General features: G+C 39.7%; 1 protein-coding gene and 2 long non-coding RNA genes across 7 annotated transcripts; 1 reads left to right on the top strand and 2 right to left on the bottom strand.

The window, feature by feature from the left end:
- Positions 1 to 16,208: 16,208 nt before the first annotated feature.
- On the bottom strand, positions 16,209 to 49,667 carry LOC140708470 (uncharacterized). Its single transcript, XR_012088687.2, has 2 exons — positions 49,596 to 49,667; positions 16,209 to 44,238 (listed from the first exon to the last, which is right to left on the bottom strand). It is a non-coding gene; the product is annotated as an uncharacterized LOC140708470 (long non-coding RNA).
- Positions 49,668 to 50,778: 1,111 nt separating this feature from the next.
- LOC140708401 (uncharacterized) lies at positions 50,779 to 85,943 on the bottom strand. Of its 5 annotated transcripts, XR_013537492.1 has the most exons (4): positions 83,690 to 85,943; positions 83,042 to 83,152; positions 69,680 to 69,840; positions 50,779 to 63,661 (listed from the first exon to the last, which is right to left on the bottom strand). XR_013537492.1 is itself a non-coding variant. In XM_078377723.1 (2 exons), the coding sequence occupies exons 1-2, from the start codon at positions 70,561 to 70,563 to the stop codon at positions 63,607 to 63,609; spliced, it is 939 nt and encodes a 312-aa protein (XP_078233849.1). In that variant the 5' UTR covers positions 70,564 to 70,663; the 3' UTR covers positions 50,779 to 63,606. The 5 variants fall into 5 exon arrangements, 1 of the variants encoding a protein (XP_078233849.1); XR_013537493.1 differs by lacking the exon at positions 83,042 to 83,152; XR_013537491.1 differs by lacking the exon at positions 83,690 to 85,943 and having other exon boundaries at positions 82,972 to 83,594.
- LOC144583602 (uncharacterized) lies at positions 83,582 to 113,468 on the top strand. The gene is made up of 3 exons (XR_013537497.1): positions 83,582 to 83,735; positions 111,446 to 111,503; positions 113,402 to 113,468. It is a non-coding gene; the product is annotated as an uncharacterized LOC144583602 (long non-coding RNA).
- Positions 113,469 to 124,541: the final 11,073 nt, after the last annotated feature.

Below are 124,541 nucleotides of genomic sequence, written 5' to 3'. Positions count from 1 at the left end.
CACTACAGCAAAAACCATAGCTTTGACTATGCGGACTTTCGTTGGCAAGGTGATGTCTCTGCTTTTTAGGATGCTGTCAAGGTTTGTCATCACTTTCCTCCCAAGAAGCAAGCGTCTTTTAATTTAAGATTAGGTAGTCAGCATTTAATCAGGTACCTGATCACAGGTATGAAAAATCTATTCTAAATCTGGGAGCAGATGTGTGTACATTTTGCATTCCTCATCCCGGTGTATGGCTGATAGTATGCAGTCATGTTATCATGTTCAGACACTCCTGGATGACACAGCTTATTTAGATCCATTGCAAATAGATTCCAGAGCTGGTTTCAGGATATAAACAACCTTGTTCCCCCTGATGCAGGGACGGGAAACTTCAGCACCCCTGGGCTACCACCTTTATTATCATTTGTCCCTTCTGGGAGTTGCACAGGAAACAAAAAAAAATCCAACTATCCCCTCACAGGAACCCAGAAGTGACTAGAAGTCTTGAATCAGTACTGTATCTGAATGTAGTTTGGGGTATTTGTAAACAAATGAACTGAGAGTTAATTCAGACAAGAATGTTGTGTTGCGGATAGGGAAACAGATGAACTGGACGGAAATTTACAACTGGCCATAGACCAGTTTGCACTTCTTGCAAAGCATGTAGTTTGGGGATGCTCAGGCAGAGGCAATGACTACAAGTGCCTTTTGACCTTGTGTTCAAAGGGTCTCTCCAACACTCTGACTGGAGAAATAGGGGTGGGGCGGCATTTCACCAAACTTCCTCCAGTCTTAGCAGTGAGAGAGGCACAGCTTTTTGATTTTTCCCCTCTTAAGGTTTTGCCAACCAAGCCACCAGTTTGCATTTGCTTCAGTGCCTAGACATTATGGAACATTCTGAATTTGGTAGTGGTTGGTGACCACTAGAAACAAAATGCTTTAAAATGTTTGGAGAAAATTCTGCAATCTGGGAATGGGGAAGGAAAAGGAACAGCTCTGATTTCTATTGAGATTTCTTGGCTTAAACTGCTCTGCTAGTGACAGACTGATCTGCAAAGCTCAGACTTCGCCTTGTTTATAGGTATACCTATAAGTGGGAGCAGGATACAAATGGAATAAATAAATAATACATACATACAGTACTAAGTGATTCTCAGGCTGGACTACTGCAATGCAGTTGTGGTGGGACTGCTATATAAAGTGATTCAGAAACTTCAGCTGGTACAGACTGTGAACATCTCACTGGTGCTGTTGGCCAAGCAGTCAGGTGATACAACACATCTACTGTGTCGATCATCATGGCAGCCCATTTTAATGTAGTGCTTGTAATCTTAAAACAAACATAATGTTACAACAGAAGAACCTAGAAGACAAAAATGGAAGGAGAGTGACATCTCAGTTGCCAATAAAAAGCCCAAACTGTCCTGGAAACCCCTATCTTTGGGCCCCTGGGAGGGAATTTCCTATTCCTGTAATCCATGGCCATTTTGTGAGGGACACATTTTAGAGAGAATAGAGATCATTATGTGCATCACTGTAACTTTTTAGGAGGTAGGATGAGTGTATATTGGAGAATTTCTCCTTCTTTGCTTTTAGGCAGCTGCAGAGCTCAACCCAATCAACTGTTTGTATATGTGAATTTTGTGAATCATGTGGAATTTGAGTGTGGTAGATCAGTGTGGCATTAAAAATAGACTTAAGATATCTCTTTCCCTTCACCTCTGTTTTGTATTTTACTTTTTTTATGCCTGCTGCTGACTTTTCCATTTGCAATACTTTGCCTCCCAACCCCATTTATGTTTGTGTTCCAGTCAGGGGTGGGTGTCAAGTATAACACACAAGGCAGCAGTGAGGGTACTTTATATGCTGGGTGAGCAAAACTATTAATAAGGAGAATTCCCCCCCCCCTAATTTGTTGAGTAATTTGGAGTAAATTGTGTGACTTCTGCTGAGAAAGGGGGAAAGAAGGAAGGAAACTTATGGAAACTTTGTCTGCACACTGGAAGTCAAGCAATTCTTGATGGCCCTTTCACTCCTCATTCCAGGTCATAGCCTTTTGTTTCCTCTGTTTTATATATATTTTTAATTCCAGCCAATACAAATATATACAAATAATGTCAAATCTTCAGAGCCAAATTTAATTGGAGAGGCTACAAACTGGCTGAACATAAGTTGGTTATGATACGTGAGACAAATAATTTAGAATTGAAGGAGATGGGATTCACAGATCCCTAATTTTTAGCAGCAATTTACTACCGGACTATGTTTATCTTGGATGAATGCTTTAGTTCTTATTATCATCACAGGTTTTAATTACTGTTTGAAATTTACATTTATTTGTATTGTATTCTGGAAGTCATCACAAGAAGGCTTTTTAAAAGAATCTTTAAAGATAGTCTATACATCTTTTAAAGGAAGAAAACCACCAGAACATACATTCTTAGTAACGGAATGGTAGATAAAACTAAGATTAGAGTAGGTGGGAAGGGCTTGATTAGACAGGCCAAAGAGAGGTAGATCTATGTGCACCATCAAAAGGGGATAGGAAGGGCTAGTCACTACTTCAAAGAAACTGTACAATAATCAGTTGGTTCACAAAACCTCTTGTCTGTGATCACAGATGTACAGATTTCTTGTTGGAAAATTTAGGTGTTCAGTTCCAGTAAGGCATCCCATAGGGAACAGGAACTCAAAGTCACCATACCTGGGCTGAGCCAAAGTGTCTAAAATACTACCAGAGATATTTCCCAGTGTTTCCTTTAACCTGTCTAATCCAAAATAGATATCATTTTGATACTCCAGATCTAAATTATTTCTAAGAATGTCCTTTGGAAGAAAAACGAAAGAGAAAAGATATTGTAAAGGAAAAATCATTTGCATCTTTTGAGCTGTAGGAACTTGTTGAATGACATTTAAAAGAGGATTAAAGCTGATTTCTTACAAGCAGCAGAATAATCAGATCTCTAAGCTAAAGTGGAATTAAGGTCCTTCAATTCATCTGCAAAACCTGACTGAAGATAAATCATCGTTCGGTAATTTACATGTCATTTACAGGGGCACTCATTGTGCCTTTAGTACTGTAAATATGATCTGAACAGCTTTTGATCTTTTGCAGCATTTGCAGGAACACATTATTGTTTCAGAAGAGGGAAAAAAGGGGCAGATTTTTTACCAAGGAAGGGGGGAAATATGGGAAGCTCTTTTATATTGTCAAAACAAATGTGTCATCCAAATGGTAATATCACTGCTGGCTTCATTTATTTGAGGTTGGCAGATGTGAAGATGGTTTAATGATTGTTTGTCAGGAAAATACATTTTTAAGAGAAGCAAACAGATTGCAGAGCAACTAACATGTTTTATGGAATATGCAACATTGTAAACATCTTTTTGTGTTCCAATAGCATTGTAAGACTAAGTGCATTAATAGGGAAACAAGGTGTTGGGAACAAAGCTTCTATTTTTAAAGTCCTGTTTGTGACTCAGATATCTAAAGGAGTGCCTTCTTTCACAAAAGCTTTCCCATCACATTATATTCTTTTCTGAGAGCTCTCACCTTCTGAAGTTAGGTTGCAGGCAACAAGAGATAAGAACTAGGGATGGGTGTATTCGTATACAAATAAGAATACCCCCACACAGGTGGACATAATGAGGGTCCAGTCCCATGGGGCCAGACCATCCACTTACCTTCTGCTGTTGCTGTGGGTGCTGCACTCCCTTCCTATCGCTCTGGCGCTTGCGGTCTGCAAGCCATTCCTGGCAGAAGGTGGGAGGATGAGCCTCACTGCAAGGTCGAAGAATGGCTTGCAGACCGCGAGTTCTAGAGCGATAGGAAGGGAGTGCAGAGCCCACAGCAACAGTGGAAGGTGAGTGGACCCCTGTTATGTCCACCTGTGTAAGGGTATTCGTATTTGTATACAAATCCCCCCATCTCTAATAAGAACTTCATTTTATAAGCTGGAGCCATCTTATATTACAGATGCCAGAATATGCCCATCTTGTTGCCCAAGGTTTTAATTGCAACTAGTTTCCCCCCTCCCCTCTTGAACTGCTGTTACTTTTGTTTAGGTTATATTTGTTATGAACATTATATATGTTTTCCTGAAAACTCTGCACTTCATGTCTCCTCATTGTCTTGGAGACCTCTAGTATTAGCACAGAAATATCTGTAAACGGTGCCCCTCTCCAGATTTTCCACTTTGGCCCTTTGGCCTCTTTGACTGGTTGTTCTGTTTTACTGTATCCCAATAGCCTATTTCCATGAACCCACTTGGGATATTAGAAATGTTTTCACCTTTGTATCTTTTTATAAAAAACAGTGTTAATATTGGCAACTGTCCAGGCTAGTGCTATAGACACCAGCTGTAGGAATATATTGTAATTTATGTTGTACCTATTGTTAGAAGACCAGGAAGGAAGACATTGCTCTGAGGAACACGGAAATGATATCTTAGAAGGAATCCCTTGGTTGGCAGATGGGCATGATTGCAAGGCCAATTGTAGTGAAAGGAGATTCAATAATTAGAGATGTAGACAGCTGAGTTTGTTATGGGTATGTAAACTACACAGTGAATTGCTGCCTTGGTGCAAATGTGTCATATATCATCTGATGGCATCTTTATAGCCTGATAAACGGTGCTAAGGTGGAGTCAGTGGCTCTAGTGCAGGTTGGTATATATGGGAAAATGTAGTTGCGGGCTCCTGGAAATCAGATTTAGGATGCAAGGTAAAAAGCAGAACATCAGACTTTTAAGATAATACTTTTGTCTTCTGTGCACAGAGTCAGCTAGACTGAAAAAGGCCACCAACCTGCATAGCTTGCTCCACTGCATGCCATGCAGCCCTTTCCATGTGAAGTGTGCTAGGGCTCCAAGACCCAGATCACTCTCCCATGGGATACAGCAGCAGAACGCTCTGCATAACACAGTGTACATAACTGTGGCCAACCATCATGATTTGTCTTCATCTCACCAACCCTAAAGGACTTGTAAAGACATAACAAGACCAGGCCCTTGCCTATATGTTAGGTAGTGCTTTTATATATCTATGATAATTGGAAGACAACCACCAGCCTAGACGCTTGATCTTCTCTGAGCTATAACCCAGGGCTACTGCAGTGGAGGCTGCTCCAATTCTAAATGAATTGGTGCCAAATCTCGTACCAACACCTTCTCTGTCTAATGCTAGGTCGGTTAATTTCCAAAACTCATCAGAGGTGACTTATCAGCATGTTGAAAGAAATATCCTGGGTCCTGTCCTCTAACCTTCAAATATGCCTGTGTGGCTTTAACGGGGCACATGCTGCTTATGCTGCACTGCCCAAAAGTGATTTGAATACCCTTGCCTATTTTATCGGGATTGGATCACCGGATAAGAATTTGTACTTTCCCTTCTTGGTGGTGGGTTTAGGCCAGTTACTAATAGTTTCCACTTTGGCTGCTAGGGATTTGATTCTACCTCCCCCTACTACATGTCTGAGTAAGTCAAGGGGTCCTCTCACTTTTCTCCCAAACAGCAACTCAAAAGGACTAAATCCTGTACTTTCTTGGGGTACAGACCTATACGCATATAACAGAAGTTGTAATTTCTGATCCCAATTGTAAGGATTCTCAGCAGAATAGGCCCTAATCATGCGCATAAGAGTACCATTACATTTCTCTGTAAGGCCATTAGTTTGAGGATGATAAGGGGTAGTAGTTAAATGTTTGATCCCACATATTTGCCACAGTCTCTGCATAAGCTTTGAGGTAAAGGATGATCCTAAGTCAGTTACTATTTCAGACACGAAGCCCATACGGCTCATATAACTCAGCAAGGCATCAGCCACAGTATGAGTCTCTATATTCCTCAGAGGAATGGCCTCTGGGCATTGTGTGGCATGATCAATAATGGTCAGAATAAATCTGTTTCCCCTTTGGGTGACTCTAGGCAATGGTCCTATAATATCCATACCAATGCGTTGGAATGGGATAGAAATAATTGGTAAAGGGCATAGCTTGACTTTAGTTTTATCATTGCTATTCCCCTGCCTTTGACAAACATCACATCTTTGACAGAAATCTTTAATCTGCTTTCCCATCTCAGGCCGGTAGAAATTCTGTGATATTCTTTGTTTGGTTTTGGAAATGCTTAGATGAGCAGAAAATACATCTGAGTGTCCCCTTTCTATTATTTTCTGGCGATATTTCAAAGGAACCACTAACTGTTTTTGCCGATTTTCCCCTCCTTTCCTGGGGTTCACCAAAGACTCCCTGTACAATAAGTCCTTCTCAATAAGAAACCTTTCAGGTCTTTCAGGGGTTAACTGTTCTTCAGAAATGTTCTCAAAGCAGCATTTCAGCGTGAAATCTGCTTTTTGTTCCTGAGTGAATGTATTGCTTTGGGGACTATTAAGTTGAATTATCTTGGCTGAGTCATTACTGTCAGTCATTCCCTTCATATGACTTTCATTTCCTTCCTCAGCTGTCCCTGCATTCTCTTGTTGGGAACGAGTCAGAACTAAAACCCTCTTTACATGCTCAGAGAGGTCAGTTTCAATCAAAACCGCTGCTGGCAATTGTGAAGAAATCCCAATTCTCCAATGTCCTTCCCATCCCTGATATTGGATAGGTATCTCAGCCACTGGAAGAATGGGAGCTTCTTCTCCAATTCCCTTAACAGACATGTTTTCCTCTTTCAAAATGTATTTCTGAGGGACTATATCAGGGTGACATAGGGTTGCTTGTGAGCATGAGTCCTTCAGAGCCATGTATTTATTGTTAAAGACATAAATATAGTCTCCAGAAAATTTAAATACAGTGGTGCCTTGCACAGCGAGGTTAATCCGTTCCGGATTAACCCTTGCTGTGTGAAAGCATCGTTGAACGGAACATAAAAACATGGTTTAATGCGTTCCAATTGGGCCGAATACTCATCATTCAGCGATGCTTCAGGATGGCCGGCAGCCATTTTCGCGCCCTCCCCTCACTTTATGAGGGCGCGAAAACGCTGTGCGTGGCCATTTTGGGGCTTCTGGTGGCCATTTTGTAGCCTCCAAACAGCTGATCGGTGTGGTCGCAAAGTGAAGGTCGGTAAGCGAACCGCTTACCGACCTTCGCTCTGCGATTTTCGCCCTATGCAGGCACCATTTTGCGATCGCATTTGCGATCGCAAAACCAGCCTCGTAGAGCGAATTCATCGCTCTACGAGGTGCCCATTGTGCGAGGCACCACTGTAATTCCTGGTCCATTTTAATTAAATAACAATGTCTAATTTCTGCCAAAGGAAAATCAGGTTCTCTATTTTCAGCTTGTGTAGGGAGCTCAGCTGGTGTTGCCATGGCGCCTAACTCCTCCCTCTGAGTATTAACCTGTTCCTGCTGCACACAGTATACAGCTTTAGGCCTAGGTGAATTTCCTTTTTGTGGCCCAACTTCTCTATTTTTACCACACTGGGTTGAAATATGGCCCTTTTCACCACACCGAAAACAAGTCCTAAAATTCAATTGATCACTACCAGAGTTCTTAACTCCTTTTCCCTCCAAATTGTGGTTTCTGGTCTGGTTCTGATCTGAGGGCTTACCCACAAAATGGCCCCCAACCTTCTGCTGGTTCTTAAATTGTCCCCTGGGATATTTATTTGTGTCCTCACACACTTTCCTCACAACTTTTCCCTCATGACCACTTGGTTTTCTAATCTGGGAAATAAGTGGGTTTCTTGTCCCTGACTAGATACCTCAGTTCACTAGGTAGGTGTCAATAAAACTGTTCAAGACCAATGATGTTTTTAAGATCTTGTACTGTTTCAACTCCCTCCTGTTGGTTCCATTTATCCAGGTATCTGGTCAAATTGGCACCAAACGGCGAATAAGACTCCTCAGGTTTTTTGTTCAGAGACCTGAATTTTTGTCTCAGATGCTCTGCATTGATGCCATAACTGGCAAAACTAACTTTTTGAACTCATCATAATTTTTAATTAATTCTAAAGGCATCTCAGCATAGATCTCGGCCAGGCCTCCACTAATCTGAGATCTCAGCACTATCATTTTTTCAGATTCCCTTACTTCAAAATCTTCACATGCTCTCTCAAACATCATCATAAATGATTCTGGGCAATCCCCTTTTCTAAAGACTGGGAATCTTTTCAGGTCTGCCTTTGATAAATGTCTCTCCTCAGAGCTGGCTCTGCCATCGTTGTTATTGTTATTATTGGCCTGAGCTGCCAGCTCTAGCCTTCTGATTTCAAATGCCATTCTCTCTTTTTCCAATTCTGCATCCCTTTCTCTCTGTCTCATTTCTAAGGCCATTTTTTCTTTCTCCATTTCTAAGGCCATTTTTTCTTTCTCCATTTCTAAGGCCATTTTTTCTTTCTCCATTTCTAAATTCCTAAATTCTCTTTGTCTCATTTCTAAGGCCATTTTTCTTTCCTCAGCTTTGGCCTTCATTTCTAGCTCCAATTTCCACTTTCTGAATTCTACTGGGTCCTCCCCTCTCAAGGTCTCCCCCTCTTGATCTGAGGTAATTTCTTCCCCAGAATCCCCATTTTCATTATCTGACCCAACAGCCATTTCACAAGGCACTCGCTCAGCTTTCTTTCCCCTGGTTAAAGGCATGTTCCTTTACTCAGGCTTCTGATTCAACTTCCAAGCCTCAATTTAAAAGTACACTTTTTCCTGTCAGTGAGAGTCTGTGTTACAACTTAGCTTTCCAGCACTCATACACTGGTAAGTTAGCTACAGTGTCTAGGCCTCTGTCAACCAGCTAGGCCTGTCACCAAAGACAGTTTTTCTCCCTGCCTCAGGCACCAAATAACTCAAAATAACAGCTTTACCCTTTCCCAGGTTTGGCTGACTTGAGCCCCCTCAGCTTATCTGCCCTTGGCCTCCGCTTTGTGCCCTAAGAGCTCTCCCTTGAACTCAGGACAAGCTAGCCAACCTGCCACAGATTCTGCTTTGGGTAACTCTCTCCAGAAATGGTTCCCACAGAGCCTCCCTATCTTAGCCCCCCAATCTGAGTTTCAGAGCCCTCCTACTAGACTTTCTCCCCTTGAGAAAAGTTCTAGGAAGTTACCCACTCGTCCACTCAGATTCCCTGACTAAAGATCTTCTCTGCTCTGGGCACCTCTCCAGTCCAAGGTTTTACTGGACCAAGCACGTATTCCACATGCTGGACACCAATTAATGTAGCAGGCACGCTGAAGCCTCTACCAACTCAGGCCTCCAGGAGTGCTCACTCTTCTTCTCAGGTAGCTGTCACCAATGTTATTCAATTTTTAAAAAGACAAGTGTTGTTTCAAAACAAAAATTTATTTATTGGTTTAACAAAATAAAGTAAGTAAATCACAGGATGTTAATCAAGGTCTCTCACTCACTGACACACACAGACTTTTCCCTCACTGACTGTTTGGCTCACAGGCCCATAGACACACTCATCACTAACTCTCTCAAAATCTCTCTCTCTAATCTCTTCTCACCCTCATCATACACCCCTTTATATTTCAGCTCCTCCCCCTTCTGCACCACCTTCTGTCCCCTCATTGGCTGATGTTCCACTGCCCAGCTGTGACGGACAGGTGAGGGCAGGGCTGAAAGCTACAGCACCCACTATTGGAAAAATTCTAGAAAAGTCAAATCTCTGGTAATGCCATTGCGATGCCACTCGTTGGGCCATGTGCCCACACACCACCTTCCTCTGAAATAGATTCTGAATCCTAAAGATCCAGCAGCATCTGAGTGTACTTGGAAATCTGCTTTCAGATCAATTTCACCTCTCCAAAAGGAGCACCCATTAAATTTCGCTAAAAACTGCCTTTATTATAAGGCAGCTGCGATATTTGCTGCATAATGTCTAGCTCTATCCCTAAAAAGGTGAGGGTTGTGGCTGGTCCCTCAGTCTTTTCTTTTGCAAGGGGTAGTCCCATCTCTTTTGATAGTGCCTGGAAGTTGTTCAGGATGAATTTGCACTTCCCTGAATTCCTTTCCCCACAGAAAAGGAAGATATTGAGATAGTGGGTCGTTGATTTACAACCCATCTTGCGCCTGATCTTCCATGCGATAAATGAGCTAAATCTTTCAAATGCAGAACATGATACTGAGCTGCCCATGGGAAAAGCCCTATCTATGTAGAATGATCCCTGGAATTGGAATCCTAACAAATCAGAGTTGAGGGGGTGAACTGGTAAAATTCAAAACAATGATTTTATATTGCATTTTGCCAGTTCAGCCCTTGCTCTGCACCTTCTAATCATATGCACTGCCTCATCAAAGGAAGTGTATCTCACAGTACACAATTCCGGGGGAATGGCATCGTTGACTGACATTCCCTCTGGAAACGACAAGTGATGGATTAAACAAAACTCACCCTGGGACTTTTTTAGGCACAATGCCTAATGGAGAAACCCTCAAGTTCTCAAGAGGTGGCATTGGGAAGGGGCCGAGAAACCTGCCCTCCTTCACTTCCTTGTCTATCATACTTTGGACAATATTTTCCATCCCACGCAATGATTGAAGGTTCTGCAGAAAAAAATGCCGGGATCATAAAACCACATTTAAAGTGATCTAACAAGTAAATGGCATCCTTCCTACATGGGTACGAGCTCAGCCAAGCTTCCAACATCTCAACTTTAATTGGGCTGGGTCCCTTTTCCAGGAGTACCCCTGCTGCTGTTAGGCTTTTTCCCACCACCCGCACCTTGTTCTGGTGTTGGGTGCCGGCTTTAAAACACAATGAGTTAGGGTGCTGGCCTCCAGAGGTGGTGCACTCATGCTGAAATCGACATGGCCTCTTTTTGCAAATGCCCTTGGAGTTGTACTCCCAACAAAGTGGCTAGGATTGAACTGCCTGCCCAGCTCCAGGGCGGGGATTTTGATTAAGGGCAACTTTCCTATCAAATCTATCACCAATATTTGGCCTAATGGGGGGGTCATATATTTAAGCCACAGACTGGGCAGGGGCTCGTCCCAAAGCATATCTGGGTCAATCACGCCCTGCATACTGAACAATTCATCATAATGAAGCCACGCCTGCCACGCAAAATCAACGTAAGTTCTGTAGATTATGTCTAAGTATTGGAAGAGGGATTGGGCCCTCCACGGCTGAGCCTTGACTATCACTCCCGCATAGATAAAAAACCTGGGAAGCCAATTGGCCCATGTTCTATTAGGTTTCTTCCTTCTACACCATTCCTTCTCCTTTTCATCTTTATCCAATTCCTTCTTTTCTACATCTCTATTGAATAATTCAAATACGTCTCTAAGTATTTACCTTTTCAGATCTTTTCTTGTGTTGCTGGGGTGAGGTGGTCACCCAAAGGCATGGAGTAGTATCCAGACCGCAAGGCACATAATGGGACTGTATTGTAACCCATGTTAGATACAGACAGATATGGCCAAACCCCTGCATTAGCCACATTATTAGGTAGGGCTGGCAAGGAAAAAGAAACATAAGGCATGCCCCAGCCACTGAATTGTGGACTAGAGCATGGCCATGCATTGTTGAATATCCCTGCACTCTGCATGTTGTAAGGCGTGTATAGTGTGTGGTTGTAATGACCTCCGCCAACCCACGGCCATGCGGGGACCGGTGTGTAGGTACCCGGTGCATTGGCCAACTCACCTGATGAGGTTGTGGCTGTGCTTGGTTCGTCCACAGGGTAAGGCTTGTCAGAGCAGACTTCCTCTTCTTCATCCAGTACTTCTTGGCACACAGTCACAGTTTTGGTGGTTACCAGAGTTGATGACCTTCTGCCTTTTTCCATGCTCCTTGACCTTGGAGTTGATGAGGCCCCATCTGCATCGCACCCAGTAGTTGCCTCAGGGAGCTGCTCTGACTCAAGGGCAGCAAACGTAGCCATTAGATCTTGTACCATTGCCTTAAGCTTAGCCCTATGGTGGCTCTTGGCGTCACTGGCTGTCTAGCCTGCTGCTTGGCTTCTAATGCTGAGATTTTATCCTGGAGTTCCTGCCATACAAGCCAAGATTCCTTGTCCAAAAAGGATTTGGGAGGAGACACCTGAGGGGCCGGCCTTTTCTTGGCTGGCTGTTTCCCCTTGTTGTTGCCTTGCCCCTTCCTCTATGCCAGTACAACAAGCCACTTAAACCAAAATAAGAAGGTTCTTTTTATCTACCACTCACAATGCCTTGTTTTATCACCTTCTAATCAATTGCTCTCAGTCTCCTGATTACGCTATTGACTTGTTGTCTTTACCACAATCAATTAACTAGATTAATAGAATCAAACACTTATTTACTGAGTTACTTATTTAAATCCCTGTGGGGAAAATATATGCTTTTGTCAGATATGTGTCTGTGGTGTCAGCAGCCATTGCGAGGAACCGTACAAGTCACGTATGGCAAAGGTGGATGATTAACCTGTTTGCTGGTGTATTCAAAAATTATCAGTCTCTGAGTTGATTAGCTTGCATGTGTATTTAGGAATTTCCTGTTTCTGGGTAAATTGTATTAACTTACTCGTTTACTTAAGGTTTTAACTGTATATGTTTACCCTGCTCTGTGTTCAGGAATGTTTACCAGCCTGTCTGTCGATTCTGGCTGTGTATTCAGGAAATTAAATGCCTCTGGAAATCCCAGTCTTCATTACTAATTAATTAATCCTAAATTAATTTATGGTCATTAAATAATTAAAATTAATCAATTTATTTGATATAAAACATATTATAGATCACCGTATCTTGTTCTTATTTAATTATTTAATAGTTATTTATCTTTATTTTATTTATTTATTTATATTTATTCTTTTTTGTATTATTTTATTTATAATTCAATTATTTTATCTTTTTTTGTTTACTACAATTTCTTAATACTGTTCTTTATTTATTCATTTCCTTTTCATTTCCCCTCTTTACTCTCTCTCTCTGTGTGTGTGTGTGTGTGTGTGTGTGTGTGTGTGTGTTTGAATTATTAGTTCTTGCATGATTGGGCTAGTCATCCCTTCAGTCCACTAGTCTCCTGCAACGCCAAAACAATTAAAAGAATGAAAAGGGGGGAAACGATTAAATTGTGGTAAAGGAGGCTTGGGAATTGGGTGACTGTTCCCACTCAAATTGGTTCAAATGATGGGGGGGCGTAATAATTGCACCAATAAAAACCAACACCGGAACCCCACTTCCGCACTTAAATCTGATGTCCTTTGAATTAATAATTAAACCAAATATCCCGCTTACATTTATTTTCTTCTAATTATCTTTCTTTCTTTTTATTTATTATTATATTATTATTATTTCTTCTTTTTAAAAAAACTCCTTTCATGCCTAGGAGCATCTGGCACGAACCACACCACTGCTGTCCCTCCTTCGCGACTACTTACTACCAAAATTTCAATAATAAACTAGTAAAACTTATTAAATGAAATAAATAAAGTATCAACAGAACCCTGGGAGTCAGCCGATGCTACCCTACCCTTCTTCAGGAACGCTCAGACTCTGATGACACAGTCAAAAATCACCGCAAACATCACAGCTCTCTCACTCTAGGTGGTTCGAGGGGGGGAATGTCCCTTAAATAACCTGGTGTTCCCCCCTCGCCCTTTGGGGCTCTCGTGAGATTTTCCAGTCTTGTGTTATCCGGGGGTGGAATGCAAAGAACCAGTCGTGCTGCCCAAAGCCATGACTTGTCAGCGGCTGCAGCATTTGAGGTTAAAATAATGGCTTGATGACTGGAACACAACCCTACGTCTCTATGCTCTATGTTACTCAATTCCTTCTTCACCCAACTCTCTTTTTCTGAGAATGGCTGGCCAGACACCTCTGGGAAGCTTACAGGCAGGACATGAAAGGGAAACGTATTTAATATGTACCCCAGTTTTCACCATTTAGAAGCAAGGCAGTTAATGTTACTCACAAGAGCAAAATGATTAACAAGAGACATATTAAAGTACATTAAATATGCATAATCAAATCCAGAAGACTACCCTGTAAAGGCACATCCAGTGAAATCCTCACATGGTTATCAAGCACAACTGTGTTCCTCAACTGTTCATGGATGGATTGGCCATGGGTATCTCAAACAAAAAGTGAGCAGCAGTTTAACAAAAACAAGGAATAGCCACTGTGAATATTAGCTCAGCAGTTACCTAACTCAAGCTCTGCAGAAGTCACCACATTTTGGCCTATAAAACAGGGCTTGGTGTCTTCACATCTGAACATCTTCTTCATCAGGAGCTGCAGAAAGCGGCTCCTGGTCGAGGCATGATCAGCAGAGGAGGGAAAGATCACAGTAATCCATCCAACTGTAACACCTAGTTCCTTGCTCCAAACAGTACTCTGCTCATTTTGCACCTCTTGATTGAATTTAATTTAATTCTGCTACCTTAAACAAGAAAAAGTACTCTCTCCATAGATTGCTCTCACTTCAGGGTTTTATTTGAATACCTGTATTACTATTCTGTAGAACAACCCCCTTGAAACCCATTCATTTTTAATAGCGAAAATTACATGCCATCAAATCAATTGTAACTTAGGGCATCCCCTTCCAGAGTTTTCCAGGTACAGAGTACTTAGAAGTTCACTTGCCACTTTTTGTGAGAGTGCTTTGAGACTGTGCAAGTTGCTGAAAGCTACTCAGGCTAGTTCTTCTTTTAGGATGCAAAGTGGGGACTCAAACTCCTAACGTCTACTAACTCAGTGACTTCTTACATTTTATATTGCATAAGAGTTTATCATTAATTGCTATGTTCCAGACTTCTCTATACCAATCATTTAATAGTATATTACAAGCTAATTTTGAGTTCCTAGCACTTAATTAATCTTAATTACTGTTAACAAATTAGGCACTAATTCTCTCATCCTCCACTTATCTATCACGTCATATTTTGTAACTTCTTTACATTTACTGTTTCTTTTAATCCACTTCTTTGACCACTGTTTTAATTGAGTAATATTATACCAAGATATTTCATCATTACCTAACACTTTTTTGTTTTATTTATTTTTTGTTACTTATCCCCATTTTTCGAGCCAAACTTTTAACTTAATAACTTGTCTCTTTATCAAAAGATCTCCAACTGGTCTTTTTTAATTCCCAGGGAATTTTTCCAGCTCTGCCACTGAAGATAATGGAGGTGCAAATGGAATAAACAAATTTCTATATTTATTCCATAATATTAACATATCACTAAGAAAAGGGTTTTCTATCTTCAACTATATTTTTATTATTTTGTAAGAAGAGGATATTTGCCAGTCAAATGTAGCTCTTGCCTTTCCATATATCTTTTAAATAAATAAATATTTAACAGATTAATTTATTGGGCTGAAATACAATATCTGATATATGTCTTAGTTGATTGGCAATGCAATATAATCATAGTTTAGGCAGTCCTAAACCTTTGAGGTATACAATCTCTTCTGATTTAAATTTAGTTTCTTCCCTCCATTTATCATAACCAAACAATGTAAATCATATTTTGCCATTCCTTTAATTTTCCTTCCTTAATCTTTATTGGTAGCATCATAAACAGAAAAGTGATCTTAGGTAATATCTTCATTTTACATACTGCAATACTGCCAAACCAGGATAACAAATTTTCTTAAATCAGCAAACATCTTCATAATTACCTGTTTCAAAAAATTAAAGTTTGTTACCTCTCCAAATTCTTTTAAATGTAATTTAATCCTCCCATCAATGTCTTCCCTGTTTTAAAAATATTAATCACTTCCTCTTTCTCTTCTTCCCTTATTAAATACTGCATTGCATTTCTATCTATTTCTTAAAGTTTACTCCCCATGTTATTTTGCACATATCCTCTAAATCTTTCCAGGGATAATCTCTCTGCACTTTATAGTTTATAAAAAAATTGTAAGATATTTAACTTATCCCTCATCAAATACATATTGAACTTCTCTCATTTTTAATCTCTCCAATAAGATACTTAGATTTTTTAAACTTCTGTATGGCTGGCCAACAAGCTTGAGTTTTTATTACTAAACTCAAAATATTCTCTTCTCAGATACATTAAATTTCTTTGAGTTTTTCCATTTCCATATTCTCTAATTCTTTTCTTTTTGCCACAATTAATGATTTAATTTTATTATCTTCATCAAACATATATTTAGTTTCCAACAACTATTTTTCACCCTCAACCTCTTTTATAGGTTTTTCTTGTTCTCTTTTGCAGTCATATGATTCCATGATTCTAATCCCTCTGATATATACTTTCATAATAACCCATATATTATCCTGACTGCAGCTTTCTCCATCATTTATATCCCATATTTCCATTATTTCCTTTTCTATTTCCTTTACTATTTTGTTTTGCTGAAGAATATTACTATAATCTCCATCTTCTAGCTTCTTTATAATCACATCTAATTTTAATATACATACATAGCAAAGCATGGTCTGCTACATGTATTAAACCAACTTCCATTTTATCTACACTTGCAATCAAATTATTAGATACAAATGTATAATCTATTCTTGACTAACTCTTATTTATGGAGGAAAAGAACATAAATGCCCTGTCATCTCCTTTCATCACTCTCCAAATATCCTTCAAATTAGTTTTCTTAATTATTCTGCTCAAAGGTGTATCAATATTATTTTTCTTCACTTTGGTAGGGCTTATTTTTTCTTTGTTCTTACCCATGGACACATTGAAATCCCCAGCCATTGCTAAAAAAATTTTTTTATTGCTTTTACCTCCTCAAACACTTCTTTTTAAAAAGTAGCTTAACTGGCATTTGGCAAATAAACCTCAATCAAAGTATAGCCCTCTTCTACCAATCTTCCTTGAACTATTTTATATACTGGTCTTTGCTATCTTTTTTCATATGGTTCATTTTAAAATCACATTTTTTAAAGAAACAATAATTGCAACACTTCTTTATTTTTAACTTTTCATAAATATCAGTCCAATTTAATTTAACTTCATTAGTATCTTTACTTGATGTGTCTCCTTTTTAAAAAATCATTAAATCTTTTTGAATAGTCTTATACTGTATCTTCATAGTAATAATCAATTCACTTCTTCACAAAGTTGCAGACCATTTTCTTCTTTCCTTCACATGGAGTTACAAACTACTTGAGCACCTTTACAGTCCTGTTGTTTCTCTCTCTGCAGTCGAAGGCCCAGACAATGCTCCTTCTTATGCATCTCTTTTGTGCTCCTTGCATTTCTTCATCTAACATGGTGTTGTAGGTTGATCAAATGTTTGATTCTCCAGTCAGGCTCACTCTTGTTTCCGTAGTTCACCACTGTTACAACAAACATAAAAAGACTTTCCAGGTATTTGCAGGCAGCAGCTGTGGTTTAGTGGCTATTGTGGATGTGCACCAGCTTCAGAGAAAAATGTTTCAACCAGGAGGGGCAGGGATTTTTTTTTTTTGAAAAAAAAATACTTAGTTTCATTTGCTACAGCAGAAGAAGGAAGTGCTAAAGTAAAATGAGAGTGACAACTGAAGCCTCAATAATAGCCAAAACCACTCCTGGATGTTCTAATCTCTGAGCCTCACCAAAGTATACATCCCCATTCACCTGATTCAGCAGTCATTTCAATTCCTAGCAATCCAAAAGGAGGCTGGCACCAACGTACTAGATTGTTTATGGTCTGGGATTTTCTTCTTTTTCTCTTTTGGGTAATCTTTATTACAGTTAGGGTTTAGTATGTGTGTGAATGTGGGATGGATGACTCAGTTTTGTGTAGGCTTTGGTTGGGTAGCTCCAAGAAGTATTAGGGACTAACTTTATCCTCTTCTTACTCTTTCCTACTTTCTCTCTTTTTTAAAATGTTGCTGCTGTTTTGCTAAACATCGAAGGTCCATCACATACTCAAAATTAAAACCCTTTGTTTCCCCATTCACAGTCTCCCTCAATGTGGAAACATACAATATTTGAGAATAGAGAACAAGCTACCTTCAAAACAGCCGTGGTGGGTCTATTTCAATCTGTACAGTAAATATTTGGATACAAATTGGATAAGGATGGTACTCACACATCCCTAGTGACAACATCTCTGTGTAATGAAGTTCATTCCCTAAGAGAAAACACTGTTGGTTTAAAGCAAAAAGGAAGGAAATTCATGCCACAGAGAAGACTCATTCACTCAACACATAGACACACTGATGCACTCTTTTTCCGCGTTGGTTTCCACTTCACTACCACTGTTGTGGCAGCAGGTAATGCATCTTTTCCATCTTGAATAGTGGGAGCACTTAGGCTGGCACTGGTTTTTCACATGACTGAAGGTTTTTTCCCTGGGAAAGACGTTCCAGGACTGCAAGTGTTCCACTAAACCCCGTACTCTCTGATTTGAGACATGTGTGCGCTTTTTGTTCTGCATCATGAAGTCACTTCTGACTAATGGTGATTCTATGAATTAATGATTTCAAAATGTCCTGTCATGAACAGCCCTGCTCAGAGTTTGCAGGTTGAAGTTGTCTCTTCCTTTATCAAGTCAAGCCATCTCATGCTTGGTTTTCCTTTTTTTTCTTACTGCCTTTCTCAACATTACTGTATTATCCAGTGAGTTTTGTCTCATCGTGATATGTCCACAGAATGATCACTTCAGTTTCCTCATTTTAGCTTCTTGTGAGAATTTAGGCTTGATTTGAACTCGAACCCACTTAGTTTTTGGCTAACATCATATTCCTAATGAGCTGATTTTCTTTTCCTGTCAGCTTTCTTCATTGTCCAGGTTTCACATAGAGGGGAGTAGAAAACCTCAATTTTTACCTTATAATCACCACTCTGCATTATTGTCTTGAGTAAAAAGCCAGATCTCATGCTTTCATAAAGTGGCAGAGTGGAAAAATATCACTGCATCAATTAATGATTTTTTTTTAAAAAAAAAGGTTACCAAAAAAGACAGCACAGCTTCCACCATTCATTTCAATGGGAGGATAATATGCAAACTAGCCATCAACCATGCAATGAAAAAAGCTATCATACAATTGTAGTCAAACTAATGTAGCTCATTTCCATTCAATGTTTCTTATAACTAAGGTTGGAGAAGGAGCAGCCCACGTCTATTATAACCATTTCCAAGACTTTAATATTTTAAAGTTTACCAAAATAGTATAAATATGCATTTTTCCATCAGTTCTTACTGGAAGCTTCAGCTCTTGCAGGCAAGTTAATGATTTACACATTATTAGGCTGTATGACTCATAATTTGTTTGATTATTTGTATAGATGTCTGATGTACGGAATTTCTTTCCTCTGGAAGGAAGTGTTAGGTATAATTGCTGGAAATTTTTGTGGACTGTAATTGATTAACTGTTGCCCATTTTGAATGTATCCTTGTTTGATATGCAATTGAGTAATTGTCTGAATTATTTTAATTGTAGGCTGTTAATTAAATGCATGTTCCACTCCCTCCCAATGATAAAAAGGGACAAAAAAGAGAGAAAAAACTAGAATTGTGTTACTTATTATTTATTTATCTTAGAACATTATTGTCCTCTTTTTATTAAAAAAGTATGATATTTAAAATAAATGAAATGCAACAAAACCATCAGTTTAAATAATGCAATAATGAAATGCATTTAAAACAATCCTTTAGAAACCAATATTAACAACTCAGAAAATTAGTCCCCATGTTGCTATTAAAAACTCCATGGGAGGTCTTAGACCAGTCATTCCCTTTAAGCCTAACCTACATATAGAGTTGCTGTGGGGAAAAAGTGAAAGGGAGGAAAGTCATGCCCTTGAGCTGGTTAAACAAAAGGTGAGTATGAAGAATGCAACACATAATACATTTACTTTATGACATTGTTGAGTGATGGACCAAGCCCTGAGACCACTTGAGGGTAGGGAAGGATTTTAGGTCCAGCAAATCCAGGTCAACCTCTGATCATTGTGCTTGCTGGTGCTCTACATTGTCAATGCATGTGCATGCGCACGCGCACGCGCACACACACATGCACTACTGCAACAAAGCAATCCTGTTATAAAATTTAAAAATAAAGTAAAATGTAAAACAAAATTGTGTCATGTATAGTGTACTGCATATTATAATGGTTTTACTGAACTGCAAATATGAATTGATAAAACACCACCTGAAAAGATCTGAATGCAGTCACAGATATGATGAGGGATGATTTTTTTTTTTGGTAGCCTGTTATCATTTCACAGATGTACATACTATTGCTGTATGGAGCACATCCACAAGATGAGGGAATTTGAAAGGTCACATTTAATGTCTTGCATATGAGATAGAAAAGTGGGATGAGGAACAAAGCTTCCAAGTACCAGGGTGACTGGCAGAGCTTTGAAAGGCAAAGGATAAGTGTGCAGTAGCTTCTGATGTGTACAGGCAAGGATGTAGGGGGAATCAGAAATCGGTGGCCCTCCAGGTATGGATGGACTCCCAATTCCCGTTAGCACCAATGGTAAATGATTAGGAAAGTGATGGGGATCATGTGCCATCAAGTAGATTCTGGTTTATTGCAAACCTTCCTGAAATTTTCTAAGCATGGACCACTTGAACATGCTTTATCATTCCCTTCTTCTGGGAATGCTCTGGGGCTGTGCCACTTGCCCAAGGCTAGACAGGCTGGCTCTGGCCCTAGAAGGCACAGTGTGGGAATTGAACTCCTGACCCCTAGTTCCACAGCCAGATACTGAACTTACTGAGCTGCCTAGATAGTGATTTGGGGGGTAGTAGTTCATTAAGGTCAGGAGGGCTGAAGGTTCCTGAACTTTTAGCAGTGCTTCAGTTCCTATCCTGTGCCCTGCTGCCATTGGATCCTCTCTTCTCCTCTCTTCTCCTTTCCTTTTAGTATGTGCATTGCATCAGAGGGTCCAGCTTTTCTTATTCAGGGTCACTCACTTCAGGACCAAAGGAGAAGGAGCCAAGTGCTTGTAAGGGAGAGCCTCGGAAAGTCGAGAAAGGCAAATGCAGAAAAAAAGGAAATTCTGTAGGCAAATAATTAGTTGAGTAGAAAACTGGTTTCCCAAGCTAGAATGTGAGCATCAGTCAAGGACATATGCTAAACCATTCCTGGCACTGAGACAAGGCACCACATTAAACTGCATCAATGGAAATAAAGATCAAAATATGTATAAACAACCCATCCTACACAAACCCACAGGTGTTCGTTTTGTAGAGAATTATTGCCTGTCAACCTCAACCAAAGTGACCTACCATTAGGTGAGTTGCATTTGGAAAAGCCTGCCTTTGCAAAGGTGTCATGATGTGTAATTAATTAGCATTGTTAAGAGCCCTAAAACCTTCAGATGGAGAGAGTTTTAAAAAATGCTGTGGGAGCATTTCCTTTTTTTTTTAATTTAAAAAGAAAAAAACCCCAGCCTAATAATATATCCCAACATGAATATCTCCGACTGAAGATGCCATTATTTCAGTGGTGATTAAAGGCTACATGCAGTAAGAAACTGGAGCAATAAACTTCCGCAGCAACTGAGCCCTCCTGATTCCTGACACCCTGTGAGGCTGCTGAGTTCATTAGCAACAGAAGCCCTCTAAGAAGTGGGGGAAAGAGGTAAAGACAAATGAGGATGACTTTCTATTCACACACTGTTTAAATAATTAAAGCAGTATTTACAAATGCTCCTAGGATCTTTTGTTACCCCCTCATTTGCAATGAGTTGCTTCCCTTCTCTTCTTTATATATAGAACTAATAAGTAAATTGCAAACACATATTATTCTTCACCACTCTCCACTCGCCTTCCCCCCACTGGCAATCCAATCCACCAGAATTTCCTTCCATTCCCATTAATTGGTCCTTAGAGAATCTCGCTCTCATACCTTTGCAGTGACAGTCAGTGAACATTTCTTAGTAATACTGAGTCAGAGACCCTGTGATAGCTCACAAGTCACATATTGAACTGGCACTGTACTGCTCCCTTCCATGATGTTTAATGCATGAGGCTTTCAAAATGGCACCATTACAGCAATAGTTCTTTCTTGCTTTCGAAAGAATAACGGATTGTGTGTGTGTTATTGTGTGCCTGTATTTATTACAAAATAGGAAAAATATTTTATAGGTCTTACATACGTATAAGCACAGCATAAAAGATCACGACAGGCTGTTATCTCTCAGATGGTTTCTTATATGTGAAGCAGCAAAGGGGCCACATTCCTCTTCACACAGAGATAAACACCAACACTAGGAAATGGCATATTTCCTAAAGCAGTTTTTGTTAGAAACGTACTGTACAGTTTGGGGCATTGGAATGTTCCTTAATGTTACATTTAGTTTATTCACAGGAATAAATTATAATAATCCGAATGTATTAATACATTAACAAAAAAAATCAATCCATAATTTAGTAGTTACAGTTAGGCTTATTTTGCCTTCTTTGTAAAATCAATTTCTTTCAAAAATTAATCAAATATTTTATTTATTTATTTATCTATTTATTTTATACCCCGCCTATCTGGTCGGTTAAGACCACTCTAGGTGGCTTACAGCAAAAAACACACAGAAATATATATATATAAACAGTTTCTACATAGTATTGATACATAGCATTACATACAAGTCTCTGTATACATCTTTAGACATACTGCAAAAAAGGTGGGTAGCAATAAATGAGCACATTATCTTACATGTTATTAATTATTCTCAAAGGAGAAACTGTCCCATGTCTCCCACCATCCTGAATTTTTGTGCCCCCTGTCCCATGTCTTTAAACTGAACTCATCTCATTTTTTTCCTCCCCTACAATGTCGTACTATACATTTTGCACCACTGACTATGGGCACATGGCATTTCCTTCTCTGTGCAAACTTCTAACATAGCAGAGTAATATACAATGCAGCAATGTTATACCATGCATTGTCAACTAGTCATCACAGGGGAGAAGAAAAAACATGTGGGCCTCCTGTGTATCTCATATGTACCATGCAAATTGCAGATTAAAGATTTCATGTATTTAGCTAAGACACTGAAATAACTGGTTTTAGGAATGAGAATCCATTCTGACTTAATGTCCAGGAATGACAATTTTTACAGTAAAATCACATGGTATAGATACTGTCATTTTAAACAGAGATTACAGAGAATTTACTGCCTGACACACTCATAAGAGCTGGAATGGGTGTTGAATATGAAGAAATATGGCAATCAGAAGTTAAGAAAATGCAGTGCACTAATTTAGTGTGGTCTCCTTGAAAGGTTGGCTATGATAAAAAAAATGATACCCCGATCTACTTCTGCCACGCCTGTGCTTCATAGATTCATCTGGATTTTGGAACTACAGTGGTGCCCCGCATAGTGAGATTAATCCGTTCCGATTTTCACCCATTGGAACCGTCGGTATGCCTTCGCATTAGCGATGCAAGAAAACAGATCGGTATGCAAATTCGTCATTATACGGTGTGCTCATTAAGCGAGGCACCACTGTAGTTGCATCAGACTTCAGTTAACAGAAGACCACATCTCTGTTCAAGTCCAAAGACAGAGATATGAATAACCAGACCTATTACTCAAAATATTTCAAGGATCTTAAATAAACAGCAGACATACATTGAAATGTAACTGACAAGTAATAATGACAGGAAAGCAAATTGATTATTATGTAATAACCAAATTAGAGAGTGGAGAATAAACAAAGGGTATTCCTTGCACAGAGGTCCAGCCAAGAAAGGAGATGAAAAATAAAGGCAGGACATTCTTTCTCTCACACTTTCCTGTCAGTTTATGAGTTGTGGGAGTTGGGTGTGTGAAATTCAAAGACTCCCAGCCAGTATTGTTAAAGGGTGTTTGCAAACAGATACCGGCTGAAAACCTGTTGCATCATTATGCAAAAGGCATAACTTGTAGAGACCAATTGCCATAAGTTAAGAGATCTCTGTAGTCATGATCTGTTGCATGCTGAGTTGTGCAATTCAGTTTGCAAAAGATAATGCCTTTGGATTCTTAACTTGTTTATTTCTAAAGGTTGCACCTTTTGCATAACTGCACTGCAGGATCACAACCACTGCAAATAATGCTAAATCGCTGTTAATCGCATTTGCTGATATTGAAGATCTATATAGGTGTTTTATTATTAGAATCTCATTTCACAAATCTCCAGCCATGTCCAGTTACTTTTTTCACAAATAAATCTTACAAATGAAGAGGTGAGGAAGAACATGGGTGCAAGAGACATTCATCCCCTCCCACTCTTATTGCCCTCTAATAGGTGTGGGGGAGATAACTCCCCACAAAAAAAGAGCCTTCTTTATTTGGGGAGGCTCTCCGTGAGATTTAAAGGTCTTTTAAAAAGATCAGGATTTTAAAAATCTTGGGGAAGCTAAAGGAGGTTCATCTGCAGACCACCAACCTCTGGACATGGAGAGCAATATGGAATGATGAACTCGATTCAGAACTTTTTTTCACCCTGTTTCCTCATGTGTAGAGCTTATACGCGAAGAGAATGCTTGCACGGCAGTTTCAAGCCCATCTCTGGCATCCAAAAGCGGGAAACATTTGTCAGCTGTGGACTTCTAGTAGTTGTAGTTGTTTCCTTGTTTTTGCTTGTTTTCTAATCCCAGTGTTTCCCATCTAACTTTGCAACTGCTGCACTCCCCTTGATCTTCCATGTTAGACATGGCTGAGATGCTTAGTTACAAGAAGGCACTTATTCCAGAGTGCAAAGGGGTGAAATACTGTCAACTGCCAATATGGGTGGACAGCTATATGTGGTTACTGTCTTTCTTCTTCCAGTTCTTCTGCTGACTTGAGGAAAGCAGAGAAGCACCACTGCTAACCATCTCTCCAGTCACCTTGCCTTGCATGCACTCATGCTGCTTTCTATTCCTCCTACACTCTCTGCTCTGCTGTGTGGTCACAGGCAGATGTACCAGCCATTTGGAGCACCAGGTGCTTTGTGGAGTAAGTAGACACAGTGGTGTAAAGGAGACATGAAAAAGCAAAGGCATACCTTCCAGTCAAAATGCTGACAGAGATTTTTAAAGCTTGGTGGCTTGGGACCTAGATACATGTCTGCCTGGTTATTAAAAATTTCTGGGAGGGGATGAGAGCTCCTCCATGTCCCACCAATGAGAACTGTCCATTAGGTAGATAAATGGGAGAAGGATTTTTAAAGCTGTAGCAGCCAAGTCGTGGAATCCTTTCCCCTTGGGGGCCCAACTGGCATGAACATTGTGCTTGTTTTGGTGCCAGGTTATCCCCCCCCCCCCAGTGAACATTTGAGAGGTAATGGTTTGGTCTTCAGTCTTTCAGTTTGCAATACATTTCTTTTATTTTAATTGTTGTTAATTGTAAAACTATTCTAAAGCATTTTTAATTCTTCCAAAGTATATCAATTATATTGTTTTCTTCTTATGTGATGCTTGCACCTCAGATCCATTGAGGCAGGATCTCAGATAGATAGATAGATAGATAGATAGATAGATAGATAGATAGATAGATAGATAGATAGATAGATAGATAGATAGATAGATAGATAGATAGATAGATAGATAGATAGATAGATAGATAGATAGATAGATAGATAGATAGACAGACAGATAGACAGACAGACAGACAGGCAGGCAGGCAGGCAGGCAGGCAGGCAGGCAGGCAGGCAGGCAGGCAGGCAGGCAGAAAGAAAGAAAGAAAGAAAGAAAGAAAGAAAGAAAGAAAGAAAGAAAGAAAGAAAGAAAGAAAGAAAGAAAGAAAGAAAGAAAGAAAGAAAGAAAGAAAGAAAGAAAGAAAGAAAGAAAGAAAGAAAGAAAGAAAGAAAGAAAGAAAGAAAGAAAGAAAGAAATGTTCAGGAAGCATAGGCTTCAGTTTGCTTCTCTCTGAAACTTGCCAGCTTAAGTCAAAGGCTCCCTTTGTTTTCTGATAGGGCTCACACTCTCCCTTTTCACCTCCAATTGTAATGCAAATATAGACTACTTTGCTATTCTGCTTACTTAACTTAGGGCTTGTTTTATGATTTAAAATAGGAAGACCTTTGAGGTGACTTAAAATATAAAAACAAAACTTTTAAAAAAGAGAAAATGAAATTAAATCCCAAAGCCACTGTGTAGACATACTTTAACTGAAAACCTTTGTTGGTAGAAACATCTTCCTGATGTACCTGAAGGCCTGCAAGAACAAATTTTCCTGTTCACCCGATGTTCTACAAAGCTGCCACAAGGGGGAAGAGGTCCTGGGAATTTGGCATCAGGGTTCTGATGAGAAACAATAACTCAATAATTAATATGGTTTTGCGCAAAACAATGAATTATTTTCCAGTTATGGAAGTCTGCAAGCAACATAGCATGCTGTGGTCCACAGACCCCCCCCCCCAGGGGGCCACATTGTCCTCATAGGGGGTCTACAAAGTCTTGAAGAAATGTTATGATATTTTTCAGTTAAAATTAAGGAAGGAAGGAAGGAAGGAAGGAAGGAAGGAAGGAAGGAAGGAAGGAAGGAAGGAAGGAAGGAAGGAAGGAAGGAAGGAAGGAAGGAAGGAAGGAAGGAAGGAAGGAAGGAAGGACAAAATCTTAATTTCCCTTGTTTACTTGCTAAAAACTTGGCTTTTTTGACCTACCGCCTCCATTAAAAACAAACAAAAGTAAAAATTGGTTAATAAAATAACTGTTTGATAGCAAATAACTGTGTGCAGAAGCACACAGTGAGAACATGCAAGTGAATAACTTTGAGTGACTGAGAGACAACAGGTGACCTTTCTCCCTTCCCAAAGCCCTGATGACTACAAGGACCACTGAAGTGTGTTTCATCCACAAGTGAGATGTTTCAATCTCTATATTTTCTTAGTTTTTCCAATTCATTATGTTCAGCTCATGTCAATGATCCAGACTTTTTTTTTGTTCTATTACTACTTTGTCTCATATGTTATGTTCAAGATGTCTATTGCTTTGGTTCCGACAATCGCACAAGATCTTGACGTTGTCACATTCTAACAACTTCTCTACCTGATATTTCCATGGGTTTTTGGAAGCTGGCAATTGTATTTTTTGCAGAATGACCAGTGCACCAATTTTGCTACTCTGTCATGTTTAATTTTGTAATTTGTGTAATATTTGGATTTTAGCAGATGAGGTGTGACACAGCTTCATTTTTTTCTTGGCAGAGTCAACATTTACTGTTAGCACTAATTCCTTGGATCTTAGCTTTCATCACATTGGTTTGGAGGGTTTGTTCTTGTGCAGCAAAAATCATGTTTTTAGTTTCTTTCTTAAGGGTTCCCAGTTTTGACAGTACCCAATGCTGAATTATTATCATGCTTTCCATCAAGATTTCTCAGGTGTTGTCCATGTAGTGGTTTGTTTTTCCAACTGTTTAATTTATTTTCAAATTGTTGTTTCCTATATTGAGCCTTTGTTTCTATTGTTTTCAAAATCTCCATTTTTACCACCTTAAGTAATTAAGTAATAAAATCATTTAGACTTCTTTTTCCTCCTCTACTACCTGCTGTATCTGCAGCAATCCATGCCTCCATTTTTGTGGTAAATATAACCTGTTCACATCACCTTTTGGATGTAGTGTGTGATGTATATTCATTAGTTTCTGTGTTTTCCAATTCAATTCTCATCCTCCTCCTTCTTTTTATTAGTTCAAAGATACTTGACATATTTAAGGAGTGCTTTTAACAGTGCCACCCTCCCAGCGGCCACCTAGTAGGAATTAAAATGCAGGTCTCAAGAGTCTTAGTCCATCACTCTGTCCACTGCACTACACTGTATTCAAAGTATGCATATACCCCATCCTTAACATAAACTCAGAAACAGAAATATTATGTGTGCTGTTTGCACCAAAGTCCGGTTGCAGGGACTGGGAAATTGAAGGGGAAGATATGGAGGCAGTGAAAGATTTTATTTTCTTGGGCTCCATGATCACTGCAGATGGAGACAGCAGCCATGAAATTAAAAGATGCCTGCTTCTTGGGAGGAAAGCGATGACAAACCTTGATAGCATCTTAAAAAGCAGAGACATCACCTTGCCAACAAAAGTCTGAATAGTTAAAGCTATGGTTTTTCCTGTCGTGATGTATGGAAGTGAGAGCTGGACCATAAAGAAAGCAGACCGCCGAAGAATTGATGCCTTTGAATTGTGGTGCTGGAGGAGGCTCTTGAAAGTTCCCTGGACTGCAAGGAAAACAAATCTATCAATTCTAAAGGAAATCAACCCTGAATGCTCACTGGAAGGACAGATCCTGAAGCTGAGGCTCCAGTACTTTGGCCATCTCATGAGAAGAGAAGACTCCTTGGAAAAGACCTTGATGTTAGGAAAGTGTGACAGTAAGAGGAGAAGGGGACGACAGAGGATGAGATGGCTGGACAGTGTCTGTGAAGCAACCAACATGAAATTGACACAACTACGGGAGGCAGTGGAAGATAGGAGGGCCCTGGTGTGCTCTGGTCCATGGGATCACAAAGAGTTGGACACGACTAAACGACTAAATTACCAGTTGCAGGGACAAGGACTTCCAAACTTTTTGTAAAACAGTAGTTACCTGTTCTACTGTTGTAGAAGAAAATGTGATCACAAGGGCAGTATCATTAGTTTCATGTAGCCTTCCCACTTAAGTTAGATTTCATATAAGCCAAGTTTCCAGCCAAGGTATCAGAAAAGGAACTTTGCACAAACATGAAGATGGAAGATTCACAACAGTCAAATTCTTTATCAGATGCAAGGAACCACAATTTGTGAAATAATACATAGTTGCATCCAGCCAAGTCCCCCAATGTGTCATAAGAGGTTGGAGAGGGAGACCCAAAGTAGAAGTAACTTCTTTGAAATTTTGTACTTGAAGTGGAGCTCTAATGAACATTTTCCCCCATTTGAAATTATCTTCATCAGGATACAGTAGTTGCTTTTAATCTCTTTGATGACATGTAAACCATGTGCAAGGCATTGATATGGATCATTTTTTGGATAAAGAGGTTTAAGTCTCTTGGCTGCCTTAGTCATGTATGGAGTGGCATCTGTTACAAAGACGAGGATGTTTCCTCTTTATACACCATCTGGCCAAAGTAGTTTTGTAGGATTGTCGAAGAGCACAACAATAGTGGACCTGTTTGTTTTTTTGTATAGTGTCACATGTTAGGAAAAAAAATATTTCACCAGGTTTATCACATTTCAGAATGCCAATATTAATATTAGCTACATATCTTGCATTTACACTACTTGTTTCGTCTATTGAAACCCATATCTTATTATTGTCAATACACAGCTTCATCGGAGGCAGGGATGTAATTTCTCCTTAGAGCTGATTCATTTGGAATTGGATGACTGATGTCATTCTCCAAGAAATGAGGCTACCACTACCTATTTAGTTTAAGGGAATATTTAAAGTAACCATCACTGTACAGAGATCCTTACAAATGCTAACTGAGTGATAAAGTTGCAGTTGAAGAAGCCCTCTTGAAAGGGAGACATTGCCTGTTCTCAGCAAAGGTGAGTCTTGGTAAAAACTCATATGTTTTGCAGTATCACAATGTTGTTAAATATTATAATGCTTTTGGGTTGACAACTTAACTTCACACAATTTACAAAACAAAATATCACTATCAGTACTGAAAATCTACTCCCCAAACTCTTGAACAAAACACCATAATGTTACACTTGTCGAACATCTGTTTTTAGGCATGTTGAAATTGTCAGGAGAGTTGCCAACAACCAAAATATAATACTGCTTACTACAATATAAAGCAGAAATATGATGTAGCACTTTAAAAGGCCAAAATATGACTTTTCAAGTGAAATAAAAACTCATGGTTCCCACCAGATTAGTCATAAACATATTTTAACTTACTTATAAATTCAAATAAAGGTTGCAGAAAAAATACGACATGTCATAGAAATCCTTGCCATAATCACTGTGCAGTGATGAATGGGCAGCTGAGCAAATCAACATTCTATAAGGCAATTCTAAAAAATACACCAAGCAAGGGAAAATCCAGTAGTTGATTACTTAATTTATTCTTTCATCCCATCTTGAGTTATTGTTGTCATTGTATAGTGTTGATAAATTGTTATTATATATGAACTGTTTTTATTTTGTCTGTTGTGAGCTGCCCAGAGTAGATAATGTCTAGTTGGGAGGCATATAAATAAATAAATAAATAAATGAATGAATGAATGAATGAATGAATGAATGAATGAATAATAGCACGGGTTTGCCTGGTCTGCCTCCTTGTCTGAGTGGGCAATCAGTCAAGGAGGTGGAGTTGAGTAGCCTATGCTCTTGCCAGAGACTAGTTTAACAGCAGAAGAAGAACAGGAGAGGAGTACAGACTAGCTGATGAATGGGGGGATCCACCCATGAAGGTGGGAAGAGGGAATGTGCAACACCTGTGGTGCCATGCATACAAATGGCATGAACCTCTTAACTGAGGTTTGTGACTGTCTCTAGCAGTGGCCATTCAAGGGTATCATGTAGATCATCTTGACTGCTGCCATTGGTATCCTTAACATTCAGACTTCCCTTTCCTATGTATAGCTTGGCGTTCTTTTTCCTGCTGGCAATGCTGGCACAGTATTGTGCAGCAATATTGGACCATTTCATGGCATTTTGAATTGTGAGTGCAGAAGCACAATACCGTATCTCATATTATATTGAATATAATACATCATCACCATCACCAGAAACCGCCTGTGGGACAAGCTCACAGAAACCAACATCAATAAGAGACTCCTAACCCTAATACAAGAACTATACTCCAGCACAACGTTGAGGGTAAGGATTAGCACAGATGGAAGGCTGACAGAGGAAATTCATACTAACAAAGGGGTAAAACAAGGGTGCTTACTCGCACCCCTACTTTTTAACTTTTATATTAACAACATTGTAACAGCCTTAAACCATCCAGATCACTTCCCCCCCCTCAATTGGGAATTATAAGATTGCAAGCCTTATATATGCTGATGACATTGTATTATTATCTATGAACAAAAAGGGACTGAAGAGAAGCTTAAATAAGCTCCAAGAGTTCAGCCACCTAGAGCAACTAAAAATAAATTATACAAAATCTAAAGTGATGATTTTTGGAAAGCACCCCCCCAAATTTAGCTGGACTATAGGTGAAAACAAAATAGAACAAGTCCAGACCTTTAAGTACCTAGGAGTGCATTTTGATGAGAAAAACTGCTGGAAATCCCAGATACAGAGCACGAAAATATCGGCTCAGAAATCTAGCCATGCTCTGGTCAAACTTTTCTATCTCAAAGGTGGTAAACTTGTAACACCAGCTTTAAAAGTTTTTTTCAGGGAGGGTCATCTCTCAAATGCTCTATGGAATTGAGATCTGGGGTGTAAATCAGAACAACCTACACCATCTTGAAGTAGGACAGAACAAATTTCTGAGACACATCCTCGCGGTACCCCAGGGGACCCCAGCAGCTTTTCTCAGAACAGAGACAGGTATGGTGTCCATTAAAGCTAGGGCAACGCTAGCTATACTCTGTTATTATAAGAGGGTGATGGATATGCCCGACCACCATCTACCTAAATGTTGCATGGTAGAGCAATGGAAGAGTGGTGGCTGGGCAACCTCAGTTCAAGCCCTACTAAAATCTATATCCCTCTCTACAGATATTTTTGTTTTTTCTGGTGTTAAAAGAATGTTGAGGGACTGGCTCTACAAATTGGATAATGACCAGGACTTATCCTCAATCCACTCTTCAAATTTCTCTCAGTGGTACCATCTGTTGAAAACAAACCACTCAAGGGTGCAATATTTGCAAACACTTACTTTTCCCTCCTTGAGAACCACATGTTTTAACTGATGTAAGCCACCCCGAGTAGACATTGTCTAGAGGGGCGGGGTAAAAATCGAATAAATAAATAAATAAATAAATAAATAAATAAATAAATAAATAAATAAATAAATAAATAAATAAATAAATTCACAGAACTCCGTTATCAAACCATGCCAACTGCTGTCTTAGATGGCAGGTAGATGAATGTACCTAAGCATCTGAGGCTGTGTATTTGCGGAGCAGGTGAGACAGAGGATGTTGTCCACTATTTAATTAATTGTCAGCTCTATCAAAACCCCAGAAAAAAAATCCTGGGTAACATTTTGGCTGCTGTACAGGACGAAAGCCCCCAGACAAAGGTGGTCAGGTTGCTTTTGGATTGTGACCCATATATCACTTACAGAACAGCACTGTTAGCAAAAGCGGCCAGAAACACTCGTGCTAATTCCCTGAGAGCCATTGCAATCAATTGTGCTGGAGACTCCCAAATATGAACAGTCTCTTATTATTTTATATCTCTGTGTTTTTATTCTGATTTTATTCGATTATATTTGTATTTTAAACAATTGTGACGTCTTTTAGCTAATACAATAAACTTAAACTTAAACTTGGCTAACTGGAGTGTACCTACACAGCACAGACTCCAATCACTTCCAAAGACAGGGCGGCTGCATTTTGTAGTGACTGACCAGTCCTCAGGATGAGTGAGGCAGGGCTAATTCCCTTCGCACTGTGGCATCAGCTGTAAAAACTTTGGCCCTCTGTCTGTGTAGAGGTCTTGCAGCTCTCTCCTCTGTGTGGCATCAGAAAAGACGAAGGAAAGAAGGGGAAGCTTTGTCAGCAGGGTGGTTTATGGAGGAAACTCTGTACTTCATAGGGTCTGAGCAATCTAGATGGGTGAAACTGTATTATCTTTATGGCATGAATAAGCTGGAAACCAACACATTCACTGTGTGTAAAAACTGAGGGGAGGTGCTAACTACCACAGATACGGTTGCATGGAGCATATAACAGGTGAATGGTCTCTGGGCTGACTGGGCCGAAGCTCATATGGCCAGCTGTGAGGGTGTCTGGGTATAGGTCAGCTCTGAGTAAGAGAGTGCCTGGCATCATTGCCTTGAAACAGACAAAAAAGAGGGTGAGAGACCACTCCAAACCCCATTTTGGGACATTTTTGCTTGTTCTCTGTTAATATATGCGGTTCCATCCAGCCTGGAGTCATTGTTTCTTTCAGTCAGTGGTTCTTTCCTCTTGTTTAAACACAATATGCTCTTTTATGTGACTGGTGTGTCTTCCTCAAGTATGTGGTTTCCCACCTTCCTCTGAAGCTATGAGCTCACTTGTGTGTACCCAACTGTCTTCTCTGTGGGAGAATGGGTTGGAGCCCCCCTCTCAGCACAGTCTTGACCTCATGCCTCCTTTTGGGCCCTTCCATATTTGGAGTGTAGACAGAGGTGCTTCTCTGCACTTGTAGAACATCCTGAAGAGAAACTTCCTAAATTCCCTATCAGTGGCCATTTCTGACCACAGGTTTGCAGTGTTGATAACAAATTATGGCTGTCCTCCTAATTACGGAACGAAAAGGGGAGGAGGAATATTGTGTGATGCCTTGACAACCATCAGCCAATGATGAAGTGGTCAGAGGACATTACACCAATGTTATGTGCATTGCAGCAGCTATAATACATCAGGAGATGGTTCACTGGTGTTCATACTGAAGTCTCACCACCATCACCATTACCCAGTTTCAAGTGCTAAAGGAAACTGTCAGACTGTTGATGACATCTGTCATGGTGTAGAGTTCTCTTTACAGATGGTGTTCAACAGGGGCTCGGTAATTTCCATGTTGCTGTTCCCATTTGGCTCTTCAAGGAGGTGTGAATATTTTGAATGTGATGATGTGCAGTTATTTTCAGCTTTCTTTCTGGGTATTTCTATGCTGGGAGGAGTGCCCTTGAAAATATCTAAGCCCAAAAACGAACAGTGGCTTTTCTTTTCAGCATATCAAGATGACGTTCACTTATGCTTCCAAATTAAATAAATGAACACATTATTTATCCAAAGTTGTTATTCTTATTGCTTGTTTATTCACAAGTAAATCTCATTTATTTCCTTTGGATAGGTTGGCTGATGCACACATGGTCAGCACTTAATTGCTACAAGCTTGCTAATTGTCCGCTCAAGGTGTGAACTGAACTAAAAATGTTCCTGTCCAAATAGAGGAAGAGGTGGGCAGGCCGCTCTGCCCCCACCTCATGAGGACCAGCCGGTAGGAATACAGATTAGCAGTACTCTACTATTAAAGCTGCTGAGTTCTTCCCATGGTGCTTTTTCCAGTTTAGTGTATTGGTGATTAAAGGGATGGAAGAAGCCATTACAGGCTGACAGGAAACATTTCAAAGGGAATGGATTCTTCCAAAGTAAAGCAGGGTGGGATTGAGCAACACCTTGACTATTTCTTCCAAGGAATTCCAGAATCTGTGGCTTTATGAGGATGCTGGGAAGTCTCTCTTAGGGTACAACTAGTGAAGTTATTCCAGCCTGAATCAGGTTAAAGAGTACAGCTTGAAAGTGTTGTCTGAGATTCAGAATAATCCTTGCATTGGATTGTACACAAGAAAGAAAAGGGGAAAAAATAGGTAAAAGAAAAACAAGAGATCCCTCTAGACCTTCCCTTCTGCTTCCCCCTCCATGGGAAATAGGGAAAGGCTGGATTTAAAAAATGGTTAGTGACATATTGGTTGACTGGTTTGCCATCCAAGTGACATAGTACTGAATTGTTGGGGGAAACGTCAACAAGTGCTCTTTTGGTTTGATACTTGTCATCATGCATACTGGAAATTGAACTAAAATAGAACAATCCTGTCCAAACTAAAACAAAAACAGTAGCTTTTGCCAGGGACCCCAAGAAGATGCAGGTAGACATGGACAAGAGTCAGGTTGATTTGTGACTGCTCGTATGTCATGTGCTCACCAGAAAATGGAGCAAACCCATCCGTTCCCCAAATGGTCCAAAATGCAAAATAAAGCTTCATCTGATCTCACCCTCTGTCTTTATGCTGCAATAAACAACCTCTTCCTTCAGGAAAAACAATGATGTGCTTGAAAGGATAGGTGAGAGACTGTGTATTTGATATTAGGATCTGGCTGTTTCCATGTGCCTTTTTTCACATTCAGACCTCAGTAAGCCTCCACAAGGGAGTTTCTATGCAAGTGTGTGAGAATATCTGTGCAGTCTCATTCTGCATGTGTAGGAGTCTATGTGTATGGCGATGGACAAAGTATAGAGCGATCACACTCATCTATTACACTTATTCACTTAAAACTGCAGAACATGAAGTTCTGCAGAGAGCATGCAGAGTACATGTAGAGTGCATAATTTATTTCTTGGAAACCTCAAAGCCAAAGGTACTACTACTGTTATTGTCACTTAAATTTACATCCCACTTTATGTCTAGAGATCCCGTAGTGGAATACAGACAATGAAAGCAATGATAAAACCTTTATAAATCAATGTAAAACAATTCTGGATAATTAAAACAGAATTAAATGAAGCAGAAAAAATGGCAACCAAACCATGATCATCATCAGCTCCTGGAGCACATTAGCCTGGATGAAAAGCCTCATCTAGGCTTTCACACATGTTGCAGGCTTTTCATTCACAGTTGCCTAGGACTGTATTTTATTTTTCAATTTCTCTGCTTCCCAATTTCAAGACAGTGCCTGGCATTATAAATTCTTTAAGGAGTCACTGCTCATACTTCATTCATTCTTAATACACAAAGTGTGCTTCGCTTCCCCATCAACATTCCACTTTTAAAACTTTACAAGCTGTTAAATTTCCCATCCCTTCTGCTCCATTTCCTCACTAAAATTCTAGTGCAGACTAAATACATTGTTAAGTCAAACACCAGCTGCACAAATAATCCAAATAAAATTGGATTTTTTAAAAAATGTGAAGCCAAAAGAATAATCTAGGCAACTGGGGAACTGAGGAAGGAAACCTAAGGTATCATAACTACCATTGACAGAATGGTGGATAAGCTTTCTTACATACATGACAAAGCAGCCCGTTCCTAAACACAAGCATTTGACTTCAGTGCTTCATGAAAACCCAAAGATAACAATATTAGGATAATGATAAGTTGCTCGGCATATATTACAGGCAGCCAAAGGCATCTTTCATGTCCTTTCACCTATAAGGCCTTAGTAGGCAAGTGGGGAAATGCTAAGGTGCTAGAAGAAAGAGAACTTTATACCTAAGAAACCCTTGGAGGTCACTGTAAATTAGAATTGACTTGGTGGGACATCATCCCCATCAGTAGTCCTAGCAGCTATACTGGCATCTATTTATAAATTAAAATAGTCAACATTGGCCATGTGACCTGGGATATTTTGAGAGACAGATTATTATTTTTAATCCACCTTTGAAAATATTTATATTCTTTCTGTATCTAGAGATCTTAAGGCAGTCCAGAGATAATAAAACAAAGCAAAATCATTATAAAAGAATTCAAAATTATTTGACAAGATAAAGCAATGTTCTGAAGTCCACAGGCCAGCTGATTATAATCAATAAACCGCCAGACCTCAACTGATCATCCACATTTTCATTTGATGCCCAAATAAGATTGAAATATATATTTCAATCTTATTTTGGCATCATATGAAAATGTGGATGTCTTTAGTTAAACTTTGAGAGGCTTCACAGCCCCACTCAGATTCGAGACTATGCAGAAACTATTCTCAGAAGAGGGTTTCATTTTCTTCAGCCTCCTTTGCTCCTATGAAGTTAAGCAGGCATGCAGAAGAACATAATCTTAAATCCAAAAGGGATGAATAAACGATTGTGTACTAGCTCAAGTAAGAAACTGCATTTTTTAACAATTTATTTTATTTTTAAAATTTTTCCCACCCATCATGTGGCCAAGTGTGAAGTTTGGGACTCTCCCTTGATGGAAACCCCCCTGGCTCCCCTGGACTTTCATTAAATGAAGTCAATTTCTGTTACTTGAAACTATTAACATTGATTGCTGGAACATCTATAGAACTATTAATGTTAATGTGAACTTGCAACTTCTCTTCCTCTCATAATGGTGTGAGGAAGGGGTTATATTCTTGGGTTTCAAAAAAAAAATGTCTATAACAAAGTTCAACTGTCCAAGCCCCTCTTCAGGGTCCATCAGTGTCTGGTGGTATTGACAACAAGGGCACTGTTCCTGTTCCTGTCTCCTCATCTCCAACGGCACCATCTCTTGGCTCTGGGATCACCCATGATGCCAATTCCCACCACTCTTGATCTTGGCTGGTCCCTGTTTTTGGACAGTCCCCCAAGGAACTTGTTTTGGTGAGCACTTCCTGTTAAGATCAGTCAAAGGGGTAGCAAATCCTGGGATGAACTGTCGGTAGTATCCAGCAAGTCTAAGAAATTGCTGGATGTCCTTCTTTTTTTTTTTTTTTTTTTGTCTCAGGCACCTTCTAATTAGACAATTCTGTCACTTTTTTCTCCTGTGGTTGTATCTAACCCTCTCCCACTTGGAAGCCCAGACAGCTCAATTTTGGTTAAACTATATGACATTTGGCTAGATTTACAGTCAGGTGGGCCTCCCACAGTACCCTGAGGACCTTCTGAGATGTTTGTTCATCTCAAGATTTGCTGAACACAATAATATCATCGATGTAGGTGACTGTGTCTGAACCTGATTTGAGTAACTGACCCCCCCGGGAGTCCTACAAAAATTTGTAGACCTTCTGGACAGATTCATAGAACAGATTCTATGATTCATCAGAGCTGACATTATCCCAATAGAGAGTTTAGATGAAACTAAATCATCAGTCACAAGCTGTTTATACAGTAAAACTCCTCTGGGTATCTCATTGTCTGTCTCACACCAAGCCACTACTCTGACCAGCTTACAATATCATAACATAAACATGGAATAAAGCTACAATAATGATCCAATAAAAGATGAAACAAATAAAAATCAAATCTCTGAATATAGAATAACTAATACAGAAGATATAAAAATACAAAATTGCACAAGGCTGTGGCAAAACAGAGATAATTATTCCAAAATAACAAAATATCAGTGATCAAAAACAAGATTAATTTGGGGTAAGGCTGTGGAAGGCCTGTGTAAACAACCATATTTGCACTTGTTTTCTAAAGCCAAGGAGGGAAGGGGCCTGTCAGGAGAGAATTCCATAATGATGTGGCCACCACAGAGAAGGCATGGTTCCAAGTTGTTGAGTTCCAGGTCTCCCATAGGGTGGCCATCCATCACATCCCAGAATATGAGATGCAGGTCAGTTGGGTGGTCATTCTGAGGGAGAGGTGCTCAGACAAGTAGCAAGGTTTTAAACTGTTTAGGGCTTTGAATGTCAGCATTAGCATTTTGAACTTGACTTGGAAGCATACAAGCAGGCAGTGCAAATGCGCCAGGACAGGTGAAACATGTTAATATTTTGAGGTTCATGACACCAGCCTGGCTGCTGTGCTTTGCACTTGCTGCAGATTACAAATTGCCCTTAATGGCAAGCCTACGTAGAGAGCTATCCTTGAAAATACCAGCACACGAACCAATCTTCATATAGTCCTTTTTAAGAAATTAATTTAAATACAGCATATAATTCTTCATGAGTTAAATAAAATATCTGAGATATCAGGTGTTGGAAAAGAAATTTTCAGCACACTGACTTCCATGCATTTGATGGAATAGTTTATAGAGTAAAGCTATCTCATCTCCTAGTTACTGAGTTATGAGGAAATATTACTGCTTAGGCTGAGGTTTTGATAACAGTTCACAACTGGGATTGTTTTTATAACTGTACTAAAACTAAAACTACAGAATTAAAAGGAGGTTATCTTTTGAAACCTGAGAAGTATTATTTTTCTATCCATTACAGTTGTTGTAGTTTAGTCATTAAGTCGTGTCCGACTCTTCGTGACCCCATGGACCAGAGCACGCCAGTCTTCCACTGCCTCCAAGGAGTTGGGTCAAATTCATGTTGGTAGCTTCAATGACATTGTCCAACCATCTCATCCTCTGATGTCCCTTCTCCTCTTGACTTCACACTATCCCAACATCGGGGGCTTTTCCAGGGACTCTTCTCTTCTCATGAGATGGCCAAAGTATTGGAGCCTCAGCTTCAGGATCTGTCCTTCCAGTGAGCACTCAGAGTTGATTTCCTCCAGAATTGATAGGTTTGATCTCCTTGCAGTCCATGGGACTCTCAAGAGTCTCCTCCAGCACCACAATTCAAAAGCATCAATTCTTTGGCAGTCAGTCTTCTCGATGGTCCAGCTCTTACTTCCATACATTACTACTGGAAAAACCATAGCATTGATGATGTGGACCTTTTTTGTCGGCAAGGTGATGTCTCTGCTTCTTAAGATGCTGTTGAAGTTTCTCATCACTTTCTTCCCAAAAAGAAGGCATCTTTTAATTTCATGGCTGCTATCATCTGCAGTAATCATGGAGCCCTAGAAAGTAAAATCTGTCACTGCCTCCATATCTTCCCCTTCTATTTGCCAGGAGGTGATGGGACCAGTGGCCATGATCTTAGTTTTTGTTTGTTTGTTTTTTATGTTGAGCTTCAGACCATTTTTGTGCTCTCCTCTTTCACCCTCATTACAAGGTTCTTTAATTCCTCCTCACTTTCTGCCATCAGACTGATATCATCTGCATATCAGAGGTTGTTGAATTTCTTCCAGCAATCTTAATTCTGGCTTGGGATTCCTCCAGTCCTGCCTTTTGCATGATGTATTCTGCATGTAAGTTAAATAAGTAGGGGAGACAATACACAGCTTTGTCGTACTCCTTTCCCAATTTTGAACCAATTGGTTGTTTGATATCCAATTCTAACTGTTGCTTCCTGTCCCACGTATAGATTTCTCAGGAGATAGATAAGGTGGTCACGCACTCCCATTTCTTTAAGGACTTGCCATAGTTTGCTGTGGTCCACACAGTCAAAGGCTTTTGCATAGTCAATGAAGCAGCAGTAGATGTTTTTTCTGGAACTCTCCGGCTTTCTCCATAATCCAGCACATGTTAATAATTTGATCTCGAGTTCCTTTGCCCCTTCGAAAATCAGCTTGTACTTCTGGGAGTTCTCGGTCCACACACTGCTGAAGCCTGCCTTGGAGGATTTTGAGCATAACCTTGCTAGTGTGTGAAATGAGTGCAATTGTACAGTAGTTGGAGCATTCTTTGGCACTGCCATTCTTTGGGATTGGGATGTAGACTGATCTTTTCCAGTCCTCTGGCCACTGTTGAGTTTTCCAAACTTGCTGGCATCTTGAATGTAGCAGCTTAACAGTGTCATCTTTTAAGATTTTAAATAGTCCAACTGGAATGCCATTACCTCCACTGGCCTTGTTGTTAGCCATGCTTTCTAAGGCCCACTTGAATTCACTCTCCAGGATTTCTGGCTCAAGGTCAGCAACCACACTATCTGGGTTGTCCGAGACATCCAGATCTTTCTGGAATAATTCCTCTGTGTATTCTTGCCACCTTTTCTTGATGTCTTCTCCTCCTTTGAGGTCCCTACTATTTTTGTCCTTTATCATGTCCATCTTTGTACAAACGGTTCCTTTAATACCTTCAGTTTTCTTGAACATGTTCTCTGGTTTTCTCCTTTCTATTATTTTCCTCTATACCTTTGCACTTTTCATTTAAGAAGGCCCTCTTGTCTCTCTTGCTATTCTTTGGAAGTCTGAATTCAATTTTCTGTAATTTTCCCTATCTCCCTTGCATTTGGTTTCCCTTCTCTTCTCTGCTATTTGTAAGGCCTCGCTGGACAGCCACTTTGCTTTCTTGCATTTCCTTTTCTTTGGGATGTTTTTTGTTGCTGCCTCCTGGACAATGTTATGAACCTCCATCCATAGTTCTTCAGGCACCCTGTCCACCAAATCTAGTTCTTGAAATCTGTTCTTCAATTCTATTGTGTATTCATAAGGGATTTGGTTTAGGTTGTACCTGACTAGCCTAGTGGTTTTTTTTCTACTTTCTTCAGTTTAAAGTTGAATTTTGCTATAAGAAGCTGATGATCAGAGCCACAATCAGCTCCAGGTCTTGTTTTTGCTGACTGTATAGAGCTTCTCCATCTTTGGCTGCAGAGAACATAATCAATCTGATTTTGGTATTGTCCATCTGGTGATTTCCATGTGTATAGTCACCTCTTGTGTTGTTGGAAAAGAGTGTTTGTGATGACCAGCTTATTCTCTTGACAAAACTCTATTAGCCTTTTCCCTACTTCGTTTTGAGCTCCAAGGCCAAACTTACCTGTTCTTCCTTTTATCTCTTGACTCCCTAATTTAGCATTCCAATTCCCTATAATGAGAAGAGCATCCTTCTCTTCAGGTTGGTGCATAAAGTTGGACTATTGTAATGTTGAAAGTTCTGCCTTGGATTCATGTTGAAATCATTCTATCATTTTTGAGATTGTATCCCAGTACAGCTTTTCCCATTCTTTTGTTGACTATGTGGGCTACTCCATTTGTTCTACAGGATTCTTGCCCACAATAGTAGATATGATAATCGTCTGAATTGAATTCGCCCATTCCCATCCATTTCAGTTCACTGATGCCCAAGATGTCGATGTTTATTCTTGCCATCTCCTGTTTGACCACATCCAGCTTACCAAGGTTCATAGATCTTACATTCCAGGTTCCCATGCAGTATTTTTCTTTGCAGCATTGGACTTTCCAGGCACATCCACAGCTGAGCGTTCTTTCGGCTTTGGCCTAACCACTTCATCAGCTCTGGAGCTACTTGTACTTGTCCTCCACTTTTCCTCAGTAGCATGTTGGATGCCTTCAGACCTGAGGGGCTCATCTTCCAGTGTCATATCTTTTAGCCTTTTGTTTCTGTCCATGGAGTTTTCTCGGCAAAGATACTGGAGTGGCTTGCCTTTTCCTGCTTCAGGTGGATCACGTTTAGTCAGAACTCTCCACTATGACCTGTCCATCTTGGGTGTCTCTGCACGGCATAGCCCATAGCTTCTCTGAATTACTTAAGCCCCTTCGCCACAATAAGGCACCAATCCTTGAAGGGGTTACATTACAGTAATAAGTGTAAAAAAAATTTAAAATTTTAAAATTTCAGTCTTGTCTCCAGGTAATTCCGGAAACTGTGGAAGGCTATGAAGGAACCACTAGCTATCATTTAGGATTCTTGTGACAACTGTATTTTCAGGACAAACACGTCATAAAGGCTTGTATTAAGGCAAGTTGAGGTGAAGGATTGACTTGCCACAAGTAGTTCTCAAGAAGGAGATTTCTGGCAGCTTAAAACTCCTCAACATTGGGAAGAACTTTAAAAATGTGCTCTCTGGGGTTTAAAATAATTGGGATGGACAGAAATCTACAGCTGATAGGCTTCAACTTTGAGATGGTATGTTGAAGTGTTGGCAAGATAGTTGGAAGTGTACAGCTTTCTCCTCATTATTATAAGCACTCAGTATCTCCTCATTATGATAAGCACTTGAATTTAATTTATTTCATGCCATGAAAATTGACTTCAGTATCCAGCTTCCTATGGCGATCAATTACACAGGAATAGCGTTAGGAATCAGCTCGTTTTTGAAGAAAGCCTGAAAAATCATGCGCACAGACTATGTATAAATGTATAAAAATGTACAAAATCATTTTCAAATCAAATTTCTTCCCATTTGTGTATGTGTGTGTTTTTAAGCAGAGATCACACACACACACACACACACACACACACACAAAGTAAAGGACCATGGACTTAGTGGGTCAGAACATCACCGACAAGGTATGAAGTAAAGGTAAAAGTAAAGGTTCCCCTTGACATTTTTAGTCCAGTCGTGTCCGACTCTAGGGGGCGACGCTCATCCCGTTTTCAATCCATAGAGCCAGCGCTTGTCCAAAGACACTTTCCATTGTCACGTGGCCAGCGTGACTAGGGAACACCATTTTTTATCTTCCCATTGAGGTGGTACCTATTTATTTACTGTACTTGCATTTACATGCTTTCGAACTGCTAGGTTGGCAAGGAGCTGGGACAAAGCGATGGGAGCTCACTCCGTCACGTGGATTCAATCTTACAACTGCTGGTCTTCTGACCCTGTAGCACCGGCTTCTGCAGTTTAGCCCACAGCGTAGGCAAGCCCTAATTTATACATCCTTTAAAAAGTTTGAAGTTGGTCCGGGGACTTTTGCATAACCCTACTCTTGAATGTCAATTGTAAGGTTTAATCTGTCTCTAATTAATTAATACTTATATGCCCTTATGTTTGTTTGTACTTACGGTGACCCTTCCAGGGTATTTTAGGTATGAAGTGCTCAGAAGAGTTTACTGGTGGTGCTCTAGGGCTCTGTAGCTTGCACAAGCCTGCACATATAGCACAGCACATAATCACACACACTATAAGTGACTGTGACTACAGAAATTGGGACAGCAAATTGCAACTAAGAAAAGTTGCAACTTGCAGTCCTCCTCTAGCACCAAGTTATGCAGCTGCCACATGACAAAAATATGACTGGCAATTTGTTAATTAGCAGCCATTTTCTCCACAATTTGCACAATTTATGGTGGAGTAAATCTTCAATAGGATTCTGGTTATATGGTTCTTTTATTATTACCATCTATACAATCTTCATTGTGCTGACAGGTGATGGTAAACAGCAAGAAGACTCTCAAAGCTCTAAAGATTGCTTAAGAACCAGTCTTTATAGGCTGTAAGATATTTGACTATCACAGGATCAGCTTTTCTCAATACTTCACTATATCTAATTCTGAGCTATGCAAACCACTTCAGGAGTACTGGGGACTGTGAGACAGCATGTGTGCACCAGCAGAAGATAATACAATGAGAGAGTTCACTAATGTTATGTTTACAAACCTAGGAAGAACGTATTCTGATTCCCAGTAGAAGAAATTCCTCAGCAACTCATATAAGGTTGACTTATTGTACTTAACATTGTTCAGAACCAGTTTCACAGAAGAGGAGACTTCATGCTGTTTATGTGGGAGGAAAAAAATCCTTATATATTATGTCATAAAGATGCTTTTATTTCTTGTCTCTCTTTTTGCTACTGATAATGGACCTATGATGCCAAACAAAATTCCTTCATCTGTAATCTTAAGCACATATTCCTGAGAATAAGTGCTAAAAAAACAGCAAGACATACTGCATAGATATCATATGGAGTTGTCTGGTTAAAAGAAGAAAACCAAGCTGCCTGGCTGTGGGATGTGTTGGACACTTCCCCTGCTAGTGGAGAGGGAGGCTCAGATGAATTTAGAGCTGTTTGGTGACAGCTGGATTAGAACTAAGTCAACCAAAATAAAATTGTATCAGCTGCAGATCCAACATCTTTCCAGTCATCCAATAGTTCTGATTACATAAACAAAAGAATGGCAAAGAGGTATTCAGACATCATTAATCTAGGATGTGTTATATTCAACATATTTAATTATGTGTTACAGCATCATACTCAAAGGGTAATGCCACAGGCAGAATTATACCATGTTAATTGATCCAAAATGGACAGCAACCTTGACTCATAGCTCAATAGCTGTAGAAGAGAGCCCCTGACAATTCATATGCCAAGTTCAGGATCAGGCACAGGATCATTTAATGCCACTCCGGTTCCTGATAAGAGTGAAAATGGGCCATCAGTGGAAGTCTCTTCTTTCTGCTAACAATAATAAAAACAGGGAGATGAATAAAATCCTCACAACAGTTGTTGAACAATTTCAGTGGTGGAATGTATTCCCTACTTAGCTCTATTCAGCTGTCATCAAATCCAGCATCCTCAATACCTTTAGAGGGGAGAGTGCCTTGATGCTATTTCCATGATAATAGCAACGAAGAAGAGCAGAGGTTCCAGCTCATATATATTAATTGGATATTTTGTCTGCTTTTGCTATTTTTGTTAATCACACGAAATTCTTGCCAGCTAGCAGGGATAACTTGCTCAGCTTTTCTTCATAGCCATCCTTCTAAGGATGCAACAATACAGTGGGGAAATTTGGAATTAATCTGCTGGAATTCCATCCAGGAAATAGGGTTTCCCTCGGTGAATTCACTTTAGCTGACCAGACATGAAAGAGAGAAGAAAATTGGGAATCAGCACCTTTTTGTAGCTTATTAAGACAGCTTTTGCAGTAGCTGTCCAGATTTGCAGAAGGCATGGCTATAGCAGAGCTCTCAACAAGTTGCAAACAAGGGCTGATTGCCAATTTCCTCCATTTATCTTTCTTTTTGTTCTCCTAGCTGGTCTAGTGTAACTTTATTGCAGTGCTGGCACCAATCCTTTTCAAAAGAAAAAAGAAAAGAAAAGGCATTGCTAAGATTATAAACAAAAAAGGCATTGCTAAGATTATAAACAAAGATCTAAATTTCTTTGACTGATTCCAATGCCTTGTAGTTTGACTACTGCACATTTTTCTGCTTTAGCTTAAGTGACCACTCTGCCTGAACCAATGTGAATGTACTTTCTGCCCCCACCCCACCCCGAGAAGATGCTCCAGCACTGGGCAACAAATATTTGGCTTGTGGGGGGACTCAGAGTGACTTGTATGTCATGTGGTCAGTGGAAAATAATGTGAATCTGACCATCCCAGTTCTAGAGCAATTCCTATATTACTTGCCAATGTAATCTTTCCCCGAGTCTGTCTTCTTTCGATTTTTTTGACTGCAGTCTGTATTTGGACTGATGGCTGAATCAAGGTGTACAAGAGCTTTAACAATTTCAACTTCTTCATTGTTAACAATGAAGTTGTGTAGTTCTGTAGTCATAATTAGAGATGGGTACAATACTGATTTGTTTTGATTCCTGTTTCATCAGGGTTGATGAATCAGAAATTATAAATTAATGATTTTTTTCTGATAAATCAATAAATCAATTTGTCAATTTTTTTACTTTAAAACCTCATGAAACAGCCCCCAAGTACCTAGAGATACCAAATTGGCAGGGAAGCTTTCCCTCACTCTCCTCTACAAGATCTGCAAGACTGGTGAAATTTGGGTTTTGGACGTCTGAGTTATACACCTACAAAGAACCCCCCCCCGGAAAGTTTCCCCAAGCACCTAGAGACACTAAAATCTCAGGGAAGTTTCCCCTGACTCTCCTCTACAATTCCTTCAAGGATGGTGAAGACTGGATTTCAGACATCCAAGTTATACACCCACAAAGGGGGTCCCCAAGGGAAGTGCAGTTTAGCAACTGGCTTGGGGAAGTCCAATCCCACCCAAATTGGGAGATATTGTAGAGGAGAGTCAGGGGAAGCCTCCCTGTGATTTTGGTGTCTTTAGGTGCCTGGGGAGAATTTTCCTGTGGGGGGGGGTATGTGATTTTCAATCACATACTAGAGTTGAATATTCATCTAAATATGGCTCATTAAAGCTGAATCTTTTACCTGGATTCATCAACTATATGTGTCTGGCTACTGCATTTATAGATGTGGTGGTGAGCATCAAGCTGTACACTGACAATTTCACAGTTTATTCAAAAAAATATTTCATTAAGAGTCCATCTGAGTTGGTGTAAGTATACAAATGTAAGTGTGAAATGTGAATGAAAACAGCTTCCTGTACAATACACGTGCATTTATCAAGAAAGTGGTGACTGGCTGCCACTCCCTGTTGGGTGTATCTTTGATGGCAAACCCTGGTTTTTCTTCCATGTTGTGTGAAAAATAGTTATTAGTGGAGTCAATAGGAAGAGATGCAGTTTAGGTTCATCCAGTGGTAGAGTATAATTTGAGAGCTGGTTATAATTTAGTTTTTCACAGGTGTTGCATTTCAATCTCCTGGCCTTAATTATTAAGCACTGTTAAATCTCTGCATGACATTATCTTATAGCAGAACACATTTTTATGCTTATTGCCCTAACAGTTATCTAAAGTCATAAACATTCTTTCTAAAAACACTCTTCTATTTAATAGTGATATTGCCAGATGTGTTACTGAAGCTGCACAATAATGCTTCAAAATGCTTATATTACAACAAGAGCTGCATTTTTATATCTATATTTATATCTGTATTTATAGATACAGATGCATCTATAGCTCTAGATAGATTCAGATATATATCCTGGGGGCAAATTCCCCCCCCCCATGTGTGTAATATAATACAAATGATGCTAAGGACACCATCACACAAAATCTTCTCAAAGATCTGCAGCAAAATACAGCTCAAGTCAAGCACTAATTTCTGGCATACAGCTCAGTGTCTCCTGATGAAATTCACCAGATTTTTAAATGCTTAACTGCAATGAAAAACTAGATTTTAGAAAAGAATAAAATGTAATTTCGTTTTAAAAGAGTGATTACTTACAGCTGGGGTGGGGACAATATTGAAAAGCAAGTCCCACTACTAGAGATGGGGACAAATAAAAAAAATGGCAATGCATTTTGATCCGATATTCATCAAGGTTAGCGGATCAATGAATACAAATATACAAATATTCAATGAATTGATGGATCGCTCCATCAATTCATCTGCACTTTAAATGGCTATAACACTGGTCCCTGAGAACCTAAAGACACCACATTTGCAGGGAAGTGTCCTCAGACATTTTTCTACAACTCCAGAAAGTTTGGTAACATTGGATCATGGACCGCTGAGTTATATAGCTGCATTTAAGACACCCCCCAGGAAAGCTCCCCCCAGGTATGTAGAGACTGTAAAATCACAAAGGAACTTCCCATGTCTTTCCCCAACATGTATGCCAACTTTGGTGAAGATTGGATATCGGACCTCCAAGTTATTCACCCACAAATTGGGTCCCCCCAGGAGAGTTTACCACACGGCACAGAAGCCCATGGCATTGAGGGAGTTATATTTGGCCCCTCCGCAGAAAGAGAGGTCTTCTTTGGCACCGAGAGGCATGCATGAGGCATTCAGTTTGTCTTCAGCAACATTACATTTGCCAGTGAAGTAGAGTTTGCCCTCAGGAGGACTGGAGGCAAGGAGGTATTTGGCAGCACAGCAGGCTTTTTGGTTTTGTGGGGCACTGAGGAAGTTGGCAGCAGCAAAGTGGTGTGTGCTGCCCCATCGGGCACTGAGGAAGTTGGCAGCAGGAAAACAGGCTCTTTTGGCCCCATCGGGACACTGAGGCAAAAGGCAGCAGAGCAGATTCTGGTCTTCTTCAGCAACATCAGGTTTTCCTGCAAAGCAAAGGTTTTTGCCTCCAGGAGGCAATTGAGCTTGCTTGCAACTTCCAACAGCACCAGAAGCACCATCAGATGAACAGGGTCGGTGCTACTAACAGCGGTTAATCCATGGGGCCTCAGGGCTGTCAGAAACAGATCAGCTCTGCAGTCTGAAGCCGGGCGATGGGGCGACAAAGATTCTTGTTTAGAACTAGAAAGCTGAGGATTGCTTGCAACCTGGCTGCTGAGACCGCCTTGATATGATAAAGATAGCCCTCAGAGGTTTGGGGGGTTCTTAGACAGGCCGGCCCCCTTGGCACGGGTTGAAAACCAGATGAGCTCTGCAGTCTGAAGCCGGACGATGGGATGATGAGATGACACCTGGGCAGGCTTTGGGTGGGGCAGAGCCTGGCCTGTCTACCAACGTCTAACTAGACTCGCTGACAAAGAAACAAAGATGCTTGTTTAGAACTAGAATGCTGGGGATTGCAACTGGGCTGCTGAGACTGCCCAGATATGATAAAGATATGATATTGCCAGCAGGAGTACAGGGCCACTGGGCTCTAGTGGAAGATCCAGTTTGTCCCAGGTCCTGCCTACCTACTCATGCAGTAGAAAAGCCTAGGAAGCTGGAATGAACAGTTTTCCAGGAATTTGGAATGAAACCCAAGTGGACTTTGGAGCACCATGTGGGCATGGGACGCCCGGATACAGCCCTTTGCATAAGCAAGCAGGGAGGCAGGGAGGAGTTGGAATATGGCCCAATAAGACAACTTCACCCAGCAGACCCAATTGGCAGGAATGATACAGCTCCCACTAAACTCATTCCGTATACAGTATTTCTCAGAAAATGTCTAACTTAACTATGGTGACACATGACTTAGTTACATCCCATTTAGATTATGGTGACAGGTGCTATATGGGACTTTTTGAGAAGTGTTCAGAAATCCCAGCTAGCTCAGTTACAGCAGAGGCCCAGACTGCCTTATTACATCACATCCACTGGCTATCAGTCCATATCCAGGGCCAGTTCAAAATGCTGGATCTGGCCTATGAAATCTTGGGTCCAGGGTTAGGTTCAGGCCATCTGAAGGAATTCATCTCCTTAGAGGAACCTCCCCTGGCTTCAAATTTTCTGGAGAGGATCTTCTCATATTCTTCCTCCACCCTCACATGGCAGGCCCACTGTGGATAGGAGGGAGATCCTTTTCAGTGGCTCCTCCCAGGCTTTAGAACTCTCTTTCTTGGGAAACCAGGCTGGACCCCTATCCTGTCATCCTTCTGGCTATTGTCGATTTTAAAAGATTTTATCTTCTTTAAAGGCCATTTTGTAAGATGGCTAAGAATGCCTGTATCATGAGAATGAAATATAGGCACACATATGTGGAAGATTAATGTCATAAAGGCAGGGGAATTTTTATATAAGAATTTGGGATGAAGCCTGTGAGTGACTTTGTGTTCTCTTACAAAAACACATAAGAAGCAATCCCAATATTTTCACGGATGTTTCTTGTTAGAATATATTTTATTTGGTATTTCAAAGCTTTAACATATTTAGTTTTTAAAATTCCAAAGAAGAAAAAAGTGAAATATAAGTATCATAATATAATCTTTACTGTAATTTACAGTGTAACTGTACAGACTCTACATTGTTTCTTAAGCCTAATTTGCAAACAACTAGCAGCACTAAACACTGACTTTAAACATACAGGTTGCATGTATAGCAGCACCTATATTTATAAGTGAGTATACATCATATGTATGCTGTTATTTCCTAATATTTCTTTGTCCAAAAGTACTATTTTTAAAAAGATGGAGGAACACAGAGGTCAGCACAAACACACAAAGAAGAAAGAGTAGGCAGATAGAGAAAGATTGCACATTCAAAAATACTTACTTGGCAGTAACTCTCACTGAAATTAGTGTGGCTTATTTCTCTATAAACAGCTGAAGAACCTATGAATAGTACTGAAACAGAAAATGGTACATTGTTTGTAAAACGTAGACATGTATTTCTCACCATTCTTTGCAATTATTTTGGATGAATGTTTTATTTTTAAAAGAAGTTGAAGTTTCCATTAAAATAACAAAACAAACAACAGACACAAAATCACAGACAGTTAAAAAAAACACCAGAGTCATCTGGAAAAAAGTCAAGAGCCACCAAAGAACTGAACAATATGATGATGAAAACAAACACACACCGTGTTTCTAAAGACAATAAAATAGAATTGAAAAGAAAAAGGTATGGCTACATTTTTAAGAAGGCATTTTTGGTTTATTTTTACATTTTACATTGCTACTTCAGTTTTGCTTTCACATTCTGCTGTTTCTCTCTCCTTGTCTGGCGATAGTTTCACGTGTTAATATCATTTTTTATTAACATAATACAAATATCAGTAGCAGCAATACAGCTTTCATTGCTGGTGGCTTTCATATCAAATGTGACAGTAAATTTTATTTTCTCTAATAGATTACGACTTGTACATTGTGTTAGGGAAGGTGAGTGGTGTTGCACAATGACACAGAAATTATGGAACACACTGCCTTACAGCACTTAAAAGTGCTGTGACAAATTATCTACCATTCCTGGCCCCTCTTGTATCCTACCCCACAATACTGTACCAAGGAAGTAATCTGGGAAGATGAGGAGGATGAGGATGAAATGAGAACAACACTTTTCACCTTTTAGAAACCTCACAATATCCATTGTCAAAATATCACATTATACAATGTGCTGGAAGTGAACTTATTGCTAAATACCCATTAGATTCCCAGGAGAAGCCTTACATTAATTGTTTAGCAAAAGCACCCTTAGGCTATCACTGGGGAAGAACATTAAATGCATAAAAAGGGAAGTTGACAGAGATCCCAGTAGAACAAGCTACATCCACCAGCATAAAACTTCTCTAAGGGTGGGGGCAGAAATGCTACAAGCCTGGATGGTCATTTCGGGGTTAGTCTGTCATTTTTTCTGTTCTCTACAATTAAGCTGAAAAAGTAAATATATATATATAAATGGCACGCCAGCCCAGAACCTTTTTGGAGGCGATCTGTGAATGGTAAGCAAAGGACAACAAATAACACACACACACACACACACACACACACACACACACACACACACACACACAGAGAGAGAGAGAGAGAGAGAGAGAGAGAGAGAGAGAGAGAGAGAGAGAGAGAGAGAATTATAGTTGAGTTATTTGTGTGTCTTGCAAGGACAAAAACAAGAGGAAAAGTTGGAGGGCACAGCAATTTGTAAGACCAATACTCTATGTTAGGGAAGTGGAAGAGAACAGAGTCCAGACAGAAGGAGAGCTGAACTTGAGACACATAAAGTATTACAGATACAAAGGGGGGAAAAACACCTCTAGAAATTTCTTGTACAAAATATGATAAAATAAAAAGTTACAAAAGGCTATACATTAAAGGTACTACACATCTGCTTTTACCATCCTATTTTCAGTATCCGGTCATTGCTGTTAATGACCGTTTTACTTCTTGAAAAGTGTTGTGTCTATTTCCTCACCACCTTGTTCAGCGGGCATTGGAAATTATATTTTTGCTAAGCAAAATGTTTCGATTGTTGGTGTTAAATGTAACTATGTCTTGGGGTGTTTTTCTCATTTCTTTTTGCCCGTATTGCTGCTAAAATGCCACTAGAGGGACCACATGTTAAACAAGAACCAAAATTTGAAGTTTCCACTCTGTTTTAAACAGCCCATTTCCACAGAATTTTCCTCTCAGAGTTATAAGAACTGTATTACGGTTGCTACTACTACACTGGAGTTTACATTACTGTTATTACAGTGAAGACAAACAATTAGAATAGAAAACAATAATTTTTAAATTGTAGGACAGCAGTGCTTTGTCTAAGCAACATAAGGGATGGTGCATTTCTTCTTTTTCAAAGGCACAAATTTAAAAAAAGCAGATGGTTTGCTTGACAAACATTCTAAAATCAGTTATTATTTGGATGCTATCCATCTGAAATGCTTAGTTAATGCAATCATTTTAATCTTTTAATTAAAATGCCATGCTTATAGTTGGTCAGCAAATATTAAAATCATACCTATTAACTGCAAAACCAACGCATTGTTACAGGAAACCAAAGCTTCTTCAGAGCTTTGTCAAACAAGTAATACCATTATTATTTAAATTCTTTATCTGCTGTCCCAGTCCATTAAGACAAAATATTGACTAGTCATCTACCTTTCAAATGATCCTTCAGATCAACAATGGTACTTACATAAATTCATATATTATCAGAGCCTCAACATAGGTATCTCATTTGAGACAGCTGACAGGGCCTGTGAGACAATTAAGGATTAAGCTAATAAATATCTCTGCTCTCTGTTTCAGTAAGGGTTCATGCACAGAGCTTACAATTGAGTGTGTATGTGTGAATGCATCTACTTGCACATAAGCATGTGTGTGTCTATATTTTAAGCAACACATTAGCATTGGTTATTAGTGAAAATAAGACTACAACCACCATCATCAACAAAAAGACTTCCAGCATATTTAACACTAACATGGATGGGGAAGGGTTGCTACAGGTTTCTCTGTAGTCCCCTTCTTCAGATGCTGCTGCAAAAGAGTTAAGTAGTTACGTATACTCTACATTGTTTTATGAATAAAGTATTAGTAAATTATTCATAACATGCATGTTATTAACACATTACATAATAATTATTATGTTCTCCCAGGTGACTTCTAGCAACCCTTGCAAGGGTTTTCTAGGTAGAGAATACTCAGAAATGCTTTACCAACCCCTTCTTCTCGGTGTGCCCTGGAACTATGCAGCTTGCCCTAGGCCCTCGGATCTTAACCTGTGGTCCACAGAGACTCCCCCCAGGGGGCTGCAATTTCCTCATAGGGGGCCTGTGAAGGCTTAAAGATATGTTATGATCTTTTGCAGCTGAAATTGAAAGAAAGAAAGAGAGAGAGAGAGAAAGAAAGAGAGAAAGAAAGAAAGAAAGAAAGAAAGAAAGAAAGAAAGAAAGAAAGAAAGAAAGAAAGAAAGAAAGAAAGAAAGAAAGAAAGAAAGAAAGAAAGAAAGAAAAGTAGAGGGGGAAAAATCTTATTTTCCCTTGCTTGTTTTCTTAAAACTTGGGTTTTCTGACCTACCACCTCCATTAAAAACAAACAAAAGTAGTAATTGGTTACAAAATAAATGTTTGAGAGCAAATAACTGTTTGATATTTCTGCACACAGTGAGAACATGCAAGTGAATAACGCTGAGTGGTTGAGAGGCAGCACATTACATTTCTCGTCACTGCACACTCAGCCAGAAGCCATGGAGAGAGTCAGAGTCAGTCAGTCAGTGTCAGTGTTTGGACAGACTTTGTGATCATATTTCTCTGTTAATAAAATTGTTTGGTTCTTGTCAGGTAAAGTGACTTTTCAATATTATCTCAGTGGATTTCATAACAATACTGATTATGTTGATGAGAGTGGATCCCATTCAGAGCAAAATGGAGCTTCTTCCAGTCATCTTAAAAAGTGTGATTATGAATATAATGTTTCATTTCCCCCATCCAACATGCATTTAATGAGATACAGTTTTGTACAAATTATATTCATGCTCTTTTCTAGCTTATATTTTCATGTGACTTTTGTGTCACTATTGTGTCATAGTAATGATTTTATGTGCTTGTATTTTCATCTTTTCCAGCAAGAATTACAAACAATTATTATTATTATTATTGTTATTCTATTATTACTATTCAAAACTACCAGGCACAGTTAATCAAAATAATGAAAACATTGACTGGTGTTATATAAGAGATATAAATTTTAACAAAAAATGTACGTATCTGTTAAATATCAGCACAGTGTGTATGTTGTTACTAATACTGCCATTTTTTGTACTTTTATGGTGTTATTTCTGAGATCTGCAATTGCTTATAATATTGTGTGAAATGGCTTCATGTTGTTCCTAATATCAGGGACCGCTGAAGTGTGTTTCATCCACAAGCGAAATGTTTAGATTGTCAGATCTCTGTATTTTCTTAGTTTTTCCAATTCTTTATTTTCAACTCTGGTATCTCCTGGAATTGCAATGTCAATGATCCAAACATTTCTTTGTTCTATTACTACTGTGTGTGGTGTGTTACGTTCAAGGTATCTATCTATTTGTATCTGGAAATCCCACAAGATCTTGTTATGTTCAAGATGTCTATTGCTTTTGTTCCAACCATCTCAAAACATCTTGATTTCAACTTTTTCTGACAGCTCTACCTGATGTTCCCATGGGTTTTTGGAGGCTGGCAATTGTATTTTTTTGCATAGTGACCACTGCATCAATTTTGCCACTCTGTCATGTCTAATTTTGTAATCTGTGCAGTCTTTGAACTTTCACAGATGAGATGTGACACAGTTTCATCTTTTTCTTGGCAGAGTCAACATTTACTGTTAGCACTAATTCCTGGGATCTTAGCCTTCATCATGTTGGTTTGGAGCGCTTGTTTTTGTGCAGCAAAAATCAAGCCTTTGGTTTTAGCCATGCCCATGTTGAATTATTATCATGTTTTCCATCAATATTCTCAGGTGTTGTCCATGTAGTGGTTTGTTTTTCCAACTGTTCAATTTATTTTCAAATTGTTGTTTCTTATATTGAACCTTTGTTTCTGCTGTTTTCCAAATATTCTTTATTTTTACTGCTTGAAGTAATTTTTCTCTGCTTGTACTAATAGAATCATTTAGGCTTCTTTTTTCCTCCTCTGCTACCTGCTGTTTTTACAGTAATTCACAGCCTCCAATTTTTTTGTGGTAAATATAATCTGTCAACATCATTTTTTGGATGTAGTGCATGATTAATGTTTTCAATGTTTTTCAATCCAATTCTTCTAATTCATTTTGGAGCCGATCTATTATGCTAGCTGGGTATCTAATTACAGTACTGGAATGGCCCATGTGTTTATGGCTTTGATTGTATTTCCACCATTTAATTTTGATTTTAAGATTTTCATAGAATCATAGAATCATAGGAAAGTGACGTTGGAAGGGGCCTACAAGGCTGTCAAGCCCAACCCCCTGCTCAATGCAGGAATACAATCAAAGCATATCTGCCAGGTGATTGTCTAAGTTTTTCTTGAATACCTCCAGTGTTGGAGCACTCACCAATTCCTGAGGTAACTGGTTCCACTGTCATACTGCTCTAACAGGAGGTTTTTCCTGATATTCACCCAAGATCTGGCTTCCATTAACTTGAGCCCATTGTTGCGTGTCCTGCACTCTGGGATGATTGAGAACAGATTCTGTCCCTCCTCTGTATGACAGCCTTTCAAATATTTCAAAACTGATATCACCCCTCAGTCTTCTTTTCTCGAGGCTAAACATGTCTAATTCTTTCAGTCTTTCCTCATAAAACTAGGTTTCCAGCTACCTGATCATCCTTGTCGCCCTCCTATGAATTTGTTCCGATTTGTTAGCTTTCAGAAATGGACACAATACTCAAGGTGAGGCCTAACTAGTGCTGACTAGCACCTTGCAGGATTTGGAAACCATATTTCTATTAATGCAGCCTAAAATAGCATTTGCCTTATTTGTAGCCACATCCTAATGTTGGCTCATATTTAACTTGTGATCTAAGACAATTCCAAGAATCTTCTCGCTTGTAGTTTTGCTGAGCCAGGTATTCCCTGTCTTGTAACTGTCCAAATGGTTTCTTTTTCTGAGGTGCAGTACTTTGCACTTATCCCTGTTGAATTCATTCTGTTGTTTTCAGCCCAGTGCTCCATGTATCTAGTTCATTGTGAATTTTGAATTTCCAGTCTTTTATTGTATTCCCTTTCTGTCAGTTATTCAACTTTTGTTTACAAGATGTTATCTGCTTTTATTATTCCAAGGTATTTATAATTTTCACCACTTGATAGTGATTTTATAATATTACCATTTTTAAACTCTATTCCATCTAGCTTTTGGATCTTTGCCATGGTGTACTGACAGAGCTGCACATTCATCAATTCCAAATTTCATTTGGATATCTTCAAAAATATTTGCATTGTGTTTAGCAGTGATTCTATCTCTGTGGATCTTTTTTCATATAGTTTTAGGTCACCCATGTATAACAGATGATTGATTTTTTTCCCCTGCTTGTTCTGCAATATGTTAGCTCTATCCAGTGTTATTCAAAATTATTGACATGGGGGTCAGTGAGATGCTAAACATCAGTGGTGACCAAGAATCCCCTTGAAATATTCCTCTCTCAATACTAGCTCTGCCATTTTCGTCACCTTGGGCCATTAGGACAGTTTTCCATTTTCCCATGTTTTTCCTGAAGAACTTTGAATAATTTTACTAATCCCCAAAATTTTAAGGCAGGCATTAATCCAGTTATGTGGCAATGAGTCAAATGCCTTTTTATAGTCTATTCAGGCCATATTAAAATTTGTTTTTCATCTGTTTTGAATTCTTTAGTATAATTTTATCAGTAAGCAGCTGATCTTTTGTGACTCTTGTATTTTTGGTTTCCTTTCTGCTCAGTTGGTTATAGTTTCCATTTAAATAAATATATATTGATCTTGTGTTATTGTTATTATTATTCAAAAACACCAGTCACAGTCAAAATTATAAAAACATTGACTAGTATTATATAACAGATACAAGTTTTAACAAAAAACCTAAGTATCTGTTAAATATCAGTGCAGTATGTATGCTGTTCCTAATATTGCCATTTTTTGTAGCTCTGATGGTATGATTTCTGAGATCTGCAACTGCTTATAGTACTGTGTGAAATTTCTTGATATTGTTTCCAAAGCCCCAATGATTATGGGGATCACTGAAGCATGTTTCTTCCAGAGGCGAAATATGTTTCTATTGCCAGGTCTCTGTACTTTGTTAGTTTTTCCAGTTCTTTATTTTCAACTCTGACATCCCCTGGAATTGCAATGTCAATGATCCAGACTCTTCTTTGTTCTATTACTACTATGTCTGGTGTGTTATGTTCAAGGTGTCTTTCCGTTTGGATCCAGAAATCCCACAAGATCATGACTTCCTCAGCTTCTGACACCTTCTCCACATGATGTTCCCACGGGGTTTTGGAGACTGGCAGAGTATATTTTTTCATAATGACCAGGGCACTAACGTTGCCACTGTATTAGACCTTCGGGTAGTGTGGGCGGCATATAAGTTAAATAAATAAATAAATAAATAAATAAATAAATAAATAAATAAATAAATAAATAAATAAATAAATAAATAAATATCTAACGTAATCTGTTTGTGCAATCTTTGGACATTCACAGATGAAGTGTGACACAGTGGCAGAGTTGACATTTGCTGTTTAGCACTAATTCCTTGGATCTTTTTCCAATTCCATGTTGCCTCGTAAGATGATTGCCTCACCAGATGAAAAACTTACTAGACGAATGGGTCCAGCAAGGTTTTTGGTACCTTGCAAGACAATTGTTCCTATGGCCGTTTTTCGCACAACGAATGTTGCCTTTGTTGTTGTTGTTGTTGTTGTTGTTGTTGTTGTTGTTGTTGTTGTTGTTGTTGTTGTTGTTGTTGTTTTTGTTTTTGTTTTTGTTTTTGTTTTTGTTGTTGTCCAGCACCATTTCTGAAGATTGTGCCCTTTTCTCCTGCCTTCAGCAAGCCTCCGAACAGAAAAAGGCTTTCTTTTTTTCTTTTCCTTTTCCGTTTGGAGCCTTACCAAAGGCAGGGGGAAAGGATACGATCTTCAAACATGGTGCTGGACAAGCCATTGCAAGTGCCACTCGAAGGGACCCCAGAGCTTCCCTTGCACCATCGGAAGACTGACAGGGGTCCCTCCAAGTGGTGAGCGGCACTTGCAGAGGCTAGTCCAGCGCCATTTTTGAAGATTGCCCCCCTTTCCCCTGCCTTCGGTAAGGCTCCGAATGGAAAAAGGCTTTCTTTTTTTCCCCTTTTTCCCTTCGGAGGCTTGCTGAAGGCAGGAGAAAGGGGCGCGATCTTCAAAAATGGTGCTGGGCTAGCCTCTGCAAGACCACTTGGAGGGACCCCTGCCAGTCTTCCGATGGTGCAAGGGAAGTGCTGGGGTCCCTCCGAGCGGCGCTTGCAGAGGATTCCAAGCAGTCTTCCGATGGTGCAAGGGAAGCCCTGGGGGACTGCCTAAGGTGACAATCTGGGTGAGGGGGCCCCCCGCCAGTCCTCTGATGATGCTTCCCCAGCTCCCTAACTGGTACATGACTTTTTTCAAAAAAATTCCCATAGGAATACATTAATTAAATTTCAATGCATTCCTATGGGAAACCGTAGCTCGCAAGACGAAAATATCGCAAGATGACATTAACCCCAGAATGGATTAATTTCATCTTGTGAGGCACCACTGTAACAGCAAATACATAAAGACAAGGTCTGTATTTCATTGGATGTTCTTATGAGAAATATGGATCATCAAGGTTACAATGAAGTATGAACTGAATAGCATTAAGCAAAATAGGACAACACACACAACACACATATTGGAGTGGGAATTAAGGCAGGGGCAGCTCCTGGACTGGGATGGTGGGGGCACATCACTCCAAAATTTCAGAAGGAGTTACTCCCTGTCTCAGTCATCACCCAGTCCTGAATGAGGATGAGGTTTGATTTTATATATGTTCTTGTTAGAAATTATACAACTGTATAAGGACATACATTTTATTCTGTGTTTATCAGGGTTTTCTGCTTTCTTCTCCATTTTCACCATGGTCTCTTAGACCTTTTGAAAGAATACTGTGGCTAATAGTAGTACATGGAGCAAAGTATTAACATTCATCAATGTAACATAATAAAATACTACAAGGAAGCAAAATTATTTTATGCACTCAGGAATCTCCTCTACTTATCTTGCTTATCTGAGAGTTATTTTCAATGTAGAAAAACATTGAGAAAAACATTTTATCAGTTTACAAACTGTGAATGTTCTTCAGAAGCAGGTCAGGAATAGGATACTAGATTTTGCCCTACTACTAGTCATGGATATTTCCTGACAAGTCAACATGATTGTACATGCATTTGATGTATAGTTTTCATCTGAGCTCCTCACTGGAGGGAAAAAAGTATAAGTTATCAGGAGCAACCCTGATTTATGCTGTTTTTATTCAACACTATATTAAAGCAGTGACCTTGCAAATTCATGAACTTGAGACCCACCTTTGACCCCATACTGCAACATGGGAACCATATAAATCTCTATCTTATAGTTTATTTGTTTGTGTTTGCCTTTATGTTTCTGGATTTAACTTCTCTCTCTCTTTTCTTTCTGTCCTTTCTTCCATATCTTGGAAAAGTTGCTTTTTGAACTTCAGTTCCTAGAACCCATATAACCAGCATAACCATACTAATTTGGGGATGCTGGAAACTGTAGTTTTTCAGATACCCTAGCAAAGTTCTTTTTTCTTCTTCTTTCCACTAGGGCTTCAGGCACTGACTCCTTGATAGCTCCCCTTGATAAAGTGCTCAGATTGAGGGAGGCATCAGATCAGATAGGCTTCAATCAATCAGCAGCACAACACTGGCCCTAACTTCTTAGGTCAAGAGTATTATGGGATGCTGTGTCTACATCCCAGGTATAATTCTGTATTGTTCCTTCTCATCATCCTGTTAGGAAGGCACTGCCTGAACTTGCAAGATGGCTTTATAGGTGAGTAAGCTGAACACTGATCTGAAAGGTATACAGAACTGAATTTGGTGGCTCAGTGTTTGTTGAGTGTAGTGTCTGTTTTAAAAATCATGGCATGACAAAAATGTTATTCATGAAGCACTTCTGCATGTGTGCCTGAAATGTATGTGTTGTTAATTGCCAAGGATTCAAAAAATCTTACAAAAACATGGGAGAGACAAACCAAAATCCCTTTGTGGACTTTAATAAGAGTTGATAGATCATTGCCCACATATGCTCTTAATGTTGGATGGTGATATTAAGGATTAAACCACTTTGCAAATAGTCCTCCAAAATTAATTTTCTTGCAAAATTGCCTTCAAAAAGTCACACTCTATTCTGTCAGATGCTTTTTTCTTGAAAAATGCTTTTTCTTCACCTGACAAAACAGCTTGTTTTTGCTGTGTTTGTAATACCTCCATAGAGTCTATCAATCTTTTTATATTTGTTTGCAATTTTCTATTCTTCATAACCCTAGTCTGAATGATAATATTAATTTCCGACTTTCGATATGCCAAATCTTGGCATCTTGATTGAGAAAGGATATTGGTCAAAATGCCTGAGGCAGTTGAATACCTTTATCCAGTCTCAAAATGATTTTTATTACAACCTCTGTTTATGTGGCTGGTTTGTGCTATACTGTCATTTATTAGTGGCTGAAACCTAGTAGTAAGTTGCAACTAGAGTAGGTCTATTGAATTAATGGAACTTACAAAGGAGTTGGCTCACATGCTGCAGAATCTCCATTCATCATTCAAATGATCCTGTTGTAGAAACCTCACAACATCAACGGGATGTTATAGAGTGGGCACAATCTAATTCAGTTGAGACCACTCCATTAAAATCCTTTGCACTTTAACTTTTTTGTAAAATGCTTTTTGTCCAGTTACAGGAACATTAATATATATATTAATGAATAAGGCTATTTATTTATTTGAGTTTTTAAGATTATATATGTTCCACAGTCTTGCTTCTTTATATTTTGCACTTCTAATATTCAAATTATTAACCATTATGGCAACACCTCCTTTCTTAGTTTTACTAAAACATGAGCAGGTTTGTTTTTCTTGGAGGAAATAAATATCTGCTTTTCTCTTAGGTAGCTGTTCAGTGAACGCTTTTTTTTGTGATGACTTAAGCCTTTTCCCATTCGGGGTAATTATGTTTGTTGCATTTATTTTGTTGATTTTATTGGTTTTCAGAGTTTTAAAAATATCACAAATAAGAACAGAAGGAAGCAAGAAGACCCTATATAATTTCAATTTCCTGTTAATTTCACACTTTTAGTTTACTGGTGAAAGCTGGAAAAACCAAGGATCATCAATGGCTGAACCTAAATTGTATGTTTCACTCATGGTTTTCACACCCATATTTAAGTTGAAATGGACATGCCACATATATCTGATACCAACTGTGTAAATTTTTTCTGTTAGAAAGCAGAAACCTCATCATGATAGTATCTCAGAATGTATATACCCTGTTTCCCTGAAAATAAGACCTAACCTGAAAATAAGCCCTAGTATGATTTTTCAGTATGCTCGTAATATAAGCCCTACCCCCAAAATAAGCCCTAGTTAAGTGAAACCCCTCCATCTACCATTCTGCAGCAACCAGATGATGGCATGACTGTATTTGAATAAATATGGATTGTTGTACATGAAAAAATAAAATAAAACATCCTCTGAAAATAAGCCCTAATGCGTTTTTTGGAGCAAAAATTAATATAAGATCTTGTCTTATTTTTGGGGAAAATGGTAATTGAATACTTGTATGTCATCATCTTCAACCATTAGTTTCTTCTTCATCCAGGTATTTCTTAAAATGTACTATATAAAAGTTACCAAAATAATTTGTGGTTTAATTGCACTGTGATGTAAAAATGGAGGGGGAGAGTCTTCACACACTTTCATTTTCTGCCAGTTTCTCAGGTTGACAAATTGTAAGATGTGGTTATAATAGATTAATTATAACCTATAAAGCAGCAGAATTAGCATATTGCAGATGATAGTGTTTAGATAAAAACATCACTATATGTAAAGTAATTTCTATTTCACAACTTAGTTTCCTTACTATTTTTTATATTCTTGTGCATTACCAGTAGCAATTAATAAATCATCAACAAATGAAATAACATATATGTAAAATGTTTATTTCTTCTTCTTCTGAAGAGACATTTATCATCACCTTGTTGAAATCCTTATAGAATCAGCATATTTAGTTTTTCGTTCCATGCTCTTGCTACTTTTTAAAGTTCATGTAGTCTTTTCGTTAATCTGCAAACAAACTCTGGATGCTCTTAGTCAATGAAACCTGGTCCTTGTTGCATATACATCTCTTCTGTTTCTCCAAGCAGAATAATTATCTTGCAAGGTGGGACAGGTGACTAGGATCTTTGCCAATATTGGGTTGAGATGAGTACCTGATGGTTGATTCCAGAAACTCTTGTGGCTCAAGAAGCCTTTCCTGATCAATAGTATTGGTGACATCTCTATTTCTTTCTCCTTCTATTTCAATATTTCTTGTACTTTGTATTTCAACATTGACCACACCTCTGTCTGATTCAAACTTTGAACACATTGGTACTTTTACTTCTGTGAGTGGTGTATTCATCTTCTTCATCAGCATCATCAAGTATAGTTCCTTTTTAATCAATTTTCTTTTGTTCATCATAAAAGATATCCAGTTTTCAAATTCATCACTCCATAGCTTTTAGTGTTTGTTTCATAACCAATTAATATACTTTGTTCAGCTCTGGAACCTAACATATTTTTCTGTTTTGGTACATAAGCATAAGCTTGATTTTTTATTGTCAGAATTTTTCCATGCCAAATCTCATAAGCTCTTTTTTGCTATTGTGCTTAGTTGGTAATCTATTTTGTATATATGTTGCTGTCATCAGTTTCACTCCAAAATTTATTTGGCAATTCAGCATCTGCTAACATGCATCTTGTCATTTCTAAAACAGTTTTCTCTCTGATAACCCATTTTATTCAAGAGTATAAGCAACTGTTTTCACATGTAAAACTCCTTGCTCTTCAATAATCTTTTTTCATTTTCTGTGAATTGTATTCATTACGTCTATTAATACTGCCTTTAGTTTTTTTTTCTTAAATTTATTACTTACTATTGCCATATAGTTTTTAAACATTTCATAACTTTGGCTTTTCTCTTTTAGTAAATAGCCAGTATCTTGGATAATTATCAACAAGGATTAGAATATACAGTGGTGCCTCGCTTGATGACATTAATTCGTTCCAATGAAATCGCTGTAGAACGAAAACGTCGTCAAACAAAATATAATACCCATTGAAACACATTAAAAACTGGTTAATGAGTTCCAATGGGCAAAATACCTAATCGTTCAGCGAAGATCCTCCATACAGCAGCCGTTTTCGGGTGCCTGTTAAGTGAAAAATGCCTCTTAAAAACAGCGGGGAGCCATTTTGAGCAGCCGGCGGCCGTTTTGAAAACCTGACAATCAGCTGTTTTGATCGTGTAATGCGAAGAATCGGTTCCCGAAGCAGGGAACCGATCATCACAAAGTGAAAAAACTCCATTAAAACATTGTTTTGCAATCGCAAAAACATTGTCATGAAGTGGATTCGTCGTAATGTGGGGTAATCATTAAGTGGGGCACGACTGTATTGGTTTCCGGCCATTGAAGGAACTTTTATGAGTCCACACAAATCACTGTGTATTAAATTAAGTACTTTGTTGATTCTTTGTATATTACTGCTTTTAAATGCACTGTATATCTTACTCCATTCACTTTACTACAGTTTGTACATTTGTCCATTCTTACCTATGAAACAGGGTTAAGAAAAACTGTTGAACTAATCGAAATCAATGAGGAACAGAACCTTCTCTTAAACAGGGGCAAATGGGATGTGCGAATGAGACCTCTAGAGATGGAGTGATAAGAACAACTCTTGCCTCAGCTTCCTCCTCCCTTCTAGAAATCGAACTGCTCAGCTCGCATCTTTCTTTTTAACATGACAATTTTTAATGCTGAAATTTTAAGTCATAGAAGAACAACGAAACAAGAACACCCCAGAGCAAAGCAAATCTTACTTCAGATGTCTGCAGATTTCAACAGGACTGTCTCACAACAAAATGATTCACAGGGAAGAGGCAAGTTGAGAAGGTCTGCAAAATCTAAACCAATCAATCTATGTGGGTCAGCAATTCAGACTTGTTCAGCTGCTCAGTTCAGTGTAACTTCTAATAATGGGTAACTGGCAGTTAGTGTATCTTGCTGCGCCAGGCAGCCTCCAGTTCAGCTGGGCCACTTCCTGTTCCATTCGCAGCATGCTTGGGAACAGCAGCAGGATCTGAGGGAGCGAAGGGTAGAAAGGTGTGAACCAAGTGCCCCAATCCAGTTTGATAGTAACTCATAGCACATTGAAATCCCAAGCTGACCAGGAAAACTCACTCGGGTGGGGACTAGTAACAGCCAACCAAAGCTTGAATGTCTCACGTATCTTGAAAACACTGTAAGGATTACCACAATAGGTCTGATGTGACTTGATGCCACATAATAAAGCAATAGGGAGGGTTGAACAAAACAAAACACAAAACTCAAAACAAATAAAAATTAGTCATCCCAAACTGTGAATCCTTTCCTTCCAGAAATAAATCTGCAGCATTTCCCAGAATTTGTTAGGCTTTCTCTTCAGAGTAGGAGCAATTGTACCTGCAAATCTAATTTGATTGAAGTCCCCAAAACTAAGTTGAATACATTTCTATACCAATCTATAGTGAATGGAATGAGTAAAACCACTCTTTAAATATCTCACTCGAACAGGCTATTTGGGTTGCTTTAAGTCAGTTCTGACTAGACAACATATAACAACATATAACCATACACATATATGTATTACATACTGTATGCATGCATTAAGCATGTATACAAATCTTGGAAGCTTTATTCTCTCAGAATGCACAACTATCCTAGTATATTCTGTCCAATTCTGTGATGTATATTCATATTTTTGAACTATTACAGTCAATTGTTGATTATCAGGGTGAGTCCATGGGGAGATGAAGTTTCAGATTTCTGAATCTTATTTAAATTTTCACATCTCACTTATGATTTCTCAGTGTATCTGCATCCTTGGCTCTGGGCAAAATCAGAATCACCCCTCAATGTTCCATGCCATGATTTTGTCTGGTTTATTCTGGGATGGAGTGCTAGCCTCTATTGTGATGCAAACTTCATCAGCTATCTTTTGATCATTGGATGTAAAAATGTCCTGTTTTCATTTTTTTTTTCCTGATAATTGACATTTGTTGTTGTTATGTGCCATCAAGTTGTCTCTGACTCATTGTGACCCTACGAATGAGCTGTCTCCAAAATGTCCTGTCTTAGGCCACTGTGCTCAACTCTCACAGACTGAAGCCCTGGTCTCTTTTAGAGAGTCAAACCTTCTGACAATCCAGAGTATCCTGAGAGCTCTCCTTCAGCACCACATTTGAAATGAATCATATTTTCCCTGTCCGCCTTTTTAACTGTCCAGTTTTCACACCAACACATGGTGCTAGGAAATTCAAGAATATGATCTTATTTTTGGTCTCCAATGACATATTCTTACATGTGATTATTTTTTCTATTTCATTCATTGGTGCCTTTCCTAGTCCCAGTCTTCTTCTGATTTCTTGGTTGCAACCTCCATTTGGACTGATGATTGAACCAATCACAGAATAGAATAACAGAAAAATTGAGTTGGAAGGGGCTATAAGGCCAACAAGTCCAATCCCCTGCTCAATGTAGGAATCCAAATCAAAGCAGATATGACATATGGTTGTCCAATTTTCCTTTGAATGCCTCCAGCATTGAGGTGCTCACCACCTCCTAAGGTAATTGGTTCCATTCTCATACTGCTCTAACAGTTAAGAGTTTTTTCCTGATATTCAACTGAAATCTGACGTCCTATAACATGAGCCCATAATTATGTGTCACACACTCTGGGATGTTTGAAAATAGAACCTGCCCCTCCTCTGTATAACTACCTTTCAAATAGTTGAAAAGTGCTATCATATCTCTCCTTGGCCTTCCTTTTCAAGGCTAAACATCCACAGTATACAAGGTATACAAAATCTCTATTTCAATTTCTTCATTGTCAAAATTCAAGTTGTGTAGTTCTTCTGTAATCATGATTTTTGTCTTCTTAACATTCAGCTGCAGTCCTGCTTTGGCACTTTCTTCTTTCACTTTCCCTAACAGATATGTCATTACTGCTTTCTGCCAGTAAGATGTTGTCATCTGCATATCTGAAATTATTTATGTTTCTTCCACTCATTTTCACATCTCCTTCATCTGAATCCAGTATATTTCTGTATTATATGTTCTGCATACAGATTGAATGGATGAAGGGATAAAATGCACACTTGCCTGACACCTTTGCCAACAGGAAACCATTCTGTCTCTCCATTTTCTGTCCTAATGGTAATTTCTTGTCCACAATACAAGCTATGCACCAGAACAATCAAGTACTGTGCCACATCTATTTTTTTCATAACTACTCATAGTTTCTCATGATCTACACAATTTAAGTTTTACTGTAGTCTATAAAGCATAGACTGATCTTCTTTTGAAATTCTTGAGTGCTTTCAGTAGCCAGCAGATATTTGCAATGTGCTTCCTCCTTTTCAAAATCGAGCTTGGACATCAGGCATTTCTCACTCCATATAAGGTAAAAGCATCACTTTGCTTGCATGAGAAATGAAAACAATGGTCCTATAGTTGCTGCAGTCCTTGGCTACTCCTTTCTTAGGGACTGGAATGTATATTGAGTGTGTCCAGTCTGTGAGCCATTGTTTTGTATTCCATATTTGTTGCCATATTCTTGTTAAGATTTTGAGAGGTTTATTCTCTGTGGCTGGAAACACATCTATCAGTATTCCATCTACCCCATGTGATTTATTATGTCTTAATGCTTTCAGAGAGGCTTTCACTGCACTTTCTAGAACTGCACGTTCTTCAACATAGGTTGCTAATTGTATCTGTGATTAGACTACCTATATACCAAATCTCTTATTTTCTTCCTAAGGTTGATAAATCTTACCCATTTTGGTGTAGGCTTCAGACCTTCTATTTTAGTGGTAACTATAGCAGAAGCAGGAGACTCCTCACTCAAACTTTAGTTACAATCATGGTGTCTTAGTCTATTTAGGTAATAAATTCCAACTTTCTGGGTGATGTGAGATAGCGTCACTATTCAGCAGCTATAAGTTCCACAAGGTTTGACTGTTCTGCATAACCGGAAAAAAAAACTCAACACTTTGTTTTACTTCCATTGCCATCCAAAGAAATCCTTGGGAAGCCACATGCAATGTGTGATGCCAGAGCTCTGCCTCATTAGCAAAATATATGACTCCTTGAAACTTAGTTACCTTGGTACCATTTGTAATATTTTATCTCATTTTTAGAAAACTATCTTTAATTTTTAAAGCAAACTAAAAGAATTCATGATGTCAGGTGTAGACAGAGCATGTTTCTTTCATATGTATTCCTTCTTTGCCTCTTGGAAATGGTTGAGAAAGGAATTCACTCTCTTTTGCACTCAAAGATCCTCTCCACGGCAGAAAGATAATTTATTTGTACATTTACGTATTCAGTGTCATTTGTAGGCCACCTTTCTCCTGATGAGGGGACTCAAGGCGGCTATGAATGAGGTCTCAGTTGCATCCATTGTGCATGACCTATTTTGCAGCTCTAGGAGCACAGGAAGAGCCTAGTCTGCTTCCTTCTATTTCTTCAGAGTAGAGGGAAGGCAGGAGAAGTCAGCTCTTTCTTTGCATCTTCTGAGAAGAGATCCCTAGCCTATGACTAGCTCCTTCCCTCAGTAATCTGCTGCACCTACAATTTTGTCAATGGGGAGGAGAGGCAGCTTTCAGGCATATTTCACACAGGTCACTGAGCAGCCATTTTCTAGCCACTACAGCCGTAGGACAGAAACAATCCAACCCTCTGTGTGCGTAGCAAATGCCTCTGTATCCTGTTACCAATCCCTCAGGGATGTCATCCAGCCTCAAACCCAAAGGAGGCACAGCCGAGGCTCAGAGCGAAAGTTATACAAAAACAAAACAAACTACAGCCAAAATGATACACCCTAAGCCTAGGACACCTCCAGGGCTTACTACCTTTGAAAATGTCAAGGGATTGCTTGGAAAAGCATCGCACAAAAGTAATGCTCTGACAGTATATTTACCTACTGTGGCATGCACAGCAACATCTCCTCCAGAGAAGGCTTCTGACATTGATTATAAACAGCAAAAAAAGCGAGAGGCAAGGTATCTAGGAAAAGAAACCTTCTAGTACATTTCTATCCTTAATGAGAGCTTCACCAAAAGACTCACATGAGAGGAAACAGAGAAGATACGGATATTTCAACCCCCCCCACCCACACACACACACACAGTTCTCAAGTCTGGCTCATCTAATCTCATTTTGTGTGTGTTAGTGTTTCATTTCCCCCTCCACAGACAAAACGAGAAGCAAAGAGCAGCAGTCAATGTGCTCACAGTCTTTGCTTTGCCACATGGCTTCCCTTGTTCCCCAGAACTGCAAGCAAGAACTGCCAAGACTTCGGGAACCTCTTCATGCTATCACTTCACAGGCTGGAAGGTGACAGCTTCACCAGGGACTAATGCAGTCCGACATAATTGAATGTGGCCTGCAGCAAAGCAGCTGCCTGGAGCCACTCTTGATTGTAGCTGTCATCAGGTGGAGCCTGCTGCAAGAAAACATGTTCCATTGGAATGCCAGTCTGCTATGCAGCTCCGTGCTGATAGCTTATTTACCCTTCCTCTGCCCACAACAGGGTCATAGCAAAAATTAGCAGCAGAAGCCACATCAACCACTGTTGAATGAGCATGGGTATACTCAATTAGCCATCACTGTATTCTCCGAACCAAATAAAATTATTCACAGTTATTATGGATAGCTATCTCCATTTAGTCTCTCCTTTGCCTTTCCTCCCCCCCATCCCCCACCCTATGCACTGGATATGTCTCTTTCATCACCACATGATAATGCTGAAAAATAATCTGCTAAATTAGGCATAGGAAAAAAATGCATGGAAGAAAAGAAAAAGGAGAAGCCTTTCTGATTCCTGCCTTGTTATAAAGGATGTCACATTAATTGCAACTTCAGATGAAAGAGTACTCAATCAACAACATCTGTGTTGCTCATTTCTTCAAGTGATGCTTCTGTGCCAGACAAGACTTTCCCGTGCTATCCACAGGCCAAAGGGCGGGCAGACTTCAGCTTGCAGGGTCCATATCCTCACTCTGTAGAATCCTGAGATCTGCATCCAAATCTGTGTGCAGAAGCTACATGCTAGCCAGAACATACAGGTCACGTCCATTATGACTTCATGAAGAGCAAAGATATCAGTCAGAAGATTCTAGCTGAGCAATATGTACAGTACAATATATATATATTGCAGGCAATTGAGGACAACTAATATACACTTTATTTTAATAACTTTGGGTGGTTAAAATTTTACAGTGGTGCAGCCAGGTAATTTTAGACTCAACTCGCTTATGCCCTCATTTATATGTTGTTGTGTGCTATTTCACTTGTGAAATACGCAACTACCTTCCCTCCTTGCTCCCCTATAATCCATGTTCTACATCCTGATCCTTTTGAGGAAAGGAAGCAAACAATAAACTATTTGTCAACCATGATTAAAAAGAAATCCATTCCTGGTTAAAATGCTGACACGAGATCTGTTTCTAGTGCTCCACCACCTGCTATTCTCTGGATGGTCATCTGGGGGAGGCTGGCTGGCAGGTCTCTGGATTTCAGCTTTGGGGCCCATCCCTAGATGCACCATTGCCTTTTAATCTCATAGTACATGTAGGCACATTGCTATCAGTCCTAGTAAATTTATCATGCCTCATAAAATGTCAGGTGGAAGAAGAACAACTTTTTCCTATCACAGCATCTTAGTTGTAAATAGGTAAATGGCTCACTAACTCTGAGCTTAGAAAGATGCTAGTACTAATCAAGACAGTAGTGTTTTGGTCAGAAAATTCTTCCCAGAAAGAACTAGATTACATCCCATAATTTCATAATTTTTTTTAAAAAAAAGATAATTATGCAGCATAAAAGGGACCCTTAAAGGCTAGTAGTAGTAGTACTTTATTACGGTCAACGACCAGTAAAACCAAAACAGCATAAAATAGATACATACAATTATTGTTTCGGGCAGGATAATAAAATTCAATTAAAACATGATAAAACAACCCCTTCTTTCCAATTAATAACATCATATATCCTTAATATTGGTAAAACTTCAGGCAGTGTCATATTAAAAACATATTATTCATCTAAAATCACCTACCCAAACATCTGTTTACGAACAACCATTGCTGCAGCACAGAATTTGGCCACTTGTCTTGTGATATAAGGGGTGTTGTCTGAGAGTAGCCACTGCACATAATCCTCCTCTGATCTCCCAGGAGATTTACAGATAATGGGTGATAAAAGCTCCATACGGAGATCCTGATAGCAAGAACAGAAAAGAAGAACATGACCAACTGATTCAACCTTATCATTATTGCAAGGGCAGAAACAATCTGATGCAGGCAAACCTCGAAATCTTCCCTCCAGAAGCTTAGAAGGAAAGACATTAAGCCTAGCTAGTGTGAAAGCCCTAATGGCTTTAGATGACATAGTGCTGGCTAAATACGAGGATGTGGTAAAAGAAGATTTCTTAAGAAAGTTATATTTCCCCAACTGGCCAACATGGTCCTGTAGTTCAATGTCCCATAGCCTTACCTTCACCGCTTTAATGGCATCCGTAAGACCCATTCCTATAAGTATACTGGGAGAAAAGCCAATTTTCGATATCTCTTCAGTTATATGCCTCTTCCACTCCGACTGAAAGAGTCTAGTAGGATCAGTGGGGCCAAGCCCCACTGAGAAAATCAGTTTAAGCCAGTATTTCAGCATAAGGACTTTAGCCCGTGCTTTAATGGATATTAGCCCAACCTCTAAACGAAGAGCCACATTGAAAGTACAATGTGGAACTCCAAGAATGGCTCTCACAAATTTGGTTTGAACAATCTCCAGAGGTCGTAGATTAGTGTATGCAAATAGTTGAGAACCATAAAGCATTTGTGATATAATCCTGGCCTTAAAAACTTGTATTACCGATGGTACATGTTTACCTCCAACAGTATGAAAAAATCTTGTTATTGCCCCAGTATTTTTCTGGACACTCATTGCTGCATGGTTTACATGAGTAAGCCAGGGTCCTGAAGAATGAAAAACTATGCCAAGTTATTTATAGCATGCTACTTGCTCTATAGGGTATCCATTTAGAGCAGTGGTGTCGAACTGTGGCCCTCCAGATGTTATTGGCCTTCAACTCCCAGAAATCCTGGCCAGCAGAGGTGGTGGTGAAGGCTTCTGGGAGTTGAAGTCCAAGAACATCTGGAGGGCCACAGTTCGACACCACTGATTTAGAGACCATTTGTGCTTTATTCTCCTTCTACTCACAACCATAATCTTGGTTTTAGCATAGTTAATTATTAGTTGTTCTGACCCTTAAAGGCTAGATAACACACTGTATGTAACATAGAACCAATGTGCACATTATCTGAATAATTGCATCAAAACACCTAAAGTATAAACAATCTGTTTTAACCTGTCATTACTATTTATCCCATCATGACAGAGAATAGGGAACCAAGCATATGACACTTCTGAAACATTAACCAAGTTAAATTAGATATTCACGAGGAAACAGGTAAAAAGCAAAACTAAAAAAGGTTACTTCTTCAAGCTTCAGTCAATCATCTCTGTTTATGAGTTGTCAGAGAACAATGGGATATGAACATGTCCTTAACTTAAATGAACATGAAAATAGAAAACAATTGTGTTTTCAAACCTTTATATCAGAAGAATCAAATAGTTCGATTTGAATCAGATTTAAAATCTTCAAAAAAAATCACTTGTTTTCATATGTCCAGAATAATCCTTTTGTTTTAAGATTTGGTTCATATATGCAAGTCACCACTTGATGACTTATTGACACATAAAAGTCACTCCTTGTTGTTGCAATCAGTACAGTTCTAATATCACAAATTAGATTGTCATAATTAGATTCTCAGTTCTCATATCACTTTGTGTTCCATCTCACAGACAATCCTTTTCAGTGGAGTCCATTCACACATGCAGTTGCCAACCACCAGTAATTAAGCCCAGAGCAATCAAATGATGTACCTGCACATGTGAAGCAGGCTTTAACTTCAAAGTGCTCTATATCTTTATTCTTCAGTCAGATTAACAAACAAACATGCCAACAAATATGCGACTGATCATGATAACTCAGCTCCAGTCAGAGTGCTGGAATAGTGTACTTATTAAAAATAGAAATAACAGCTTAAACAGCAACATCTTCCTTTTAATGATACCTGCATTTTGGTTGTTGTTTATCTTTAAAATCTGCCTACATATCAATACCTTGTAGACATCAATAGCTTATACATCATTCAACAACCAGACAGGCACAAAGCTACATATACATCAAAGACCACAAAATGGATTGATTAAAAAAAGGGGGTGAGGGTATTTCTAGGAAGAAACACATATTTTGAATATATAACATGAAACACTGTCAGGTTTTGTCTCCTAAAATACTGAATGTGGGCAATAATTTCCTAGTTCGGTGCAGCAACCGCTGAATGGTCATTTAGAATTATTGCCTCCACTTTTGTAAGCTCACTTTTATCTTCTGTAAGTAACAGATCAACTAAAATTGTCAAGGAGACAGTAACATTCTTGTATGTGGGGGAAGCCTTATAGGCAGGATGGAGGTCGATAAAATTATTCATGCCATGGAGCCTGTGGAAGGCTAGCATGTCAGAGAGGAGGGATGCAAACCTCAGAAATATCTCATTACAAGTAACAATGACTGGAATTCTGTTGGTTTTCATGCAAGATGTGTGTACTTTTCTATGTCTAAGAGCAGCTAATTGATAAGCTGTTGAACACATTCCAGTTACACAGTTGGGTGTGTGACCAGGCAAACAACCAAGACATGCACTGGCACCACATCAGTTATCCACAATTAGCTGAAGTTGCGTAACTGTACATAAGCACCAACATGTTTCTGGCCAATCTTAGATGTAACATACAATGGTGCCTCGACTTACAAACTTAAACTGTCCCAGAAGATGTTCACAAGTCAAAATGTTCTTAAGTTGAATCAGCATTTCCCATTAAAATGCACTGAAACTTGACTAATCCATTCCGGCTATTTTTTGTTTGTACATAGAAGTCTTAAGTTGAAGCATCTGTTCCCATAGGAACTAATGCAAAACTGGTTAGTCCTCTACTGGTAGGGGGAGATTTTTTTAAAACCTAAGATGACTTGGGTTAAAAAAAGAGCAGGAAAGAAGGGAGGGAACAATGGGGGAAAGAGGAAAGAAAGAAGGTCATCACTGGGCCACACAGATGCCTCATACAAAGGTTTGTGCTTTTAAGCACAAAAAGAGAGAAGACACTGTGGCGGACAGCCCACATGTCACTCCTGTCAGTCATTTTAGAGCTCCAGTGCAGGAGCCTATGACAGGACAGGAGGGGCGGAGTGAACAGAACTGGGAGTGCCAAAGAGGCAGTTAGAGGGTGATAGAGAAAGAGTTAGGAAAAATATGGTGAAGCGTTTAGAGTTAGAGAGAAGACTGTGAAATGTTTAGACAGGATATTGGACAGTTGGTTAGTTATAGAATATTAAAGACTTAAAAGGAATTAGAAGTACATTGACAGTCAAAAATATTGAGATCTTGATTAAAGTAAATGAGTACAAGCAAGCTTATAAGTAATCAAATCCACGTTTAATGAATGAATGATAATAGAACACCCATGATATTCCTCTGTGACTCACTTTTTTATCTGTGAATAGACCTTGTTTTATTCAGCAGCAACAGTGTGAGAATCATAATTGATATATTGAGGATATCCTCTGGTGGCAGTGAATAAAGGGGTAAAGAACAAGTCGTGCCTGAAGGTGAACCTGGGTGAGGGGCAGAACACACAGGGGTCACTGGGGCTGCACGAAAAAGTGGTGGCAGAGGTGGGATTTAAAAGGAATGAATTCCAGTGAGCCTAATTTAAGAGAAATATTCTGAGTCTGAGGAACCTGATAGCCAAAGGCTATGGAAGAAGGAGTAGGGAACCATTGGCTCTTGGTGAGCAGCTTGGAAAGGGACTCCAGTTCAGAGACCTTAGGAAAGGCTAAGGTAGGGAAAAGACTCTGAAGGGAAGTCTGGGTTTCAAAGTCTACCTCATGCTTAGAAAGGAAGGTTCTAGAGGCTAGCTTTAGATCCCAAAGCTCTGAGAAAAAGGAGCACTGAGGGGACCTAAGTGGAAGAGAAATAGCTGGGATGAATGAACATAACTGAGGGTTACAGAAGATATATTTGTATAACAGCTGAGTGTCTGGAGGTAAAAAGTAACAGGGTATCAGATACAGGAACAGCCAGGCTAGGTGCCTGAAAATATAAAGTAGCCATCCGAAGCTGCCAGTGGAGAGCTACTGTGTCTCAATCTCTCTCTAACTCAGAAAGGAAAAAAAGTCTGAAATGAGAGCAAAAGAAATGAAATACCAATTAGAAATGAAAAAATTGGAATTGGCGTCTCTTAACAGTAACTACAGTAATAATTCAGCGGCTGAGGGGATCTCAAAAGTGCACCTTAAGAAATTCCATCAATTTAGAAAGGGTGATTGCCCCAAAGCATTGTTAATCCTGTTTGAGAGAGCATGCTGGGATTATAATGTGAGGGAATCAGAGAAAATGGTTTTAAGAATGCAAATAAGTGGGGAACTTGCTGAGATCTATTCCCAAATGCCCCAAGATCAAGCAAGAGAATATGAGGCTTTTAGAAAACCGGTTTTCATGAGATTTGGAATCAATGCTGAACACCTCAGGAGAAAGTTTAGAGCATTGACAAAGAAACCTGAGGAATCATATTCCCAGTTAGGAACCAATCTAGTCAGATACCTGGAAAAATGGTTGGAACAAGCTAATGTTGAAACTCTAGAGGATATGAAATTATAATAGGGCTAGAACAATTCTATTTGGTTCTTCCTGGAGAACTAAGATATTTAGTCAGAAATAAACAGCCTAAAACAGTTCAGCAGATGAGTGAGACAGCTAATTATATTTCAGAAATAAAAACCCCAAATTTTTCTGAGGTAAAATTTGGTGGGAGAAACTGGGAGGACAGAAAGAAATAGACCAGGGATCACCCCAGAAACAAACAGGCAACTGGAAGCCATTTTAGGGACAAACCCCCAGAGCAAAATCAACAGAAGTATAAAAGCAGTGAAGGGAAGGGAGACAAGCCTCCTTTCTTTGAACAAAGGGACCCCAAACGTTTTATGTCTATGAAGAAAAGGGGCACTTCATTTCTCAATGTCAAACATCGAAGAATAAAGACTTTCGTTTACAGAAAGGAGGGGGAAATGTGCCCAAGAAAGTGTACTGTATACAATCACAGTGGGAGAACACTGAGACAGTTAAAATGGCACAGTGACTGCTAGAGCAGAAAGCCAGGAAAAACAGCCACCTTTATCCAATGTTGCGCAATGTTATTTTATTGAAAACAACATGGAGCTGCTCTGTTGCTCTGGAGAAACTGTTTAAATAAATAATACTAAGTATCTAGCTTTAAGAGAGACATGCTCTCAAGTAACTCTATGTCATTCTGATATTGTCCCTCAGAGAGATATGAAAAATGAACAGATAACTATAAAAGGGATAGGGACTCAATTAATTTCTCTGCCCATGGCTAAAGTACACATAAAATATCAAGGGTGGAATGGAATGTGGAAGGTAGCCATCATAGATCAAATTCCTACCCCTTGTCTGATTGGGTTAGATTTATCTGAGCATGTTAAGAGTGTTTTAATAACTACTCACTCCCAGATTGAAAAGATAGAAACACCTAAAGAAAAATGTGAGATTTCTGAGGAATAGGTGAAAATGAAGCAAATGGACTTGCTAAGGCAATGAATCTAAGAAATCCTCATGAAAACAGTTTTAAACAAGAACAAAGACAGGATTCTACATTACAGCAATGCTTTAAGTTGGCCAGAGAAGGACCGATAACCCCTGAGTACCCTGATAGATTCTTTGTGGACAGAGACCTGTTATATAGGCAGGTCCTGCTAAATCCAAAGAAGGGAGGGGAAAACATCCGCAGACAACTGGTCATCCCTTTTAAGTACAGGGAAAAGATCATAGAAAACGGACAAACAGATACCTTTGCTGCACATTTGGAGATCACATGCACAAAGCAGAGAATAGCACAAAATTTTTACTGGCCTGGGATGGGGAAGCAAATAAGGTCATATTATCAAACTTTGTGGCATAGCTCATACTACATCATCTCCATACCATACTCAGACAAATGAATTAAGAGAGAAATGTAATGAGACCCAAATGCGAATGATCAGAACTTATGCAGCAGAAAACCCCAATGACTGGGATCACAAGATACAAACCTGGGTATATGCATGCTGGGCTGTACCCCAGGAAAACACTGAAACCAGTCCATTTGAAATGTTGTTTGGATGGAAAGTGCAGGGATCCTGGGATTTACGCAGACAAAATTAGGAGAAACAGCAGGGAGGATACCCAGAGACAGTGATCCAGTATATAGATAAATTAATGAAATCCTTGCTACAATTTCTAAGGTTAACCACAGAAAACTTGCAGAGCCAGCAAGGGAAGCCAAAGTTATGGTTCGGTAAAAAAAGCCAGAGAAGGATCGTTCAGTCTGGGAGAGAAAGTCCCTAGGCTGAGGTCTATAAAGGGGAAGAAGATGCAAATAAACTGGGCAAATCCTGTTTGAATAAAATCCAAGATGAATGAAATAAATTACATAATTCAGGAGGAAGGAGAGGAAGGAGGAGTCCATGTGAACTCAATCAGGTTTAGAAAATTCATGGTAGCATACGTCAATGAGATATGAACATATAGTCAGGTGTGGACTGATCACCTATACCTTATTGAAAAAGCACTACAGAGGTTAACTGAGGCCGGAGTAATAGTGAAGGCTGGGTAACTCCAAGGTAACAGACTAAGGCCATAGTGATGGGGGAGGCATAATCAAACCCCTTACTTCAAAGATTAAAGAAATCAGATACTGGCCTAGACCAACAGCAAAGGAAAAAAATCAGATCTTTCTTAGGGTTAGTTAGCTATGAGAAGTGCTCTATCCAGAACTTCAGTGAAATAGAGGCCCCTTTATCAGACCTAACCCATAAAAGAAAAGATGGTGGGATCCAGTGGTCGAACGACTGTGATGAGACCTTCACGAGGTTGGAGACTGTGTTGATGACCTGAGAGAACCAGATTTCCAGCAAGGGTGCACTGTCTTCACAGAAGCATCCCACACTGGACTGCAAGCTGTGCTGAGCCAGGGGGACGACCACAGGGACCTTTATCCGGTGACGTTCCAGAGCGAGAAGCTGCAGGTGGGCGAGAGACAACTTTCCACCATAGATCGTGAGTGCCTGGTGATTATGTGGTCATTGTGGAGGCTCCGACCATACATATGGGGAAGACATTTTGTTCCATACACAGACCATTCCCCACGGCTGAGGTTGCAGACCAAAAAAGAGAACAATTAGAAATTGAAGACTGTGACTTTGAGATCCAGAGAGTTAAAGGGACTCAAAATGTGGTGGCCAATGCCTTGGCAAGAAGACCAGAAGACTGACAAAAGGGACTAATGTAATATGTATCTTTAATGTGATTAAAAACTGCTCTAATTAAAAGTTCTAAATGTGTATTAATTTGAAAAAATAATTTAAAATGTAAGTCATGCATGAATTGATGATAAGTAAGGTTTGTGTTGAAAGTAATAAAATGTTGATAAATGTAATTTAAATATAAAGTAATAATAGTAACATGCCTTAAACTATGCAATTGAGTAAGTATATATGGTATATCTTTAACTGAGCAAGGTTTTAAAGAAGATATTTAAAATATGGGTAAGTTATCTCATGTGTTGTTCAAGAGGGTAACCTACTGTAGGTGTTACCCGTGATACAAACTTTCCAAGGGGATATGTGGCGGACAGCCCACACATCACTCCTGTCAGTCATTTTAGAGCTCCAGTGCAGGAGCCTATGACAGGACAGGAGGGGCGGAGTGAACAGAGGGTGACAGAAAGAGAGTTAGGAAAAAGATGGTGAAGTGTTTAGAGAGTTCGAGAGAAGACTGTGAAGTGTTTAGACAGGATATTGGACAGTTGGTTAGTTAGAGAATATTAAAGAGTTAAAAGGAATTAGAAGTACATTGACAGTCAAAAAATATTGAGATCTTGATTAAAGTAAATGAGTACAAGGAAGCTTATAAGTAATCAAATCCATGTTTAATGAATGAATGATAATAGAACACCTATGATTTTCCTTCTGTGACTCACTTATTTGTGAATAAACCTTGTTTTATTTGGCAGCAACAGTGTGAGAAGCATAATTGATATAGTGAGGATAATATCTTCTGGTGGCAGCGAATAAAAGGGTAAAGAACCTGGATGAGGGGCAGAACATACAGGGGTCACTGGGGGTGTGCAACAGACACACAGAGAAGACAATGGGGGGGGAGAGAGTTTGGAGTCTAAAACACATCTTAAACACACACATGGTAAACCCACACATTTTACACCAACACCTTTTAAACAAAACACCTTTTAAACCAAACCAAGCACTTTTTAAACCAAACCAAGTACCTTTTAAACAAAACACATTTGAAACCAAACCAAACCAAGCACCTGGGGAGCAGAGAGAGAGAGAGAGAGAGAAGATGGGGGGGGGGCTTAAGTCCAAACTCCATTTTAGAGCACAACAGCCAGCACAGACCCTTGAAAAAATTCTGATTTTAAAACCAAAAGACTAAACTCCATTTTAAAGCACACCAGCCAGCACAGACCCTTGTAGAATGGGTCTGCAAGACCCATCAGAGCACAGAAACATAACCCCACCATCAGCTAGCCCAAACCCAAGCTGCAAAAACCCTGTACAGTAAATACAGTGTACTCACCCAGAATAGCCAGTCTCTCTATTTTAAAAAAGAAAGTCAGAAATCCCAAATTCAAAAATTAAAAAAGGCAAAAAAGTATGTACAGTACAGTACCAGGCAGTACCAGGCACTCTGAAGTCTGTCTCTGTATCCACACTCTCTAACCGCTGGGATGAGCCAGATAGCAGACAAGCAGTCTCTTCGCTGGCCAATGGTTAACTGAAAGTTCAAATTTCCCGCTTTCCCTGCCTTCCCCATGTTTTTTCCCTGTTCGTAAGTTGAAGCTCTGTTTGCAACTCGAAGCAAAATTTTGCGACCGGAACTGTTCGTAGGCAGGGGCGTTCATAAGTCGAAGCGCCACTGTATTATATTTGGGGATATTTAGGGCATAACAAATTTACTTTTAAAAAGTTATGCTCTGCTAATAATTTATTTTAGGGCTTTTCCAGATGGAGCACTTGTTCTGCTAAATTGCTGGATTCAGCACTGTTGTCAGTATTTTCCCCACTATCCATATGACGTTGCCCTTCTGTCACTTCCCATAGCATTTTTTCCTCTGTGACTTTCAGATCCTTTTCCAGCCTTTTGAAAACATGATTTATTTTTTACACTAGTTTGCATCAGAAAGCAGCACTTAGTCTTTCCATTATTTGCAGCTGATTTCTCTTTTTTGAAGATTTTCATGAGCACTCAACACCAAACAATCACACACAGAGAGAGAGAGAGAGAGAGAGAGAGAGAGAGAGATTTCAATGAAAAGTTCCAGATAGGAATGGGAATTCTTAATTTTCTTCTTAAAAGAAGTTTTTAGATAGTTTTTTAAAAAGAAAAGTTTGGATGCAAATTCTAGTAACTGCACTGTCCTCTGATACCAAGTGGCAAAGTTGGGAGGAAACAAATGCTACATCCTTACTGTAATAAAGATATTTTAATCATTATTCCTAAAATAATTATGGGGCTCATTGGGGAGGATTTTTTTTTGCCATTTTATGTAATTTCCTTTTTAAAAAATTAAAAAGCAATTAAAAAGCAACATGCAGTGGGGTCTTGACTTGAGAACTTAATCCGTATTGGAAGGCGGTTCTCAAGTCAAAAAGTCTGTAAGTCAAATCTCCATTGACCTACAGTGCATTGAAAACCGATTAATCCCGTAACAGGCCGTTTTTGTTCCATTTTGGTTTTTTTCTGGTCTGTAAGTCAAATCTCAGTCTGCAAGTCAAACCTAAATTTTGCGGCCAGAGAAGTCTGTAACTCAAAAAGTCTCTAAGTCAAGCCGTCTGTAAGTCAAGGGTCCACTGTACTAGTAATGTGAGATGGCAATGGGATACTGTATGTAAAAACAGCAATCATGAGTGAGAGTTAAGAATTTTTAAAATAATGTTCCAAGCCCTGGACAGATATGGCCTAACATGGAGACTGCTGTGCTCAATAGGTTTTAAGACTGGCCAGTCAAATGAGCATCAGCTTTCCAGAATTCTTACATTCTACATAATTCAAGGTCTCAGCTCATCTTGAGCAAAGATAACAGTTTGGACTGCGTCAAATATAAATTGGGGCTGCAATTCTAAATGCATTCTTAGGAAAACAAATTGAATATAGTAGTTTTTACTTCTCAAAAGGCATGCATAATGCCATACAGTAAATGATTTTAATAACATAGCCTTAGTTAAAGGTTGTGTCTCCTTTCCTGTGACTTGAAACAATATAAAGTATTATCTCTGTGTGAAAAGTAAATTTAAAAAAACCCAATGGCTAACCATATTATAAGTTACTCATACAAGCTTCAAAAAAACCCTTCTTAAATTGTTGAAAATACAATCTTAGAAAGTTTATTTTAATTACACAGTGAACAAAACTAAATGTATGTCACATTATTTTGCATGCTGTCTAAATACCTGAAATGTGTTTTCTACCCTGTTTCCCAGAAAATAAGACCTAACCTCAAAATAAACCATAGTACGATTTTTCTGGATGCTTGTAATATAAGCCCTACCCCAAAAATAAGCCCCAGTTAAGTAAAACCCCACCCTCCACCATTGCGTAGCAACCAGAAGAAGATGATATGACTGTATTTGAATAAATGTAGTTTTCTTGTACATGAAAAAAATCCCCTGAAAATAAGCCCTAATGTGTTTTTTGGAGGAAAAATTAATATAAGACCCTGTCTTATTTTTGAGGAAACATGGTAGTAGCCTATGGTAAATATACTGAAATATTTGATTAAGGAAAAAAAGTGAATAGGCTCAAAATAGATATTACGTGTAATATATATTCCTGTGATTAGCCTGTTCTTAGCCAATCACAATTTCTCAGAGATAAGTACCTCTGCAAACAAACTTGCAAATTAAGTCTGTGTCTACTTTTCAGTGATGAGTAAAAAAACAATGCATGCTAAAATTCAAGACATAGAGACAAGAAGCAGTATGTTGTATAAAGCAGATCTCTTTCCCCACTAAAGGGGTAAGTATACACGAGGTGAGTATATGACGTAGTTTGCTCCTTAATTTAGAATCCTATACTTGAAAGTGAAGGGCACTGAAATAAATGGAATCTACAGAGTAAATATGTGTAGGAGTGCTCATTCAGGTGTCTTCATTCTCTCTTACATATAAACGTAGTCGAAGTTTTACTTGGAAATTATTTTTATTGGAATACTTGTAAACAGGATAACTCAATAGCATTGCCTTTACATTATTTAGGTCTTAAACTCAAAAACATATCCCTTACATTGTTTATATTGTAAAGGGGGGGGGGGATGAAAACATCGAAAACTGTTTGCATACTAATATTAGCATTCCTGAAGAATTGTATAGTATGTGCTTCCAGTGAGAGTCTCTTGAAAAAAAAAAGACTTAAGTAAAAAAAAGTCTTAAGGCTTATATTCAATCTGTTTATATAGGTTTCCATCACGCACATACATTTTATGCATTTTATGGATTGAATATAAGACTAGGCTTCTTAAGTCATTACCAAATGTAATACTTATGCTGTTACCTATTGCCACTGTTACTTTCTTCGCAACTATCAGGCCCATCTCTCATCACAAGGTTCAAAGGTAAAAACTGTCAATATCCCCCCCTTGAGATTTTAACTGTCTTCACCCCCACTTCTTCTTCCCCACTTCCTTTTTGCTCATGCCTGGTATCGTTGTTTGTCTCCCGTAGGAGAATAGAACCTAAAACCAAACATAGGCCATAAATCACTGCACATGATAAATCACCACACCCAAGACTCTTAGAGCCAATGAATGTTTAGTATGTTTATCCAGTGTTTCATTTCCCCCCATATGTGATGAAGCAGACTTGTCCATGAAAGCTCACATCAAAATATAATAGTGTTTAAGATGCCACATGTTTTTGTCTTGTCGTGTTTCTTTGGATTTTGTCTGATATGCTTGCACAGACTAACATGACTACCACTTCTAAAACTGAAAAAAAATGTTAATTACAACACTGGTTCTGTATTTGACTAAAATTCTATTGGATCTTGTTGCTACATTTCACTTTTATTGTATTCATTCACTATGTCGCCAAGCCTGTGATTCTGTACCTAATACCTTGTTGCTTAGCATAGTATTATGCTCTAGAGTAGTCCCACTGAATCAGTGGGGATTTGGTGAGTCAAATCCTCTGTAAGTTCCATAGATTCAATTGGGTCTGCTCAAGTTGTGACATGCCACGTTAAAGTAAGACACAACTGGAATTACTCATTTGAATAAATGGAACTCATGGACGTATTCACTCACGAATCCCCACTGATTCAATGGATCCACTCGAGTGCACCTTACTACGCTAATCAACATTTCAGCCTATGCATACTCACTTTGAAGAGAGTTCCAATGAACATGCTAAGATTTACACTACTGTATTGTAATTTCTTCCCTGAAGCTGTTTTGAGAGGTGAAACAAATGAAACACAAAAATACAGAAATAGAAATTATCTGGAAGGGTCCAGAAAATAAATGATTGAGACACAAGCATTCAATTTGTGCCATGCTACATCATTTTAAGTTCCAAAAACATCCCCAGACTTGTTTCTGCCAGTCTTATCCAATACATGAACTTACCTTTGGCTCATAAGAGAAGACCTACTCTGTTTCCCCTTGCTTTTAGAATTGTTCTTTGCCCTAAGGAAGTGTGTGTGTGGGAAAAAATGAGAGAATTCTCTCAGGGCCATATACCTAGAATACATTTATGAAATATATGGTTGAATATTGTCACATACATCTTCCCAGTTCCCTTTATGCAGAAAAGTAGCACATCAGGGAAAAGGCCACAGGTATGGTGCTTAAATATCGATACCTTCTGTTTCATCCCTGTATTACATGATCCCACACCAATATTCTGAAATGGCAGCATTTCTGATTTCCGGAAGTGTCCCCCTAAACATGGGTAACAGCCCTTAAAAGTAAATCCAGAGACCTTGCTCTTCCCTCATCAGCAGAAACATCCCTATTATATTCCACTCTACTGTTGACTGTCCGATGTTGTCATTTTGAAGAGATGAGAAGAGACAACTGGATGACAACCCTGTGTCGATATAAATCACAACGACCCCCCCCCCCCGCCAGGTAGCAGGAAAACCACTTCTGACTGACCTGTCTTCTGAATGTGGCTTTTTTAAAAAACATTTCTCCTGAACAGCAGTGTTTCTGTTGGGTGTCTTACTTGTGAGTGAGTGATGTGACATCTCTGTCTCCCCCATACATATCGAAACAGCTAGAGAGCGAGAATGATGAGATGCACAGGATTTAGCTGAAGCATGTGTTTGGGCTGGAACTGTTAAAAAATAAAATAAAATAAAACCGCATCCCTTCCCAGCCTAACACCACCCCACCCCACCCCGTTCTTGGGGAAAGAGGTCGCAGCCTGGCATTGCCACTCCAGGCGAACCGTCTTTTCCCCGCCCGTCAAAGGCAGATATGACTTCTTCCCAGCTTTCCACCAAACACGAGCACGCAGTATTTTCCTAAACGTGCAAAAAGTATATATTTAGACTGAGGCCCGCGACGTCTCTTCAGCTGTCTCATCGTATTTGGATTTGGGGCGCTTTGCGAGAGCAGTCGAAACCACTTGTTTCTCTCTCTCTCTCTCTTTCTTTCCCTCTCCCTCTCCCTCTTTCCGCCGGCGCCCCCCCCCCGCCTTCTCCGTCCCCTCCCAACTTGTCACAGCAATAAAGTTGGCGCGGCCCTGGGGAGCCCTCAGCAAAGTACAATGCCCTGGGCTATGGGAGATGGAGCCCTCAATAACGGATATGAAAGGTCCTTAATTAAGCACTTAGCATTTCAAGGCAGTTATCACGGCTCGCCCACAGACCGAGCTGGCAGTCCGTCACCACCGATAGGCCACCTCGACGACTAACGTGAGTTGAGTCGAGTCTTTTGTACTTGAGGCGAGGAGCCCCGAGGCACAGCCTGCTCCGCTGACCCGCCCGGATCCGCTTTCTCTGCCGGAAGGAACGGGAGATCGGATGTGACAACGCTGCAGACGGGAAAAAGATTTATTTCATTTTCTTTTCCTTCTTTCCTTCCTTCCTTTCTATGCTTTTCTTTTCTTTTCTTTGCCTCTCCCCCACACCCCACCCCCACCCTCTCCAAAGATCAGGGATTGAGGAGGAAGTTAGAATGACAGTGGCACTTTCTTGGCTCTGCGAATCCATCTGGATCTGGCCAAAGCAAATGAATGAATAATTAGGAATGCATTATGTAAACAGGATCGGGGCTGGGGGGGGGGGAAGGGAGCACTGTCAGCATCAGAATGCGTGCGCTCCATTATTTGCCCATGACAAGCCAGGAAAAGGGGAGGTGGAAGTTAGCAAGGGAGAGAAACTTATCCTTTTCTTCCCCATCATAATCCTCTGGGCATACAGGCATAAAACCTTGGGTGGTGGAGATGTTTATCTTTCTATTAAGGAGACGGGGAAGGCTGTGGTAACATTAAAATGGAAAGGGTTAATGGAATGAACTATAGATTAAATTGGAAAGCAATCAAAGGGGAAAGAAACCCCCCACGCGCGCACACACCAAAGTGTTTATAGCAGATAACCATCTTCTGGTGTTTGGGTCTATGTCAAGCCATGGATGTGGAAAATTAAAGCCATACTGAGGAAGGAAATGAACCATGTCTAATACATCCACAGCAATAAAATGTTTTCACTAGGACTGTAAAATTGTGGCTTACATTAGGAAGGAGAAAATCAAACTATATGTCAATTCCACATCATGGGACATGAAGTGTCCACAAAAATTTATATTACTATTTAGAAGTGTTTCATTCTGGTGTTTTATTGTGATTGGATGCGCCCTTCTCGGTATCTTTTGACTGGTATGAAAATGATTTGAACTACTTTTTTAGCATTTATTTTACATCTATTACCTGTTCTATTACTTTTTATTATTTTATTGTGCTTGTGTAGAGGGTTTTGCACAGTTTTCATTATAATGTAGCATTAAGTCAATTTATTTGTGTATTACACGCTGTATAATTGCACCTTTTTCTGGAACAATTTGGATTTCATTATCCAACAAATCAGCTGCATTACATTTCAAAAAGCTCATGTTAGGAATCAAGTGCATTTCCAAACTATGACAGCAGAGGTTAAGTTTGCCTTTGAAAAAAAGTGGGGCACTGGCTTGGGGTGGAAGAAAGTTGCTGAATTAGTTATTTAGCAACAGAAGGTCAGACTGGAGACAGTTTGAAAGGACCTGTGAGAAGAATCCACCTGTTTAAATGACTTCTGCCTTGTGATCAGTGGCTTGGCTTTGAAAGATATATTGCAAGAACGGAAATATTGGTGAACAAACAAGACTTACATGGAACAAAGAAATCGTTCACATAAAAAAACAGAAAAAATAAATATATCATCATTTGTTCATTATTCTGGCTTTGAGGAAATCATTCTGCTTCTTAATTTACAATTGCCATGCATAACTAAGTGTCATGCATAACTAACGATAGGCAAAATGGAGCACCTATCCATCTGCTTGAAAAAATATGTTTTGCTATCAATTATCAGGTTTAAGTCCCTCCCAGGAATTGACGAAATGACTCATAAAGGTAAAATTGACAACTGTTTAAAATAGAATGTAAAATACTCCTTTATATGCATCAAATTATCAGTAAATGACAAATTATATGTTTTTGCTTCTCAAGTTGATGACTTAAGGGGAATGCTGTTTTGAAGACTTATCTTGCATCTTGATTTCTTTTGTGAGTGTCTTTATAACATGTCTGCAAGAAGGAGTATGGTGAGCTCTAGACCATATCTGGTTATCGTTGGTATAGTTTTACCATAGGAGTCTAAGGCTAAGTTATGGAGTGTAAGCTGTTTCATGAAAAAGCATGAGACAGTTCTGGTGGGATTGGAAAAGATTTATTTCTCCAGACATTTCGACATCCATCTTTACATAACAAACTAGAAGTCTGGGTGATGAATTTAGTTAGCAGCAATAAGAGTTTGCTATTTCTAGACTCATTCCTTTATCCCCTTGCACCATTAGAATGTAGTCTCTGAGACTTTCTTCAACAACAAAGTCAACCACCAGGCTGCAAGAGGTTCCATATCCTTGGTTTACAGCAGTGGTTCTTAACGTGGGCGATAATGCCCCCCAGGGGGCGATTTCATTTTTCAGGGGGGCGGTAGAACGAAAAGGGGCGGTGTGGGGGCGCTGGAGTAGAAGGGGGGCAGTAGGGGGGCGCTGGAGCAAGCCAAACCTGAGAAGATGGCTGCAGCCTTTTTACAGTGTGCATGAATATATATTTTCCTCCAATTTTAATTTAGTTTCAGACTTTTTGTCTTGAAATTTTTAGTTCCTGCATTTGTTTTTATGCCCTTTTTATATTTCTTTTTGCGTCTTAAAATTCACTTGCAACTAAATAATTAAATGTTACTTTTTGGGGGGCATTTCATTTTCTTGGAATAGAATTTTGTTTTCAGGGGTCATTGGATTTAAGTGCCATAAATAAATAAATAAATAAATAAATAAATAAATAAATAAATAAATAAATAAATAAATAAATATCACCACTGCGGGGAGGGGGGCGATGATAACTTCCTCAATGGCTCAAGGGGGCGTTTCTTTCAAAAAGGTTAAGAACCACTGGTTTACAGGTATGTCAAATATCAAAAGCTGTGTACAAAGCTGGGACATTTAGCTAGTACTTGACCTCACAAGCATCTTCTGGGCCCTTCCTAACCTGGCTTTCTTCCAAAGGGAGTATTCTATTTACTTTAGCATTAGGGCTTGTAGCTGAAGGATGCCTATGAGGGCTTGTATCAGGGCTTGCTCCATGCACCCTAGCTGCCAAATCAAGGTGATTATACTGGTATTGTAAAGTTGCTTCCACTCCTACTCTTAAAGTAACTAGAGTTTCACTTTATATCAACACTTCAGGAAGTTGAGTAACTTGAAATCATGAGTGAGCAACTTGTGGGCCACCAGATGTTATTGGACTATAATCCCCATAATTGGTTGTGGTGGCTGGAAATGATAGGAGTTACAGTTCAATGAGACCTGGAGGGCAGAGATTGCCCACCTCTAAATGAAACTTAGTGAAAGAGACAGATTCATAGCCCCCATCTGATCCCAGCTTGTTTAGATACAGTTTGAAACTGCTAGCTTGAAGAGAAAGCAGCTGGGCAAGAGAAAGATATATGGTGCTATTTTTCCTTCTGCTATTCTCTTTCTTTCTTTCAACTGCTCAGCTGCCAGATTTATTAGATCATGAACAGGGATTGGATCAAAAACCATTCCCCTTTATTAGCAATCTATTGGGAGGCAGGACCTGCAAAGTCCATGCAAGCATATCAAGCACAACCAAAGGGAAAATAACAATAACACTATTAAAAATTATATGTATAAAAGACAAAAACCTGTGGCACCTTAAAGACTAATTGCTATATTTTGATGTGAGCTTTCAGGGACAATTTGTTGCATTTCACACATTACGTCTGAAGAAATTGACTTGCCCATGAAAGCTCACATTAAAATATACAGTTAGTCTTTAAGGTGCCATGGGTTGCTGTCTTTTTGTCTTCTAAAATTTTTAATACAGTATTTGGACTGGCAGTATAGCAAAACCAAAAAAAAAAAAAAAAATTATATGTAGCCACACTCTGGACAACTATGTTACTGTAGGCACATAGACAATATCAAGCAAAAGATGAAGCCATGTTTCAGGTTTAAAAACCTATTTATATATGTCATGAATCTCTAAGGAGAGAGTAGCTCTTCCAGTCTCCAGAAACAAAGCTGATAAGGAGTCTGTGGTGCCATAAAGGCAATGCTTAATACAGCATGAGCTTTCATAGACTGCAGCTTGTTACATCTCATGAAGTGGGCTGCAGTCCACAAATGTTTATTGCAAGTAAAACCTACAGGTCTTTATGGTGCCATCAGACACGTGATTGTTTAAGACCATATCATATTTTAAGACTTACTTCTTCCTTTACACTGTTACTCTCCTATGCATTCAAACATAAGAGTCTTACTTGGATGAGATACTAGACATGCAAAAAAAGGCATGGAATCTATCAAATGACCAACTACAAAACAAAAGCAGATTATTTTATCAAATGCAGGTTGAAGCAAACTGACTTTAAGTAAAATAGACAGCTCCAAATCCTGTTGTTTGGCTTAGTAAACCACACTACAGTAGGGCCATTAAATCAACAGAGATTAGGTCAACCAAGTCCTCCATAAATTCCATTCAATAAAATGTACCTGCTCTAACTATAACCTACTTTAACAGATTAAGACACAGGAATCCATGTGAATCAATGGAATTTACACAGGAGTTGAGTCCCCAATCCCCATTGATTCAATGGGCCTACTCTAGCACAATTTACTACACTAAGAAATTTTGACCATTGTCTTTTAAGAGTGTACTGTGCCTTAATAGTCACCATCTATTCTAGTGAAAGACTCCTGAGTCATTAATATGTCTCTCTAGTCAAAGAAATCATTTTCTATGACTAGATTTTTCTATGACTCATGAATCCAAACACCCAAATCTTCAGAGTATCTGAATGCATAAAGAATTGTCTTTGCAATCCTATAGTGCATATTTTCATTTATTTTTAAGAGCTATTTTAAATGAAGACAGTTTAGATATGGTGAAATTGAAGGGAGTTTGAGCACATTCATTACATCTGAATGGCTTTTATTTTCAAAGTGGAGAATAACTCTTCAAGTCAGTTGCACAATTTTTAAAAGTATATTTTCTCCCCAGTTTTGTGCTCTTTGTACCATTTCTGCAATTCCTTAAATGTAAAATGACATGGTCTGTTAAATGTCAGGAAAAGGCAAGTTCTAGAGAAGAAGACTGACTTCATGACTTGTGTAAATCAATGTTATTAAGCCAGGCTGATTTTAACCCACTCTTTGAGGTGCACCTAGATCAATGTCATTCTTCCTGAAATTTGTCTTTGATAGTACTTTCCCCCCCTGAAAAACAAGATGGAGACAAATGGACTTGGAGAAGGAAGAACCTCAGAAGCATTGTCTTACCTCTATAGCAAGTTACAGCCATAAGTGATTCATTAGTTAGTTAGTTAATTTCTGAAGGGACTGGGCAGCTGCTCCTTCCTGTCCTGACATTTATGTAGGAAATGATCAGCAAAATTGTGTGACCGAAACCAGTGGGCAGGACTTAGAGAAAGGAACGTCTGTGGGCTGATGGCATTAGACTTCTCTCCTTAAACACAGGTGCGGCCCACTCATGTCTCAACAGGGCTGGGGTGTTTAATTCAAAAGACAATAGCTGTGAAATGGGTGCAGAACCCTTTAGTTGTTACCCACACAATCCCTCCCTAGAGGTCCTTTTTTCTAACTGGACTTAGAAGGGAGCCTAGGTGGGGATTTTGAATTGAGTGTTTGCAAGAATTAAAAACAAGGTGTTTCATTCACACACTGTGATTTTTCTGTCCTCTATATCAGTGGTTTTGGTATCTGCTGTGGAGCCAGGGTTTGAGAGTTTGATTCCCCACTGTGCCTCATATGAAAAGAACCAGACTGTCTGTATGGCTTTGGGCGAGCTTCACAGTCCCAGGGCATCTTCATTAGAAGAGATTATGATCCACTTCTCAGTACTCTCTGCCAAGAAAGTCCTGAAAAAAGGGGTCAGCATAAATCAGAACTGACTCAACGACACATGATTATCTTTATTACTCTACCATCTATGCTGGCAGTTCAAAGATATGCTTTCAATTTTTGCCACTGCGCTTGGGGTGGCTAAGAAAGGAAACTTTACTGTTTATGTAGCCAGGTTGAGTGAACATAATGAAAAATAAAAATGTGGGAGATGTAACAAAATGAAGCAAAAGCCAGAAATATACCATTGACAGCTGTATTTATTCTTAGAGTGGGCTGACATTTCAGTATAACTATTTGTGCCCTGCACAGGCTGGGGGAGAAGGACACTTAGAAGCATTTGGTGAGAGTAGATCTTGAGGAGGTTCAAGGAAGGCTGGTATCTTTAAAGAGGAGGTGACCAAGAAACTTCCATTTTTGCTTGTTGAAGTGTTGCTGTTTCTTCCAAGAAGGAAACCCAGAAATAGAGATGGGCATGAACCAGGAAAACTGTGGTTCGTGATGGTTTGTGGTTCATCGCTATTAATGAACCATGATCTTTCGCCAACTTTCTGATGAAATAAACTATGCCATGATTTGTGTGATTTGGGACTTTAAGGAGTGTCAGAGTGGTCCTTGCATAAATTAGAGATGCCAAACTGACAGTGAGTCTTCTGCTGACTCTCCTCCCCAGTTCTTTCAAGTCTGGAGAAGATTGGATTTTGGACATCTGAGTTATTAACCCCCCCCCCCCAAGCAGATCCCTCCAGGAAAATGGTCCTTAGCAGCTGGCTTGGAGAAAATTTATGAGTGTTTCATGTGATAGAACTTGATACAGGGCTTGCTCATCATGAGGTGAATTGGGGAGGGAACAGAAAAGGGGCAGGATGAATGGACTAGATAGCTAAGTATCTTCACCCTGAGCTGCCAGGGTGTGTCTTTTATAACCAGCCACTCCCAGAAAGTGGACTTGGAGCTCTGATTGGTTGCCTGACCTGACAATCAATCCCACACAAAGTTGTCTCTAGGTCTAACCCAGTGTTGCCTAGGGAATTAACTGAGTGATGCTAAGTTTTCTGGCCATGAATGATGCACCCAACAATGAAGCATATGAACCACCAATGTCTATAATTCCGGGCAGGTGCATTTCCATGAAGTGCCCTGAAACAAACCACAAAACAATCTGATTGGTGGGTGTGTTTTGTTTTTGCTTCATGGTTCATTTCATGCTCCTATGTACTCAGCAAATTCCTGGATGTACCACAGGCTGCTGAGGGCAGTCAAGCCACCACTTCAAGTCCTGGAGATTAAAGAAAGGATTTTAGCAAGACTCCCTTCCTTAAAAGTTGTGCACTCTTGTGAAGTTTAATCCAATCTTCAGAGGAGTTTTGGCCTAGCTTCCAAAACTTACAAAAAAACCTGCCTTACATAATTTCCTTGGTTTTTATGAACAGCCTTTTTTAGCTTGGGAAACTCCGAAGATGTTGGTCAGCGTTACTTATCATCCACAGTCCCACTGCTGTATTTCCTGAGAAAGATGGAAGATGTAGTCCAAAGCATCTGAGAAGTACCAGATTGAGGAAGGTTGGCATGATGGATAGGCATGGTCTGGAAGATCAGAGATGGAAAGATCCGCCAGTACACATGATGCCCAACAGAGTAAGATAAATGAAGAGAAGTCTTCTGACATCTGAAAGGTTAAGAGATAAAATTGTGACATAGGTCTTAGGCTTTCACAGACTAGAAGCCACTGCATAAGATTATGTGTTATCCTCAGTTGTCATGTGTACATGAATATGGATTCACAGATGCTTACAAAGGCAAAAGAAAGTTATTGCGAAATCATTTTAGTCATTTCATAATCACTCATCCAACTTTCTTTATATTTTCTTTACACCTATGGTATCTACCAACAAAGCACAATACTTCATTCATATAACAACATAAGCCATATTTACTGTAGCTCATGCTACAGTAAATATCTTGATCTTTAGCGTGCCACAAGGCTTTTGTCACAACAAGCTTGACAATCGTGCCCTCTGTTTCTCTTTCTCTGTGGTCATAAAGATTGTGATTGTTTAAACCAAACATCTCCAAACTGATGTTCAACTGAAGCAAGAAGTCAATACTTATGTAAATCCAACTCATGCAATGGGTCTCAGCTACTGGGGACCAACATTAGGATTTAGTCCAATGGTATTTTTTTTTCAAGGTTGATATGTAAGAGAGGTGAAGCCATATCCTGCATTAAAAAGGGGAAGTTTAATGAGAGGTGGAAGCATAGGGTTCCACCAATTGCTTTTTGTATGGATGGTAGTCTTCATTTTTGTCATTGAAGAAGATACAACCATCTAGGCTCTCATTTTAGGTACATGACACTCCTATGTCCTAGAGAATAGTGGGCGGTGTCAATCAAAGAACTCCAAATCACCACCACCACCATCATCACCACCACCACCAAAATTGATACATGATCCAATGTGTTATGGCAGTAACATGCCATCATGCAGATACAGAAAATGGAAAATGAAAATGATTTTAGGACTACAATCTTATGCACACATATTTCTGAGCAGAAAATGTGCATTAAGGCCACTGTGAAGTTTCCCTCATCAAGGCATCAAAATACTGACAATGTTTTATTACTATTGGAATTATCAATCCAAATAACCTCTTTTCTCAAGCTCCTGTACCAGGGGTGCTCCAAAAAGGATCAAAGGAATATCCTTTAACTCCACTTCCACAGTGGAACACTGGTTCTTAATTCCAGTGTAATCAGTCTAAAATATTACTAAATACTGGCAGCTCAAGAAGTGTTTTGTGAATATTCTGAGGCAGAGGAAGAGAAGGGGGGCAGTTGTATCATGAGTGGAGAAACACAGAGAGCTACAGAATCATATCATTTTGTTTGAAGTTCATGTGGCTCAATAATATAAATGGATAAAAAAAGTTGACTCTGCCTCACATCCCATGATCCCTCATTAGTTGGTTCTGAGGGCTGCTGAAGGTGAAAGGGATGGTGGCAACAGCCATGAGTAGCAGAATTAGCTTAACGAAGGCTCAGCTGTGCTATTGTGTGTTATGTGTATTTTTCCCCCTACTAGGAAGAGTCAAAATCTGAGTTTCCAGCAGTACTTGCACGTAGATGTTTCCTCTCCTGTGAGAAAGATGGAAGCTGACATGTCAGTACAATTCTTTGTCAGAAATATACATCTGCATGAAGAGGGTAGAGTTAAAAATTTAATCTGCAAAGCTATTTGGAGAGTGGATAGGCCTTGACAGGCCTCCCAAATGTATTAAAAGAACAAGAACAGCAGAGTTATGGGGGTGGGGGGGGGGAAGAGCTGTTGCAAGCAAACAGAATGAAACTAAGCTTTCTTGACAGAATCAGTTTGCCAAATGACTTTAAAATTGCACTATGTCTTGTAGGGGTTTTTCCCCCCTCTTAAACAGACTTTAATTTAAATTATAAAGCAAAAGAAAGTTCCTTAAACTTCACAGATCGCCACTCTGCCCAGAGGAAGAAGATTAAGATCTGTTTGTGATAAATGCACTGCGCAGGAGAGCTACTTTACAATTTTCGTATATATTATTTATTTATTTATTTAAAATGTAAATAAATATATTCTCATTAAAAAGAATGATCACGCCGCTGGGAGGGGGGCAAGGAATTCCCCAGCGAGGTGTGCCCTTGCCACTTCCTTGGATGACACATGATATCATGACTATTAGTGAGAATAGCCGGTGGGTGTGGAAAACAGAGGGCATTTAAGGTAATGCACCCCTCATGACTTCCTCCTTGTTTGTCGGGCATCCCACCCTATATTCTAGTGTGAGATTAGCTGGTCGCCCTTGGGGGCCGGATAGTAATTTTTGACCCATCTCCTGACTGGCCAGTGGGGGCGGGGATTTTTCGCCTATCCCACACTGGATTAGGAGCGCTGGCCTTTTTAAAGGGTGGAAGAGGTTGCTGGTCACACTGGCGGGTAGTGCAGATTCGACAGGTACTGGAACCGGGATTTGATGGTAATGGCATGAAACTGTAGCTCATCTGAACTCCCAGCACTGCGGATCAGGCGATTACGGAGCTTGGAGGGAAAGATGCGCTGGGGACGCACACGGACCCACGGTCAACACAGAGAGAGTGGCAAGGGGTCCGTGGCAAAATGGGGACCGGTAGTTATCCCACGTTAATTAAGAAGGGGATAACTGAGGCCCGGGTTAAGCCTATTCACTGTGTGATGGTCAATTGAGAACCCAAGATGGAAACCTGAATATGCACTACAACAGGACCCCCCTTTTGCTGAAGGATTGACACTATTCATGAGAACTGAATGGAATTTAATCAAGTGTGGCCTGTGTTTAACCCATACACTTGGTCTTGCGTCGTTATTCCAGGGTAAAGGGACAACACAGGGCAGCTTACATCATTAAAAGAAAATATTTAAAAGCTAAAAACAGTAAATATGCAATTATTACAAAAGAATCAACTAAATATCACACTAAAAAAGTAAACAAAGTCAACACCAAAACCAGATTCAAAACAACAAGGCATAACACTGCATTTAAAACCTCTCTCAGATACTCAGGGAAAGCTTGCCTGAGAGAAAGGTCGCCATCTGCTTGTGGAAGGACAGCAAAGATGGGGCCAGCCTGGTCTGCTGTGGGAATATCTTCCAAAGTATAGGTGCAGTGACAGAAAACTCCTGGCCCTCTGTCCCCACCAAATGTACCAGTGAAGGTGGTGGGACTGAGAGAAGGGCTTTTCCTGACAATCTTAACACTTAAGCAGGCTCATAAAGGGAGGCGGGGTCTTTGAGATAGATTGGACCCAAACTGTTTAGGGTTTTAAAGGTTATTTCACAGGCTATGAATTTTTGCTTTGTTTCTAAAACAAGTCACTGAAACAAAACACAACAAAACACTTTTCCAGAGAATGAGTGCAGTAATTCTAAACAAACAATTTGGAGTTCAGGTTTGTACAGTATGTCTTTATTCAACTTATGTATACTACCACTTACAAATTAATGGCTGAAATTCCATAGTTTACCACTGTATCTCATATTAGAGTAGGGCCAATGACTCAGTGAGAATTTTGTGAATCAACTGTTTTATAAGTTGGCTTAAATGGGCCTACTCTAGTTGTAACATACTAGGCTAAAGTACGTTTTCAGACTGTGAGACATTTGAAGAGAGGTTTTACCAGTGCCATCCCCCAGTGAGTTTCCATGGCTGGGCAGAGATTCAGAACCAGGTCTCCTGAATCCTAGACCATCATTCTGTCCACTCCACTCCACTCCACTCCACTCCACTCCACTCCACTCCACTACACTACACTGGTTCTCATCATCATCATCATCTCTTTTCCAGTTCTGATGTCATTTTGTCTGTCCTCTTCATCCCATCCTACAATATACTTCTTCCATTATGATTATTACAGAATTCTAGTTGAGATAATTATGATGAGAGCCATATAATATCCCAGAACCAGGGCAGGAAAAGGAGGGGCAAAACTGCTTCTGAACCAGTTGATTGTGGAAACAGGTCCAAAGGGAATCCGGGTCATTGTGCCCAGAAAACAGATAAAACCAAGCTAACCAGGTAATATGCCAACATAGAAACACTATTTCCCCCCAATCAGTCAAATAAAATGTAACAGAATCTACTACACTGATTTGCCACCATTTCCACTACACCTTTCATTCCTTTCTGCCTTACCTACAGTTTTGACAGGCCTTATGCTATTGGGGAGCTTGTAGAAAACCCATTGCCAGCCCACAGATGTCTTCTTCCTCTTCTTAGTCCCTGTGTCCTTGCTACCAGGACTCCTGCAATAGCAGGCTGGGATGCAGGTGACCCACCTTTTTCCTTGCTCCGAAAAACGTAGTTCACCCAAGTGTATGACTCTCAGGCTCCCTCCCTAGTTCCTTGCCTTTGCTCTGGGGTATCCTGTGCACTAGTTATGTGCAAATGCAGCATAAATATAAACACTGTCGTTGCCATTTTCAGAGGCACCAGATGGCTGCTAAGTCCAGTAAACAGAAGCAGGAGTGAGTCTACAGCCAAGCTAACCACCAAGTAACTAGAGCTGAGTTGTAAGAATTGTGCAAGAGCAGAATTGGTGCTGAGAGCCAGTAGACAAGCTATAAATCATATACAAGGTCAAGATGGAGTAAATAGGAGCAGTTCATCAACAGTCAAAATCAACAATCAAGAATTCGAGTTGACGCAATAGAAGGATGGATACAGCAGAAAGTAATCCAATTCCTTATGCTGCTTTCAGCATCCTGGATTTGGCTGGGATATATTTACTGCCCTTCTTATGGGATCCTCCCTTCTCCATTTGGGTTCACTTCATTAAGAAAGAAACCTAGTTTGGCGGCAGACGAAATTGGCAATTATAGGCCCGTCGCCAATGTTTCTTTCATGAGCAAAGTGGTGGAGAGGGTGGTGGCCGACCAGCTTCAAGCTCTCTTGGAAGAAACGGATGCCCTGGATCCATTTCAGTCGGGCTTCAGGCCGCATCATGGAACAGAGACAGTATTGGTTGCCCTGTACGATGACCTCTTGAGGGAGGCTGACAGGGGAAAAATGTCTCTGTTAGTCCTTCTCGACATCTTGGCGGCCTTTGATACCTCCCTCCTGGGGAGGCTCTCCGAGCTGGGAATTGGTGGCCTGGCGCTTGCCTGGCTCCGCTCCTTCTTGGAGGACCGTCCCCAGAGAGTGCAGCTTGGGGAGAGTGTCTTGGCCCCGTGGAGTCTCAATTGTGGGGTTCCACAGGGGTCGATTATCTCCCCAATGCTGTTTAATATCTTCATAAGGCTGCTAGGTGGGGTCATCAGTGGATGTGGGGCATTGTGTCATCAGTACGCTGATGACACCCAGCTCTACATCTCCTTTTCATCTACTGCAGGTGATGCTGTCCTGTCCCTTCAGCGCTGCCTGGGGACTGTACTGGAATGGATGCAGGAGAATGGGCTGAGGCGGAACCCGGACAAGATGGAGGTCTTGAGGGTGGGTGCACCCACTGTTGGTGGCTTGGGTGACTCCCTCTCGTTTGGGGGGGTGACCCTTGCCACAAAGAGTGGGGTTCGCAGTCTGGGGATCCATCTGGACCCGGCGCTCTCCATGGAGACCCAGGTGGCATCGGTGGTCCGCACCGCCTTTTTTCACCTCTGGCGGATAGCCCGGCTGCGACCCTATCTCGATGTGGGGGCGCTCACCACCTTGGTCCATGTGCTCGTAATCTCAAAATTAGATCACTGTAATGCCCTCTACGTGGGGCTACCTTTGAGGCTGACACGGAAACTCCAAGTGGTGCAGAATGCGGCGGCCAGACTCCTTAGCGGAGTGAGAAAATTCGATCATATTTCTCCTATTTTGGCCGCACTGCATTGGCTGCCCATTCGGTTCTGCATCGACTTCAAAGTTTTGATGCATACGTTTAAAGCCCTAAACGGTTTAGGACCTCGATACTTGTCGGAACGCTTACTCCCACCCAGTTCTACCCGTGTCACTCGTGTGAGTCAGGAGGTGAGGTTGAGGAGCCTGACACCGAGGGAGGCCCGGAAGGAAAAAACAAGAAACCGGGCCTTCTCGGCGGTGGCTCCTCACCTCTGGAACAACTTACCTCCTGAGATTCGCGCAGCTCCCTCGCTGGGTATTTTCAAGAAACAACTGAAAACATGGGTTTTTAGGCAGGCCTTCCCCCTTTCCAGTTAATTCCTAATTATTCTCTTTTCTTTTTCTACCACAGTATACCTTGTTTCTTGCTATCTTGGGGAAAAAAATTATTTCTTTTTATTAATGCTAATTATGTTATGTGGTATGTTATATGTTTAATTGTTTTATAGAGTGTGTTGTAAGCCACCTAGAGTGGTCACATTTGACCAGATAGGCGGGATATAAAATAAATAAATAAATAAATAAATAAATAAATAAATAAATAAATAAATAAATAAATAAATAAATAAATAAATAATCTACTGCAGGTGGTTGGCACTGAGAAAGCCCACACTGCCTTTGTTGTTTTCTCTTTTCTATCACCCAGAGTCACTGGTGCTGTTTATAATTATGAGGTGCTTCATCAAGCTTCATTACCTCTTGGAGGAGCTGGGTCTTCCCTGGCAGCACCAGGCATTGTTTCAATTGCTTGTGTCTCTGGGATAGAGCTGCCAGCTAAGGCACCAAGTTTATCTTTAAGCCTGGTTTCCTCCTGTCGACAGAGTTTGTCAATGCCTTAACCCACCAAAGAGGACTCAGACAGACAGTCACTCTGGTCCAGCAAGGCTCATGCTAGATGGGAATGGGAAGAGATATATGCTGGTCTTTAAAGCTAATTTGCTTTAGGGGCGTCTTAAGGGAGGACAGATGTCAGTTTGAAGGGCTGCCAGAGATCAATCCTCTTTCTGAAAATATCTTCTGTTTGAGGGACTGTCCAGGCCAACTCTAATTTAAATGGAAAGAACCATAAGGAGGGAGACCAGGCAGCTTGATGCTGCCCACCCACCACTAGCAATACCTGAAAAGCAGGTTGTTCCACTTGAATGAGATGCATTGAAATTTTAATTATACAAATATGGTCTGATTTTGCATCTGTACAAAAAATAACATGCAATTTCTTGCAAACCTGGGTCTTCTTTTTTTTAATCTGTCCATGGCTAATCTCTTTCACACAGAGAAATCCAACATTCTTTTCCTCAAGTAGAGAATGTTCCCAAGACTCCAGCCTGTATACTGTCAAGCCTGGAAGGTCTCAGCAGGACATACTAGCTTTCAGTGTTGGGTAAAAGCTGCTAGGAGCAGTATGGGACAGCACTGGCTCATCAGAGGTCGAAACAATCTTAGATCTTTGTGTTTGTACTAGCAAGGAAAGAAAACTTGTTCAATTAAGTTATTGTGTTTCTTCAGCATTGAACATTGTGAAATATTATAGGATGTACTAATAGAGGAAGACTAGTAGTGAGATTTCTTGTTTAAAAAGTTCTCCGTCGATACCACACCCCACTGTTTGGTTTCTGTTAGCAGCAATAAACAGATAGAGGAATCAATGCCATGAGCTACTGGGCCCACTCTTTCCTCCTGGCGGTTAAATCTAATGGTACTCTTCAAACCAAACTGAAGTCCCCCAGCCTAATGGAGTGACATGGAACCAGAGTTTGGAAATGTTCCACTTTTTGCACTATAACATCCAGGATCCATGACAGGTTCTGGGATTTGTAGTTCAAAAATATAGGATTAAATACTGGGTGGAGTATCTGCATTCTTCTTTAGTGTGCTTGTGCCTTGTCCTGCTGATAATGGAAAGCAAGTAAAAGAAGACATGAACAGGGGGCAGGAGAGAGAACGCAGATGTGATGGCAGATCTGCTTTTCTACAGCCCGAAAGCTTTATCTCTCAGGGGACAGGAGGGGGGAAGGTTTCTCATGCTTCTAGATCTCTGTCTTGTCTGCCCCTTTTGTTATCAGCAGTCTTTCCATTGCTGCTTCTATTGCTTGGCCAGATGAGTGCAGGAGGCTGAAAGCAGTTGGGGCTCCAAGGACATTGACTCCCTGGACTCTTTTCACTTCCACCAGTACTTCTGTCAGTAGGGGCAGCCCATGGCCCAAACAGGAAGGACAGGGTACCCCCCAAATGGCAGACAATGAGCTGTTTGTCTGCATGATTGTATTATTGCTGTGATTAATTTTTGAACAAGCACTGGATTCTGGTGGAGCCACACTTTTTTTTAAACCAGGTCTGATGAAACTCCCTGTTAGGGATAAGTTCATGGCATAGAACAATGCAGTGCCAGCAAAGCACCAAAATATTATTATTGATTATCTTAATGCTGATTTCAATGTTCTTATGGTTGCATTTGTTTTCACCTATACTTTTAATTCTGTCTCAGGATGTATGTAACCCACCTTAAAAACTAAGTAAAAATGCAGGGTAGTAACATAGTAAATAGGGATGTGCACAGGCTTTGGGGGGAAAAAAGAGTCCAGCAAAGGTCAAGAGTTACCAGAACATATGCAGGGCAGTTGTCACGCCCCTACATGTCATTGAGGTTTGTTCTCATGTCTTGGGTGTTAGAAATGCTGAAATGTGAAGTAAAATACTTAGCTCCAGTTGCTATAGCACAAGAAGAAAGCTGAAGGATGCTGCCCGCAAAATGTCAATGAAAGCCAAAACCTCTTCTGAAATGAAACTACATACTCAGGATAAACCAGGTGGAATCCACAGTGCATCCTGTTCTTGCACAGGATGCTCACTGCTATTTTAAAATGGCATCCAATCATCAATTTTCTTCATTTCAGGACAAGAGGAAGCTTGTTTTGTGCTTGGTTTAACCCCATGGCTGATAGTTATGGGTCAAGCATAGATTTTACTAGGATACAATCAACAAAGGGAGTTGGGGGAGGGGACTTCACACACAGACACAACACATGGAATGCTACACATTTCAACAAAGAGCATGTGTTCCAAATGATGGTTGTTGTAGGTTTTTCAGGCGGTTCAATCTTACTGGGCTCTATTTACTCCACAGTCAATGGGCTCTATTTCTCAGGCATGGCAAAGGGAGCGAGTAACATGACAGTCCCTGGTCGGGTTCTAGAATTGTCTTGCCTTTTCTTTTAGGCAGCTACACTGTGAGTTCCTACTCCTGTCCTCTGAAGATGCCGGCCACAGAGACTGGCAAAACGTCAGGAAGAACAACCTTCAGGACACGGCCAAAGAGCCCGAAAAACCCACATCAGATCCCGGCCATGAAAGCCTTCGAGAATACATAAATCTGTATTAAATTAAACCTTAATATTTGCACTTGAGTCCCACAGCTCTTACCTCACCCAGGCTCATAATTTTAACCCTATATACTGAGTGCTCTGGTATTATCTTTCAGATTTGCCAGGTAATTCTACAGTAAACTGAACAACAGTTAGTTCACACTAGGAACAAGAAGCATCACCAATATCAGCAGATTTTCCATTGTCAAGGTACCAATGCTAGCCCCTGTTCACTAACCAGCCAATGTAATCAGATATGACAGTTTGTTGCACCCACAGCTGGGGTAGTAGCCTTCATGATGTCTAAGAATGTCCTCAATGTACACACTTTGCATGCAGGCTCAAGCTCTGCTATCTCCAGAAAGAGCTCAATCTTGCTTGAATCTCTAGAGAGCCTCTTCTAGCTGTTATCAACAGTGCTAGGTCAGGTAGCTCAATGGTCTGACTGAAATCTTTTTGTGCATCTCCCCATGCACTGCTGAGATGCACTGATTTGCAACTGATGATGCAGCTGTCATCATCAGCTGCAAAATCACCACTGGTTAAAGGTGATTTCCGGATGCATACAACTCATATGCAAGGCAACAAAGTTGCGTGCAACCCAAAATTCCCAAATAAATCCTTTATTCATCAGTGAACTGTCGCTGCTGCTGCTGCTGCTGACATCATCACTGTGGTGCACATGAAGCTGCGCAACAGGATTTCAGCCCCTGTAAGGCAGTGTCTTATATCTCTCACATCCATGATATCATAATTCAAGGTTAATGTTCTCCAGTCTTAGGTAAACCACACTGGCCAATATCAAATAGGCAACTTCATATTGGTCTTGGTTTTTTATCTCCAAAGTCAATTTCCATAAAAAATTCAGGCTGGGAAAATTGGACCACAGACAACCCAAGCTATAAATAAGCTGACCTGACCTGCATATTTATCATCTTGGCTGTGTGTAAAAGACTCTGCTGAGCACATACATAGACACAGACGCAGGCACATACAGAGCTCTTAAATGGAAGTAGTACTGGAACTGAATTTTTCTTAACATGGTGGTTATAAAATGAAGGGGAGAAAAATTGTTCCCATTGAACATGTTTGTTATTGGCATCCTTATACTGGTAAGTCTGTTGTGTATTTGACATAACTATGGCCCCAATCAAACCTTCTTTTAAATCTGTGGAGCAGAATTCTGTCCAGTTGTTGATGCCAATCCCATCCCCCAGATAGCTAGAGTTTTGAACCTTAATTTTTTCTCTCTCTCTTTTAAATATAAAGTGATCTAAATGTTGGTAAATTCTTCTAAAATAACTTGACAGGAAAGTGTTGGCTATTTGTACAGTGCAGATTCAATGAGTAAAGCTGTTTTCAGTATGAGGTAGACTATCCTGTACCCACCTGACTTGTAGTTGTTAAAAATGTTAAAAATCTTGTGTGGCTGCCTCCATTTTTGATATTTTATTTTTTTTCACAGGACTACAACTATGATATGAACAAAATAAAAGTGAGTTCACACCATCCATTGGACAGAGATGAAATGATACATTTATCAACCCACTTCCTGTCAGGAGGGAATTGCAAAGGGTGACAAGAAAGGCTGAGCGAGGATAGCAGCTCTACACAGTTCTATTACTAAGTAGTAGCTGCAGTTAACACAAGGCCTTGTGTTGCTGTTTGCTGTAACAGATGGTAGCTGATAAACTGATTAGAATACAGAATAATCATGGAAGAAGATGCTCTTTGGTCAAAAAAAAATTTAAACCCCAAACCCTAAGGTCATATGTTGAGTAATTTGCCAACACTCTACAGCTGCCATGCCTGATGAAGAAACAGTATTTAGCAGCACCATCAACCTTGAGAATGTGGTGGAAGTTCAGTTCACTGGCAAAGCTCTTCCCAGCTTCCTTCCTTCCTTTTGCTCCGCGTGCACCTGGGAGTTGTGCTCTGGGAAAATACATGCTGGCAGTTTGGAAGATGTCCCTGTGGTGTCCCTAGTCAGTAGCCTAGCTTGCTCAAGTGTGGCTACTCCCTGCCTAGCCCAAATCAGAGCACTGCATTTTTGGCATTCACCCTCTCTGGAGCATAACACAGGCACCCATGTTATGTCTTTTTTGAAATTCCACAAATAAGGACCAGCAACAAGTTAAAAAAACAGAAGAAAGTAAATAATCTTCTGACTAAGAAACAGCTGCACCCATTCCTAGAGATATCTCATCTGATGATAGTGGGGTGTGCCTTGGTTACATCCTGCTTGGGTTCCCGTAATGTACTCTTTGTGGAGCTTCTTTGGACATTGTTTTGAAACTTCAGTGGTGCCAAATGCTCTGGCCACACACTAACAAACAGGTGCATTTCTAGGCATGGTTTAAACTGCTGCTGCTGCTGTTTTTATTTTAAACTATACAGCCCTATATGGCTAGGGTCGAGGTTATCTGAGAGACCACAACTCTCCATATCTGCCTCCTGGGTTTTAAAGCCTTTGAGGGAAGCCCTTCCCTTGGTTCCACCACTCTCCCAGGCATGACTGGTGAAAAGGTTCTTTTTGGTTGCTACTTCCAGACTGTAGGGCTCCCTGCTAAGGAAGGCTAGTTTGTCCTTCTGCTAGGAGGCAAAGACCTTTGTCTTTAGATATGCTTTTGGCAACTATGGAAGGGATTTTAATGAGGGAGCTATACTTTTATCTTTAAATATGCTGGAAATAGGGGGTAAATCTGAGAACAAGCCACATCTAAAGAATAATGTTTTTAAAGTAACTCTTTTTAACATTTAAAGTTACTTTTTAATGTTGTTTCATTGAATCCTACATGTACTGTATTTCTCCCATTAAACACAAAAGCGATAATAGTAACATATTAACTCTAATGCATTATCTTCAAGCTGTGATCTAGAGCAGAGCCTTAGGGTTGTCTACACTGGTTATTTTGGAGCAGGTTGGTGTAGGCTAAATAGAGTTGCTTTGGGTTGGGTGGAGGTATGATATTTCTTTTGGTGTGATCCTCCCATTGAAATGGCATATTGGAAATCAAGCAACCCTTTTTGTCCAGCTCCTTTAGTTCAGAATTTCCAAAGTTGTGTATATATATATAACAAAACTGCCCATATCCAAATCTGTAGATTTGGCTGTGAGCAATTTCACAACTGGTCCTTCAAGGCAAAGCAAAGTATGATCATAGGAAAAAGGAGCAAACCAATCTGTCCACACAGTGGATCAAACGGTGGACTTTATGCCTGTCTGACTGCATCCTTAGAATTAAATGTGTTTGAGGAAGTGTCGGAACATTAAAACAACACTAAACCAAGGATTATCACATAGAATATGCTGTAGTATGGTAGTATGGCAGTATGAACCCCAAAGTAATAATAACAAATTAATCATGTGCCATCAAGTTGATTCTAACTTATGAAGACACTCCAGAGCTTTTTTTAGAAATAGAGTACTGAGGAGTGATTTATCACTCCCTCCTTCTGGTGGTGCTTTAGGACAGTACACCTTGTTTACTTGTGATAGTTTTCAATCTTTTTGAATTGTTCTATTTATTATTCTTTGGTAGGCTGTGACTAATTTTGGTTACTATTCTCGAGAAAGAACTCTAACAGATGGTGATGACAATGATGGAATAAATTTCTTGTACATTACTTCATATTTCTAAGGCCATGGCTTTGCTGGCCTGGGTGAGTTCCTTTAGTGTCACCTAGGTCCCTGCAGTAGCATATCTGCACCTTGCTGCTTTCTCTCTCCTCCTACTCTGTGTTGTTCTTCCAAAAGTGTTAGTATGCCTAAAACTGAGTGGCATGCTATGGTAGTTCTTCCATAAAACTATTTATGTTGATTCACCTAAAAAAATTTGCCTCCCATCTTCAGTTAGGTTTGAATGTGAAGAAAGAAAAATATTTATATGGAGATTAATAGCAGTGAACAAGAATGTGGAAGGCAAGAAAAAATTAGAGTTGCTGGAATACAAATCACGATGCTTCTGCTAATACACCAGCCTCTTGTCCTCAGAGAAGAGTGCCCTGAGCACACTTGAGCAGCAAGATTATTAAGAGAACTTTGGTGTCCTGGATTCAGAATCTCTGCTGATTTCAATGTGTGCAAATTGCTAATTACCTCCTGCTTCAGCCAAGACCAGAATTCTTTAAATCTTTCATAATGCACTTAACTAGAACACATTCACTCATACCCAGCAATGCACTTATGAAAATTTACCCGTGACCTATTCAGTAGTTTCTTTCTAGATTTGCTGGGTGACTTCTCCCAAATTGGCCCAACAATATTACATCCAGACATAAGCGAAGATTAAATTTAAACCCCTGATAAAATGTCACTCATTTAAGACATTAAACCCAGACCTTCTTTCGATGCTGAAAATAAAAGAAAAATGTATCAGATCAACACATTTTGCTTTGGCTTTTTGATACCATTTCTTTTTTCTTTTTCTTTTTCTTTTTTTAACAAAGCTTCACAAAAATCTTTGGCTTCAGTATCCCCTGAAAAAATGGATGAGGGAATTGTTATCATTTGGGAATTTTTCTTCTGTGCTTATTCTGAAGCAACTACAGCAAGTAGTTGATGGCAAGCTGAGCTGTCAAGATATTTGCAGCAGACCACTAAAGGTGGTTTAAATGCCTGTTTTAAGTGGTGTTTCTGAGTTTGCTCCTAAATATCAGAGGCAATTTGCTAGCAGACATTTAATGAACTAAAGTGCTTCCTTAAAATGGGGCTGCCTGGCTATTGCTGAATGGAATGGGCAGTTCTCAGGGGTTCCTCAGGGAGCCACAAACGTGAACCAGGACTGATGCACATAGCCTGTGGGTTGCATGTTGTTCACTCCTGTTCTCAAATATCTGTATACATTGTTGGAGCAAATAAATGCATATCTCCTTCTCTTACAACATTAATTTATTTAGCCTGCAGATCTTTCACAGTGATGTGCCTAAGACATCCAAACAAAACTACACTTATCTCCCAACTGACCAATTCCAAAATAAACACAGCATGATTTGCCAAATACAGATTGAGGCAAGCATGTATTATTTATTTATTTAAAATATTGTTATCCTGTCTTTCTCCTTAAAAGAAAGGCGGGATAAAATATTAGAATAAACAGACAGTCTTTTCCTTTTAAGGGAGCTCTGGTTTCGACACGGAATTGGTGTCTTGTCTAGTCAGGCCCTACATTTCTAGATGGTTTCATTTTTCAATTACAATTCTCCTTTGTGGACTCTAGCCTAGAAAAGCTTATGTTATAATACATTTATTCATTTTTTTATGATATGCAAGACAGACTGTTATTTTTCTCTAAATAATGTTAGCTTATTTAATTAATTATACCTGTTTTAAAAAATTCGGCTCAGGGTGTAGGATGTGGTACAGAGGTTAACAGCCTGAGTACAGGTCTATACTTACTGTAGAAGCAAAAACATAAGTAAAAGTGTTTGGGAAAGGAAATGTTAACGATTCCTATAGTTTGATGTCTTTCTTTACTTAATTCATTTATATGTTGCCTTTCTGGCAGTGAGAAAGCTGGGAAACTTAGTGACCTGGGGGGTTGGGTTCCCCCTGGTGCCTCTTGAAAGCCAGCCTGTTTAGCTCGAGGCAAGCTGCAGAGTCACAGAGGAGCCCCTAAAGAAGGAAATGGAAAACCAATTCTAAATATGCTATGCCTAGAAAACCCAGAGAAGTTGGATCGACTTGTTGACATGTAATTATTAGAAAAGTGGCTGGATGCATCACTGAATTGGAACATGTGGCTTGAGAGGTTGATACTCCGCTCTACCTTCCAGGAGAAGAGCCAGCCTGTGTGACCACTGGCAAGCTGCAAAGTCCCAGGGTGCTCCCCCAAAGAATGGAATGGTAAACCACTTCTAAGTACTTGGTACCAAGGGAACTTGGAAAAAAGTTGACAACACACATAATCATTATTTCCTCCAGCAAGTTCAAAGTTAAAAAAAAAAAAAAAGATAGGAACACAGAAATGACATCTGAAGAAACACATTGAAAAAGGATACAAATGGATAAGCAACCTATTCATCCCTAGTTATAAGTTGTTCCACAAACTCATAGGGACTTTCAGTTTGTTCTTAATTTGAGATTTACATATAATATAGGGGAAGTGATGGTCTTTGAGGAAACTACATTTCCCTCATAAATCCAGAACAGCCAGGGTGACATGCTTTGAAGCAAAAGGCATATCACCACTTCACCATATCACAGCCTGGAAAGACAGTGGGTAAATCAGAGTCAGAAGCAAAACCGTGACTTCATCATAGACAGAAAATGTTCCCAGCCAATGCTGCAAAGTAAGTCATCAAGCAAAATCTTGGGGGTGGGGATGAGGATGGCGGCCAATGCTGCTAATCGACAAAAAACAGTAGTCCATGAATAATCAAACCAGTAAGTGCAAGTTACCATCATTACCTCATCTCAGCAGCTTCCCAAATCTCCCGTGGAATCTATTTCATCACTTGGAAGAAGTTGAGGGGTGCCGGATGGAAGGGGAAGTCTTTAATTATTGAAAAATCCCCACTGCTGGGATGACTTCACCACTGGTGTTTTGTTTTTTGTTTTCTTTTTTCTTTTTGTAATTAAAGACTTCCCTCCTACCATAGTCTCCTGACGATGAAAGGGATTCCATGTGAGCCTTGGGAACTTCAGTGGAGATATCTGGAATGTTTTATTTCTGAAAAATTGCCACAGTTGATGACACCATAACTCGTGCAACAAGATTTCAGCCATGGACTGAGAAAGGCCAGATATTCAAGCAAGGTTCAAAAAAGGAAGAAGACTGTAGATAATATTGCAAAGAGACAATGGCTGCTGTGACATTCCAAAGAATATCAGAAGAATATCAGTTTGTGCTTTATAAATTACGCTAAAGCCACCTTTGACTGCATGGATCATGAAAAGCTATGAGTAATTTAAAAAATATGAGTGGGCTGCAACATTTGCTTGTCCTGATGCATAATCTGTACTCAAGGAAAGAGACCACTGTAAGGCAGAAACAGGAAAAGACTGGTGTCCTGATTCACAAAGTTCGCAGAAGGGGTGTAGCAGAAACCAACAACAACTTAAAATGGCTTCTAATAAGGTGAAAGAAGAAAGTGCAAAAGAAAGGATTACATTTAAACATTACAAAGACAAATGGATGGACACCTCACTGACTTGAAGTCTGTGGCCGCAGAGCCAGGGGTTGAAAGTTTGTTTCAGGAGCAGAACCAGCCTGTGTGACCTTGGGCAAGCTAGAGTGGTCCCAGAGAAACACCTTCTGAGTACTTGATACTGGAAAACCAAGAGAAGAGTTGCTGTAAATCAGAAACAACTTGATGGTGTTAAATTGACTTTAAGAATTACATTCAGTATTGAAAATGAAGAATTGGTACTTGTTAATGTTTTCCTGTGTATATTCTGGTTAAATCATCAATCCAGATGAAGAAGGGAGTCAAGAAACCAGAAGACTGAGACTCAGAAGGGTAATTATTAAGGAAGTGGAAAAGGTCTTTTACATATTAACATCTTAAAACATGTCAATAATGTCCAAGGCCAAGATCATTCATATTATGATATATCACTTTATGATCTATGTATGTGAAAACCGGTAAATGAAAAAAAGGTTACAGTGCGGGTCATTCAAAATGCAATGCAGGAGAAAAGTTTTAAGATATCATATATTGCCAGAAAGACAGATGTGTGCTCTGTCAAATGAAGTATGAATTTCCTCTAGAAGTTAAAATATCTATAGTAGTGCCCCGCATGACGACGACCCCGCAGAATGACGAAATCGCATGACGATGATTTTTTGCGATTGCTATAACAATCGCAAAATGATGCTTCCTATGGGGGATTTTTGTTTGACAATGATTAGGTCTTCGCTTTGCAAACTGTTTGTTTGCAAAACGACTATGTTTCCAGTTTTGCAAAATGGCTGCCCTGTCTCTTCCGGACCCATGCTTCGCAGGGCAGCCATTTTAACACCTGATCGACACTCAGAAAATGGTTTCCCCTATGGGCGATCTTTGCTGGATGACGAGGTAATTTCCCCATTGGAATGCATTAAATGGGTTTCAATGCATTCCAATGGGGAATTGGTTTTTTTTTGCATGACAACAATTTCGCTTAACAGCGATTTTCCCGGAACAGATTATCATCGTCATGCGGGGCACCACTGTACTGAGTCTATCATATTTTGAACATATCATGAGAAGAAAAGACTCACTGGAAAAGACATTAATGCTGGGAAAATTGTGGTAATGAGGAAGATCTAGTCTGATGTACGAAACCATGGGCCTTATAGTTTTTAATGACAGGATATTCTGGACATCCTTAATACATAGGTTCACCATAAATCAGAAACTACTCTATGACCCATTAACGACAAAAAAATTTATTTCTTATTTAAACAGTTAAAATCATATAAAAAAACGTTTGCTCCTAGTTGTTCTGTGTATGTTATTTAAAGACCCTCCGAAGAGAACAGAGATATACTGTAGTATGTTAAGCGGAGGGCCAGACAAGGTAGTGCTCAAAAATAATGTGTAAAAGTCACCATGGCTGAGTTTCTCAGTAGCAGAGCTCTGCTTGTCCATCAGCATCGCTACAAAAAGCTCTGAGAGGGCCTGTGAGCAAAGTGCCAGAAAGAAAGGAACTTTGCTTCTGCATTGAAATCAATGGAAACCTGATCTTCTGCAAAAATATGGTTACTGGCTGAGAGAAGAGTGCTCTTTTTCTAGATTTTCTACCCTAGGTTCACTCAGTGAATCAAGCTAGTCTTCCTTCCAAGCAAGCAAGCATAGGACCAGGTTGGGAAATGAGAGTAATTAGGGGATCGTCCGCAATTGCAAATGCAGAATGATTATAAGAGATTAGAAGCAGTAGCAACAAACACAGCAGCGTTAAAAATATTCATGCTGTTCAGTGCACCAGCATTTCAACTGAGGCCAAGCTTAATTTTAAAAAAATGAACAAGGCTATAGGATAAAGAATCCTCTGGACTTGAGTCTTCTATGCACTCTGGAAAGATTGTTAATACAACAAACAATGCTATTTTCATTCAGCAGGGGGAATTCTTTCAAATGGCTTTTTCTTTTTTGGAAAGCAAGTCCAGCGAATAATCATTATTGTATGCATGGCATGCCAAACTGATCAATAGCCTACTCAAGCATGTGCAGCCGGTTTTGCCCAGCCCCACCATTTGCAGCCTAATTAGCAGCTGCTCAGAGATGGGAAACAGGTGCAGATCCAGGCACTGGCCAGGGAAGTCTGCCTGTAATTAACAAGGAAAAAAGGGTCAGATATTGGGAAGAATATCAAATCTTGGTCCACTGGGGATGCCATGCTGGCCTCAAAGGCATAGTCACCTGAGATCTTAGGGATGCTAATGTAAATTATGCAAGCTTTCAAACAACATGGCTGCATAATCAGTTGGCAGAGAGGTAAGGGCTGGTGTTTTCTCAAGCTTCCTCCGACTATGGAAAACAAAACAGTTTTTCTGTATTCTCACTGTGCTGCTTTTTTCCTTGGCAAATACTGACACCCTGCCGTTGGAAGATACAGATTGGGTGGGCAGGAGGAGAGAAATAACCAATTAAGGTTTTTTTCCCTTCCAAAAGAATAGATCACCTTTAGTGCCAAATGCCTCTCGGTGGGAATTTCTCCATGCTAAATAGTCATTATCTTCCTCTTTTTGACTATAAGTGTCCTGATAATTAGCCCTTATTATAATGTTTTGCAAGGTGATAGCTGGGGGCACAATCCATGGGGAACTTTGCCTGTACACACCTCAGGGGATGGCATGAGAATTTTGCATGGCTTCATTCCAATAGGCCATGCCTAAGAGAAATTATGAAGGCTCTCTGTGTGCACACCCATGTGTGTGCAAGGGAGAGATGGGTAGCTATTCCTGCTTAAAATAATGACCTTGCTCATGCTCCATGCCTCCATGCTTGTGTTGGTCTCCTGGAAAGGTCAGGAAGAGATAATTCTCTACATAGAGCCTGGGGAAAATAATTTGTACATGTTCATCAAGGAATAAGAAACAGCCTGGACTGCCATCACAGTATTTCTTTTGAGTGCCTTTATATATGATAAGCAAGCAATGAATGTTGGCTTATTGTTGTGAGCAAGCAATGAATGTTGGCTTATGATGATGATGAGGGCTGGATTTATTAAGAGAGAGAGAGAGAGAGAGAGAATGCTTTTTTTAAAAAAATCATCCATTTAATTATCTTAAGATTGATATCTATTGAAGAATGAAAAGTGCCTTACCCTTTTTCTTGCTAATGATGATATGGTGATGATATAGATGATAAAGAGATCCTGCTTTAAGAGAGAAAAAAGGTCATCCTTTGTGAAATCTGCAACATCCTGCACTTCCGGTGATCAGTGTCAGAATGTACAATCCTTCGTAATTTCAGTGTAAAAGATAGTGGGAGTTCCAGGTCAATGAGGTGTGGCTGCACAGGAAGAACCTTTGCTCTTGGCCATTTTATTTTTTTTGCTCCCAAGTCTTTAATTCTATTTAAGAATTACACCTGAGAATTTGGGAAGGGAGGGGGATGGAGAGTGCATGAGGGCCCCACAGTAATATCGCTGCCACCATCACCCACTGGTCAGGCAGAACTCTGTGTCTTCAGGGCCATCCCATGACTGGGAGCCCTGCTTTATACAGCTCCTAAGCATGGGGGCTTGGTAACCATGTTTGGCTAAATGTATGAAGGTCTGATTGACATCTTGGTGAGAGGGGTGTTGGGGACAAGACTTCCAATAAAATCTCCTTCCAAATGTTTGCCTTCTTTATAAGGGGAATTGCTGCCCCAGAAACACAACCTCATTTGTAAATAAGATATGCAAATAGCACGCAGCTTACTGTAAAACCAGAGGGGAACACTGTTGTTTTGTTATGGATGCAGCCACTACAGATTTGCCAGGGTAGCGTGGCTATGTATGCAACACCCTTCAGGATGGTGGTTTTTCCCTTGGTCCCAGGAGGTGACCACCACTGTTCTAAACAGAGCAAGTTAGGCTTTCTCAAATTGTGTTGTAACCGCCTTCACCACTCAGATGTTTCTGACGAGGATTGCCATTTTCTGTTTTCAGATTCTAGCATGATAGCTTGGGTACTACTGATATGTAGAATAACTTTGTATTTAAGGACCATTTTTTCATTCCCACCCCACCCATACTCCCCAAAAGAGGGAGGGATAGAGGGGCAAGCATCAAGACAAGTGAAACTCCCTTTCCTTTCCAACAGAATGAAGAGTGCAAAACAGAGATGAGAGGAATATTCAGTGCTGTCATGTTTTTTGTGGGTAAGTAGTTCCAAAGTTCCAGTGTGGGTGGGCACAATGGCCTCCCTGCTCCACAGTTTTGTGCATTTGCAGAAGGTGGATCTGCTCACCTTTTCCTTTGTGACACTGAGCAAACACAGAGAGACTGACAGTTTACTGTTGTTAAGTCATTAAGTCGTGTCCGACTCTTTGTGACCCCATGGACCAGAGCACGCCAGGCCCTCCTGTCTTCCACTGCCTCCCGCAGTCTGGTCAAATTCATGTTGGTAGCTTCAATGACATTGTCCAACCATCTCATCCTCTGTCATCCCCTTCTACAAAGATTCAAATAACCCTAACCCTTTCTCATTTAGTGCATGATGATGAACCAGATCACTGGTTCATTTTAACAGAGAAATGAAAGAATGTCTGTTTCATTCTTTGGAAGCATAATGTAAAAATAATAATAATTAAAGAAATAACAGCTAAGCACATCTAGATAGATTCAGAGTATTCTCTTAAACCCCATGAGTAGCACCACCTTTTAAAACTAGTTAAAATTAGTGCATCATATAGAAAATGGAGAACTAATAACAATATCTAATAGTAAATACAGTTTCCTTGCATTGTCTGGTCTCCTGTTTTGGCAGCTGGCCAAGAGAATGACATTCTGCTCTGCCTAGTAATATTCTGGCCGGGTGGCATCTCTAGCTTTGACTCATGATTTTACACATGTAGTTAATCCACCAAATTATTCCTAGGCTATTTGCACCATCTGCTGTGTTAAGTGTTGGCTGATGGGCGGGTGGTAAGACACCTGCTGATGGCGAAGTCAAACTCTCATCACGAGATGGTGGCTGGCAAGGGCAAGTAAAAACAAAGATTTTGGAAGACTTTGTCATTCGAAGAACCAGTACTGAAAATAGCTTTTCAGGGTGACAGTCAGTGGTATGGCCTTAGCCTTTTGTATTCCAAAATTATGTCTTTTTAAAAAGCCTAAAAATTAAAGGTGGAGAGAGAGAGAGAGAGAATACTGTGGCATTTTGAACAGATTTATTTCAGTGTGAGCTTTCATGGAACAAAATCCACTTCTTCAGACACAAGGAGTGTGAATATATACTTTTTCCCCCTGTTTGAGCCCTTACAATTCCCTTACAAAGGGAATACAATTTCCCTTTGCATTTTTTCCTACAATAGCCACCTTAAAACTGTAAAAGAGACTAAAAACTGGGAGATTAATGTGTTCAGAAACTGGTTTCTCTGTGTTGCCATTCCTGATCACAGATTTGTATTAGAGATGGGCATTAATCTCAAAAAAGGTGGTTCATTTTGATTCATGATTCATCAGGGTTGATGAATCACAAATTACAAATGTACTATTTTTTCTGACAAATCAATGAATCGATTTGTCAGTCCATTTTTTTACTTTAAAACCCCATAAAATGCTCCCCCCCCCAAAACCTAGAGACACCAAATTTGCAGGGAAGCTTCCCCTGACTTTCCTCTACATGTCCTGTAGGTTTGGTGAAGTTTGGGTTTCAGACATCCAAGTTATACACCTCCGGGAAAGTTCCGCCCAGGTTGCCTAGAGACACCAAAATCTAAGAGAAGCTTTCACTGCCTCTCCTCTATAATCTCTCCAAGTTTGTTGAAGACTGAGTTTCATATATCCAAGTTATATACCCACAAAGTGGTTCCTCACAGAAAAGTGCCCTTTAGCAGCTAGCTTTGGGAAGCCCAATATTCACCATTCATATACAGTGAAATGAATTGATGAATAAAAAAATCACTAAAAATCCATTGATTTGTGATTTATTGGAGCATTGATTCATATGAATATGAATTGACAAATTACTGATTTTTGAACACATTTGATGATTCATTATTTTAAAATTCATGTCCATCTTTAATTTTCATCCATTCAATTCTTTTATATACAGGTTGTCCCATTTGGCTAATGTAGAATGCAAAGTGGCATGGTTGGCAGAAGATGGGAAAAATTAAGGGGTGAGTAAATAAATAAACCCTTGATACTATGGCTGACATTGTTGGGTCACTTAATAGGGCTGCCTGTGTAGACATGGGGACACAGCTGGAATAACGGTCTTGTTCCCATTCCTATCTCCAGGTTGTGTTGCTTTTTGTGTGTCAAGAGTTATTTAAACTTTGTGAGTTGTCTGTAAGCAAGTATGGTATGGCCCCCAAAACATGGAAGATTCCTCTTATTGGTCTCATTAGGAATATTTAGGAGATGACTAATGGTGTTCTGTCATTGTCTCTATTGAGTTTGTCTAGTAGTTGCTTGTTCCTAGATATCAGCTTGGCTCTGTCAATTTGGTTTTTCACCGTATGTGTTAGATATTATATTTTAGGAAATGCCTGGTCTGACTTTGTGGGCTTTGAATCTCTGGCCCTGTGGTTGGGAGCAAATATCATTATATTGGAGAACTTGACTGTAGACAATGGACTTGATGTTGTGTTGTGGCTGGAAACTGGAAACATATAAGTTTGGGTAATGATTAGTGAATTTGGATAATGGTTTGTGGGCTTCCAATATAATAGTACAGTCAAACCATGCTATCCAGTTCATATGTTATTTCCTTATTCCAAAAGCAGTGCCACTTCACAAGCCCCATTAGTGATTAGAGATACACATACCATATCGCTCCTGCTTGTTATCTATAGCCTGGGGTTAATTTTTTTTACCAGAATTATTTTCCAAAATGCTTTATGAAAATGTATATGTTTATTAGTTTGTCTGCCATCTTATAAATAAAAAATGAAGATACTGGCCAGCATCTGTTCATGTAGGTCTGCCTGTGCAAAGTGAGTGATGTCAATGGCTAAAGCATATTGCCACCAATTAAAGTGTTCCTTTTATAGTGTGTGTGTAAATCATTGCATGAGTTACACTAACTCCCCCCCCAAAAAAAAGGAGAAAAAAAGAAACTCTTTTATTGGAGGCAAACTGCCACTGCTGGTGATGTCATTCATACAGGAAGAGCTGCACAACCAGGTACTGCCCAATATTTTACAATACATACTGCTTTCAGAAATAAAGGGAGGACTTCATATGTAGGACAAGCAATGAGCACTAAACACTGCTAGCATTTTGCCACCCTAAAGAGAAAAGGAATACATTTGTACTGAAAGGCACTTGCAGAGCACTAGGATACACTAATAGAAACTATAAAACAACCATTGATAAGAACAAAATTGAGTGAGAATTTGGTTTAATTACCATATAACATAAATACAAGCAGCCCAAAAGTTCATGTAAACAGAAGGAAGTGATGTGCCTGTAAACAGCCACCAAAGAGTGATAGCTTTATGACTAAACGGCTTGGGCCATGGATACCTGAAGGACCGCCTCCTTCCATATGAGCCTACCCGGCAGTTAAGATCTAGCCAGGGGGCCCTTTTGAAAGAGCCATCCTTCAAGGAGTTAAGAGGGATGGCTTATAGACAAAGGGCCTTCTCGGCAGCTGCCCCCAGACTATGGAACGCCCTCCCGACTGAAATTCGTCTGGCGCCAACGCTGATGACATTTTGGCACCAGGTCAAACCCTTCCTGTTTCAGAAGGCTTTTAACTGAAATAATATTAGCTGTGGGTCCAATGGCAATTTATATATATATATATTAATTGTATTTTAATTGTTCTAAATTTTATTGTATTTTAAATGTTGTAAGACGCCCAGAGACCTTTGGGTAGTGTGGGCGCCATATAAGTTAAATAAATAAATAAATAAACCCAGCTTTAGGGTTCCATATCCAAAAGAGACAGCAGTAATTTGTCCAAGCCTATGTCTCATAAAATAATGCCAGAGCATCTGGGATGATTCTGTCATATCATTGTCCCACTATGCAATCTGGTATATTGCCTTATTTTTGTAATAGCAGAGTTTGCCTTAGGGTGTTCTCTTAATTAATCATGTCCAAATATTAACTGACATCAGTTGTTGGGTGTGAGTAGAACTTCCCCCAGGGCACTTCTTCTTTGGAAATCAGAAACATTTCCGTGCTGAAAGCCAACTGGTTGAAATGTCCAGATAGATGTCGCTATTGTGAATCAGAGCTGATAATTTTCTGGCCTGCCACTGAGAGGAGAAAGGAAGACATTTTGAAGAGGAAATTATGTGTTGTGAGTTTTGATGGCAATGTTTTCAATTAATCAGTACATTTTTTATTTGGTGTTCTGAGCAATAGTATTTTTAAGAAAAACTCTCCTGAAATAATGCAATGAATATTGGTAATCATATTGGTTGTGAATTTACATACAGATTTCACCATTATCAAGCAATCTAAAACCTTTGCAATGCATCTTACATTGCAGGAGATAACTGTACTTTTATACCCTGGACAGTAACTTGTGTTTAAGTGTATAATAGAGAAGTGTAGTCCAGTTCTGACAGGTACTTAAAATATGACATAATTTGCATATGATAATTTACATGTACTGTAGATATGCAAAATTATGACTAGAATTACGTTAACGTGCACAAATAGAAGCAAAATAACAGCATAATAATTATATAATAAATGCCGCTAAGCATACGCAAAATGCTTTTCTTTCACAGTAGGCATTGCCATTTTAGTGTACTTGCAGCACAAGCCCACGCATATCCCACAGAGATGAATGGCTCAGCTATTCCTTTGTATGGACCACAGTTGTTTGCAAGCAAACTACAGCCAGCTCACATACATTCTGCTCCATTGCACTCCACATAACAATTACTCCTTTTTCTTTTCTCCAGCAACTCAGAGGAAAAAAATGTGCATTGTTTTTAAATGTTTCCCTATCTCTTTGTAGTCTTTCCTTGTGGCCTCCTTTCCTTCTCAATCTGTGCCAAAGACCCAGCTATAAGGGTCTAGGCTATAAGGAAAGTTTCTCTGAGCATGTACCAAGTGCTTTTCCTTCCTAATGTCTCTGCAAAAAGAAAATCCATGCATGGCCTAACATACATGAGCCATGTTTGTTGAGTTCAATTGGGCGTGCAGTGTACTTACCCTACAAAACAATGCTCATCACTCAGGATTGATGTCTGAGTAAACATGCAGAGGATTATGACCTCCTGAGTAACTTGTGATGCAATCCTTCTGGGCACTTGCCTGAAGACAGTGGTGCTATGGAGGCACCAGGCCATATGAATGAGTGGACAAGCTCTTCCACATTCCTATTCTTAATAAAGGTCATCGTTCTCATATACTTCCTTTGCAATTGTGGAGCCCCCTTTTCTCGAGAGGAAGGAGGCGGAGGATTCTTGTCTGCTTGAAGAAAGATCAAAATTTCTCTGACTGTCTCTCACCTCTCCTTGAGGGAGAATTCCCCCAGACATACTGCAAAAGTATTAAAAGGAGGACCAGGGGAGGAAGAACAACGTCAGGAACTGGAGTGAGGAAAGAAAACATCCCCAAGTTAAATGGATCTTCTTTCAGAAGGAAAGAAGGTCACAGAATCAGTGTTTGTTTTTTTTTTTTTTTAAATCAGTGGGTTGTATTTACCTGAATTAACCTTATGAGGTGAGGTAACTGACAGCTTTTTCTTTTTTTATGCTTTTTGAACTGTAAAATGTATTTTAAGAGTCCTACTTTTTCTGGCAACATTGCAAGCAGGGGTTGGAAAGGCTTCCTTTTTAGAAGCTATTCCAACCCTCTTTCAGAACCCTCTTTCCCAACATGGCCACACTATGCTACCTGGGAGATTTTGGGAGTTGTGGTCTAAAAAATGTTTATTCAAGCTCTGGCCACAAACAATGGCCTAATGGAGCGTGGGCTTGCAAGATCAAACCACACCAACATCGTAAGTTCATCTGCCACCTACTTCAAGCCTCCTGTCATCTATGAGCTTAGCAACAACGTGGGGGGGGGGAGAGGCTTGTAGAAGACCTCCAATTTATAATGATCCTATGAATGAGAGGTCTTCAAAATGGCCAGTCTTCAACTGCCTTGCTCTACTCTTGTAAACTCAAGCCTGTGAGTTCCTTCAGGGAATCAATCCATCTCATATTTGGACTTCCTCTTTTCCTCCTACCTTCCACCTTTCCCAGCATTATTATGTTTTCCAGAGAATCCTGACTTCTCACGATGTGCCCAAAGTAGGACAGTCCCAGTTTCTCTATTTTTGCCTCCAGAGCTCATTCAGGCTTATTTGACCTAAGATTTACTTGATTGTCTTTCTGGCAGTCCAAAATATCCACAAAGCTCTCCTCCAGCACCACGTTTCAAATGAATAATAAAAAAAAATTCTTTCAGCTTTCTTTACTGTCAGCTTCAATACATGGTGATCAGAAATACTGTACAAGCGTGTGGATAATCTTGGTCTTGGTCTTCAGTGACACATCCTTACACTTGGCAATCTTTCCTAATTGCCTCATTGCTGCCCTTACTAATTTCACTCTTCTTCTGATATTTTGGTCACAGTCTCCATTGGGATTGATGATTGAACTAAAGTATACCACATCTCTAACTATGTCAATTTCTTCATTGTAAGAAGAAGAACTATGTCATTGTCTCCTCCACCAGTTCAACACCAGCAGTGACTACTCTGCCATGGCTCTTTGTACCACCAGCCCTTGATCATGACATCATGTGATCTTAAACCACCACCCAGTTTACATTACCTGCCATACAAAGTTATATGGGAATGGAGCAGTAGAAAGGGGTTTGTGGAGGTGAAATCTCGCTCCCTTTTTTTGGGGGGGGGGAGATTGTAAGGCTCTACAGAACAGAACACTGTAATTTGGGGCAGTAAAATCAAAAATTTCAGAGCAATCGATTGCTGCTTTCCCCTGTCCTCTTCAGACCTCTGTTGATAACCCAGAGACTTGTACGGAGAACAGAAAATACTTGTAACAAAACGTTCTCACTCCTGTGTGCTACAAAATTGTTCACTTGCAATGCTCAGTGGGAGTGACGCATAAAATACTTTTTGCTACTTTGTTTGTCTCAGTGGGAACAAAGCACGTTATTAAAAAATTAAGGGAAAAAATATTATGTCATCACCTTGGCAATTTTCTATCTAGCCCAAAGCCAGCATATGCTACTTGTTCAGTCTCTGATATGGATATATCGAGGTTCCACTTGAAATGCTCTGGGTATCTCAAGTCGCTATTGGTGTGCGTACTGCAGAGAAAAAGTTAAAAAGCCAGGAAAAACGTAGAAGTGGCTGCTATACTTTTACACAGTATGCATGGATGGAGGAGAGGCAGGTTACTGAGGCCATCTACTCTCTGATCTTCTGGGTAGGAGGGAAGATTGTGAAACTCTTCTTGAGATGCATATTTGCAAGTCCTTGAAATTCCAGTTTGGCTCTAAGACGAGACAACTTTTCTGGCATCTTTAGAGGGTGATATATTTTACATCTGCATGCTTTGAAGTTTCTATAATTGGGAATTTAGTTTTGATGTTCCACCCCTCCAGCCACCCCCTCACCACATCAATCTACTTTACTAATCTTCCACTTGACTTCTTAAATCTTTTTTTAACAACCAATTTTTAAAGGAATCATTGTCATTATTTAATGAATTCCTGACTAATAATACAATTTGTGCCTTGCCTTACAACTCATACATTAAAGCAGCCTTCACAAAACTATAGGCAAGTAGAAAACATGACTTCTGTGCATCTAGAACAAACAATAATTTAATTAAAGAAATGTAAATTCAAGAAAAGTGGACAAAGTGCACACACAACAGAGGCATTAACTAATATGCACACATTTATTACACCAAACCTGTGCAGAAAAACTCTTGGTGTTGTGATCAGGCCAAACACGAATATCTCTATGAGTAACTTTTCGGAGCATAACTTCAGTCATTCTCCCATAGCCTGAGAGTCTGTTTTCTCACATATCCACCAAGTAGTGATTCCCATGGGGAAAATCCCCATGAAATGTTATAAAACTCTGATCTTGGGCATGACAATGCAGATTTTGGGATTCAAGCTATTGATCTAGGCATTCTCCTCTCCAAATAGTCTTTGTTAGACATCGAATCTGGCACACCTCTAAGTCATTCACTGACTCCCTCGTCAAGACCATGAAGTTTATGATTAGGAGCCAGGCCTTCTTTGTGATGGCCACCTCTTTATGAAATGCTTTATCGGTGGAAGTGTGCCTGACCCCTTCCCTCCAAAAAATCAGGAAGCATATAAAAACTTTACTTTCCAGGGAGGTGTTTCAGGATACCCTCTCCTGATAATTGTTGGTCAATTATTCTTATGTTGATCATTATATTCTGTAGTCTTTTTCTTGTGCAGTGCCACCATCTGGATTTTTTAGATCTGTTGTCCTTTTATATTATATTTCTTTGCTTTATTTTTCTGGAATGGGTGGGACTGTTTTTCTTTGTCTTTATTTCTGGAAACAGCCTAGAGGAGTAGCAAAGTCCTTAGTTGGTGCAGTAAGTAAGTAAGTAAGTAAGTAAGTAAGTAAGTAAGTAAGTCACATTTTCTGTCAGGTGCCAGCTGTAAATGTAAATAAGAGTTTTATATGTTGTTTGGCCAACTTTGTGATCCTATATATGTGTACCTCTATGTAGGCAGGCACACAGAAGGTATATGGACTAAAGAGTCATGTGAAATAGAGGTGTGTTATTGTCATATATGAACATCTTCTCCGATTGGTTTACTTTTTTTTCAAAGGTGGGGTAAATTATCAGTCACCCACCATGAAGAGACTGAAGACCAAACCTTAAGATAGCAAGGGGGAAGCAAGCAGTAATGCAAGAAAGCATTAGGGAGTGCAACAAGGGATGTTCTAGGATTTTGCTTACTTCAATTAACTACATGAAAAACTCTTCTCCTAAAAAGCAAATATGGGAAGAGTTACATTTTTGGACTGTAACTCTCAGAAAAAGTGACAGCTGGAAGCCAACAAATAATTCTGGTGACTGTCTATTCCCATCACTGAGTGTGCAAATGTGTGTTCGTGTGTGTGTGCTTTCCTGTCCCAAGGAAGCAAAGGAGTGCAGTGGATGGCCAACTGAGCAGGTAGGATTGCATCCATGACAGCCTCTATGTGCTACACCAGTAAGTGGAATTTTGGACAACATGGAACTGCAAAATGTTGCCTCTTTGCATTATGGATTGTTATTATTATTAGCAGCATCATTACCCTGTATCCAAAAATGAATCCATGTAAAAATTATTGTCACAGTAAAAAATTCAAATTCATTGGCACTTGTGACCAACTCTGTTAAAAGAAAATGCATTCCTTCCTAAGATATCTATGAGAGTGCTGATTGCTGTTCATGCTCCATTCCAATTCTTCTAAAGCAGTGAAACAAAATAATTTATTAGCTTGCATTTATCTGCAAGGAAGTTTCCACGTCCCTCTTTATTATTGTTATATCTCAAGACAATGTTTCTTTACTTATGAGCAGATGTTTGAAATCCTCCAGGAGGTTCCTCCCCCCCTCCGCAAGACTATGGAAATGAACTTGGCATGGGCCCTGGTCTCCCAGGTGGAGCGGGTGCACACAAACCTCCTTAGAAGTCTCAGATCAAGGCTAGTCAGAAAGAGCAACAGAGCCCAGCCACCAAAAGCTAGTGCTTTGGTGACTGACAGGTACAGGCTCTTTCTGAAGCATAAAAAGGAATGCTAAATGATCTCACTGACAGAATAAATCTTCTATTTGTTTGGTCTGGACCAGATGTGCTACAGGCTGATGCAGAAATGTCTGCTGATGCCAATCTCAGTTTAAATCACAATTTGGCAGTGAGTTTGGGTGGGTGTGTTTTTTTCATGATTATTAAACTTAGGTAAAGGTAAAGGTTCCCCTTGACATTAAGTCCAGTCATGTCTGAGTCTAGGGCGAAGTGCTCATCCCCATTTCCAAGCCATAGAGCCAGCGTTTTGACCATAGACAGTTTCTGTGGTCACATGGCCAGTGCAACTAGACACGGAACGCTGTGACCTTCCCACTGAGGTGGTACCTATTTATCTACTTGTATTTTTACATGCTTTTGAACTGCTAGGTTGGCGAGGAGCTGGGACAAGCAACAGGAGCTCACTCCATCACGTGGATTTGATCTTACAACTGCTGGTCTTCTGACCTTGCAGCACAGAGGCTTATTAAACTTGTAGCCCACTTAATGCTTTAAAATAATATTGACAATAACAGTTAATTGGGAAGGATCAACATGACGTAAGTAGAACACAAAGAATTGCTTTGCCAGCAAAGACAGAATGTCAGAAACATCTTTGGAGGCTTGGCAGAAAAAAAAATTACGGGCTTAGTCTTCAAGGAGTTGATACATGCAGCTCACAACTTATCCACCAGTTTCATGAAGGCAAGCCCAATGGCCTTCTGGAAGGTGGCATCAGCCTAGACTTCAAATCTAAGTTTGTTCCAAGGAATGTGGCATGAAATTGCCAGTCCTAGATATGAGGCAATGGAAGTGCACCAAGCTAAGAGAAGAAAAACGAAGAATTTCTACCTTCAACAAATAATGAACATATGGAACTGCTGGTTTAGCCATCTGGCTGCAGAACTAGAGGCTGGGAATTTGATTCACTATTGCACCTCCTTGACAGGGACTAGACTCAATGATCCATAGGATCCCTTCCAGCTCTGCAGTTCTAAGATGATGATGATGATGATGATGATGATGATGATGATGATGATGATGATGATGATGATGATGATGATGATGATGAATATATCACTTTAAGGTGCAGTGATGGCTTCTAGCTTGAAGATGGGATTTGGAAAAGGATTAAAGAAACACATGCAGGACAAATTTGCTAGCACTTGTTTTTGTACAACAATTATTGACATGCCAGCAGAACCAGCATGAACACCTAGCATCCTTGGGCAATAACTGAGGCTCTAGCACTCTGGCAGATTGCATGGCTTTGGTTTGACATGCCAAGCAGCTCTGTCTAACCACCATTTTAATTTCCCACAATTTCCTATGGTGATCCACTTTCTAGGCCTCCAAATGTTGTTAGACTACAACTCCAATGTTTTCTCAACTTTGCCTTTCTTACTTAGGACTGATGGATAATACAACCCAACAACATCTGGCCTTGTAGGCCCGTTCCAACTTCACTTTTCTATGATTCTATGAAACAAATTGTCTATCCTGCCTTTGAGTTACATCACATTGAAGGAAACAGCAGCCAAATGCAACAGTTTGGCAAATGCTCAGAGCATTGCTGCAACCCACAGTTCTTGCCAAGCAAGATTGATTGCCAGGGTCCCTGCTGGAGAAAGTGGGTCACCAGAAAGTACTTTCCTCAGGACTCTTCATAGCTGAAACTAGTGCAACCTCCAGGTTCAAAAGTGAGATATCTTTGATAAGCAGATCCTCAAGCAAACTGGAAAATATGCCTTCCAGTGAGCTGCCCAAAGGTGTCTGATTGATCACTCATAAATATTACTAGGTATGTCCACATGTAGTCCATCCGTACTTCCTTCCTGTCATATTCCCAGGGGATTCAGCAGGCCAAAGTCCAATAAGTAGTCCATGGTCAGAAGTCCGGGAGATACAAAACAGAGGTCAAATTGTCAAAGCCAAAAAACTGTAGTCAGAAGTCAGAGTCTGAAAGCCAAGGGTCAAGAGAGCAAGGTTCAGGATAAGCAGAAGCATGGACGCAAGCCAGGGAATTGACTTGTTGCTTCCACAAGCTTCCAAGCCTCTGAGTACAAATTATATGGCAGCAACAATCACCTAATTCCTAGAAACATTCAATTCTGTTAAAACTCTGGGCTGGTCTACCTGATGTTCCTGTGAGAAACATTCATGTGAGCCTCAGATCCCTGTGTTATGAGTCTCTGCCAAAGCTTATCTCTCACTCTGGCTAGTGGGGGAGGAGAATCTGGTGGCGATTCAGTTGTCTGTGATACTAATTGCCCAACATTTTCCTTAGCTGTAATTAACCCCTCTGATTCCAGGCCTTCTTCGGCTGAACACACAACACTTCTCTTGATTATTTGTTAGGATAATAGTCTTCAAGGAAGAATCCCATAAAGATGGGATGTTTTCTTCTGCTTTCATGGAGATATTGATGATATTAGTCCAGTCTGCTGCAGGTTATGTACTGGACTGGATGTTCTAAACCAGATATCCTGACAGATGGATGCAATGCCTGCATAGTTAGGGACAGGCCCTGTAAAGGGGCAGTTGTCACAATGCCCTCCGCAGTTCTTGTGAGGAGGATGGCTAAATGGGGATGACTTGAGAGTCTCTGTAGCCTAACTCACTGGGATTGCTGTCAAAAGCCCAATGATCTGTGGCCCAGAGTAGACCCAGTCTAGATAGGTGGGGTATAAATCTAATAAATAAATAAAATAAAAATAAAGATTTAGGAGCTGTTCTAAACAAAAAATACAACTTGGGAATATCCTTTCTTGTGAATCTCTTCATGCTTTTCCTTCAATGCTTTAGGAACAATAATTTGCATGGTAACGCTAGTGGAAAGTCTGAAACAAATAAAAGCAAAACCCAAGAGAGAATAGCAATGACAGGAATCTGCATTCATTTCATACCACACTTCTCCTACAAAGCTATGGTGGCAAGGGGATCCAAGAGATTATCAGTCCTGCACACGCCAAATGGTCTTACGGATGATGCTTGGAAGCATCTCTTTTCTCCAGCAAGTACTACTCACCACCACTAGTCCTCTAGCTCCTGAGATAATTTAAGTTCCCAGAGGTGTGGTTTCTCATATTTCTTTGTGAGGGGAGGACATCCAAAGAGATTGGAGGTTATTCGGGGAGAATTTTTCAAGAACTAATTTTTGAAGAAAGCCTGGAAAAATCAAACAAATTATCCAACAAATTATCCCTAACACAGGGAAGGAATTTCTTTATGTGATCACATGTGACATCTTCCCCCAGACCTTTTTTGTTTACTTAGTACCTCGAAGCTCCCAGCCCCCATTTCCCCCCCCCAAAAAAGTTTAGAAAAAAAATGCTCAAAAAGCCTTTAGGCTTTTAAGAGCAGTAGCAGGTAATTGTGCCATGATTAATTAGGTTGGGATATGGCAAGATTCTCTCTGGATGCCAGAGAGTGTACAGAGACTTTTTTCAGTTTAAAAATTCATCTCTTAAAGTTAAACCACCCCCTTTTTTAGT

The sequence above is a fragment of the Pogona vitticeps genome, chromosome 1, assembly GCF_051106095.1.
Source record: "Pogona vitticeps strain Pit_001003342236 chromosome 1, PviZW2.1, whole genome shotgun sequence".
In the NCBI taxonomy this organism is placed as follows: Eukaryota; Metazoa; Chordata; class Lepidosauria; order Squamata; family Agamidae; genus Pogona; species Pogona vitticeps.
This window is presented reverse-complemented; position numbering and strand designations above follow the sequence as displayed.

Excerpts from the sequence above, each read along its gene's own strand:
- LOC140708401 (XM_078377723.1), bottom strand. The coding sequence starts at position 70,563 with ATGAGTGTCCAGAAAAATACTGGGGCAATAACAAGATTTTTTCATACT. Across the intron at positions 63,662-69,679 it reads GTTCGTAAACAGATGTTTGG|ATCCTGCTGCTGTTCCCAAG; the intron begins GTAGGTGATTTT and ends TCGCTCCCTCAG.